General features: G+C 35.6%; 1 protein-coding gene across 1 annotated transcript; it reads right to left on the reverse strand.

Moving 5' to 3' along the window:
• Positions 1 to 2199: 2199 nt before the first annotated feature.
• On the reverse strand, positions 2200 to 54808 carry LOC149552514 (uncharacterized). The gene is made up of 7 exons (XM_089788095.1): positions 54481 to 54808; positions 6273 to 6403; positions 5993 to 6178; positions 5766 to 5861; positions 5603 to 5674; positions 5395 to 5511; positions 2200 to 3883 (listed from the first exon to the last, which is right to left on the reverse strand). The coding sequence occupies exons 1-7, from the start codon at positions 54674 to 54676 to the stop codon at positions 2660 to 2662; spliced, it is 2022 nt and encodes a 673-aa protein (XP_089644221.1). The 5' UTR covers positions 54677 to 54808; the 3' UTR covers positions 2200 to 2659.
• Positions 54809 to 144179: the final 89371 nt, after the last annotated feature.

Below are 144179 nucleotides of genomic sequence, written 5' to 3' on the forward strand. Positions count from 1 at the left end.
GCATTCCCTTGGCATCTAGCCCCCTTTTGCAAGGACAGTGCTACAAATTTCCATATCCTTCCATTCTTCCTCATTCTTATATCCAATTAAAAATTTTGAATTTAGTAATTTACCATGTTGCCCTTAATACAACCTGACCAAGGGAACCAATGTTAGAAAGATCTAAGGAACACATACCCCTAAGTTCTTTCCGAGTGTTATTATACCCAACTCAATCATATTGAGGGAACAATTATATCCTGATAGGTGGCTAACCACTTAACAAAAAATAAAGACATCACATAATACATTATATGAAGAGCTCATAAGTTCTTGCATTATTGAAATCAAATTCATCATCTTCCTTTATACTCTTCTATATCTTTATATATCATCTATTCTTATTTACAGAGTTTTTTGGCATACACATCTTACAATATAATATGTAGAGGATGGTGTATGACCTATTCTAGATACTCTCTTTCTAACATTGAGCAGTGCAGGATTGATGGAGTAAGATGTAGTAGGACCTCCCAAACTGATCTAATCAATGTTCTAGGGGGACGTGACCCCTATGATTTTAGAATTACCCATCCTAGGGATGAAATGAGGGTACGTGGACAAATTGTTGTCCCCTTTTTGTCAAATTTGAAGATGTCAAATTTTTTTATTTTATTTTTTTTGTGCAGGAAATTTGGTGACCACCAGCAGTACCAAGTACTGCTTTGACATCCCCTATCTGTCCCTGAAGCTATTGGCCGTCCCCATTTTTCCAGCCAGACAAGTAAAGGCAAAACACCCCAAAAAAGAAAAATTAATTTTTTATTTTACAAGCACACCTCTAGTTGTCTTAAAGACATAAAAATATGCAAACAATATTTGGTACATTAAAATGCAAACACTGCCTCTTCTACTCATTTTTAGATTTGACATACTTGCTAAGAGGGGGAAAAACATTATGATCAGCAATAGTAAAAAAATTGCATTTAGTATTCACTGCTTGCTATTTTAGTTGGATTTATCCTTATTTCATGCATGATACTTGGAGCCTTCGGGCATTTTGATTTTTGCTATATATGTATCTAATATTGTTATAATGAAAGTACTTAGTATTTGTTATTTGATAATTTTTCATATATTGATCTTCTAAAATCTATGATGAATGGTTTATCAGTTATCATATGCATATTTGAATTATGTCTCAATATTTTAAAAAAAATTCTCTATGTTTTTAATCACCGTCCCCTAAGGTCCCATCCCCTAAATTTTGAGTTCAAACTGTACCAATCCTGCAAACATGTCCCTGTCCCCTAAAATGTCCCTATATCTAATTATTCACCTCTTCTATTAACAAATGTCTACTAGAAATTCTCCCTATATACTCACGGGTAAAGGATTTGATGAGTATATCACCTTCAAAAACAATCGTCTCAATTTTCTCAATCGCTTTCCAAGCAAGGACTGACAACTAATTGCTCTTCTAAATGACTAACTCAGTGAACGACTTTTTATGTGCAAGAACTTTCCATGCAAATTGTTAAGAATATCAATATAAACAGCAGCAAGCAATTTAAGTGTGGGAACAAGTCTATATTTTTTCTCATGTAATTAACGTTTAGATAGCATAAAATCTTTTTTCCCTATATATAAAGCTACCATTGATCAGTTCCTGCATGCAGATAGAGACAAGATTGCTTGTGCGCCTGCAGGTCTAAATACTAAACGCTGATTTCCATTCTACACTATTCTACATCATGGCATTACAAGGTATCTTCATCATTACTGTGACCTCAACAAAACCAATTAATGATAATTACTGCAATTCTGAGAATATGTTTTTCATATTAATATCAATGCATAGAAAAAACTACGACAACTTGCCCAGAAATGACAATGTATTACTTATAAAATAGCACATACATTGTGAGCATTATTCTGTCCCGCCAGCGTAACTGCCCTAGATAATAGATTCAATGGGTAAGATACTACTGTAAGGACAAACTTTCAAGCTTCACAACATAGGCAATTCCACTAGTCCATACAAGAATTGACGCCCATGAATAAAAACATTTCATTAAACTTATCTGGAGAGTATGCAGAATCTCCTGATTACATAAAATTGAATGTCAGATTTCTACATTAAGACATAATAAAAGTCCAGCAAGTTAATAAATGCAATATTAAATAGAAGTTATTTATGGCAATTTCAGAAAGAGTAGGTTGCAACAAAATCAAAATTTTCAGAAACATGCTCAATATCAGACATTGGGGAGCCCCACTGATATACAACAAATTATTATTCCTTCCTCATTGGAAAATAATACCACTAGCAATCATAAACAGCTAAAAAATGCAGGAACTACAATATTCAATTGCATGAACATTGTATGAAATATGATTGGCAAAAATCTCAAAGCTGCCAAAAAGGTCAAGTCAAGAATAAGTAATTTGCGTCAAGAACCCCTGTTACATAAACAACTATTACCATCAAATCTGCAGCTTATAAACCATCGGATTAAACGAAAGTTTTCCCTCAGAAAGTTTCTTTTAAGGCTTTCTAACAAATCCCATGTCCTTTCCCGAATCAAACCTTAATTATAGTAACAAATCCATTTCAAGAGAGAACATCTGTAATGTAATTCCTGAGTGTGCACTAATCATATCCTACCGTAGATCAATATCATTCATATACCGTCTGACTGGCTTTGTGCTGCTCATATCCAGCATAAGAGGGTTTAGTTTGTCCTGAACCAACCTGAGAAGACTCTTGTTTTGCTTGGACTGGCTGAGATAATCCCTCTTGCTCATAGGTTTGAGAGGGTTCCTTGAGGGCAGTACCAATTTGAGTTGGTCCCTGTTGGCTGTACCCAGACTGTGCTGAGGCCTGTTGAGCATAGGCCGGCTGACTTATACTCTGATGTACATATGATGGCTGGGAAGATGCTTGCTGTCCATAACTTGATTGAGATGGTGTATTTTGTCCATAGGAAGGATGCACTGATAAGGGTTGGCCATACCCAGACTGAGTTCCCTTTTGTTCATACCCAGGCTTAGGAGATGATTGTTGATTATATCCATCATTGGAAACTCCAGATACCCCATTCCCTTCCTGTGGATACACTTGATTTAAACTATGTGGCATATGAGAAAGCCCTGCCATTCCATAACCTTGTTCAAGATATCCTTTCTGAGAATAACTCTGGCTTCCATAAGTTCCTGTGGGAGGTCCCTTCTGTGACACTGCTTCTGATCCAGGGACTCCTGGAGGTCCAACTTGCTGGGCATACCCTTGCTCAGAATTTCCTGGCTCTTGTTCAGAATTCCCTTGCTGGAGATACCCTTGTTGAGGATTTCCTTCTTGTACATACCCTTGTTGAGAATTTCCTTGCTGAGCATACCATTGTTGAGGATTTCCTTGCTGATCATAACCATCATTATTTCCTTGCTGTCCGTAGACCTGCTGGGATGACCCTTGATCTCCATATCCTTGAGCATAGCTTTGCTGAGATGTCACTTGTTGCCCATACGTGCCTGGAACTCCATAACCTCCGCCTTGTGCTTGCCCATATCCATAGTTAACCACAGTTGATGGTGCCCCTGCCTGCACTTGTTGTCCATAGCAGTCATACTCTCCAGATTGTTGTTGTACTTGAGCAGGTGCAGGAGGCCACCGATCCTGTCCAGTGCCACTAGGAGGCTGGGATGGGTAACTGCCATATGGTTGGGATTGGTATTGGGATAACCCAGGATATGGCAAAGTTCCCTGCTGCTGCTGATGTCCATAACCATAACCTGGATACTGCACTGGTGGTGGCCCTCTGGGGGCCCACTGCAGGGCAGGACCACGTGGTCCACAGCCTTGCTGATTGGGAAGTGCCATCATAGGTGAGCCTTTGAAGCGATTCTGCGAAGAAATAAGCTAAGTCATAACATCGTGATCATAATGCATAAGAACACATAATATAGAAATAACCCATTCTACAATCATTGGCCTAAAAATCTAGGCCTTCCAATTTTAATCTTCGCTGAAATCTCAGACATGAAATGTTTTTACAACCAGGCTAAGTGCACTGACGTTCCATCCTACGCTGCAAAAACTGAGTTTCCTCTGCTGAATGATGAAGCAAAAGTTAGGCTGCATAAAATTCTCACCTTTTTCACAGAACTGTGGCATTGCAAATGCAGACAATCATCATTTCAGCAAGGATACCTCCTTCCTCGGTTGTGGGTGAATTTTGATAGTGACATTAATCACAGACAAGATAAAATCCAGCATATCAAGACTTGAAAGACACCTTTGCAGCTCTACAAGGAACTTTGAGCAGAGAAGCACCAAGCACTGACACTGCACCCTACCAAACAAGGGTGGTACTAACCAAGCTAATGCCTATAAAGATTACCACTACTTATGAATAAATTATTCCACCCACACATAAATATCTGAATTTAGATTATAGCAGGGTTACAAAAATAAGTCAGGGGCCAGCCTAGTACCATCTGTCATGAATTGCAATCTTATAAAATGTTATTATAATGGACCTAGCAGTATAGAAATATTCAAATATATACATAAGACTTAAGATTATTATATAATTATTATAATCATGTTGGAATGAGTCAAACTGTCCCTGGTGATTGAGGTCCCATGATTCCAGTAAATATTTTAATGATGAGCTATCAATCTTAAATGACTGTAAAAAAGTCGAAACATTTTTCTTATGCATGGTTGATAAAAGGCACATATGAGAAATAAATTTTTCCCTAAGTTACAGATACTTTCAAGTATTTTTAGCTGTGAAAGATTAGATGTGCCCAAAATAACACGACTACAATATAGAAAGAAACAAACTGCATACTAATGGGGTTGACCAATTGATATGTTGGTTAGGTGGTGGTGGTGTTGTTCCCACCCAAGTTCAAACCTTCACTGGGCCATTCTGATCACAGGCTTGTGCTTGCGCTGATCCAATGTGCTCAAGGGTTTGGGCCTCAGCTGGGTAATAAAGGGATGAAGTCCCCCATTTGTGGCCTCGCCAGTTCATAGCTTCAGGTAAAAGGTATTTCATGTGGAGCCAGAGGGCATGTCATGCCAGCATCACTGGTCACATTAAAAAGTTTACCAGGTGCAAAATAAAATAAAAACGAACTGCATGCTAATGATACATTTGTCACATACATTGGATGGATTTTTGTCAAAAAAACAGGTAACGGTATATAAAGGCTAATGAAGCAATAAAGGTCCAAAACAAATTTCCATATACAGCTAGCTAGTCACATAATTCCACTACTTCTGATACAATTCATATGTGATAGAAAAAAAAAATTGCTAAAAGGAACAATAGATTGAATTTAATAATAATACATCAAAAACTCTCTGCATAAAACAGAAACATGAAAACAAGTTGATTGACACACCTCACTAATGATATCCTTGATCATCTCCTGAGCAGACTCTAATTGATTAGTGGTGCCAGTTAACTGCAGAGTTCTACTTGTAGATGTATCTCCCTCAGGCAGATGCATAGGGATCAACTGTAACAAACATATCATACATTAGTCCCTGTTATCACTCGTTGTCCAAGAATCATTCATTTCAGATATTCAAATCAAGCATCATGCCCACCTGAACACGAGCTCCAGACCTACTTTGAAGATTTTTAATAGTCTCACCTCCCTTGCCAATGATCAAACCCACCTGCAAAACATAAAATCAATTTCAAAAACCAAACATCATAAAGTACAAAGAAACAACTCCTGCAAAAGTGGATATAAACTCAAATGTCCACCTTATTATTTGGAACCTGCATTTGAATCTGCTCTCCTCCAGGTTGCAAACTACTGAATCCTCGAGCAATTTGTGCGCCTGAAGCCCCTATATCAGCCTAAAAATACGAAAAGAAAGAAGGAAAAAACACATAAACCGAACAGTTAGCTAATTACATCCTTGCAGTGCAATACAGACACAAAAAAAGTGTGCCTCGTTGATCACATATATCCCAGACAGCACAAAGACCTGGGAAATGATATCCTTGATAAGTTGCTCAGCCTTGTTGATACGGTCTAGAGGACCTATTAACTCTATATTTCTGGTTTGAGAAAATGGATCTGCATCAGCATCTCTAGTTATTTGAATCTTGCAACCAGAGTTTTGCTGGAGATACTTGATTGTCTCGCCACCTTTACCAATAAGAAGACCAACCTGTAGCAAAAAAGTTATCAAGTTACCATACTTGAAATGTATTTTTGTACTTCAATGCATTAAAAAATGTGTTGGAAAAAGATGAATATATCACCTTAGAATTTGGCACATCAAACTTCCGAGATGAACCTTGAAAATCAAATGACTGGTTCTGCTGTGCCATTGAAGATAAGTCACCATACTGCAGATTTTGAATGGACTGACTCACAGGTTTTGGCTCAGCGGCTACAATAGAAGAAGATTTTTCGAGTCATGAGAAATCTCTTTCATGGTAGATTGTGCTATTGTATGACACATTACCTAATGCAGAGCCAAAGTGGTAATATATTTCCCCTTTGAGAGCAGAAGCAATTGCCAAACAAAAGCTGCAGTTGCATTCTCTGAAGAAGAAATAACTAGGAAAGAGAAGCAACAATCCCTCAAATGTTGCAGATATGCAATAAGGAAAAAAGTTTGAAAGTCTACCATTAGTTCAAAAATCATTATCTACTCCAAATGCAACTGAATCTCCTGATTTGTTATGAACTAAAACTAAAACTAAAAAGAAGATCAACACCAGAGTATCAAGCTTCGACCAGACCTCAAGAATCTTCAGTCAACTTCAAAGTTTATCCAAGGGGTAAACCTATTGGATAAAATCTAACAATGTCAACAAATTAAGTCTGACATCAACCCTCATTTTTGTCATATAAGCATTTCTTTTCAGGTTGTGAACTTCAAGAACAATGAGAAATGAAAGACGGTGAAATCATTGTGTTAATGTAAAAGCAGACCTGGATGTTAAAAATAATTGCATTGATAATAACATGGCAAGTTTCTAGAATAGTTAGCACCGGTATTAAATTGTTTGTTTTATATCATTTCCATATTCCATTTATATGACTATAATTTTGTATCTTATATTTCCTGACTCTTTCTGAAACTTTTGACATTCCAAGATTTTTGAACCTTTGTTTCTTCTGAAATCCACTATATTTTTTCAACCTTCATGCTAAGATCAATACCAAGTCCCTTGCTAAAGAACCTGCACAACCCTACCCAAAGCTATATAGGTAGGTTTATACTGGTGCATTGGAATACCCACTAAGAAATTTTATTACTCATCACCAAAGCTCAAACAGACTTCAGTACACAAGAGGCACAACATCTCCCTTTTAAAAACAACAGTACCACTGGAAAATAAAAATCTCTAAAAATCTTTAGTATACCATGCATTCTTACATGAACACAATTACAGAGCCATTATTAAGAGTTAAATTTAGATAAACTAATATATCTATCCAACTCAAAGTGTGCGGTGCATACCAAGGACGAAACCCCATTGGACCAGGGTAAATTTGATGTCAGTGATACTGATACCCCTTGGTCATGGAATCTAGCATTGCATGGTGAGGATTTAAATCCAAAAATATCGTCTAGCCACTCACAAGACATTTGTCATTTATTTTTACTTGTTTTGTTGATATGTGAATTAGGGTAAGAGGTTGACGGATCAATGGACCAGATAGCAGTACCTTTACATCATAATTTTTTTCCCAAATGGAGGCATTTGACCCAAACGGAGAAGTGGGCTGAAACAGGCCACCTGAGAAGCTTGACAGATTAAAATGCAAGAACATGAAAAACCAAATATTAGAACCAAAACAGAGTAAGTATAACACAATGGCAAATGGTTATACATAGTTTTTTTGACCTTGAGCTAGCACAACTCTAACTAGAATCTTAAGAAACAAGAAACCATATGTAAGACTCAAAATAAAGAATCAATAAGAGAAGTATCATTTTCATACTTCAGCATGCCTCAATCTACCAATTGCAGAGATATATAAGAACATGGTAGCTTCTATATTTGCATAAAACCCAAGCAGAAGAAAAGTGCCTAAATGTTGATGCCATCTAAGTAAAATTCTATAGAATAAAATAACAGTTAACTTCTTAGATTCCCTGTTTACCAAATAAAAATTTCTTATTTTAACCCAAGGAAAATCTCAAGCCATGGAAATTGCGAACAAGGCTTAACAAGTTATCAATGAGTAAGCATTCAAACTCATGCCACATATTTAGAGCACAGCAATTTTTTTGGTACCAATTTTAGGATTATTTTATATCCTTCTGAAGGTAATATGCTTTAACAACATACAAGGAATGTGTATGTATGTGTGAAGCTTTCTTCTATTTCAAGATTTTTTTTTTAACTTTGTTATACATTTTTCTACTTGACAGTTATATAAGCATTTCAGACAAGATTTACTAGAAATCCTTTTTATAGGAGAAATGGTTTAATAAAGGAAACTTGATGTTTGATGAACTGAGATCTAGAACAAAGAGGTTGACTCTATCCAAGCTAGTTAAGACAGAGATGCTAATCCCCTTGACCATGTAGGAAGAAATCCTCTCAAAGTAATGCAACTTTATGAGTTTTTCTATTTTTGTTAAACCATTGCATTAATTAGAGCTTTTGCTTTGTCAAAGCCAAGCCCAACATCCATTTGGCATATGAGACTCCCTTGAGAGGGTGAATTGAATATGTCCAATGTCTCCCCTCAGGCTTCGTTGTTAAGGTTTGTAGCAGATCTTTATCTCTCAAAATCTGGAGATTATTACCGTTATTGTCATCTTCAGTTGAAAAGGACACTTAAGTTTAATTTGTAATATTAAATGTAAATGACACGTGTCATTCGCATGTATTGAGGCATGTGAATATTCGAAGAGTTACAATTAATTATAGGAGTTATGAGAATCTCAAGAGACCTTCGGTTATAATATGAAGAGTCTCTCCTATTGTTATATATTCACATCAAGCAAAGGATATTGTACACTTTAACTTTTATTATGAATAAAATGATATTTTGTTGTGTGGCTGACTTTTTCCCTTCATTCTAGAAGGGTTTTTCCAAGATATCTTCTAGTGTTGATTTTCTCTCTAATGATTTCTTTATTACTGTATTTTATCTTTAGTTTCTAGGCTCTAGTTTTAACATAGTATCAGAGCCATGTTGACATCTGCAATGAGTCCAGCTTTGCGTGATCTATATATGAGCAGTTGTCTGATGTTTCTGTACATTTTCATGCTTTGTTGGAAGTCTTTGTATATTCCTTTGCTTCTCTGTGATCTTAATACTTTAGGACTATGACTTGTTATTGTATATAGCTGTTTTCTAGGCTTTTGTTATGAGACGGCAAGTCTGGATGAATTTAGTTGATCTCAAGTATAAATGTTCTCCATGTGGAGCAAGCCTAGAAGTGATTAGTCTTCTCTAAGTGTGGCTGTTGTATTCTACATGGACCAAGTTCACCGTGTGTTAAATGGACAATATGCAGGAGCACTTATTACATGTGTTGATGACTCTACTCGGCTATTGAAGACATCAGTTACTGCAACTCATTCTTGTGCCTTGTATATATGTCGTGGGTGGATGAAGAGGCGGTTCAAGAAAGTTCCCGCTCCTCTTCATTGTGGGAGGACAACTTGATGATTAGTTTCTTTGACCGGATTCCTTGGAACAAGTATGCTTGTTAGTGCCATCATGGATCGTTTCGTGGCATCTTTCAAGATGTTACTACTCTCGCTATTTCAAGATTTGTGTTCACATCTTCTCGTAATCATCATGCATCAATTCACGTTCCCTTTGGTTTCCTTATTGACTAATGTGTATGTTTTCTATTTACTTGGAATGATGTCGATACTACAGGTGAATATTGAACGATCGCCAGGAAGAAATGGTAGAGTGTACAACTCAGAAACTAGGCTGGGTTTGGCACAGAGCAAGGCTGGGGTTTCATTTCTTAATTTATCAACGAGCAATTCTCATTTACATTCGACTGTCAGCAATTTTAGGTTCTACAGAACGAATCTATTAATAGTAGGAACAGTCCAGCAATTCCAAGAAAATGATTGCAACAGAGGTGGATATTGCAACTTCATGCATGTGAAAAAGATAGGAAGTTACGCAAAAGACTGTTTGGACGCTATCAAAGATTCAAAGGTGGTCAGAGCCGCAGCAGAAGCCGAAGCCTGAGTCCCTTGCCTCGTTCTCGCCAATCATACAATGACCGTGGTAGTGGGAGAAGTGGTGACTGTGATGATCGAGGTAATGGGAGGTGTGGTAATCGTGATTACAAAAGTGACACGGACTATCGACGAAGTAGCAATGGCAGTCATAAGCCTCGAAGCCCAAAGCGGAATGGGAGTCCTACAGCCAGGGATAATAGTGTTGTGAGAAGGGCAAGAATTAAACAGTGGAATTGGGAAAGAGCAGCACAAAATGGACCTGCTTATAATTCTGGTTATTGATTTGTGCATTGCTTTGTTTTAATGTGAAGGTGTAGACAGATTGGTCGTGGCATGAATTTCCTATATTTTCCTTGGTGAATCCTGTGAGTTATTCTCCATGTGTTACAGGCGCTGCTCTAGTTTGCAAGGCAACAAATGGCGAAGCTTGGATTGCAATTTGTGTGCAGTTCATGCCCAACATGCAAAGTTGAAAGATTGGGCAATGGCATAGTATCTTGTCATTTTATGAAGATCAAAATCTTGAAAAGATAAGCTTTCTTTAATTGGTTGTTGTCATATCATGGAAACTAATGCATATTTTGAAATTAATGTATATTGTTATCTATGATTGATTTATCTTAATCTATTGGTTGCAAAACGCAATGAGATTATGTAGTCTGAATGAGAATGTTCCTCTAGAAGGAGATGTTGAGCTTCAGAGGGAGGCTTCATCATAATAAAGAGGAAGTACTTATGGAATCCCCTTCATTCTCATATATGCTTCTGATGCTTGTGGTGTTTATAAAATTTGAGACTTAAATGGAATCAAGTCTTAGTTTGTTATTGCCTATTTTATTCTTGTGTGAATAAATAAGATTGTAAGATCAGCTATGATAACTCTTTCAGTATGTGATAGTGAACATCATGTTGAGAGAATCCATGATGTCATCAAATTGAGACACTCGATGATGGGAGTTGGATGTCATGTTGAGAGATTCCATGACAGTTCACATTGAAAGAGTCCGTGATTAAAGGCTTAGCTGTGAGTCTTACAAATCTTTTCATGTTGAGTGATTCCATGAATATGAGTAATTGTTATAGGCTTTTATGTTGAGTGATTCCATTAATATGAGTAATTGTTATAGGTTTTCATGTTGAGTGATTCCATGAATATGACTCATTGTTACAGGTTTTCATGTTGAGTAACTCCATGAATTATGTTTTGAATTTGTCTCAGAATTTATCATTGACATTCTTTTGGTTGCAACTTTGTGTGACTGTTCAGCTAAAGATATCTTTTGCTAAGAGGGAGTGTTAAAGTTTGTAGCTGCAATAGAGATCTTTATCTCTTAAAATTTGGACGTTATTACTGTTATTGTCATCTTCAGCTGAAAAGGACACTTTAATTTGTAATATTAAATATAAATGACATGTGTCATTCACATGCATTGAGGTATATGAATATTTGAAGAGTTATAATTAATTATAGGAGTTATGAGAATCTCAAGAGACCTTCGGTTATAATGTGAAGAGTCTCTCCTATTGTTATATATTTGCATCAAGCAAAGGATATTGTACACTTGAACTTTTATTATCAATAAAATGATCTTTTGTTGTGTGGTTGGGTTTTTCCCTTCATTCTAGAAGAGGGTTTTCCTAGGATATCTTCTGGTGTTGATTTTCTCTCTAATGATTTCTTTATTACTGTATTTCATCTTTAGTTTCTGGGCTCTAGTTTTATCATTCGTGAAATGGTTTAACAGCCTCCTTTGAGATCCTTAATTGGGATGTAGTTGTTTCCTCGCATGTGCATCTTTTGGAAAAAATGGCCAGCTTAATTCTCTATGAGAGGTATCACAGCAGGTTTGCAAGTTTGAACCCCCTCATATAAAGGGGCAGATAGTTGAAACGTGCCAATGTATCGCCCCAGAACTGTAGGATGGTTAACAGCATCCTGTTAAAACCCTAACTAGAATGGTAGCAGTTTCCTAAACAAGTGCATCTTTAGGGAAACACAGCCAGCGCATTCTCTACACAGAGTTTCAAAACTTGAAGAGCCTGTTGTCGATATTCCATTAATATCAATATATCTTTCACGGGAATTTTGAGAATGGTTATTTTTAAGCATTTCTCATCATAAATTTGAAAAGTTCAACCTCACCAATCCAATTCACCTAGAGGCTAACAGAAATAGCAGCCATTGAAACATGCCATGAGCATCACAAGAGGTTGTAGCTATTGGAGTTTGGGCACAATGGAAATTGTTAACTGTTAAACAACTCACAAATGAGAGGGACAATTTTGTATTTTTCAAACATAAGCTTTTGTGAAACTAACAGCTCTATAATAAGGGAGGTATGAAAAGCTCATTCAAAGATAAAACATCTCAAAAGAAAAAATATAGATGAATTTGCGTCTTGCTGTTGGACCCACATATGTCTTTTTGCACAACCCAGCGGTTTTGACCCCCCTGACACCAATAGGAATGTGAAGCAAACTGCTAACTCTTCCAATTTGTAATCTGTTCAAGGGTCCTTCAATTCAACAAGGAAGATCTTCCAACAACAACAGCTATACTGCCAGGTGACAGGTTTCAATCAGCTTTTGGATTAGAAAGAACAAGGATTTAAAAAATGATACATTTAAAATAGAAGGGCTTCACAGAGGATATAATGCACCTGTACTTGTCCATTTGAGAAAACAGTGCATGTCGGTTATATTAGCATAACAGTTTTAGTAACTCTTTTATATCCTTGAGAAGGTAATATGCTTCAACAACCCTCAAGGAATATGTGTGTGTGTGTTATTAACGTATCAACTCAAAACTGCAATCAAGTCTCTGTATATCCATCCTCCTTAGTGCAACATACCATTGCACAAATAGCCACAGACAAGGCCAACTAACAGCCTGTATTAATACTGAAACAAACTCATAGATATAGACAACAAGCGTCAGAGTAATGCCACTACAATCAATGGATGATCAACCAGCAGAGCTACATAGCCTATAGATCCTAGTTCAATGAAATGTGCAAACTCATCATTACATCAATAATCAGGAAACAAAGATATCAAAGAGATAACAAGACATGTATCCAGAAATTCCCACTGTAGCAATGTCAAATCTGAAAATATATCAAAGCAGACCAAGTCTATCGATAGTACGATGTGGCTAACTCTTTTATTACATAGTGTCAAGGAAACATACAATGATATATGCAAATCCCGCAAACAAATACGTTGCAATACTTCTCTAACCACTAGTCTCCATAGCTCTTCCAAGTTCTTCACACTCAACCATGTGAATACAAACATCAAAGAAGAACAAGACTAAAGAGAGTACCTGCAAATCAAACAATATCCTTGATCCGTACTATCATGAACCAAGCTGTGTCAAGTAAGATATCCTTCACCGTTCCTAAAGTGAAAGGATATCAATCCAATATTCGAAAAAAAAAATGGCAGCAATAGATGTAAACCTCTTCTAGTAAAGGTAGATCAAACAAACTAATCATTCCCACATCAAAAGGAATATACTCGAATCAAACAATATCCTTGATCCGTACTATCATGAACCAAGCTGCATCAAGTAAGATATCCTTCACCATTCCCAAAGTGAAAGGATATCAGCATCCAATATTCAAGTCAAAAAAAATGGCAGCAATAGATGTAAACCTCTTCTACTAAAGGTAGATCAAACAAACTAATCATTCCCACATCAAAAGGAATATACTCAAAGCCGCAAACCATGTCCTACACCTCTCCAAATAAATCTTCCAAACTAGACTCATAGCTCAAGACCAAAACAAGGAGAACTGAAATCCATAAAACAATGCAGCTTCTTCTCAATGAGGCCTCCAAAACTAACTGACATTAGAAGACGAGATAGAAAGAAAAAATGCATTTGGTAAATAGGTAGGCAATACGTCTAAAATCATTCACCTATTGAGTAGACCAAGAGTGGAATACGAGATTGCCATGAACACATTATGAAGCAATAAAAGCTTATAATATATTAACAGTCTTCTCTTCAAGTCTTCCAGGAGTAGGTTCCCCAATCTTTCTGCTCAAATCCTCATCAAAGAGTAGCCATCTCTTAGCCTCACCCAAATCTCTCTAGTCTCCAAGAGCATCCACTAATCAATCCATGCCATCTTTAAATTCAACCTACAGTATCTTGAACCTCCAAGAAAATGATTAATACTCAAAACCAAAGAAAACCAAGAAGACCATTATCCAAAATTCGAACTAGAGAATGAAAAACACATCACGACATCATATGCTCCAAAAAACACATCATAAATTGACACCTTAATAAAGACTCAAGTCCTCCATAGCAACCAAGATGTCACCATCTCCGATCACAAGAAGATAACCATCTATCAAATGACAAATCTACATCACTGCCAAACCTCCTACTAAACTGTGTATTCAAACTCTCCACACGTATTATTGACCTTCTCCTAATTGAAGTTTTATCATGACCCCAACACAATCAAAGAATTCAACACCAAAAACTCCCAAAAGAAGATTCAAATCACAATCTCCAAACCAAGAAGATACAAGATTGCATATCCTTTGTCAACATAACCAAAGATGTAATCAGTAATATACTCATTGTAATATAAAAGCAAAATCCAAGAACTCCACATGACACCAACAACCATTGCAAAAGATCATCCATCTTCTAAAAAATAATATCCATGGCTCACTACACATTGCGGCAACTTAGAACTAAAATTTTGTACAAAGAAGATAGAACACGTTAATTTTCTAAATAGAGCTCCCACTAAAAGTGAGTGAGTTATGCATGGCATCACGACCATTAGTAAATACAATTGTCAAAACTCCACAGAAAATGAGCACAGCATCTCATGCACCGTATAATACTTTTAATATTGAAATGACCAACCATATCAAATACTGCCAAAAAATTATTTTCTCACTGCAGTCAACATACAGATTTAATAATGGTGCCCAAGAATATGGTCTACAAACACAATCAACATCAGACATTTTTACAAGATTTGCACATATTCTGCAATATCTCAAAGGAGAAATGCATAGTCAGTGCTCCAATCTCAAATAACTGGAAAATAAAGATCCAACCCCACATCACTATTATGGAGAATGGAGATAATCAGACATAAGATGTGAATTTCTAAAACTCGGACACCGAGATCAACACTAGACTTGATTTTCCATACAAACCCGTCTAGGAGTAATTGTAGATCAAAAAGAATCTTCCAAATAGCCATGCAAACCTGTATAGGTGATCATTGAATCCACTCTGCATATATTCTTATCACAAATCTACATACAACAAAATTTGGTTAACCCGTAAAACTTGCAAAACCATCTTAGTAAATCTGAAATCCACTTAAGCATCCAAACATTCACATTATGCATGTCAGATTTACAAACCAACAGTTGAAAACAAGAGAAAACTGCAACCCTATAAGAAAATGAAGTTGTCTGAGAGCTTATAACATATGAACATATCAACTCTACAACTCACAAAGTAGCCATTGGCTTATCTTTCATTGTGTTTGTGTAACCAATGCCTAAAACCATGAAGCCAACATAATGAAATGTCCCTTTTTCTGATTTCTTATGATATTTCAAACCTCTAATCAGATTTTCAAAATCAAACAACCAATATTACAAAGATCCACCAATTTCTCAATAAACCCCAAATCGGGTATGTCCGAAATAGTGCCAAAAACTTCACAACTTCACATATTATTAATAAATCTGAAAATGAAAATTTTTACAAAAATTTCAACAGCATAACGGCCTACAAAATGACATTTCTAGATCTGTATAGCACCTACACAACAGCTCACAAACATAGGACAAAAACTATGCTCATTGGGCTCCCGAAACAACACAAAAATGCCCGGAAACACCACAAAAACACTAATAAACTATCTTAGAAGTTGAACCACGTCTCAATACATATATTCAGCTCTATTTTAACATCTTAAATTCTAAAATAAAGCAGCAACCCAAACTGATACGAAATACTCAACCGAAAACACCAAACTCTTAAAAAAAACACACTAGAAAACCCACAAATCTGCATTGTTTAGCACAAAGGCATACTCTGTATGAGCATGCACATGGAATGGCTTCAAACTCCCGTCCTTAGCAATCCTGGAAACCTGCAAACTCCCGTTCTTAGGTCTCCTTCTCCACAGGTTTGGCAGCCTCTGAAGAACAACAAAGAAATGAGCAAAAATCAAGTTCCGAAATCAGCCCAAAATGCCTCCCAAACCCCTTAAAAGAGGGCATAACCCTAACTCACGTCCAAGAGGGGTTAATAAAACATATTTTAATAATAATCTTCATTTATTAGTCCATTAGCTTCCAAAGATTATCCCCTTTTTTTCAAAACTTCACCTTTTTGGGCTTGCCTGCCTTAGCAAAGATTATTATTTTTAATTATTTGAAAAGGGGACATGACAAGTCCTCCCCTTCCAAATATTGTTTGTCCTCAAGCAATGGCTAAACAATAAACCAATCAATCCACCTGGATCCCAAATGTAGTCATGAACTATACTATTGTCAATTAACACAGGCTCCTGCAATATCCTCTGCAATATAACCAAGAGGAATCCATAATCAAACTGACAATTACTGCTCAACCAAACTCCAAAGTCACAACTTCCACAGTCAAAAACCCACGAGACACAAACTCTTAGAACATCAAAACTCAAGTAAAGTGGACAAATCAAATTGCCAACATAGTAAAAACCATCAACGCATCCCACTGGCCTATACGGAATGTACAATCCAACTCTGCAACAATGGTAAACACTCCCGAATGAAACTATACCAAGTATGGAGAATCCACACACTGTACAACTCCTGCAGTCAACACAACTCTGCAGATCACCGGCCACTATCTCATAACCATAACTCCCATGCACCCCTGATGGTGAAAAGCCATCACAAGATAAACAACAAGAAATGGAACCCAAACCAAGTTTGTCTGCCATCAACTCCTCAGCACAAGGATCAAATGCTAACTGATGTACATACCCTGCAATATAATGTTGATAAAAAAAACCAACCTCAATCAACAGCTCACCATGAACAAGTGATACAACCCACTATGACTGATCACCAGCTAAGTCAGGAGATGTCATAGCCAAAGGAGTAGAATCAATAACAACACCCGCTGAAGCATCACTCCAAAACTCCTGCTCTAAGTCATGTATTATCAAGCTGTCAACTGCAGGACCTATCGCCATGTCGTGCCCATCACAACTCTCATCTTGAGGCATCAAACTATCCCATAACTGATGATAAGCACTAAGAACCAAAGTACATCTCTGTATCATCATCTCATCAACATGGTCATCAAAGGTGAATTGATGAGCATACCTCACAATGTAATGTCGATAGAATGCGCCAATCTCAGTCAGTGGCTCAGACTGCAATCCAGATGTAACTAACTGCAATTGATCACTAACTAAGTTGGAACTGACTACTACCTCTGAAGACATCGCCAAGGGAGTAGTATTACTAGCAGGAACCATGCCAACTATCGGCTCACCAACATCACACATGGTCTTTGATACATCATCTCTAGTCTTCGTACCATTAGTACTAGAGGTCACCACCATGTCAGGCATACCACAACAATCTGTTGCAGCACCCAACTCAACTGAACCTGACTCTAGTGGGGACAAACCCGATATGCCAATATTAGTATCAAGGATGGATGCATCCCCATCTCCACTGTCTTTGACAATCTCGACCATGGACATCCTCGGATCACCAGACACCATAGCTTGTGACTATATAGAATCTAGTAAAGACTGTAGTGGCTCTAACTCCATGGTCACCTTAGCCAAATGAAACTGTGACTCCTTGAAAGCCAACTGTGTACTCTCAAGAATCTCAGAAGTCACCTCAAGCTGCTGAGTAAGCTCACTCACCTCATCTTCCTTGGCCAACAATGCATCGTATGCTGTACTGCCCCACTCCATAAGATAATCTCTATCGGCTACCAACTGCATATAATCCTATCTCATAATCTGGATAGCCTCCCATAAAGAGTGGAACTCTGTCAAGGAAAGATAACTGCCTCCCTGCTCATCACTAGTAGTAGAACCCCATCCATAAATTGCTAACAACTGACGAGCAGCATCAAAATGCTGGCAAGCAATAGCAATGCCTTGTTCACTAACTCTCAACTGATTAGACACATGATGGCACTAGCTAGACTGTCTCCTACAAACCTCCTCTGATGCACTGTCTAAAGGAGTATCCTCAAAGTTACTAGTCTCTAGAGTATTACCATCCATATCTTGTGAATCAACTCCAAAGCTCATATCAACATATGGAGTATCAAAAATTGTAGCACTGATGTCTAACTCCTCTGTACCAAAAGAAACTGCCAAGGAAACTAAGTCTTCAAAACTACCCACTGCATCCTCTTGGATGTCATCAATGCCAATATGATCCTGGGACTCATATGTACACACTGCCAAATATGAAAGATCATGAACACATTCCAGCAAGTATGGTCGATTGGATATATGAACAAAGCCCAACACTGGTGTATAAAAACTAATACCAGCATCGGACAAGCTGCTGGCACAAGAAAAGACAACACCGTGTAATCTGCTAATCAAATCCATGATAGCACCTAAACAAACACTGCTACCAAAAAGTGTTAAAGATCTCCAGTTAATTGAATCCCAAATGCCAATATAACAATCTTGAGTCCATATCCGTAAACTAGAATCAACTGGTAACTCAAGCAAACTCCTCACCTGAGTAATATGACCAATACCAACTAACTCCACATACCTGTCATGATGAGATAATGAAGTCACAATACTATCTTTGTTCACCTTCAGCTGGCTGGACAAATCATGTGAAGTACTACCAGCCTCAACCTCATGTGACGAAGCATCTAACTGTGCCTAGTACTCTTTCTCAGCAAAGTCATGAATGTTCAATGTCTGCTCATCTCTACCAGGTATCTCACCATCCTGCACAACAACATCCTCATAATCATCATATGAACCCACTACGCTGTAGTCACTGCCTGTTGTAACTATACCATCCTGAATACCTGTGACATCACCCTTTGATGACTTGTATACAATTGTCTCAATTTGAGTATAAAGTTGACTGTTACTATCAATCTGTGTAATATCCTTTCCCACCACCTTTTGTGGCGAAGTAGAATCTGAGACCTCTGCCTGGCTATAAGCTAGTTTCTCAAACTCCTCATGCAAGTTCTTGGTAATTGTGTCATCTGCCCTATGAGAAAATTTGCCAAATAGAAATCTAGTCAACTTATCCACCTTAGCTGGGTCGGACAACATGTCATTCATCATACGGTGGTGCTCAACCAACTGTTCAGACATGTCATGGCTTCTTTTCCTAAGTTTATCTCGAATGTCTAAATAACCATCCTTCTTACTGTTCTGACTCTGGATATCAATTGTCCAAGATCGTGTCCTCTGAGACTCTGTACTATACCTGTCCATTCTGAATAAAGTAGAGTGTAACCCCAATAGGTTATAACTTCTTCAAACACCAAGAACTAACATGCAAATGATTAGAAGTAGCATGCAACCATAGATTTTGACATGCAACTGATTAGAAGCAACATGCAACCACCAAATTCACCAAGAACTAACATGCAAATGATTAGAAGTAGCATGCAACCATAGATTTTGACATGCAGCTGATTAGAAGCAACATGCAACCACCAAATTCACCAAGAACTAACATGAAAATGATTAGAAGTAGCATGCAACCATAAATTTTTACATGCAGTTGATTAGAAGCAACATGCAACCATAAATTATGACATGCAAGATTTGGGTAGTTGTCAAAACCGACATGCAAACTTCTACAAACCGTCAGGCTGGCAAGATCATAGCTCTGATACCACTAAAATGTCCCTTTTTTTGATTTCTTATGATATTTCAAACTTCTAATCAGATTTTCAAAATCAAACAACCAATATTACAAAGATCCACCAATTTCTCAATAAACCCCAAATCGGGTATGTCCGAAATAGTGCCAAAAACTTCACAACTTCACATATTATTAATAAATCTGAAAACGAAAATTTTTACAGAAATTTCAGCAGCATAACAACTTACAAAATGACATTTTCAGATCTGTATAGCACCTACACAATAGCTCACAAACGTAGGACAAAAACTATGCTCATCGGGCTCTCGAAATAACACAAAAATGCCCGAAAACACCACAAAAACACTAATAAACTATCTCAGAAGTTGAACCACGTCCCAATACATATATTCAGCTCTATTTTAACATCTTAAATTCTAAAATACAGCAGCAACCCAAACTGATAGGAAATACTCAACCGAAAACACCAAACTCTTCTCGAAAACCCACAAATCTGCACTGTTTAGCACAAAGGCATACTCTGTATGAGCATGCACATGGAATGGCTTCAAACTCCCGTCCTTAGCCTTCCTGGAAACTTGTAAACTCCCGTTCTTGGGTCTCCTTCTCCACAGGTTTGGCAGCCTCTGAAGAACAACAAAGAAATGAGCAAAAGTCAAGTTCTGGAATCAGCCCAAAATGCCTCCCAAACCCCTTAAAAGAGGGCATAACCCTACCTCACGTCCAAGAGGGTTAATAGAACATATTTTAATAATAATCTTCATTTATTAGTCCATTAGCTTCCAAAGATTATCCCCTTTTTTCCAAAACTTCACCTTTTTGGGCCTGCCTGCCTTAGCAAATATTATTATTTTTAATTATTTGAAAAGGGGACATGACACATAAGCACTTAATTTCGTATCCAAACAATAGAAGTTTCTCCATGTGCCCAACATGTTTGAAGCACCCATCCAACATCAATACCTCAAATCACATGATGACAAGGTAAAGGAACAAAATCACACACAAAGGATATGCATATTGCCAAATAAGAGCTCCAAGTGACCAAAACATAACCAGCTCCATGAAGATCCACAATCATGAACCTTCAATGCCCACGTAGATCACCTTGACAATATCCATGACTTCCAATCTCAAAGACGTACAAAACAAAGCTAACTAACATAACATTCATTGTAGCCCCATAAGCCTCCAACAATCTTAAATTCCTTTTAACAAATTCCCCCAAACTTGTCAAGCTAAGAAATCAAAAAAATAGTGGAAAGCACATAACCAGTTGACCTTCAACTCTGATACCAAATGTTGAAAAATAAAATGGTTTTATCACCAATGCTTGGAAAACTCAATCTCTATCCAAATACTCAGTTGAAGGATTAGATACAAGGCTACAACTACTATAACATGAAAATCTGAAACTATTAAGTTTCCTTAATGAGGAAAAACCATATCTAGATCCATCTTCTTTATGATGCCAAAAGTCAGCCTTCGTACCATGCTTATTAACATTGCCATATGTAAACTTATAACAAAAATAAACAAAACATAATGTCTACATAAGATAGCAGCCGTAGGCACAAATCAGCAACATACAAGCATCACATAACATAAGATTTAAAAGGAGAAACAAATTGTTGATGAGTATAGGTGTTCTATGACCACACCAACACAGAATAAACTGCCAATGAACACTCTACCCTCTCTTGAACAAAGACACCGCATCTGTTAAAAATTACAAAAAGATCATAGAGACTTGAGACTTTATGTTGGATATGAGCTCACTTTGCTTGATGTATACTAGCAATCCAAGGGGACTTATGCTATTCACTCTAGATTTATCAACTTTTTTAACAAATGATATGGCAATGCCATGCTTGATCTTAAATCTAACGAAGCTTTAAAAACAAATAGCAAAGAGATTAAGAGTTTAGAAATCAATTCTAATTCAGAATAGAAGAGACCATTAATGCATTTGTGAAGTCTACTAGGCTTAGTTTTGTCATCAACTTCCACTAAGCTAGTGCAATCTTCTGGGGTGAGCAATAGATGTTCAAATCACTACTACAACACCAACACCATCCATAAATGCCTATCAATGTGTGAGCAATAATTGAAGGTAAGCGTGTATTTTGATTCCAGTTGACCACACCATGTGACTTACAAATTTACAATCAGCAAGCCACAAGCAGTATGGATTAGACGAGTTTCACAAATATTCATCCACACATTCTTTCATCCAACTAGATTTTACTTAAAGAAAATCTAGATTAAATACTTGAAACAAATTCTAACTAATTTAAGAGATCAAAGAAACACACAATTTTTCACTAAATCATCACACTTAATGAATTATTCCAATCATGGCACTAACTCAATCACAATTCTCCAAAACTCCCTTTTACAAATGAAAGTGGGGTTTATATAGGAGCCCCAAATACAATGAATGGCCAGGATAAATTTGAAACCAATGGCCCAAATCTTTTCAAGAAGACCCTAATTGGGGTTGCTACATATCTTAAATATATATCCAATGACAATAAAGCACCCATTTATGGACCAATGAGAAAAATTCACTGAAAGAAAAACCAATGAGAAAGCGCTTTGTCATCCAAAAAGTCATATTCTAAAAGGTGTTTTCCACATGTACACTTGGAATAATTTGATTAATAGAGGATAAGTGGAAACCACCTCATCATTTAGCAATCCTTATTTCAATTCCACCTTTTCATCCTCTCTTGTTTGGAATCCTCTTCTATGGTGTGTTGACTTTGTAGTAGTTGAATTCTTTGCATTATCACCTTAAAAATTTAAGATCCTTGACATCTTCATCCTCATGGCAATCCTTCCACATCATTGACTTAAACCTGCTTAGCCTTGATCTTCTAGATTGAACTTGTCTTCTTCATGATCTTCAAATTCCTCTCGTCCTTGGAATTGAATTTTGTCCATGAATTCCATCTTGTCTTTAAACCAAGGCTTGTCTCCCTGTCCCTGCTTGATCAAGGCTTGATCTTGAAATAGTTCCTTCAAGCTTGATCCAAGCTTCCTTGTCATCTTAGAGTGTTATCCTCCTTTGAACTTGGTCTCCTAGAACTACCCCTCTTCACCTTTTGATCAATCATTAACTTGTATGAAGCTTCAAGTTAGTATTTTGCAAAGGAATCTGATTGAAAAAACAAATTTCAGAATTTAAGACTGATTTTACTAATGATTTGAGACTTTATGACTAAGAAAATCAAAGAATCAAAGGTTGCAAATGAAGTTTTAAGTCTGAAAATAGTCTAAAAGTCCGAGGACAAGGCCTGAAGATCAAGCCTACAGACATGTCTGAAGACAAGTCTTAAAACTCAGAAAATCAGGATCAAACCTTGCGAAATACAATCTAGGTGTTAGTTCTGATAATGAAGACGGCACTATAAAATCTGACTGGAGACACCTTAACACAGTACAATTCTAATCCCCTAAACTTTGAAAATCAGAGCACAAACTTGCAAAACCATATCCCAAGGAAGATATTTTGAGGCTTGAGGATGAAAAATCAAACCTTTCACTAATAAAATAAGGATCTGATTTATAAGGAGAAATTCTGAATGATGCTTACCCAGAGAACCTTTCTCTCAAAATTGATTCATTTTCCTTGCCAACAATGCCTCTCTGTGTCCTAGATCGGACTTGAGGGAGAACAAATTTTTTCACTGAGAATCACAGACCTTGGGGTGAGTTCTCAGACCTAGGTCTGATACTTCCTAATTTCCAGCCGACTCAATCCTTTATTTTTGAACAATCTGGATTAAGCACTGCACTTATTGATGCTGTTTGAACTTTCTTTCCCTATCTCCAAGATCACTGCCCAAGGTAAAATACATTTCCAGACCCTTTGTCTGAAGAAATGTAGTTCACAGTCAATTGGTCTGCTAAAATTATTTCTGTTTTCTTTCTTTCTTAAGATTTGCAACGTCATCTGATTGGGGATATAATTTTATATCCTCAGCACTATTCAGACCCTGTAAAGCACTCGATACTTCTGATTTTCTACAAATGCCAATTCCTGGGAGGGTATTTTCAAACTTTAATTTGCTGCCCTTGTGACAATAAGAATCAGACTTCAGGAGATTCAATTGTCAGACCTCAAATATCTGGTCCTTCCTTCAGTATTGCTGGTAATTACTTCCCTTCAACCATTCCTTGAATGGTTTTACTCTTGATTGACCAGCTTTTTACTCTTTATTGACTTTAAAACTTAAAACACTTCTTGCAGCATATTTCCTTGTTGCTGTTCAAAGGCCTTTTAAAGGGTTTTGGGCTTTGGGTTACATCTCTACCATAAATATGGGATAAGAGATTTTAGACTCTTAAAACATTGGAGCATGTAAATTGACTTATATTTAATTTCCTTTTGATTTGCATTTGATTTTATTCTCAAAGGTTTACCAAGTCTTACAAGGGGAAAATAGATGCTTACAAGGACAATTGTTGTCCTCTTTTAAAACTACGCTCTATCTTGCATAAGTCTTCATGGTAGAAATTCAATATTCTGGGGACTAATCATTGTTTTCATTTTGCATGCAATTTAGTGGAGATTCAATATCTACAGGGGCAATTCAATCCCTATAACATTCCGCTTCATTTGCTCCTTTATCCACCAAAGAAGAAATTCAAACTCTATGAGGACAAGACTTTACTTGCTCATTTGTTGGCCAAGGGGAAAACTGACCCCCATGGGAACAATCTTGATCCCAACACTTCATCTCTTCATTCACTCATCTGAGTCCTCGAGGGGGGGAATCGACCCCTATAAGAACAAGTGGAAATCATATGGGGACAAGGACAAGTGGAAGTTCCTTGTCCATAAGGACAACTTGGGGCCCCTTACTCATCAAGCGGAAACTTTTGCTCTATAGGAACACAGTGCAGATTTTCATATAGTCATAGGTACTGGTGAGAATTCCATGTCCATAATGACTTTCCCCTTATTCAGCTCCAAAAAAAGTTGTCAGCACAGTACAGTCATAGGTACTGGTGAGAATTCCATGTCCATAATGACTTTCCCCTTATTCAGCTCCAAAAAAAGTTTTAAGTGTCATCAAAGTGGAGATATGACCTCCATAGGGACAACATGGAAACTCCTTGTCCATAGGGATTTTCCACTCCAATTTTATCCCAAATTTTCCGAAGTGTTTGGCTAGTGCAAAAATGACTCCTATAGGGACTTTTCATTAATACTTAATAGAAAATCAAATCTTCACAGTGACTTTTGGTTCAAACTTGGCGGAAATTCAATCTTTATAGGAACTATGCTTACTACCTACAAGATTTCATCATTATTGTCCACAGTGACTTTTGGTTCAAACTTGGTGGAAATTCAATCTTTATAGGAACTTTTCTCACTACCTACAAGATTTCATCATTATAGTCCAAATTCAGTTATGAGTAACAACAGACTATGTAACAATATTAGGAGTTGGTGCAAACCAGAGGTATCGAAGTGCTTCTCTGGCATTATGCACTGCTCACAAATTATGGATGATCATTGTATTTCTTAAACTGAAAATAATTTGGGGACCCAAAAGTCCTACCAGACAAAGATGTCATAAGTCCTAGAAGGAAAAAAAGAGTTCATGGAAAAGATAACCCAGATCCTGTGTTCAATAAAGGTAGTTCTAAACCTTCAGAAATGCAAACAAAGAAAAATGACTAATGCAAAGGGAAAAGAAGCATAAAAAGTAACCATGAGATCATGAAAGAAAGCTGACCATCATGATATTGGCTGATATTGCTTTACAAAACCAAATAATTATAAACATAACTATCAGATATATTTTGCAAAAAACTGCAGTAGAAAAATATTTGGGGAAGAACAAAGTTGCCGTAATTACCGAAGTGTTAAAGTTTTGCACAGGAAATAAAGATAAACAGCAATAAAAAGAATAACAAAAACAGATGCAACAAGACACCAGAAATTATCCTGGGAAAACTCTTCCACTTGTAGGGAAAAACCAAGCCACCACAAAAATATTACTTTATTGATAATTAAAAAACATCAAGTATAATGCTTTTCACTTGATACATATATATATATATATATATATATATATATATATATATATATATATATATATATATATATATAAAATAGAGAGACTCGTCATTACACAACTGAAAGTCTCTTCAATTTCCAAATATACAACTCTTCATATTTACATACATATGACGCATGACGCATGACACATTTCTACATATTATTATCTCAAATATTATCACAAATGTCTTCTTCAGATGAAGATGACCACAACGGCTATAATGGTCATATTTCTATTACATAAAATCAGAGATTCAGATCTCTACCGCAGCCACAATCTTCAACACAAAGGTTATTGAGAAATAATGCTTCCTAAGATATAATGGTAGAAAAAAGGATATCAAGCCCAGAAAACTGTCGCCATTCTTTCAATAAATTTCATCAAAGTAATATTAGAGGATTCATTTCACATTGCAGCTAAATGAGCAAATATTTAATTGGCAGAAAATAATGGATCCCAAATTGGAACCAGTGAAATTACAGGAATCGTTAATTGTAATCATTTTAAAGCAGAATGCGATCACAATTTTAAGCCTCACTCATCAAAAACTTATTCCTCAAACAAAGAACTGTGAAGCAACAATGAACATCATAAACAGAATTTTAAGAAATTAGTCTTCTTTTTAAAAAGAATGATTTGCCAAGATCGATAGTAACGTAAGATCCTCTCAAAAGATATACAACCGCTTTGAAATTTCAGAAAATTGACAGCCCATACAACAAGCATAAGCTTATTCAGAAATTGATCAAAGCAGCCTTCAATAGAACTCCCAGTCCAAAGTCTTTACAAGAATCTCAAAGAAGGTAAAATTTCAAAAGCCTCCTACTTCAGCTATCCAACAAACTAGATAAAGAACTTATAAGAATCCTACCACGAAATTCTGTTCCAAACTTGCAATATAACTGACTTTAGGCTTCCATACATTTTGTCAAACACGTTGCATGAAATCGAATATGATGTATTTCTGAGTGCACACGCTGAGAGTTGTTACCTCAAGAATTCAGTGTCACAAATTCAATATAAAACCATGGCATTGTTCAACAAAATCAAAAGGACATTTCGTGAATGAGTTTTCTTATAACCGAGTCGAAGGATAACTTCAGTATTGTCTAACCATATCATAACAAACATCATTAAACCAAGGCCTCTAACTCAAATGCTAATAAAATGCTTTTTCCTCAGTAAAACTATTGAAAATTTTGTATATTAAATATTTTCTGATGAGTACATATGCTGTTGTAGCAGATAGCTAAATACAACAATAATAAAAATACAGATCTTCTATTATCAACAAAATTGCAGACATACTGATAGCTGTTCTTTCTGCAGACCTCCAAGCAAAGCAATCAGAAGCTTCAGATGTTTCCAAACTCCCTCTAAATGTTGTAGAGCCACCCTAGGCATAAGTACCGTTCTTCCAATATAATGTAGAATAGCTTACACTTATTTAAGTTGTATGGCCAGCTTGGTAGAAGTTGTGCTAGAAGAAAGGCAGGCTTATAAGCTATAAGCCTTCAAACTATGAATCAGCCCCTTGGTACTATGGCAGCTTGGCAATGATATGGCAGACCTTTTTTTGATTTGTTGTGACCTCCTCAATTGCTATGCCACCTTGTTTCAGCCTCGATTAGGCTGCGCTGGGAAATAACAAAGAAAAAATGCCTTCCTTTGCATCGCTATTTTTTCTTGGAATATGTATAGCTCTTTTCAGGTCATAAAATAGTATGGCTGGAGTATTCCCAGCTTTGATTGAAATAGATAATTTTTTAATTCATAAATTTCAATACATACACTGCACATTGATTTCTAATCTTTCCTCATTCCTGCACTCATACGCACAGCTCAAATAAATTCTCTCTTTTTCACGAGTTGCACGCACAGCACTACAAATTTATGTTTACCTGCAAAACGTTTATAAATGTTGACTTGTAAACCTCGCAAACTTTGGATTCCTATATTGATAAATCAATTTCTCCAAGTTTTTATTTTTCAAACACTCAATGTGAATGTGGATTCTACGGCTAACCAATCCATCTCTAAATCTTTTTTAACAACTTGTCAGCCTGAAGGAATCACCTATATTGGTTAGGGAGGAATCTTTCACCCACCGAAACCAAACTTACTTAGGTTTTCGTCTAAGGGGGAAGCGCTGAACAACATTCAAACTTTTAGAGAACAAAATTTGATAAAAGGTTGAGAATGAAACAAATGAGTCTTCTCAACCTTCTGTTATAACACCTGTAAAACTTTCAAGAAATTATATTTAAAAATCACTTTTAAATAATAAACTATTCTGCTCCATAACAATGTAACTATTTCATTATTCACTTTTCCTGACTTTTTAGCCAATTTAAATTCACCTTCATAAATGTTAGTTATTTTTATGCTCATTTGTCCAAAGTTGGAAAAGATACCAAATTAGCCCAAAGGTGAAATCTGAATGCACCAACATACTCACAAGCTCGCTGGTGATCCAACATAATAAAAAATGATACTTTTTGAAAATAGAATAAGCCGATAAGAAGTATGAAATTGGCCTGAGAAAGCATCACCTAACTCATCACGATCCTCTGAAGGAAACCCAATTAATTGAACTGATCCTCTGGAATGAAACATAATTAATTGAACTCCATTCCAGAAAGGCTGCCACTCTCCAAGAAAGTTGGAGCTTTCAAAGATGTTGGAATGACGAAAAATGAGGACATTGCAAAACAACAGATCGAAATGTTATTTTGTTGATTTGTGCTTAGAGGATTTAATCCATGTTGTTTCATTGCATAGTTACTTGTAGACTCATAACTTGACTGACCCCTGGTACTAATTTCCATATCAGTTACATGTCCCCCATCTCAAAGATACATTTGAAAATGTCTTTAAACATCAAGAGACTTTAAGATGGATTTCTTAATATCTACATGTCTTTGAAAAGTATGAAACTTCCAACAAAAGTTTTTATAGACATGTCAAAAAATAAATTATTTGTTCTTTAAATATTGATACCCAACTGGTAATAGCTTTTTTCAAATGAAGAAATACACTGCTAATATTTTTCAATGTTTTATAGCAAACAAATTTCTTATCAGATTCCAAAGAAGTACTAGGATGGAAAGAAACAACAAAAGGGTTCAATATGTCTTCTTGCACTGATTTTTATCAAATGATTTAGCATATAGCCATTGTTGAGTATGGTGATACCATAGTTTAAAAAATCTGCGATATATCGCTAATATCGAAAGATATTGCGAGCAAAACTTCCAGCCTATATAATCGCCAAATAAATCGCCGACGATATTTTGAAATAATCGCACCACATTTGGGATGAAAAATTCATGGTTTTTACGATTTTTGGGTCAAAAAACCGCTAGATAAGTCAACTTGAAAAACAATAAAGTTTTCTAAAAAACATTTTAGAGTTTTTTCATTTTCCCGCAGGCTGCGATGGCTACTGAGGAAAGGTGTGATTATTGAGGACTATTAAGGCACACAGATTTAGAATGCTAAGCAAACGTAAAAGCACAAATTCAATAGGAACTATTTCAACAATATGCCTCAAAGATGCCATCACATGGAGCGCTGATTGTAGGATACACACAATGGTTTTGCTCTTCAACAGGTTATAGAAAACATTTTTCGAAATTTAATATAAATTTGTTTAAGTATGTCAAATTTCATCCCCAATGAATGACTTGGAAAGTCAACGCATAGTAGTCAAATCTCCTCATATACACATCACCGTATGCTCTTGTATACACATGAACATCACTATATATATTTTTATAATGCTATAAGTTGTAATATTATATAAGTTATGAATTGATGATGTGAGTTTATAGATAAGTTTATAATATACAAATTTTAATTTATTTGAACTGGTATTATAAATTTATAATACTGTATAATACAGATTTATAATACTATATATTAATACTAAAGTAGCATAATATTGTATATTAATAAATTCATTATAAAGAGTTATAAATTAGAATAAATTAACAACTATATATCTAATTAATTATAATATTGTATATTTATTCTTAATACTAATATGCATATGCATTGTTTATTAACAGCATTTATAAGTTTATAGTGTTTATAAATTATAAACTCATTATAGAGAAAAAATATATTTATTTATACTCTTAATAATTATTTTTTAATATATAACTATTAAAATTATATATTTTCAAATGTTTGATAAAAGTGCCGATCTTTATGAAAGTTTTTGGCAATTCCGAGTTTTTCAAAAACTTTGAGCTAGCCGAGATATTGCCAAAACTGAGTTTTTCAACTATGGGTGATACCATTTTTCAAAAATAATGGCATTCATGCCTAATTCCCATCTGCCCTCTCCAGGTAAGTGTGATTTAGAACTTTTATGCATTTCATGATTTTTTATAAGCAATATAAATATTACAAAACTTTGATTTGGTTGACATCTAGTTATGTATTTTGAATGTCATTATTTTATTTTTAAGAAATTACATTTTCCAAAGCTGCATAGCCATTGTATGATTTTTTTTCTAATTTTTAATTAAACGTATACAAAAACAAATGTAATACCCCAACTAGGTATCGTTCTCAAACTCTCAAATGAAAAAATCACATAATAATGAAAAGCAAATACTCGCAACTGATTTTATCAAAGATTCAATAAATAACCAGCAATTTAACCAATATCACATATTAAAACAACCTCAGAATTGTTATTGCATTATACATCAACAATTAAATAACTCTTAGGACCACCCAAATCCAATCTTACAAACAGAGATACAGTCAAATTGGAAGTATAGAAAATCAGAGATACAAAAAAGTACAAGTGAGACACCTGAAATGACTCCTCCACTACAATGGGGTTTCGTCCACTGTCTTCCAACTTGTGGGTTTTCGTCATCCAAGCAGGTTGAAAGATGAAGCTTCCAATTGACTCTCCAAGGGAGCTCAATATCCAAATCAAATCCAAGCAAATATCCAAGCATACTAAAAGGAGCTCCTCCTCCCTTTTTTTAACACAACCTGGTGACCCTTCATGTACCTCTGCTTGACTCTTCATTTTCCATTCCTGTCCTTGTCCTTTTGCCAGTTCATCTCTCATTGACTCCCCCTTTTTAATATTAGATTGACTTTAATAACTTTGTAATAAGTCCTCAATAGTCGGTATTAATATAAATTGGGTTGGACAATTAAATTTCCAATGTTCCTCGAGATTGTTTGCCCTCAAACAACCGCGTGCATATGATCACGATGCCTGGGTCCCATATTACCCTCATGAAAGTTGCTCTGACAATCAGCTATGCCACTCTGATATGAACAAAGGAATCAGAACTGCAACGCCATTCATCGGCTCCCCATAACAACAATACATCAAGTGTGCTAATACCAGGATCCCAAACCATGTTGTTATGACCATCAGATATGATGAGATAAAAATGTATCAAGGAGCTATGTATAACACAATAGATTGTGACGACCCAACCTAAATTGTTGATGTAAGAAACAAGTTGCTCAATAGCTGAAATCAACACCAAGGGAGTATAAAGTACAATATTGTTGTCATCAATCTGGAGAACCCCTAAGTACATAAGTGCCACGAATAAGAATGAGGCTGAAAAACCATTCCCTATGATCAAAACAAAACTCTTATCAATACTCCACCAAGATCTATTCAACTGCTGAAGTATGAAATCCATCCAACCCATATATAAGTTGGAATCTAGAACCATGTATGGGCTGATCGAAGGATGAGCGACAGTAGTCAATTAGCCACACCAATCTTGTGACCAAGATTCATCGCTAGGAACTGTAATTGGATCCAAAATTTTGAAGTCAAGATTATCCTCTTCATGAAAATCAAGAGAGCTCCCTCATTTATCTCAAAAAATGGATTATCGGAAGTCCAATTAGCATCTACTTCAAACAAAGGGTTGTCTACCAGCTGAATGTGATCTGAGATTTTGGTACTTGGTCTCTTGGGAAAACTATCCAAGTCATAAGTCTACTGAATGCTATCAAGTTCATTAATTACTTCTTGGAAAAACCCTTGCCTCTCTTTACTCGCATGTTCCCTAGTCTAATTTATGACCCTAACCTAATTTTCTGCTTCATAAAGAGCAACCTGTGTATCATCCAATGCCTCCTGAGCATCCTTAAGTTCCCTGTTGAGCTCCACAATCTCATTCTTTCTTTTACCCAACTGATCAGCATATATACCAGAAACTTTAAGAATATAATCCCTATCGGAAAGCAAACATAAATAATCTAATTTCATAGATTCAGGGGCTATTTTGACTACTTGCAAACCAATAACAAATAAATCTCCTTCCACTCCCTCTTGATCCTTCCTATGGAGATCCTCAATTGTCCTGTGGGTGTTGTCATACCATACCAAAGATGCCACAACCATGTCTTCACTAACCTTCAGCTGGTTGTTCAAGGCATGCATCTCATTATTGTCATTTTGACACAACTCATCATCTTGTAGTGTCAATTTGGATTGTTCCTCTAAGTTAATATCATGTGTATAAGAAACACATACTTCATCATACCTCTCAAAAATATAATCATAGGCCTCAATTTCCTTGTTCCTTTGATTTGCATGCAAAGGCAAATTTGTTTCTATGTTATCATTCTCATGCAAAGGCTTATCATACAAAGATTCCAACATGCTATTACTTTGAGTAGGAACAACCACATCAAATTGTTTGCCAAGTTCATCAAATTGTTTGTCAAGAATAACCTCCAAATCACCAACGTAGAAACCTCTATGTTCCTTGTTTATATTATTCCTATCACTGGTCTAAATTACTTTACCTTCCTCCTCACTGCTACAATTCCCATAAAGCCTCATACGAGTTCCTTTAACTGGTAAACCCATGGAGATCAGCTCACTATATGTCATGCAATCTTGATATTTTGTTGATTCTATGCTTAATTACTTCCTCCACAAGCTCAAAGGCTGCGGACAAGAGCATCAACTTGAACAATCCTTTGCAATATTTATGTTCCCTCCAAAAAGCTAACAAGGTTAACTGCAACATCTTGCAGATTTTAACATTTGCATCAAAAATTGAGGATATAATGATGTGCATGCATGCCTTTACTTTTCTTGAATGGTGCTTCTCAATTCCAAACAAGAAGCAAAATAACAGCTGAAAAATTAAATTGTTGCATTCAAGATCAATCATAATGTAAATGATTCTCTTTTCCAACATAATATTAAGAATCTTAACTCATTTGGAAAAAATAGGGTCTTTGTCATCATGTAATCCCTCTAAGTTTTTCACAAGCAGCTACGTGACTTTCTTCAACACATCATCGTTATAGGCTGCTATAGGAACTGTTATTCGCATAATCTCATTGAGACATAAGGCAACTGCAAGACTGATTTGTTTGTCTGGATGCTCGATAAACCCAGGCTCAACCAAGGTTACCAATGAAAGGTGTAAAGCCCAATTTAAGAGCCTACAATCTGCCTGCTCTACTTACAATCAAAAATGTTTCCATCATCTCCAAGTTAAAAAGAATGGCTTCTAATGAATCCATGGAGTCTAATTGTAATCTAGTCACATATAACCAATTTCCCAATTTATTATCTTTTTGCATGTCTCCAGACTGAGCACCTTTGAATTTATTATAAGATTCTTTTGAGAAGAGGCTACCCTTCATCTTATCCAATGTTTCCAATTTGTCATTGTGAGAGTTCCTATTTGTTCCAAACTGTTGCTTTGCATTTTGAGGCATTTTGTAATGTCCCCTTTTTGGGACATTAGAAAATTTAAAGGACGCATTCATATGATATTAAAATTGACTATGAAAGTGGGGGCTCAAAATATAAAAGGTTAATTATGTATTCAAAGTGGGCTAAAAATGGCAAGGAGAGATAAGATGAAAAGCCAAGAGGGGAGTCAAAGAGTCACAGTTGTGAGGATAAAAGGAGAAGAGACTCAGTCATTTGGCATACTTCATTTATGATTTTGATTTCAATTTATCTCTTGGGAGAGTTATTTTGGAAAGCTTCAACTTTCAACCAGTGTGAGACTCGTATCAGCCGATAATGGACGCAAACCCATTGTCCGTGGAGACGTCAATTTAGGTGTCTCATATGCGCTTATAGGTTCTTCTCTTAGTGTTCCAATCTGACTATAAAACTATGTTTAAAATTGGATTTTGAATGTTGGTTATTGTATATTTGTTTTATAATGCAATAACATGTTTTTAGGAAGTTTTATGAGAGTTTATTGGTTTTATATTGTTAGTTTGTAATGCATTTCCATATGCTTGAATCCTAAATACTATTTTGAAAGGTACGGGTCTATATCTATTGGAGAACCTATTGGTTTCTATTGTTGTTTGATAATACATCTGCCTTTGTTTTAGTTCTGAATATATTTTTGAAAGGAAAAAATCGGGTCAATATCTGTTTGGGATATTTCAGTGTTATCTGTGAAGTTTGACTCAGATTCAGTTGATGCATATTTGCATAATACACAAAGGTTTTAGGCGTAACTCCAATAGTGGTTTCTGCGAAGGAAACGAAAGTGGATACAGGCGAAAATAATACAAGACCAAAGAGATGGGAGATGCACCCTATTGCTGCTTCCTATGCAATTACTAAACAGTTGGTAGCTCGGGTTCGTATTCGATTTCACTGGGTTGCGATGTTTATTTTTCTTAAGAGTGATGGCAAAGAATACTGTGTTAATATTCAACTGCTCAGTGAGTACATCATTCTTATGAAGTTGATTGGTAATGTATGGTTCATATTGAATCTACATTAGGTGCGCGTTGGTTAGAACAAGCAGGCGCACAGGAAAGAGTTGTTAGTGTCACCAAGAGACTACAACAACCATTAGCAAGTGTGGTGGTTTTTAGTTCTTCGTCGTAGGGAGAGTCAGCGGAAGACAGGATAGTCATCTATCCTAAAGAGGACTTGGGCATGAGATGGGTATAGTAGAGGAAGACTGAGGATGTTCTGGTTCCAGTCATAGGCATGGGTAGATTGGTACACCCCATCACAAATTGGTAGGATATAACTCACTATAAGGGGGCAAATCGGATGCAGTATTTTAGAGTCTGGGCGTCAACAGCAAAGAGGATTTCATTATCCCTACCCAGCCAATCCAAAACCGTTTAAGCCACCAGTTCTCACGGGAACAACAAGTGCTGATATCTATTCTGGTGTTCGAGTGAGCATTTCACCAATTTGAGGTTACACGGTGCCATCTTAAACAGAATTGAATAGGCCATTCCTAAAGACAGATCAAGAAGCCAAAACAGGAATTCTCTAACTGAGTACTTCAAGGTCAAGTTGAATGGTTGCAAAAGACTTTGTTAATTTCTTGTTATAGATTTTCCAAAATTTGTCGTAAGAATTGAAATAAAAAGGTGTTATTTGAAATATAGAAATCTGGAAGAGGCCACCTGGGAATCTCCGCTTGAGCGTTAGATCTTGTGGACACGTTTTGTGTCACACAAGCCTCATCTTCCACCATTACATGATGCGTTGTAGTACCTGAGGTGATATTAAACGTACAAGGTTTGGATTATTAATAATCCTATGTAGCATTGTGGTGCGACCCATATACTCAATAACTATGTGCCAACAACCCGGGAGTTGAAGACACCAAACAAGGAGTTAAAGACACCTAACAGGAAATAGAGAAAAGACGGTCATCCTCCACAGTAAAGAAATTTATTTGACGTGGTTGTCAATGGCTAAGGCAAAGAAGCGTCACTATTCAAATATTTGGTGCTAGTGGCTGCAACTCTTGGCGACTTCTAGCGCAAAGAATCTGACCAATTGAGGAATTGTAATGAACAGGATATTGTAAACATCAACAACCGGTTAGATGTCTTGAAGAACCGTTATGGCAAAGGGCATTGAGTTCGAATGAGCGTAGGCATTATCTGCAAGACTCTTATCGTAGACATCAAACATTGGCTTTAGTCTTCCTTAGTCACGAATCACGATACCAACTTAAAACAGTTATGCATTGAAATTCCACGTGAATGATTTCCTTGATGCTACTAAGGAACAAACTTATAAACTATCAGCCGAGGCATCAAATAAACCGAATGAATTAACGTGAGGAGCTAACCCATGTATAACTCTTGGGGCCATTTTTGGTAGCAAAAATTGTGAAGAGCGCTCGTGGGTGATTGCATAGTTACCATCAGGTATTGCTAGAAACAGTGATGTTTGGGACATTTCATTGGGCTTCTTGCTACTATAGTTGAGTGTTCTTATTTGGCATCGCATAAGGTGGAGGACAAGTTACAATATTTGAGCGCATGTCCAAATATTTGAGTTGGAAAATTGATCGTCCAATGAAGGACAATAGAGAAACATAAAGATATCATACAATCTGGAGCATCGAGCCAGGCCAAGGGTATCACAGTTGATAGATGAAGGCAGAACTGTTCTATGACACTTGGAGTTAGGCAAGACAAATTACTGAGGAAGCCAACACTATTCTGAAGGTTTTAAGGATGATCAAGTTCTAAGTTAGAACTTTTGGAATATTATCGCAAGACACAGAGGTCATTAATGGTGTTTGCAAAGACCCTATTGGCAACCCTTCAAATCTGAGATTAAGCAGTGGTGGTGACGAATGTTTCAATCAAGTTGGTGACTAGCATTCAAACTGAGATAGTTGTGCAAGAGGTTGTCACAAATTCTAATATCCCGCATGCAGACTTAGGCATCTATTAATAATTGTCAAAGATTTATATTGTTGTGTGATAAACAATGTGTTACAGTGGGACTACTATTTCACAATATTCTGGTTTAGTCTGTAAATAGGGCAATACTAGATTACTTAAGTTGTCGTTACAACTTTTATTGCGGTTGTTAGTTGCAAATCTGCTGCATATATACAGGTAGTTTGTCATTAAAGATTGAAAGTGTGTTATAACTATTTGCAATCAAGAGCAAAGTCTTCTACCAGTAGGCAAAGCGTTTGACAAAACTACAGCAGGCATCTGGTAACAACAATCAACATCAAGGAAATACTGGGAAATACGTTGTCCTAACTAAAAGGAAAGAGAATGTTTTATTATCAATTTTCAAAGATTTTTGTGTATGTACGCCTTGAGCGAAGTCAACTTGAAGAATACTAAATCCTGTTGATATTGTCAATCGATAAAGAAATCAATATAGTTTGACTATTTGAACAAGGCAATTTTGGGGCAGAATGTAGTTGTTTGTCAGACTTATAGTAATAGGATAACATTCAGCAATGGAAAAAGATTTGGATAAAATCAAGAAAGGTACTATGAAGCCACAAGAGCAATTAGCCCAAAATTTTGAATCCGATACAAGAGCTGATATACTCGACATTTTTAGAGAGTATTAAAAACATCCTACCTGAATTCAGAATGATTTACCATTCTATGATTCCATAGATTTTCATCTAGATTAGCAAAACAAGACTGATATGATAAGTCGGAGATAATTTCCACAGCAAGTCAAATTGTGATATAGCTATCAAGATTTAATTGTGTGATTTTTGAGTCAAACTCATTGACCCATGTTTCATGAGTAGTGATTCAACATGAATCCATCTCTCATGAGAATAAATGGAACACTTAGCACTCATTGGATCTAGGTGATGCTCACAGAGGTGAAGCACCAAAACTTCTGAGAGGTCACCCATCCCAATAATACTCCTGCCTGAGCATGCTTAACTATGGAGTTTCCTCCATGGTTAAACCCAAAGCTTGCAACCCCATAGCAATATCACAATTTGACTTGCTGTGGAAATTATCTCCTACTTATCAATTGATGAGCTTAAAGGGCTTTCTAATGAATGGTTCATAAGGCACAACACTTCGTGAAGGTTTTGCAAATGGTGTTGCAAGCTTTGGGTTTAACCATGGAGGAAACTTCGTCGTTAAGCAAGCTTAGGCTGGAATAGTACTAGGATGGGTGACCTCCCGAGAAGTCCTGGGGCTTCATCCCTGTGAGCATCACCTGGATCCAATGAGTGTTAAGTGTTCCATTTATTCTCATGAGAGATGGATTCATGTTGAATCACTACTCATGAAACATGGGTCAACGAATTTGACTCAAAAATCACAAAGACCGATATGGCAAAAAAGAAGTGTTTTGAATTGGTTCAAGATCTCCTTGCAAAAAACCAGTGCAAAAATTTGTATGAAGAGTTTCCAACAAATCAAATTCATCCAATAGAGGGTCTTGAAAAAGAAAAGCAGTCAACTACTATTGATTTGCAGCCTTCTCAAAATCACGTAGAAGATGTTACACAGAGTGCAAGTTTCTATGTTGGTGATTTGGAGGTTAACCTTGACAAGCAAGTTGATGATGTTGGTTGCACACGAGCTACTAGCGAGTTGGAATCATTGTATGATGAACCATATATTTTTGATGCCAATGACATGAATTTAGAGGAACAATCTAAGATGACACTGCAAGACGATGAACCGCTTCAACATGACAATAATGAAATGCATACCTTAAAGAACCAGCTAAAGGTTAGTGAAGACATGGTTGTGGCATCTTATCTTTGGTACATTATGACAGCACTCACAAGATGGTTTAAGATCTCTACAGGAAGGCTCAAAGGGAAGTGGAAGGAGATTGGCCTGTTGCTGATTTGCAGGTGATCAAAATAGATCTTGAAACTATGATGAAATCGGATTATTTATGTTTGCTTTCTGACAGGGATTATATTCTTAAGGTTGCTGAAATATATGTTGATCAGTCGAATAGAGAAAGGAATGAGATAAAGGAGCTCAACAAGGAGCATAAGTATGCTCGTGAGGTATTGGATGATACTCAGTTTTCTCTTTAGGAAGCAGAAATCAGATCAGGATCACGAATCATTTTTGGGAATATGAGGGTACAAAGAGGCAGGAGCTTTTCTAAGAAGTAATTAATGAACTTGATAGCATTCAAAAGACGTATGACTTGGATAGCTGCCCCAAACGATCAAGTACCAAAACTCCATATCACATTCAGTTTGTAGACAACCCTTTGTTTGAAGTAGATGCCAATTGGACTTTCAATAATTCCTTTTTTGTGTTAAACAAGGGAACTCCTTTTGATTGCCATGAAGAGGATGATTTTAATTTCAGAATATTGGATCCTGGTACAGCTCCTAGCAGTGAATCTTGGTCACAATATGGGATTGGTGAATTGACTATTGTTGCTTGCCATTGGATGAGTCCAAATATGGTTCCCGATTTCAATCCGTTTAGGAGTTGGATGGATTTCCTACATCCTTTGAATAGATCTTGTGGAGTATTGATGAGAGTTATGTTTCAATCATAGTGATTGGCTTTACAGCTTCATACTTACTCATAGCACCTGTGTACTTTGGGGTTCCCCAAACTTATGACAACGGTATGGTTTTTGTTGTGCCCGTGGAGTTAGTTTCAGCTTTCGAGCAACTCATTTCTTACATCATCTATTTAAGTCGGGTCATCACCATCTACTGGGTTATACATAGCCCCTTGATACATTTATATCTCATCATATCAGATGGTCATGGCAACAGAGTTTGGGATCCAGGTGTTGACAGTATGTATCTATGGCTTCTTGACGATTTTGGTGTAGTTCTACTTAGTTTAAGGCTGGATATGATGATGATCAGAGTTGTACAGTTTACAGGTGCAGTGTTATTTCCTAGATTTGCATGGGAGCCAGGGATTCGGTTGACGAATGGGTTGCAGAATGACACCTTGCTTCACAGTGTGGTTGGATATGTTTGCAGATTGGACTATAGGTCTACCTACAGATTCATATGGGATCTTGGTACCGATTGCTTGAGGGCAAGCAATCTCGAGGAGGGAAGATTTGTAATGTCCCCTTTTTGGGACATTAGAAAATTTAAAGGACCCATTCATATGATATTAAAATTGACTATGAAAGCAGGGACTCAAAATATAAAAGGTCAATTTAATATTCAAAGTGGACTAAAAATGACAAAGAGAGATAAGACAAAAAACCAAGAGGGGAGTCGAAGAGTCACAGCTATGAGGATAGAAGGAGAAGAGACTCAATCATTCAGCATGCTTGATTTATGATTCAGATTTCAGTTTATCTCTTGGGAGAGTTATTTGGAAAGCTTCAACTTTCAGCCAGTGTGAGGATGTAGCCCCTCATGCCGACCGACAGTGGATGCAAACCCATTATCCATGGAGACATCAATTCAAGTGTCTCATATGCGCTTACATGTTCTTCTCTTAGTGTTCCAATCTAACTGTAAAACTGTGTTTAATATTGGATTCTGAATATTTGGTTATTGTATTGTTGTTGTATAATGCAATAACGTGTTTTAAGGAAGTTTTATGAGAGTTTACTGGTTTTATATTGTTAGTTTGTAATGCATTTCCATATGCTTGAATCCTGAATATTATTTTGAAAGGAATGGGTTTATATCTATTGGAGAACCTTCTGGTTTCTATTGCTGTTTTGTAATACATCTGCCTTTGTTTTAGTTCTGAATATGTTTTTGAAAGGAAAAAATCGGGTCAATATCTGTTTGGGATATTTCACATTTTAGCAAATAGTTTGCTTGAAGGATTTAAATGCACAGTTCCAAATTTGCCAATACATTACTATATTTGTTTCCCAATTCTCCAGGGTAAGACCTTCAATTGGGTCTAGTCCCTGCTATTCTGATCATCAAATTCTCAGTTGTTTTATCCAAGTTTATTCTGCTATCAGTTTGAGCGCAGGGTTTGTTCTATGTTTAATAAGTTTTACCTGTCTGGTAGCAATTGAAGTAATATTTGGAGCATGAAGAAAAGAACAACGCAATCTAATAGGAGACTATTCCTGTAATGTCAAATCAAACACAACTGGTAATGGTGCAAACAAGTGAAACCTGAAAGTGATGGTGTGCAAATTTTGGGATGTCAAACAGCTTCCACATGAATCGATAGCAAGAAGATAATTTTGTAATAGCCTGGAATTTTCTGAGTACCGTCAACACCAATTGACTTCAACACTTAGAATGATGTATGTCAATAATTAGAGCTTGATTTCCACAACCATTTTTCTAGTCTGACTCCCTTATCTTAACTTGCATGTGTATGCAGATGTTGTGCAATGTCTTAAAATAATTCTTGTTTACTGTTAGACTCAGAACTCATCCAATGTATTTTTTATGTGCAAAGGCAACCTAAGAATTTACCATGCATGTTCACAGTCTTCTAAGTTACTGTTGGCCTCTTCTGGTTAAAACATTCAGCCCTCATCACCGTCTTCAGGAAAGACAAAGTTATCTGCAATCATGTCGGGCATTCTTTAAGAACTGCTCCAGCTAGTTACACCCTGTCAAGGGATTATGTTGTTCGGCAATAAGGCTTCTGACTACAAATTGTATTACTCCCACTAAGTTGATGACTCTGCTAACACAACATACAATCTCTACCCACTCACACTCCGTTACACAACATGCACATGGTATATTGTCTTCATCATTGCTCCATTCTTCAGCAAACTTTCTCGATACCTCCAACTCTACACAAATGCAAAATGACTCAAACTCCTGCTAAGATCCGTCCTACTCCCTCTGTGTCTCCATTAATGCCCTTGTGGAAATGGACCTCGCTATTCCTTCCTTGCTGTATAATTTTTTTATTTATTTTTTGGCAGAGAGAGTTCCACCGGTTCTTCTTCCTGCAGATAACTTGCAGAGCCGTTTCTGAATGAAATATTTGTATTGACCTTGTCATATCCAACTTTGGAATAAGCTAGGCTGGAATACACTGCAACATATATTTCCCAAGAACTATAGTCCTTTGAAAAAATATTTTGCATAATGAGAGAATAGAACTCGTTAAACATCACCCCCCTTCATTTCGTTGTTAATATTAATCACCTTTCAACCATAGGAATTGGTAACATATTAAAAATCAAATATCACTCCATAATCCTTGAGTAATACCAAAAAATTAATAGTCCAGAAAACGCAACGCGCTCCTTTTATATCCGGTGGTCCCCACATAATATTTGCTTCCTATATTTGAATCGGCAAATATCTATTGAAAATTCAACCGGTTGTCACAAGGTTTCACATAATCAATTCATCTCCCAACCATTACACTCATGACTAGGGAACTTCCTCAAAGTTATATCAACACTGTTCCTTCAGACTTATGGTCTCAGCAAATAATTCCGCAACCAGGCTTCCTTCAGAGAAATTGTGACTTCGAGTTTGATTTTGCACAGAGGAATATCAGGTGCAAATATTTTGTTACTCCAGTCATTTTTTAGGAAAATGTGTATGTCAGATGTTTCATATGCTCAAGCCTCAGAAAGACACACAGCTATGTGAAAATCACCTTTGAAAAAATTTAATCTCTGGTTTAGCAAATTTCACGATGCGATATAATGTGTGCAATAATGTCTTCAATCTAATAATATCAATTTCTCTAATGTTTGTCGTAGTTCTCCTGCTAGCAAATTGTTGAATGATGATGACACGCTGTCTCTAATAATATCAATTTCTCTAATGTTTGTCGTAGTTCTCCTGCTACCAAATTGTTGAATGATGATGACACGCTGTCTCCCATTATGAATTATGCTAAGTCCTTCTGCAAATAACATTTGTTCGCACCTGGTACTGCAATATTGCTATTTGTTGACACACAAAACTCACTCTGTCGAATCCTCCGTTACAATGTTTCCTTTAGCAATGAATATTTCTGAGTTTTGGGTGTAACTTGTGTTACTCCACGACAAATATTGAGGAGACCACATAGTAGACGGGCACGGGAAACCTCTTCTGAAATACTCTGCCCAAAAAAATTTCTTTTTTTTTTTGGCTCCCAAAAATATTACAAAGGCACTTAGAATAAAACTTATGAAACACCAGCTTCCAATAGACACACAGTAATAGCATTTGCGGCCTGAACATTCACAAATGAAATTTTAATCGACCAAGTTCTCTCAAGTTTAATATATATATATGATTTGATTAAAATATACCGCCTCCTCTTCAAATCTAGTTATAAACTCGTCTCCCAGAATTTTATTCAATCACCAGAATGATTTTCCTCAACCCAGATAAATATCTTCTATCTTAATCTTCAGGCGGTGAGATACTCTGCAAATTTGTCTCAAAAAAACTCTTATAAACCTTTCCATAGAATTATTTCCATTGAAAACTCTTCTGCAGAAAAATAAAGTGGAAAACTGTTATTACCCTATGGAGTGGTGTAGCATTTATAGGATTCAATTAATACACAGTATCAACATTTAGTAAAAGTTGGCTTTCATATAGGTTCTTTTGTGACTTCCTGTCATTTGGGCATTCATATGTTATTAAAGTGGAGTCTGATAACTCTTTAAAATATAAAGAAACTATCATTGTTCAGGGGAGTTTGATGATTACATTAGTTTCATAGCTTTGTTAAGCTCTTGAGGACTGGCTGTTATGCATCCATCAACACATCACTATTATCATCGAAGGATTAAGTCAAATCCTAACTTGGACCAGCAACCAGAGATTGAACAGTTTGTCTTTCAAACAAGTGCAATGGGCAGAGAGGCTCATAATACTCATGGAATTGAAAATGTCTTCGGGGAATTGGCTAGGACTCAAAGGGAAATGATGAATATGTTAACACAATCACAACAGAAAATAACTCAAATGCTTACCCAGTAAGAGCAGCAGAATGGTAACAGGGGAAACAACGAAAATCAAGGGCAAGGAAACAATGGGAATAATGGTAACACTATGAACCAAAGGAACAATGGGAATCTAGGACCAAGTTCAACTACAAATGGGCATGAGCAACAAGGAATTTTTGGGTCTGAAGTCTTTTCAAGGCGATTAATGTTTACTTTTTGCAATGCCAACAATCTACCACCAGAGAATGAGCAAACATATCAAGAATTTCATGGACAGGTCTGGACTGATTAGCAAGCATTTGGGGAAGATTTCCAAAGATGAAATGCCCTTTCCAGATTACATAGTTTTCAGGGAAAGGAATAGACCCCAAAGGGGAAACAGTGGAAGGTTTCAGAATTAGGAATTGCAGCTAAGAGTTGGTAAGGTAACCATCCCTATCTTTGATGGTTCAAGAAAAATTACAGCAAGATCATGGGTACAAGAGTTGGACACTTTTCCACCTCAAGCCAATGGTTGAGGACGAAGCTATAAAATATGCAACCTTGCATTTGGAGGGTAGTGCTCATAAATGGTGGTACCGTGGATTGATTACCTTAGACCATGATCAAAACTGTATTCTAAGTTGAATTCATGGAGAAACTCATCGATTGTATTGACAAGAAAGATTTTGAACTTGATTTCTAAGTGTTGAAGTTGAGGTAAGCTCAACCCACAGCTCCCAAGAATTACCTGAATGCAAACATCTATTGCAGAAAGAGAGAAGCAAAAGCTATGGAGGTTGGAATTCAAAGATCCATAGAGGAGAGATTCTTGATGAGCAAAAAGAGAAATTGATATTCAATCAAAAAGTGTTTTAGATTACAAAGAGATATCATTCTTATAAAGGAGATCAAAACCCTAAAGGTAAATCCTAGGTTGCATGATAATAATTAATAAAAAAATTAATTATTATATGCCTAAAGTTTAGCTTAAATAGAATAGAGTTAATAAGAAAACACCTTATTACTCTTAACACTTCCTCTTAAGATAAACTTAGGGAGTAGCTAAAAACCTAGAAGCTACAACTGAAGTAAATTTGGGTCCCGACAACAAAGCCTAATGAGGTACCCAAGCACAACCAGATCTCTGACAAGAGGAGAAATAGAGAAAACCACATAGGAAAAGCCCTACTCCAAGAAGAGATGGAAAGAATGTTGAAAGAACTAGTGAAGGACTGCAGAAGCCTCCAAACTAGAGAATGTCCCAAAAGATGGGAACAAAAGGATGATCATGAAAAACAACCACTGAAGCATGTAGAAGTTGCAAAACTATGTCGAGATGTAATTGTTGATCTGAAGAACCTCCACTGCAATAGGACCTGACCAAGTAGAGAAGACTATAATTTGCATGAGTGCTCTTAGAAGGCACTACTCAAATCAAGAGGCAAGCAAGGCAAATAACTGAACTCAAAGATACAGATGGCATAAAACACCAAAGCCTAAAGAACAAATGAATCGAACATGGAAGGCTGCAACCAAAGTAGGAACAAAAAGAAGATTGTCTATATGGTAAATGATCCATCTCACCGAAATGCATAGGTACCTAGCCACTGCATCCACCTAGTACATAGGAACAAATACTGAATACATAGCTCACTCTATCGAACCAAGCATAAGAACCAACAGAAGAACACCCCCCCCCCCCCCAACGCAAACAAGGGGTTCCCTTTTAGGTTTTACAATCTCCTTCTATAAGGATTAATCTCTTGTATTTTCTATTCATTCTTTTAGTTTAATAATACAATCTTGCATATTGTCAGAGTCAAACCCATGCCTTCTCTTGTTTTTGCTTCTTTGTGACAGGTTCTTGCATGCAGGTGCTCTACAAAATCTGTGGATTTGTATTGCTCAAATCTTGCATGTTGTATGCATGGGAAAAAAATTCCCGAAAAATTCTTAATGAAGCGCATGCTCCTTTGACGTAAACGGGGCCCAAAGATGATGTGGACTGGGTTTGGGAAAACCAAATCAGCGCCAAAAATAAGGCATGGAAGCCAGAAGAGGGACAGGTCCCCAAATTTGAACCTGCCAAATCAGCAACAAAAATGTGTGCATGCACCAATTCCAAGCCTAGGGGCGTGTGATTGGTGGGCCTACATGAGAGAATTGATCATCAACTACGGATAATATGAGAAGCATCACTACCTCTCTATTATTGAGATCCCATGATTCTTGATCAGTGTCGAGGGTAGTCGATCGTTGTGTAACACCCAGAACAATCTACAATATTCAAAAATTGCTATAATCAACTGCTTCCAAGTGTCATTATTTCAACCATCAAATTTGGAATTGCTCTCAAGCAGAATATTGGTCAATGATGCCATGACACGTTTTTCAATGAAAAAGCATGGAAATTTATGAAGGTGCATTCTTTGAGGCAAAAAAAGAAAGACCCAAATAATTTAAAGGGGTACCCAGAAGAGAGCTCAAAAGACCCAAAAAGAATGTCATCGATTTTTGTATCTGCTGGCTCAAAAATCGAGGCACAAAAATCTAAGCACCCAGAAAAATCAAATGACAAACCAATTGAGCTCTTGCAAAACCCACCAAGAAACTAGAATTAGAAAAGAAAAAATGGCAGATTTGGACAAAACTGGTTGATTTTAGTTGCAAAGAGAGACTCTTCACTAGAGACGGCGATGGAAGAGAGAGTGGGAACACAAACAAAGGCAGATTTTGCTGTTGTAGATGCGTGCACAAACAAATGAATCCCGTCTATAAAAAAATTCAAAGTGGCCCACGGCTTCAAGCAGAGACCACGCACGAGTTCAAACACAGAGGCAAACAACGCCAAATACCATGCCATGAGAGTCACACAAGTTACAGACGTGTCCAATGCTGAGCTAGAAGAATAATCGTGATTTTAGTCAGATTTTTCACAAAAAACGCAATTTTCCCATACACAAATTTGCACAGCAAAAACATGATTTTTAGCATTCGAATTTCTCAAGGCAGAAACCCTAGGTGGGTTGTAGAGGAGACTGAAATAATTTCGAAAAATTTATAAATTTGTCGAAAAAAATTGAAGAATTGACTTTGATACCATTTTACGAAGTAACTAGTAAAATACTTGCTTGTTATTAACAGATATTGAGAGGTCTATATATATAAAAGAATAGAACGATGTTTCCTTAGGAAATGATCATAAAGAATAGAAACTTTCTATTCTAGCTAAGAGAAAACTAATTGTTATCTACAACTAACTAAATATTAGAAACATTCTAATATTTACAATAGCTTACAAATAGATTACCATTAACTAATAATAGACATTTATCTATTATTGTAATAATTTTAAACGTGCAATGAACCACAACTTTTGAGTATTCTCTCACTTATTTTGACCATTTGCTTTTATCATTTAATACCATTAATTGGTGTTCAACCTGTAAGTGAACAGGAAATAAACATATAACTTAACAAAGTAAAGTATTATTCATTCCTCAAGTGCTTCCGTACAAAGTAATAATATTCAATACCAACATGATGCCAATTACATAAGTGTATTTCATATTTATACCATCTGACACGGTGCCAATGAAGCGACACCGTCGTACCCATACCCATAACCGTCTACCTACCCAGTTCTTCAGACAACATCATCCCCCCAAAAAAGAAAAATCATCTCCTAACGACTTACCAATTTACAAAATAGAAGATAAAGAAGAAAATACATCAAAACAAAGACTAGGGGGGAGGTTGCATCCCTGGAGTGTCTAGCAACCAACGTAGCTTGTAGACCTAATTTGTCTGAATGCATAAATCCTTTTGTGTCCTGGTGTTGACCTCCACTGCCTCCTTCAGTAGAAGTGTTGCCTCCATAGCCTATGCCTGAGCCTCTTGTAGCCCTTTTTCAGCCTTTCCTTTATCCTGTATAAGCAATGCTCTCTTTGTTGCCCATGCGAATGTACTTGTTATGCTGTGTTTAATATCGGCTCAAACAGCCGTATGGAAAACACCAAAAGTTGAAACGTTTGATGTACTTGCGCACGGATCAGTATTTGTTTGATGAGATCTGTGTCAGTCGTTTCCTACCACCATTTGCTACACTCGTTGCCATTCAACCCTTCAAACTGTACTGTGAGATGAGTAATGTCAACCTTTTGTGTAGATGGCTACACTTTAGGACACACCTTCTGCTTCTTACTACTCGATGGTCCTAGCCCTACAACCTGGACTCCTGAGGCCAATACTCTCGCATTCTTGTCCATCTTGACACTATTCTCCTTCAACTGATCCTTCCACAGTCTCCTTTTCCCTGCAGACTGCACACTCCAACTCACTAACAATCTCTTGTTTTGTCTTTATTGCAACAAAAATAGTTAGGGTTGCTCTATGTGGATGCTTCTCTTTTAATTCTCAGCAGCACATCTTGCTTCAGCCCCTTTGGTACATCTATCTTCTACCTCCTGCAATACTTCTTTTCTTCCCAAAGGGGCTGAAGCAAGACGTGTCGCAGAGAAGTAAAAGAGAAGCAGCCACACAAAACAACCCTAACCATTTTTGTTGCAATAAAGACAAAACAAGAGATCGTTAATCAGTTGGAGTATGCAGTCTGCAGGGAAAATGAGACAGTGGAAGGATCAGTTGAAGGAGAATAGTGCCAAGATGGACAAGAATGCAAGAGTATTGGCCTCAGGAGTCCGAGTTGCAAGGCTAGGAGCATCGAGTAGCAAGAAGCAAAAGGTGCAGCCATCCACACAGAAGGTCAACATTTCTCATCTCACAGTACAGTTTGAAGGGTTGAATGGCAATGAGTACCGTAGATGGTGGCAGGAAATGGCTGAAACAAATCTCATCAAGCAAATACTGATCCGTGTGCAAGTACATTGGGCGATTCAACTTCCGATGTTTTCCATGCAACTGTTTGAGTCGATATTAAGAGCTATGATTGAAACATACAACAACCACAGCAGAACAAGTACTTTCGCATACAAGAAGCATCGTCTCACGATCTCATTCAAAGCTCACGACTTCACTAGGGTTCTTGGCATTCCTGGCCAAGGAGGCCGCAAAGTGGTAACTACAAACCACAAACTTCTGCAAGAATGAAAGGAGTACTGGGTGAAGTTGGTGGGACGCAACCTCACATCAAAGGAGTTTTAGTTCCTCATAAGGGGTACTAAGAGTCGAGGACTACGGTGAGACTTCATTCGGGAAGGCCACTGGCGATGCATCATGGACGTGATAAAGAGCAGATTCACTGGAGCGAGTAGGGCTTCAGAGATCGCCCTACCACAGATTACCTTCATGAGTGGCATTATGAATGGTATGGTATATGATTGGACGACCGTCCTCACTAACAGAATGGAGGAATTCATGACATTGTAGCATTGCACATTCTATACGCTGCACCATGCTATCAGGTTGTTTCTTGAAGCAGCACTCCATCAAATTCCAATAGATGAGTTTAAAGTCCCACCAAGAGGAAGATTTGGCGGCAAGAGAACCCCCAGTACTCTACTGGAGACATTTGGACATGGGTGGCACATTAGTCAGCCAAAAGAGGGTAATGCAAGGCTTAGATGCCTACAGTGACACTACTAGCAAACGAGAGGATACCATGGAGAATGGTGGGACCGATTCGGAGGGAGATAGTACTTCGATGGAGGTTGGGAACAATGAGGCAAATGCAGGGTCCCCGGCAACGGCACTAAATATTCAGGCCATAGGTGAACAAGAAATAAACATATAACAAAGTAAAGTATTATTCATTCCTCAAATGCTTCCGTACAAAGTAATAATATTCAATACCAACATGATGCCATTTACATAAGTGTATGCCATATTTATAACATCCGACACGGTGCTAATGAAGCGACACCGCCATGCCCATACCCATAACCATCTAACTACCCAATTTGCTAAACAACAATTGGATGATTAATGCAAGTAGAGGAAAAAATTAATTAGTTTACTTTAGATCTTTGTTAATTTAGATTAATTTTGTTGGTTTAGATTTAGATTTTTGCTAGATTAGTTTATATTCATCTTTCTTAGTTAGATTTATTAATTAGATCAGATTTTTGTTTATATTAATCTAGTATTTGTTAGGATTATTTTGGCATTTAGCCTTTAATGTTAGTGTAGCAATTAACTTTTGTGCTTCAATAAGCCAAATTAGTGTCTTTTGTTTTCATGCATTGCATAAGCAGCAATGGTGACAAACCCCCATGCAATTTATCTTAGTTAGATTTATTAATTAGATCAGATTTTTGTTTATATTAATCTAGTATTTGTTAGGATTATTTTGGTATTTAGCCTTTAATGTTAGTGTAGCAATTAACTTTTGTGCTTCAATAAGCCAAATGAGTGTCTTTTGTTTTCATGCATTGCATAAGCAGCGATGGTGACAAACCCCCATGCAATTAGATAGCTTCATACATTGTGTTTCTTGCATAAGCGACAATGGTGACAAACCCCTACACAATTAGATAGTTTCATACATTGTGTTTCTTGCATAAGCGGAGATGTGTCATACCCTCCCTCAGTAGATAGTATGTTTCATGTTATTGCATTGAATGAGTTGGAGAGGATATGCCAAACTCAAATAGTTTGTTATCATTAGAATGTGGGTTTTGAGTAACATTTTTTGGTGGGCTTTTTCGGAACAGATTTTTCGCAAACTGAAGAGTTTTGCAAGTTATCTTCATGTGTCAAAGAACTTGAAAAGCAAAACTACTAATGACATTTGGTGCAAGACATTTGGCGAAGACTATGATTTGAAAACTACTAATGATGTTTGATGCAAAGTGCAACGAATGTGATTTTTGAAATTGATTGTCTAATTTTAGCATAGACCACATTTCCTTTGGGTTTTAAAAAGAACATAAAGCAATAGATGTGTCTAGTACACTTGCACAAATCTTTTCTTTTGTGTTTGGATCCCAAGATAGAATAAACATATCCTCTCCCCTCGCCAACGCAGATCTTGGGTGCAAGTGAAATTTGTTCTATCTTTTAAAGTGTCTACCTCTCGAGAAGCCCTTAAGACCAAGCCACTATATAAAAAATGTAGTTATGATCAAAGTCATGAAGAGCAGGCAGTGTCATAGGTAATTATAACAATAATAGATAAGCTTTTATTATTAGTTAATGGTTATCTATTTGTGATCTATTGTAAATATTAGAATGGTTCTAATATTAGTTAATTTGTAGTTATCTGTTAGCTTTCTTTAACTTTCTTTTAGCTAGAATATAATGTTTCTATTCTTTATGATTGTTTCCTAAGGAAACATTGTTTTATTCTTTTGCATATATTGACCTCTTGGTCTCTATTAAAATCAAGAAAATATTTACCAATTACTTCGTAATATGGTATTAGAGTCGATACTCTAAAAAAATTCAAAAATAATTATAATTTCTTGATTGAAATTATTTGCTTTTTATTTTCGAAATTATTTTCATGCACATTTGCTTCCAAAACCTGTGGTTCGACTAGGGTTTTCTACCAAAAGATCGCGCCATTTTCTCTGTAACTCACGTGATTTTTAATGGTCTGCAAGCTCGCGCCTTTCTATTTGCAACTAGCACGACTGAATCTTCTAAAAATCGAGGGTTATTCTTCATTGTTCATGTGGAGGTCTATTGAGCACCATTTCTCTACAACTTACGCCCATATTTTTCTGTCACTCACCTCCAATTTCTCTTAAAATTGTGCGTTTGTTTTGTGGCCCATTTTTTCCATTTTTTAAAAAAGTGGTCGGTTTTTTGCCTATTTGGAGGCATCTATGTTTTTTACAAACCTTTGTTGTTTATTCACACTCAGATTTTGCAATTTTCTCTACAAATCCACCATTTTTCTAAGCTTTTTTGAAGCTTTTTTGCAGCCAAGGCCATTTTTGCTCAAAACCCTAAATTTTTGTACCAGATTAAAAAAAACTTTTTATAGATACTTGGTGGGTTTTTCGAGATCTCAATTGGGTTATCAACTGCTTTTTCTGGGTGCCTCAATTTTTCAACCAGCAAACCCAGAATTGGACAACATATTCTTTCTGGATTTTTTGAGCTCTCTTCTATGTACCTCTTCATTTTTTCTAGGTCATCTATTTTTTTGCCTCGAAGTACGTGTCTTCACAAATTTTCACGCTTTCTCACTAGAAAACATGTTATGGCATCTCTAACAAATATTTTGCTCAATGAAAATCAGAAGTTAAATAGTCACAATAATAGCGCGTGGAAATAGGGGATGCTAACCATCTTCAAATATCATGACAGCAGTCTTCTCAACAGACGTCCTTTGCTCTAGCTTCGAAAGGCTCCAAGAAGAAGAACATTCAATGCAACTATTGCCACAAGTTTGGTCACATGAAGGTTGAATGTCGGAAGCGCTTAGCTGCACTATCTAAGCAATCTGGTTCACAGCCCGTGGTGAATAGTGCTAAGCACTCTGAGCAAACAGAATCTGCCTTTTATGTTTATTGATAGCTTCATGCTCTGGATAGATTAACCATTAAGGGAGGGTATTACAATAATAGATAAGCTTCTATTATTAGTTAGTGGTTATGTATTTGTAATCTATTGTAAATATTAGAATGTTTCTAATATTAGTTAGTTTGTAGTTATTTGTTAGCTTTCTTTAGCTTTATTTTTAGTTAGAATAGAATGTTTCTATTCTTTACGATCATTTCCTAAGGAAACATCATTTTATTCTTTTGTATGTATTGACCTCTCAGTCTCTGTTAATATCAAGAAAATATTTACCAATTACTTCGTGATAGTAATCTCCCTCAATAACTCTATGATACGCAAAAACCCTTATACTAAGAGTCGAGAGATCTCTTATAGCTTGACATGTCTGAACGAATGCCCTTACTAAAAAAACAATTGTTTTAGCAGCCAAAATCCTTCTACTTGTTGACACAGAGATTGTGATACATGCATCCTAAAGATACCCCTCATGTACTCTTCAATTTGAGGCAGAATGTTTTTAGAGATATTTGAGTCTTTGGAAATTCAATGTTTGGTGTGCCCAAGATGTGAGTGTCATGTAAGGTTGAGCTAGTGGCACAAACCATCTATATATCCAATTGAAAGTGGTATTTTATTGCAAGGAGATTTAACAATTATTATCCATTCCAAAAACCCAAGTCGTACCTTTGAATATTCTTTTTATTTCATAGCAAAAGCCAAAACAAACAAACATTGTGTCTTTGTGTTTGTAAGTGTATTCTTGTCACATTTGGTCATTCAAAACAAGGCAAACTTAAGGGCAACATTTAGATCACGACTCAAATGCTCGCAAGACCAACATCTTGAATGAATTCTTAAGATTGACTTGTAAAAAGAGACCTTTGAGATTTGAAATGCCAAATAAAAATATTCCACCTCCCTCTTAGCATGCTCCATAAGCCTCAATTCATACATGTGTCATATCAATTAAACTATCACTTCCTCCAAATACTAAAAAGGCCAATTCATTTTGGTTTAAGAAACCTCAATACATACAAATACGATAAGGCAATACTTAGGAGGCCAATCCCCAAAACAAGCTGGTTAGAACCTGATTCTGATATCTGGCCAGAATCCACTTGGAAATGTACCTGAGCCTAATAAAACCTCCATGCCCTTCCCCGAACACTAAACACGATAGTTGCTACGTAACACAATAAATACCCAGTACTTTTTGTATAATGTATCATTAATCGCCTTCCTTTAACACTTCGCCTTTAAAATGTAATACTCTCATCTTCCATTAGGGCCTGTTTGGTGAGCGGAAAAGGAATACGTATGCTGGAATACATATTCTGGAATAGAACGTATTCCTGTTCTCTGTTTGGTTCAGCCAATATTTGATGGGAATTCGCGGACCCGAAAATTTATGTTTTCTAAAATAAATAAAAATGGAATAGGAATACGTATTCCTATACCACCTATTTTGGTGAAACTACAAAACTCCATTTTTGGGCCAAAAATGGAATACGTATTCCATTTTTGCTTCGTATTCCAATCCCATTTTGGTGCATCCAAACAAGGAATTCAAAATTTTTGGAATATGTATTCCTATTCCGCTCACCAAACGGGCCCTTACTTAATGTGATATGCTTTTCAGCTGTTAAATTTATTTAAAATTTCTCTTACTTATTTTTCAAATGAGCATCTTCACAGAATAACGCTGTCGACGTGAATACAAACAAGGAAACTAAAATCTCCTTACTGCAATAGGGCGGAGAAAAGTTATGTTGAACATATGAAGAGTGTGTGTAGAGTGTGTGTACATATCAATTCCACATTTATCCTGCACCGCATTAAAGTTGTGTCTCTATCTCTCTTATAACGTACTTCACTGACCTGAATTGACCAAGAAAAATAAGAGAAGTAACAACAAGAATAAACAAATTTGAGTAAGCAACCGCCCATAACACGTAGAACATAAAACACAGAGCTGGTATTTCAGCGAAAAGCGGTAAGCGAGGCCGTGAAGTATTTAAAATTTGACTGTATTTCCAAATAAATTATCAAAAAGTAGGTCATCCACTGTTTTGTGTCTGAATTCAAATTCACTGGGGATCTTGTTTTCAAAGTCCATTCGTAACGGTTAAAAGGTACATTCATAATAAAGTAACCTGAGTTGAAAATACTGTAGTCCTGATCCGCCAGTAATTTTCCCCATGAACTAGAAAATTCAAAGTTTTGAGATTCAATAGAGTTGCAGAAAACAAAAAGACAAGAAGTCCTGAACCTGTGCGGGTGGACTCGTCATCGATGCGAGGACGTTTGGCCTCTGCGGTATTAACTAGACGGGCGACAATCTCCTGAGCCCTTTGTTTTGCTAATTCTACTTCATCCATCGGAGGCGGCCCATCAGAAAACCCCGTTTTCCTTCCGCCGTTTTCTGAACCCTCTAATTTTCTCTTGTAGTTGTTGGAAGAAGCCATTTTCTGAGATTGAAATTCCTCGACTCTCTCTCTCTCTTGTACAGAGTTTGGACGCAGGATGGCTTATCCTTATAATTTCTTGCAATTTCCGGTACAACGCGATTTCTGAGAAGCTCGAAACTATGGTCCCATGGAAGACCTAAATTTGGTACAAAATATTTATAACTTGGCGGTGATTTTATGATTTGACGCTTTATAGCATAATATTTTTATATCACAATTAATAGATAAATTAATGAATTGTTAGTCCCTGCCTTAATAAGGCAGGGGACTAATGCTTTCGGTGGTGGCACCGTATTAGTACAAATGAAATCAAAACTAATAATGTAATGTTTGGCTATCAAATATTTTCTGTTTGCAAATGTCTAATTTCTTATTGGTTGCATTGATTTTTGGCAGGGGTAATATTTGGCATAAATTTGGAAAAAAGCATAGGAAACTGGAGAGGCGGTAAGTATTGTTGATTTAATAGTATTTATTATATGGTGGAGTTGTCAGAGCAGTAATTGTCATGTAGTGAATTTTTTCAGTGTTCTAAATATTTCTCGACTTCTAGCGTCTATAATGTTCTACTGATTTCTTCTGTTTAAAATACTTCCAACTTCTGTAATGTTCCACTCCAACCTTCGATTTTTACATTCGAAGCATTTTAAAAAATCAGACTATGAGTCTCAAATCTCATCCCTGTAGCAGCCAAGAACCCAATCTTTACATCAGGCGGGACAATTTCTGACAGGTCTAAGCTGTATTTCAAAACTGGGGCTGCCAATTTCCTCTCATCATTGTGCGTGAGAAAACTCTGAATTTTCTTTCGCCGCCCGTCAACGATGTTCGTTCTTGTTTTCTTGAACTCGTCTCTATCCTTCGAAGGGATAATGGTGGGAGCGGTGCCCACTTCGACAGACATGATGCCATGATGGTGTTGGGAAAGAGCATGAAGGGTCTAGTGGCATCCATGTGTACATGACAAGAGCGATCCATATTTATATGACAAGACTGACTCTTTCTTTTTCTAAGTAATATAGCAGGCATGCCATCCCAAAATTGAAATCCCTCTTTTTACTCTCTCTCTTTTCCCTTTCTTGCTTTTACAAATGTTTCCATGGGTCTAAGGACAGTCTTTTTCTGGTTCACAACTCTTAATTGATCCAGAAAACCCTTTCTTGTTGCTTCTATTTTTATTTTAAATTCCTCCTATAAAGGCTTACTCACTGTCTCCATTGTTCTTTGAAATTGATCCACTAAATGCTTCGTCCGAGAAAGGCATTTCTCGTTATAGATATCAAGAATGCGGTGATTATTCACAGGCATTTCGGACCCACCAGAAGTTGAAGCAGATGGTGCAAATTCTTCAACCTCCAACGCTAGCATTTTACCTTCTTTCGCTAGAGTGTTATCGTTGAGGGCGAGATAATTATGTTCCTTCATTGTGCCACTGGAATTCAGACTAATCCCACTGAAGAAAGCCCCAACAAAATCCACATGTCCAGCAAAGCTCCGCCAAGTGGACTCTCGTTGAGAAGAAGATCCGCTAGATTTGGCGATTCGGCATTAAAAAAATTAGAAATAAAATTGCTAGCTACAACACACCGATGTGACCAATCACTTAGCTCCCTCCAATAACCTTTGTGTAATCTTTGCGAAACTTCTCTCAGTTTCGTACAAATATCCTATATATTTTAGCATTAAATTCCAATCTAACAATATTGGATTTTCGGTAGGTGATTATTTTTTATAGAGGCATTCGAAATATTTACTTACATCTTTAATTAATATAAATACAAAAAGAATTGCAAAACAATGAAGAATTCTCTTAAATTCAGTAATATATTGAGTTCAATACATTTGTATATTTTGAATCTTCATTTTAATTTTGAGATCTTCATTTTATTATTTTGCAATAGTTTGAGATTCATTAATTTATAATAATAAAAATAGACGAATTTTGTAAATATTTTCTTTAAAAATATTAATATTTTTAATGTAAAATTTATAATTTTCCTTAAAAAAAAATTTTAAAAGAGGGGTAAATGCTTTGACCTTGAGCTACGAACCAGTGAGACCACAAACAGGGGACCTCATCCCCATGAGATTTGAACGTTGATGGCAAGGATAACAACACAACCACTTAACCATCACAACATGCCACTATTGGCATAATTTTCCTAAATTAAATATAGTATAAATATTAATTAAATCTAATAATCTTAATGTAATTTTATAAATTAATGTTTTTTTTGTTTACTGTTTAATATTTCAATAAAATTAAATGATAAAAATCATCAAAAACATGTCTATTAAATCAATTTGGTGGATCTAACATAAATTTAGAAAATTTATAATTTATAAGTTCAAAATCTTCAATCGAAGAGAGTAAATATTTCATAATTATTGAAATAAATTTTTAAAAAATAAATTGAATTATTGATTTATTTCTTTTGAACATTCTTAAGAAAAATGAAACACAATGACATATGTATCATAATTCTAGATTAACCATGTCATTGATTAACTAATTCATCTATTCAAGACAAAAAAATGTTTGGAACCATAACTAGAGAGGCAAGGGAACCAGATAATAAAAACGAGAGGGCTGAAGCTTGGCATGAGGAGGCAAAGGGCATGCTAGGAAAAGCCCCAGACGCCTCACAGATCTGACATCGAAAATCCATAATTTTTGTATTCATCGTACGAAATTATGTCTTTCGCATGCAGTAGAGGTTCAAGTCGTAACATTTTCCCGTCTGCTTTCAAAAGCTTTATGTTTCCTGCATCAAGTGTTGTTTAAAAAACCATGGACTACTTTGTATGACTTTAAGAGTCTCCTCTTATCAGACCTTATGCTTTTGTTTTGCTGCAGCAATAATAAACTAATTTTAGATTAAATTATTGCGTAGAAATATTTTTAATGTAATCTTATCATATGTTTTCTTTCTCTTTTGCATACTGCAAATCCATGAATTGTTTTCCCATTTCTGAAACCTTACATCCAAAGGCATATTAGTTTGCTTTTCTTGTGCAATTTCACATCTCTTTTTGCACTGATCTTAATATATTCTCATCTCGCATGCTATATTTTTAAGTTGACAATTTTTTGACTAAAATTTAATTCCCTGCTCATATATCAGAACATTCTTCCTTCTCTACCAAATAATTTCCTACTTTTCCTTTCATCACACGCTGCAAAATCCCAGACCTCACCTTACACCAACCCCTCCTTCAACCCCCTGCACAAGGCAGGGACTGAAGCTCAAACAGAGCTCTTGTTATTATTAGTTTCTGCATTGCAAATATGACATTAACACTAACCAATCAAATCAAAGAATTTAAAAGATTATATAAGATTTTAAATGTTTATATCTTTTTAAATTTTTTATTATTTTATAAATCACATTTTTCATCTATTCTATTGGTCCATACTATTTTTGGTGGGGGAGAAAAATAATTTTCTTCAACAAAAAATACAAAAAATTTCTAACAACTTCATCTTGCATTAATAAATGTATTAATTACAACTTTATCTTTTCTACATTTATGACAAATTAATAAGATTTTATTTTTTCAATCATTTTATCCTCCACGTCATCAATATTAATTATCACAATCTATTAAATATTTTTAATATCTTATTTTAAAAATATTTATTATTAGTTTTACATTGATATTTATTTTTGACTATTTGATATAACTTGTTTTAGTTCAACTAATCATGAGGTTTTATATTAGTTAATATGCTCTAAAAATTTCAAGATATATTAATGTTTGTAAAAGCTATATTAATTTTTATTTATAATTTTTTTGAAATTGAAAATTACAATTTTTTTAAAATTGTATTGGTTCATGATCAAAAAAGCAATGAAAAAATTCAATTTCCTTCAACAAAAATACTAATATTTTTTCCAATACCTCTATTAATGAATGCATTAATTGCAACTTTATCCTTTTCACATTTGTGACAAGTGGATAAACTTTTTAAAAAAACAATCATTTTCTACCACCTCTATTAATAAATGAATTAATTGCAAGTTTATCTTTTCCACATTTGTGACAATGGATAAACTTTTTTTTTTAATAAAAAAAGACAATCAATTTTAGTGGATGTTTATTTTTGTAATTTGTAAAATATTATTCAAATATAGATATTTTAATCAAATGTAGAGTTAAATATATTTCTTATTTTAAACACATTTATTATTTAGGATAGTTTATGAAGAAGAACCAATATGAATTTAAGTGATAAAAATTTAGTTCATACATAATTATTTATATTATTCATATATGACATTGTTAAATGAAAAATAATAATAAACATTACTTTCTTTTGAAATTTACAAACATTTATCAATTTATTTATAATTCAAAATTTCATGCCTTCCACAGTCCATTTATCAGTCTTGTATAAGATGAATCAAGGACATCATATCTCAATACAAAATCTTCCAAAAAATATCTACAAATGTTAATAGCTTGCTCCCCTTGCAAAAAAGGGTAATTGAAATATCCCATGTGCCTTTAAATTGGTGTGCCATAGTTAATTAAAGGCCCTAAAATACTAGTGGCCTAGTTTACATAATCATGTTGGTTTCAAATTTAATGTCAAATTTACAAATGATGTCAGATGGATGCAAAACACAAAGTCACATATTAATAAGCAATTTAAGCTTAAGAATATTGTCCATGCGACCAATGTTGAGAAGAGCTTCTTGAATTGGATGAATTTACTGCTTAAACAAGATATATCAAACAATTTAATAATTAAAATTAATCAATTTAACTCTTATAAAAAAAATTATATAATTTTATCTATATCTTATATATAATTAGTTGGTAAATATCTTTGGTATGATAAATATTCTTTAGGATGTCATCTAATTTTAATTTAGCATGATACTATAATTTTTATTTATACATTCTTTGAAAGCTTTAATTAATATATATCATCACGATTATATAATTTAATAATATACTAACTATATTCTGTAATTTAATTTAGTTTAGCACTATTATATTATATTTTACATTAATAGTTATTTGTTATATTTATTAAATTAAATATATTATATTTTAACCAAAAGCTACTTCAGTCAACCATAAAAGCATGAAGGCAGGAACTTTGGCACATGTGCTCCTTGTTATTATTACTAATACATTGGTGTAGATACTAATAGATAGAGAATATACAAAAATATATCTAAACATTAAATTTTTTATTTAATTTAATATATAATGAAAAAATTAAACATCTCAATATATCTTGGTGTATTTTATATATACTATTAACGATCGTAGTGTACATAAGATATTGAATGAATTGAACAAATAATGAGGATAGGGTTTAGGGTTCAATTTACAATTTTTTGGGTTGGTGTTATAGCTAGGTTTAGCATCATACTTATGTTAAAGAAATAGTTAGGTTAGGGTTGGGTTTCATGTTAGGGTGGGGTTAGGATTTAGGTTATGGTTAGTGTTGGAGTCAGGATTATGTTATGGGTTATGGTTTAGAGTTGTTGGAATTATATAGTGGATGTTAGGGTTTGCATAATGTTTAGGATTAAAGTTAGGATTGGGATTATGGTTATTTGTATGACCTAGTTAAAGTCAGGGTTCCCATTATGGATAGTATTAGGGGTTAGGATTAAGGTTAGGGTTTACATCATGGTTAGGGGTAGGGTTAAGGTTAGGGTTAGATTTTATGTCATGGTTAGGATTAGGATTTATGTCATGGTTAGATTTAGGGTTGGGGTTGGGGTTAAGGTTAGGATTAGGATTAGGGTTTAGATTATTATTGTTCAAAGTTTGTTTAGGTTTACAGTCTTGTCATGGTTATACAGTTAAGGCTAGGGTAGGGCGATTTAGGGTTAGGATTAAGATTTAGGATTAGGGTTGGGATAATAGTTAGGGTTTAGCATTATGATTTGAAGTTATGACTTTAGGAGCATGATTAGGAGTCAAGTTGGGGTTTGGGGTTATTGTTCGAACTATGGTTAGTGTTATGGCTTAGTTGTATGGTTTAGATTATGACTACCATTAGGGTTGGAGTCTGAGTTAGATTTGGTTAAAGTTTGGGGTTATGGTTACAGTCAAGGTTTACATTATGTTTAGGGTTAGGTTTAGGATTAGTACAATGGTTATAATTAAGATTATAGTTAGGAGTGAAATTATGGTTGTAGTTAGGGTTTGTGTAATAGTTGAGTATATAGTTTGGCATGTGGCTAAAGAGAAGGTTAGAAGTAGGGTTAGAGTTAGGGCTATGATTTTGACTAGAGTTATGGTTTAGTCTTTTTTTAGGGTTAGAATTTGGGTTTGGTTTATGGCCAAGGTCTGGGTTAAGATTGTGATTATAGTTGAGATTAGGGTATCGCTCGTTATAGTTAGAATTATATTTAGGTTTAGGGTTTTCATGTCATGGTTCTAGGATTATGGATGCGAATATGATTAAGATCCAATGTTAGAAATGGATTTATTAAGGTCTAGTTTATGTTTCAATTTTTTTTTGGGTTAAGGTTTATACCACAGTTAGGATTATGGTTGGGTTAAATTTATGGTTTAGAGTATAGTTAGGATGAGGGTTTAAATTATGGTCAAATTTAAGGTTTAGGACTAGGTTTGGGATTGTTGTTAGAGTTAAGGTATACCTTGTGGTTATAGTTATGGTTAGAGTAGGGTTTGGGGAATTATTAAGGTGATGGTTAGAAATATAGTTAGGTTTGTGTTTAGATTAGGCTTTAGTTTGAGTTTATATTATGATTTGGTTAGGCTTAAAGTTAGTGTGGGGAGCAGGGTAAAGTTTATAGTTCGGGTTTAGGATTGAAGGTTAGGGTTTAAATCATGGTTAAGAAAAGGGTTAGGTTTTTGGTTAGTGAGTTATGATTATGACTAGGGTTATGGTTTAGTCTTTTTTTAGGGTTAGCATTTGGGTTTGGTTTATGGCCAAGGTTTGGGTTAAGATTGGAATTAGGGTATAGCTCGTTATAGTTAGAGTTATATTTAGGTTAAGGGTTTTAATATCATGGTTCTATGATTAAGAGTGGGAATATGATTAAGATCTAGTGTTAGGAATGAGATTGTAATTAAGGTCTAGTTTATGGTTGAATTTTGTTTAGGGTCGTTAGGATCATGATTGGGTTAAAATTATGGTTTAGAGTATAGTTAGGGTGATGGTTTGAATTATGGTCAAATTTAGGGTTTAGGATTAGGTTTGGGATTATTATTAGAGTCAAGGTTTACCTTTTAGTTAGGGTTATGATTAGATTATGATTTGAGGAATTATTGAGGTGAGGGTTAGACATGTAGTTAGGTTAATATTTAGATTAGCCTTTAGTTTGAGTTTATATTAGGTCTGGTTAGGTTGAAGGTTAGTGTGGGGAGTAGGGCAAAGTTTACAATTAGGGTTTAGAATTGAAGGTCAAATTTTAAATCATGATCAGGGAAAGGGTTAGGTTTTTAGTTAGTGATATAGTTAGGTTTAAGGTCATTCTTAATTAAGAGCAATAGTTAGGATTAAGGCTAGTTTAAGGGTTGGGATTTAGGTTAAGGTTAGGGTTAGAGCAAGGATTATGATAAGGGTTGGGTTTCAGGGTCATTTACATGATGTTCAGGGTTAGAATTAAGGTTTGGACTAAGTTTTGGCTAATAGTCCATAATTAGGATTATGGTTAGGGTTTTGGGTTAGAACTGGGATTATAGTTTTGGGTTGGATTATACAATGTATTGTGTATAGGGTTTGGTGTATAGCTGGGAAGAGAGTTAAGAACAAGGCTAAGGTTGGGGTTAAAGATAATGGTCAAGGTTATGGATTAGGATTGTGGTTTAGATTTTTGACAAGGTTAGGATTTAAACTATGGTTAAGGTTAGGATTTAGTTTTGATTTATGGTTAGAGTCATGATCAAGGTTAAGGTTAGAATTATGTTCTAGGTTATGATTGTGGTTAACATTATATTTATCTTTAGGGGTTTCATCATGGTTCTAGGGTTAAGGCTATGGTTAGGATTAGGATTCAAGATTGGATTTTGGGATTATAGTTAGGGTTTAATACCATTGTTTAGATTTTGGTTAAATTTTATACCATAATTAGGGTTAAGGTTAGTATCATCATTATGGTTGGGGCTGGCGTTCAAGGTTATAACTAAAACTATGGTCAAGTTTAATCATTTTCATTATTGTTATAGTGTTGGGGTTTGGGCTATGGTTGGGATTATGATTATGACTAGGGTTAGAGTCTAGAGTTAGGAATATAGTTAGTGTTAGTGTTTAGTTTTATAGTTTAGATTGTGGTTAGGGCTAGGGTTGGGTTTTGGGTTAGGGTTAGGGTTAGAGCTAGAGTTATGACTGTGCAAAAGGTTTATGTTAGAACTAAGGCTAGGGTTAATGTTTTCATCATGGTTATAAAAATTATATTGAATTGGCATAATTTAATTGTTATAAGTATAGAAATATGTTCTTAATTTCAATTTAAAACTAGTGTAAGCACTACCCAAATCCTTAGCAACTTAATTTGCATTCCTTTGCAAATTAGCTAATCAATTTGGTTTTTATGGATCTTGAATCCATTTAACAAGTTGCATGCTCTAAATATGAACCTAAAAATAAATACATAATAGAACACTTGTAAAATATAGCAACTACAATTTTGAAATTTATAATATTATAAACTACTAGTTGCAAGCTTATGTGCTTGCAACACTAAGTCGATAAGTGTTCACTGATATTTTTAAAACTATAATTTAATCTGCATAAATTAAATTAAAAATAATTTTTAATTTAAGTAAAAATAATTATATACTAAATAAGTACTATTTTTTATTTAATAGCAACTCCTACAAATATCTTATTTACTAAACTAAAAATCAATATTTGAAGTAAAAAACTAAACTGATTTTAAACATTAAAATTTAAAATTTAAAACTAAAGCCTAAATCAATTTTAAAAATCAAAGTTTAAACAAAAAGAGAAAGAAAGATGAGTTAAAAGTGGAGATGACAACTAAATGTGTAAATTTTGATAAGTTTAAAGCAACCCATAAAAATTACTAAAGAAAAAAAAAGGAAAAATCATAGTTAAAAGGAGATTGATGTAAAAATTGGTTGGAAAATAAAATCCTCACAATTTTGCGGCTTGAAAATTAATTTCATGAGAACAAAGTTACCACACATAGTGTATCACCTAAATAATATTATATACCTTAGTTGGCTGTAGTGATTTTAATTCAAATTTATATATATATATACTAATATCGTCAACTAAATAATATTATATTTAAATATTAATATCTAATCATGTGAATATAAACAATGAATAAATACATTGAAATACTTATAAAAATTAAAAAGATCTAAAATAAAATATTATATTTTCATGTTTTGCAAATAATTGAAGTTCTAAAAATTATACGCAAGAAAAGAAAAGAAAAACTTTAGAGCTACCCAAATTTATTTTATTTCATCTTTAAAAAGTCATACATGCAAAAAAAGGCCAATAGCCAATTATTACATAACCCAACATAAAATTTGCTTGAATCAAAAGAGTAACATTCAAAATTTAATTATGCAGTAGTTGTCATCACTTTCCTTTGATCCTCTTGAGCTAGGTGTAAATCAAAGTGTATATAACCTTTGATAGTACAACTATCATGAAAGTAGATTTCAAAGAGATCCTCCCAACTAAAAGGTGATACAAATGTATTGACAATAATTCTCCTCCACCAACTATCAATCTTATGAACTTCCATTGCAAACGTAAGTGTGTAATGTACAAACATCACCATGTGTAGAACTAAGAGTCTTATATAAAAATACCTCCTCAGCTACTACTTCTCCATTCAAATCCACCATAATAAATTTATCATGCTGAATAATGAATTTAGACTTTTAATTGTTATTTGAAAATCTAATGACAACTTTAAACCAAGCTCCTTCGTAACCCTCCTCCCAACAAGAGACCTTGTCTCTTTTCTATGCTCACCTACATTTTTTTGCATTGCTTGTATTTAATTTTTTATGCCTTAGAAACTTGGACTGTAAAAACCATGCTCAAAATTGGAATATTGAAAAATGAAAGATCAAAAAATTGATTATGATTATAGAATTCATGGATTTTTGAAACAAGAGGTATTTGTAATGCATGGTTAATCTTTGAAATGTATGACCTTTGGTTTAATATTTTTATAAGTAATAGCCCAAGGTCAAGGATTTTATTACTAAAAAACATATTACAATTTTATTCAGTAAAAGCTCTAGTAGGAAAGAAAGGAGTTGAGAAAACCTCTGGTCTTGCCCAAGACTTCTACAATCCGAAAAACATATATGCATCCCCAGATAAAAATTATGGGGTAGATGAGGAGAGGGACACTTTCTACCTCTTACATAACATATTTTTTAGATTACAAAGAAGAGCCTTTGTGCTATCTAGACATAACAAGATCTACAAAAAGTAAATTGCTTGAGATTAACATAGGACTAAACCCATCAATGTTGCCTTTCTCTTTGTCCATGTCCCGTAGAAATTTTATCCTTTCTTTTGTCTCTATTTATGCATATATACTTGTGTAAATTTTACTTTTCATTTGTCATATCTGAGTTACCTAATTAAAAATTAGTCTTATACAATAATGTTATATATCTTAGCAATATCATCTCTATCCAATACACCTTGAAACTTGTCAAGACTAGAATAAATAACTATAATCAAGAATTTCTATCACTTTCTTAGTCATACTAACATTAGAGTTCTTAGGAAACGAATGATCCTAAAATTTAAAAATGTCAAAAAATAAAAATGATGGAACAAATATATGAAGATCTAAAATATTGAAAAAGTCCTTATTAGAATTTCCTAATATTTGAAAGCGATAGGCATGGTCATCAAAATATCCATTAGTGCTAATGAATTAGAAAGGACATGAATAGAAGATTAAAATTGACAATAGATAAGGAAATTATGATGACAACCAATGCCTATCAAGATGATCAAATGTGTATTCATATACCCAAAATGCTTGTAGATTCTAAATAACTAAAGGGAAATAAAAAACCAAAGACAATAAATCTACAAAGACAACAAACCCATTATCAGATCTAAATTGCCATAATGATCTAAGATAATTGAACAAATATTTGAGATTTAAGATAACCCATCTAACCTTTAGTATCTAAAGGTCATCTCACATAGAAACATACAACCTCTAATAACACGAGTCTAACTTAGAAGCAACTACCGAAAGTGTCTTAATACATCAATATTTACTAAAGCAAGTATATTTGGCTATCCATAAGAGTATCAATATTTAATACATCAATATTTACTAAAGAAGCAGTAACTCTTGTGCTTGCCAAGTAATTCAGTGCTAACCGAGTTACAATAGTATTTTCAGTTTTAGTAGTGTTTGGTTTTGATCTGTATTAACATCTAAGGGATCTGGGATTTATTTTTGTGGTAACTGATTTACCCCTCCCCTCTCAGTTAGTCCTCTTATATTTCCAACAATTGTTATCAGAGCTTTTGGTGCTTGTAGAGAAGGTTTCAAGGACCTAAGCTAAAGATCAAGATGTCTTACAGAAGGGAGATCCCTAAGCTGAACAGAGATAACTTCAAGGCATGACAGGAACTCATGAGATTATATTTGGCAACCATTGGAGACTCAGACCTAAAGTACCTAGACGCCAAGTATGTGGCACCAATTAGAACTATGACTTTTGAAGAAATTACAGAAAAGAAGAATCATAACATTATGATGATTAAGAGGCTAATACTGATTTTCAGAAGAGACTGGAGAGTCTAGAGGCTCGAATGGGTAATATTGAAAAAATGATTAAGAAGATGGTTGATCAGAACAGTAACATTTTAAAGACAATGGTGGATAAATGTTAGTAGTCTTATGAAAAAGGTTGAGTAGGATAAAGGGCATGATTCACCTACTATGATTGAGAATCAAGGACCAAGTAAGCACACGAGGGCTCATTTCAAGAAGGTTGGTGATGCGAACAGGATGGGGGAAATGAAGGCTACTGCAGAGAACATGCACATTCTAGCGGATCAAGCTGCTAACCTGTTGAAAACTACGTAGCTATCCAAGTGTTGGCTTTTTGCTATCCTTTTGCTATTTTTTCAACTTTGTTTATGGTTGGCATCCTATTTTTTGTTTGTATTTGATCTCTATGAGGCCTTTAGTCCATGTTCTATGTTGTTAGACTTTTTGTGTTTTGTCTTAGACTTCTCATGTTCTATTGTTATAATTTCTTGATACTTTGTTAAAGGTTTTAGGTCATTTAAAACCTATTTTTACTTAATCAAAACATTTTGATGATTAATATTGCTTCAACTCTCAACTATGTTGAATTTGATGAAGTCAAAGATTGTCGTACTACTTATGAGATGTGGATCAAGCTAAAATCTATCTATGGAGGTGATGACAATGTAAGCATAGCTAAGGCAAAAAGTCTCAGAGGTCAATTTGATCAAATGAGGATGAGAGATGATGAGAACATTGCAAAATATAGAGATAGAATCAAAGCTAGTGTGTGTGTAATTAAGGCCTCAGGAGGAAAGATAGATAATGAAATAATAGTAAGCAAGGTTCTTAGAACACTTCTTCCTATATATATATATAATTAGAGTTTCAACAATTAAAGAAATGAGATGTGATCCTAAGAATGACATATCATTGGATGCACTAGTGGGAAGGTTGATAAAATTGGAGTTAGATAACTATGATAACTATGTTCCTAACTCTAGTAACCTTGAGTCTGCATTTCAAGCGAAGCTATCACTCAAGAAGAAAGCTGCAAAATCTAAAAGTTAATCTGACAGTGAAGATGAAGATGGTTCTGATGAAGATCTTGAAGTCATTGAAGCATTGCTTGTAAGAAGATTTCCCAAGGGCAAAGGGAAATACAAAGGCAAAACTCTTTTGTTCTTCTTTTCTTGTGAAGAAGTTGGCCACATTGCTGCAAGGTGTCCAAATAGAGAAAGCAAAGAAGAAAAGAAGAATGGCAAGTATAAGGGCAAGAAGGAGTTTAGAGGCTACAAGAACTACAAAGACAAAGGTAAGAAATCCAGTTATATTGCTAAAGATTTAGATAATAGTGAAAAAGATGATGAAATGGTCTACATTGCTATTAAGGATGAATCAAGTGATGAAAATGATAAGATGACACTTATCTCACATATTAGTAAGAATAATACATGGATTATTGATAGTGGTTGTTCTCACCATATGACTGGTGACAAATCTAAATTTGAGAACTTGGTACACTATGATGGTGGAAGTGCTAGATTTGGCAATGATGAACCATGTGATGTGAAAGATAAAGGTTGTATTGGACTAACCAATAATCTCAGATGTGATAATGCTTATTGGGTTGAAGGACTGAAGCATAATCTACTTAGTGTGGCTCAATTGACTAACATTGGATTCAAGGTAGAATTCATGAATGGAAAGGCCAATTTGCTAGATGGGAAAGGAAATTTGATTAGGACTGGAAAGCAAACAAAATGTAATCTATTCTACTTAGATCTTAATGGAAACTTTGTTCATGTTTCATTGCTCAAGTAGAAGAAATCTGGTTATGGCATAAGAGGTTATGTCATGTGAATTTTGATAACATGGTAAACATAAGCAAGAAGAAAAGGGTTAGAGGCATTCCAAATCTCAAGAAACCTAACATGGGCATATGCAAGAATTGTCAAATTGGTAAGATGGGAAAGATAAATTTTAAAAGCAAAAACCATCACTCTGAAGAAGTGTTGGAGTTGTTTCATATAGACCTTTGTGGACCTATTGGCATAGAAAGCTACACAAGAGATAAGTATTTTATTTTATTTGTTGATGATTATTCTAGAATGATGACAATTATGTTTTTGAAGGATAAATTATAAGCTTTTTCAAAAGTTCAAATGGTATCTAGCTAGAGTGGAGAAAGAAATAAGAAAGAAACTGAAATGTTTGAGATTAGATAAAGGAGGAGAATTCATTTCTAATGAATTCAATGAATTTAGTAATGAGAGAGGAATCAAAAGGCAAGTGTCTACACCTAGTACACCTCAACAGAATGACATTGCTAAAAGAAGGGATAGATCAATCATGGATTGTGCAAGGACCTTGATGATAAAGAAGAATGTTGCTATCAAATACTAGAAGGAACCAATCAACACTACAGTTCATACCTTGAACCCAGTTTGGCTAATGAAGGATTCAAAGGAAACACCTTTTGAATTATGGTATGGCTATAAACCTAATGTGTGTTAATTCAAAGTATTTGGCAATAAATGTTATATTTTGAAGGAGTATGGAAAAGGAAAGTTTGATGTGAAAAGTGATGAAAGCATATTTTTGGGATACTCAAATAAGAGTAAAGCATATAAATGTATGAATCTATCTACTCAAAAAGTTATAGAAAGTGCACATGTGAATATTGATGAGTTTGCATAAAAGAGAGAAGAATAAAGTAGTAAGGAACCTAAAAAGTACAAAAAAATTGTTTACTACGAGCTTGACACTTTGTTTAATGCAATTGAGAATTAGCAACCTTCACCACCCAAGTCCCCAAAATCTCTAGTTCAACCTGAGTCAAAGACAATGGGATCAAGGCATGATTCAGATAATTATGGTGAACCTAGTGAATTCAAAAAGAAGGAGCCCAGACTTGCTAGATATGTTAGAAGGCACCATGCACCCAAACAAATCATTGGAGATCAGTTGGTACAATAACATGGAACAAATTAAAAGGTACATGTTTGCTTACTAAATTTGAACCTAAATCTGTAAAAGATGCATTAGAGAATGAAAGCCAGATTGAAGAAATGAATGAAGAAATTGATCAGATAGAAAGGAATAAGACTTGGACTCTTGTTCCTAGACTGGATTCAATAGAAGAAGGATGGTATCTATATTACTCAATCAAAGTACATCAAAGAGATATTGAAGAAGTTTGGAATTGAGATTCTAGACCAGTTGGAACACCTATGTGTACTGGAAATAAGTTTTCCAAAGATGATGATTCAAAAGAGGTAGATCAGACTACATACATATCAATGATTGGAAAACTTTAGTATGTGGTGCATACAAAACCTAATATAGCATTAATAGTTGGAATGGTGGCAAGATTCTCTACTAATCCAAAAGAAAATTACATGATGGAAATAAAAAGAATCATGAGGTATCTAAAAGGTACTGAAGATTATGGTGTGTGGTATAAGAAAGGAGGCAACTTTAAATTGAAAGCATTCACTAATGCAGATTGGGCAAGAAGCATTAATGATAGAAAGAGCACTAGTGGTGGAGTATTCTTTCTTGGAAAGAGGCTAGTTTCTTGAACAAGCAAGAAGCAAAATTATATCTCTTAGTCAATAATAGAAGAAGAATATGTTGCTACAGTAGTCAATTGTTCAAATATTGTTTGGTTCAAACAACTGTTGATAGGTATGAAGGAAAAGATCAAGAATCCAATTATTATTTTCTATGATAACACCAGTGTAATTAACATTTCCAAGAATACCAAAACCAAGAACATTGCAATTAAGTATCATTTCTTAAGAGAACTGGTGCAAGATAAGGAGGTAAGATTGGAATATGTGAATACAAAAGAACAAATTGCAAACATATTCACCAAGCCATTACCTAAGGATGCATTCTTATATCTAAGAGGTAAGCTAGGGGTCATTCCCCTATCTGAAGCTCACTAATAAGATTTTAGTGATACATCAACCAATCATGTTGAAGATTAGTCAAGTTGATGTAGTATTGTAAAGGGAAGATTGCATATGAATCAGTACATTAGGTACATGGAAGTTCATTGAATGCTATCTTTGGCATTAGATGTCAAAGAGGGAGAGTTTTGTCATACATCAGAGAAATTTTATGTTTGATAGGGAGATTTTGTTGTCATATATTAGAGGTATTCTTTATATATGTCAGATATGTGAAAAAGGGTGAATGAACTAGAGTTGATATCAAAGAGGGAGAGTTTGATATTGCAGTCATTGCAATTAGAGATTGATGACAGAGGGAGTTCACATTGATAGAGGGAGTTCTCATGGATGAGAATCATAATGAAACTAAGGATATTATCCTTACTTTTAATTTTCTCTAAAATTTCATTGTATTATGACATGTCGTGTTGCCATCAATGCCAAAGAGGGAGATTGTTGAAAAAAATTGTTCAATTGTATATCGTCTTTGATGTTACACAAAATGTCAAGTCTTTACCAGTCAGTTTGCCAAGCTCACTCAAGCAATGAATATAGTTTCTAGTGTCTGCTGAACATTCCAAAAATAATCAAGTTTGAAGACAGTATCTGTCGAGTTCACTTGAGCACCAAAAGAAGTTTGTTGGAAGATAACGTCTACCAAGTTCACTCGGGTACCAAAGAGAAGTTGGCATAGAACTATTGTTAACCGAGCTCACTTGGTTACCAAAGGGAATTCAGTTTAGGATGAAGTGTTAATTGAGTTCACACGGTTAACAAAGGAAGTAAGAAGAAAGTCTTTTTTGAGTTAGTGTTGACCAAGCTGGGTCGGCTAATGAAGGATTTCCTTGAGTCAATATATTTAGTTTGAAGAATTTATTTGTTAATTCTAGCCAACTTAAGGGATGAATATTGAATATTTGTAAGTGTATTCAAGTCAACTTGACAAGGAAAAAGATATAAGAATAAGGTCAAGTTGTGGGATTGAATGATAAAAAGCATGGGATTAAAAAGATAAAGCAAGAAAGCAAATTAGAAGGATAGAAGAGTATTATGAGTTGATCAAGTTGCAAAGTTTTATCTGATCAAGGAGGATCAAGTATTCAAGCCAAAAAAAAGATCTGAAATCAACAATACAATTACATCAACAATCAAGTTGTACCATTATTACTCTCAAATAATTGTAGTAATGTATCAAATCTCTTAACAGAGTTAGCTTAAAAACTATTTGTCAAATCCTCTAACAAGGTGACATTTCTAGATGAAAGTGTCTAAAGACCTCTAACAAGGCCACTCCTAATAGGGTGTAAAAATCCTTTAATAGGGTCACACCTAACAGTGTGTTTTGTAACCTTTAATAGGGTTGGTTCCTAGTAGGGCTCACTTCAGAAGAGTGAAAAACAATAACTAGTTGCAATTGGGCTTTTTTTCCCCAAATTAGGTTTCCACATTAAATCCTAGTGTTATATGTGTTCATGTTATTTGCTTTATGTTTCTACAACTTAGTTAAGTTTAATCACATTAAACATCTTAAGAAGCATTTATTTTAGTGATTGCCGAGTAATAATTAATCTTGTGTTTAATTTAGTGCCAACCAAGTTACAATAATGTTCTCAGTTTCAACAGAGTTTGGTTTTGATTTGTATTGATATCTAAGGGATCTGGGATTTTTTTTTTGTGGTAACTGATTCACCCCTCCCCTCTTAGTTACTCCTCTTATATTTCCAACAAATACATCAAGTGAGAATAAGAGAAAATCTCCAAAAGATACAAAACATAATAGTATAACTATAACAATAGAGCATCCAAACACTAGAAAAAATAGTAACATCCAACACTGCTAAAAGTTTGTCAAACCTTAAAGGTAAATGAATCAATACCACTTGACCTTGTGGTACCCTAATCAAGCCCACTCCCATTGTGTTGAGGAGAAAATTTCAAGTCCCATGCATATAATCAAACCATGAAATCAACAATACAAGCCTAGGCAAGGATCCAAAAAGCTCTCTATCTCAAGTTGTGTTATACAAACAATAAAATGATACCAGAGGTAATCAACACAAAAATGTAATATAGATGTAGGAAACCTAAAATGTATATGGTTAAATTTCATCACATGAGTCAACTCTAAGGTTACCTGGTATCTTCTCTAGACCTTGTCCTCCTAGTGAGTCTATGTGTCATCGAAAATACTTTCGTACAAATAATGAAACCAACTATGTAAGACCTTCATTGAGCATCATCTCAAGATCCATCCTAGTTTGTACTAATGCTCAAGACATGGGAGAGGAACACAATTATCTTATAAATGTTTGAACTCATTCCCAAATTTTATTAATTTATCACTTATTAAGTCAACTTACAATGAACTATCCTAGTAGCCACTTAGGGCCCTGACCCCCATGGCAATCCAATTCCCCCTTATACACCTAGAAAACCTACCTTAATGCTCCATTCAAAGAAAATCAAAGTAGAAGGATAAAATAATTCTACAAAATATTCTCATAAAATCATAATCATAAAATTCGCCAAAATATAATAATAGAGCATAAGAAAGAGTATCACATCTATACAAGAATCTATTGTCCATCTCAATATAACATCTCAAAAGATCATCCATCCCATAATGAATATCTCACAATCATAACAAAATCCATAGAGTCTCATGATATGAGAACAATGATAAACCAATATCAATACCATCCATCTCCAACATGGAGTGCATAACCCATAAAGATAACCGTCCATATCATATCTATGGCCACAAAGAAACATAATCCATTAATACAACCATCTAGAATATAGGGCAACATAAATAATAACACAAGGTGACTAGGTAAATCATACTTAACAAAATAATGATTGCCACCTTTTTGGTTAAAAGATACAACAATCAGAAATAAGTAACATTACTCGTAGCTTCACCCAAAAATAACACATTGATTGATCATATGACACAAGAGTGGTTGTAACTTTTATACAAAAAAATAATCCCAAAACCTCTAGATCCTAATTCTAAGGGTTAACTTACACCACAAAATAACCATAAAAAAATATAATATAAACTTGCATAAGGAATCACAATAATACAATAATCTTAGTTTTAAAACTATAATCAAGTTAAGTTCTGAAGTCTAATTTGACTATAAAGGATTAACATGTATAAGTACATCCCTCTTGCGTATAAAATGTCATATACTATTACCATGTTATTAATTTAAACAATCTTAAATTATAAATGACTTAATAAATACCATTTATATAAGTATTATTAAGTTAAATATTAATATTAATTTCTTTTTAAAAATATTAATTTGACTTTTATTTAAATCTCATATTAATATTTAACTTTCCTTTAAATCATAATGCAATTATAAATAACTCAACTTAAATTATAATTAATTTCTTTTTAGTCCCACCTATAATATCATTAATTATAACTAAATGATTATAAAGTGAAATAACTCTTCTTAAAACATAACTAAATTATAATTATATCCAATCATCAATTTAACTAAACTTATATAAATAAAAGTATTATTATTAAAACCCACTTAAAAGATAAATAAATAGTATTTATTTATTTAATTTTTGAAATAAATAAATCATATTATTTTTTAATTTTTTAATTAATTATATTAAATTTTATACAATTCAAAAATAAAAAACAAGTATTTTTTAAAATCCAAAAATCCAAAATAGATTCAAAAGGTCCAAAAATATATGCATCTACCTTTTTTTGAATTTTCCAATTTAATATTTAATATATTTTCCTCTAAATACATTCTTTCATATTTGTTTTAATTATATTAAAAGATTATGCTCATATGCAAATTAATATGTGTATGCTTAGTACCATTTTATTTTACTATATTTTTTAAAACTAAGTTTTCTACAAAGGAATATACTCCCAACTCAAAATATAGGGTTTAATAATTATTCACATAAATTAAAATTAAAATTCTTAAAATTATTTCCAATCTAAACCCTCAAACAATGTAACTAAAAACCTTCAACCATCTAGCAAGTATGATGCAAACAATCTTTTCAAAAAATATATATAAAGAGATTTCAAGACCCTACCTTAATCCACCAAAAGACTTGCAACCATGAAGAATAATTTTAAAACTCCCAAGATTCTAAAGCTTTGAATAAATTCTTCAAACTCCCCAAATCCAGACAAGCTCCAAAACTTGACAAACGTCCTACTAAAATAATAACCCAAAACCCTTTAATATAAAAGGTTCAACACATTTTCTAAAATAAGACACTCAATTATGTAATAAATAAATAAATAAAATTTTAATAATCAATTCCTTTAGTAAAGTCACTTAACTCAACTTTATTTTAAAAGATAAGGTTCTAAATTTATAATAAAGTGTTTTTTAAGTTGCATGATTTGATTTAAATTAATTAAAAATTTGTAACTCAACTAATAATCGCTTAATACAAATCACTAAATCATCGTTCAATTTAAAATTTGTAACTCAACCAATACTAAACTTTTAACTTAACTCATGGTTCAATTCTTACAAAATTGAATGTGCAACTTTAATTACAAGTTAGTATTTAATTAATAACTAGCACTTGTGGCATAGAAGGTGCAAGAGAATAGCCGATAGGCAAATTTGGATGTGATAATTTGATAATTGTCAACTTATCAAAATAATTCATCTTAGTAATTGTATTACTCTTTTTCATTTTGGAATAGTGATCAAAAGAGAATTGTGGTTGTATCTCAAGCCCTCAATATGTTTTTTTTTCCTAAGATACTGCGGTAAAGGTGAGGCCTTGGTGCTTGACTTTACTGATACCAATCATTACCTTCTTGAGTGTCAAGCCTTTTTATTTGCGTATAGTGATAGTCCATGTCTTGGATAGAGGAATTCTCCTATGGTTCTATTGTGTTATTAGTTGTATTGGTATTATTTTTGGGCTTTTCCATCCCACAGCGGACCATTATAGTTGTCAAATGCTATAGTCATCTATGCTAGTAATTCAAGTGGTTTTGATCCTATGTAGTAGACAATATCTTTGAATTCTCTAAGTGACCCATTTATAAGGCCAACCTAGATCCTTGTTTTTTGTTAGCATTACACAATGCAATTTTCTTAGTAATACTTGTTAGGGTAGTTTCTCGTCATTATTAGTATGACAAGGCAATGTGCAATAGGTGCGTTTAGTTGTTGCAACCTTTTTCTATTGTGTATTGTTACAAGTTCATTTGTTGGGAATAAGTACATGGATAGGTCAAAATCTTCTTGTTTAATTTTTGTTAGGTTCTTATTGGTGTGTGTCATTAACAATTCTCAATCTAGTTGTTTTGGTTCTACACTGTGCATATTTTGTAAGGTTTCTCGAAAATGTACTTACATTTGATTGCCACCATCTTTTGCAATGTTACAATTGTATTAAATATGCACCACAGATTTTTTGCATTTGTATGAGATGTATAGATAGGTGTGTCTATTACAAGTGATAGTTTTACAAAGTTGCCTACAAGTATGATACTAATGCCCACAAAGAAAAAATGTTGATTTTGGGGTATTATTTCACGAAGTCTACTATCAATTTGTAGAAGCATCTTTGGCCCAATGAAGCTCATCTCATCACTAGGAACGTATCTTATATTTTGCATCTCTTCTTGGAGAGATGTTAATGGTTGTGCTTGAAGAGGTTGCATGTCTCTAATTGGAATCTCTATGGTTGCACATATTGTTGAGGCTTATATATTACATATAGCTATTCCTATTGGAGAAAGAACAAGGAGTGGGTTTACTTCTGGTTTTCCTTGTCTTTGTAGTGTGTTTCTTATGTAGTTGATGAGATATGATTTCCCAGTTCAAGTTGTTCCTTGTGAGATCGTATACAATAGTTAGTTGGAAGAGATAGCCAATGAATGATTTCTAATGATAGTAAGTGCATATTCTTATTCTAAAGATAAAGTGTTGCTTTGAATGTGTACATATATGGTTGTTTATGTATGTTGTTTTTGGGTCTTGTTTATGCTTACAAAGTCAAGTGCAATTTCATGAAAAGGTAGTGGGACATTGTGGTTTTCCCAATTTTTGTTTTGTCAAAATCACATTGACCTAGTTGTGCAAGATCATTTAAGTTGACACTGTTGGAAAGTCTCATTCGAGATAGTAGCTCCCATTCATTCATTCGTTTTTACATCATCTTGGTTCTTCATTTCTTCTTTAGGTGAGGTATTATCATCTACATCAACTTAAGTTTCATCTATTCTATGAACATGCCATGTAGTGTATTTGTGCTCTTTCATTTGCTTCTAATTGTTGATGATTTCTTCTTTTGATTTCTCGATTTCTTCATCAATTTTTTGGAAATATTTATACAATAGTAACTCACTCCAAAAAAAAGTCTCAATATGTTCTTAGTCTTCTTTTCAAGTGGTAACAAATTGCAGAAAAACTAGAACTACCACATGTTCTTTTCTTTTGTTCCATTTGCATTCTTTGCGAGAAGGAATATCTATGTAAGATCTTGTGATTCAACCAATATTACCCTTTGTAGTTGATCAAGTCATTGCACGTAGGATTGGATATAGTTTGATTGCATCTGACTTCCATCATTTATTTTCTTTAGGTGATGGAGAACCTTTTTACCTATAGTCAGTGATATATTGCTTATCACAAGCGGTAATTTTTGAAGCATATGACACATTTCTTGTTCTCCTATATCTCTCTCCATAACAATCTCTGACATGAAATTTTGGAATTATTTGAGGGATGGGTGTTATGTTTCATGTGAGAAAATCCTTGCCAACATATTAACACACATCTCTGATTTTCTTTCCTTCTTTGATGTGTACTTGGCAATGCATTTTAGAACAATATGACCTGATATTAGTGGCTTGAAATCTATGTTAGCTCTCCATATTGAGAGCATGTCATTCGACGTTGAACCTATCATCATTTCTTTATGGTTTGTATGTTTTTTGGCCTGATTTGTTAGGCATTAAGGTGGATTCCATGTATTATATCTATGAAGCTTTATATCTACATTCTACTTGGTTCCCTTTTTTATAGAGGCAAGTTCATTCTATGCATTTTGTGTCTTTGGACATGATTTGCTAACTCCTCATAATCATCACTGAGGTTCGTTGCAAAGATTTTAGATGTGTTGACCAGGCATGGGTCATTTGTAGGAAATCTATGTATCATGTTTTCTCTTGATATTTTTTAACAGGGGTTCTAGGTAGTAACATACCTGTCAAAGGAATCCTTTTCTTTGATAACTTTAGCTCTATTTCCCCAATCAAGTGCATCCATGTCAGGTGCATTGGGTAGCCAAATGAATTCGTGTATATGTGCAGATCCTCTATGTTTCCATTCATAGTGGTACCAATAATTTTTTCCATGCAAGTGTTACTCAATTATATCTTTGTCGAATATTGTAAAATATTGATGTAGGTGGAGATTTATGGTGTGTGGGTTTTTAATTACATTACCAGTATGTTATTTGTTACTGAACATTGTTGGTGTATTGTTTGTCTTAAAAACCCTATGTAGGTTAGGCCATTTTATGTCTAGTGCACTTAAAGTGAAGAAGAATGTTGGGCAACCAATTTGGTTGATCATAGTTGTCAAATTAGAGTGAAATTTATTTCAATATGATCTTGTTCCTCGTAATGTACACCCAAAGTGCATTAGTTCCTCTACTAATCGAGTGTCTGGTAAAGTTTTAAAGTGCACTCATAGGTCTTCAATAGTTGTTGGTATATTGTCATCTAACTTTGTTTTGATGAAAATAATTGCTAGAGCTTGGCTATGATGGTGCATCGTAAGATTAAGAATAAAGTATTAGAAATGTGGATGTTGAGTGAATCTATTATCATGGAAGTGCATAAGGTGCAATGAATATTCATGAATTTATACTTTCCTAGGTATAGCTTGTGGTGGTAGTTATTTTCCATCTGGAAAAAGAGAGGGAAATGCCATGTCAAATAGGCCTTCAATAGTGTATTCATTAATGGGGGTGAATCTTATTTGTGGCCAATCAATAATGAGGTCATCAAGCATCACATTTGTTTGGAAAACACCCAAATTCTTTAATAATTTTTAGTTTTCATCATCTGTTTGGTAGTATTGCCATAAATGATGTTGAGTACTTTATTTCAGCATCCTCTTCACATTACCTATTATTAGTGTCAAAATTGGTTCTCATAGTTTCCTCAATATCACTTTCAACTGTACGAAGCATTTCTGCAATGTTTGTACTAGAGTTAGGCAATGTTAATAGAGAATCAACATTGAGTTCAACATCCTTGTAGTAGGGGTCATTTATTATTTTGTATGCTAGTGCATTTTCAACACAACTTCTACAAACGTAACAATCATAATGTTTTCCATTTTTATTTATCATTCGAACTATTACGACATCGAGATCTTCAACTCTTCATGGAAGAGATTTTGCTATTTCCTTGATATCTTGGGGGAAACAAATTTTGTGGCTGCTATATTTGTATTGACTTTCGTACGTATGTGAAACATATCTGATTGGCATGAGCAATGAGCATCTCTTATACTCGAGTGAGGTTTTGTAACATTGATTGTTTTTTAGATGGGTTCATATTGTTGGTTGTGGAAAATCGATGTAGTCCTTTTTCAGAAACACATCTTCTACAATTAGTACTTATTATTTGTTGAACAAGCATGCATACCAGTGTAGTGTTCATTACATATGTTGCATGTTTATAATGTTGACAGTGCATCAATTATTATTTTTAAATGTTGTCTTTAAAAGTTGTTTGACTTATTGATTGTCATGTTGTGAATTGTGTTGTCATTTTTAGTTGTTGTGTTCATGCACTTATTTCTTCAGGACTACTAGTTTGTTGATTTATAATATTTGTTTTTGATTAGATAAATAGGTTTTACAGGGATCTTGAAACCCAAAAGTTAAAACATATAAGGCTGATAATAAGAGTGAAAGTCCAACCAAAAAAGTATAAGTTCAGAGGCTGATAATAAGCATAAAGCCTAGCCAAAAAGCAGAGTTCTAAGAATAGACCAAGAAAAAGTAAAACCACGGCCTAAAGCCATAACAAAAGCCAAAAGACAAAGAAAAACCCAAGAACAGGCGAGAGTTATTCCTCACTCTTTCACTCCAGCTCTTGCATAACCTAAGTAGCCTCGAAGGCCAGTTGGTTCTCCTCCGCTTCCAGCTGTTGCACCCTTTGGTCCCCCTGGTCCTGATCAGGAATGGTGTTGTCCTTTGCAGAGTCGTCCTTCGTTCTAGCAACATCCCTGTCTTTTCCTTCCTCATCATCCTGCATTTCTCTGTCTTTGATCCAACCCATAAGAGAGATGATGTTGTTGTTAATAGAGCTTAACAAAGTGAACATCTGATTTGCAAGGTTGTGATTGTAGTTCTCCAGGTTGTGTATCCTTCTTTTCGCCAGACTGAGCCTGTCAGCCGTATCCGTCCTCCTATTAGCATCCATCCCATTTCTTTTTGCCTCCATATGTCTCACCTGTTCTTTGACCTCCTCTAGCTCATGGAAAAGCCATTTGATTGATCTAAAATTGTCAATCATGTTACGAGCATTGTTCAAGAGGTTCATCCTTGTCTCCCTGGCTCTGTCCGAAATAGCCACTATCGTCGGGTCAATGAGTTCTTCCAGCCGCTGTTCCTCTTGATTGTCCATGAGGATTTGGGGATTCATGGCCTCCCTGAAGATGCCCATCTTCGAAGTCTTGACATTAAAGTTTATCCAAGATTTCCTCCTATCATTGATCTGCACTTCCCCTTCCACATACCCTGTATTCTCCTCTTTATGTTCCTCAGGTTGGTCTTGGAGGTGGACAGGAGATAGGGGCAGCACAGACACCTCCTCAAACTAAGAGCACACTTCCTCCAAACTCTCTCTCTTGTGTCTCTTCCTTGCACTTACATCCTTAATTTCCTCTTGTGTCTCCTTAACCACCTCCTCAGACTCTGGCTCCTCCTCATCATTACTGACACCTTCCTCATCCTTCATAGGAGGCTTCTGCCCGAGATCCCTAGGGCTTTTTCTGCTAGGGGTTATGGGGGAGGGTGATTTTTTAGCTAATTTCCCCAAAGAAGAGATCCCTCCTTCCTTAGAGCCGAGGCTCTGAATTTCATCGGAGTCAGAGGAGTAACTAGAGCTACCAGACTCCACCTTCTCTGCCTGAGGGGGATGAATGCTTATAGTCTAAGCCTTGAAGTGCTCATGGATAAGCAGCAACAACCCCTCGTACAGAGCTAGGTTTGGGGTGGGCTTCTTTTTGAAGCTGTCCATCACCTTGCTCATCGAGGTTAATAGATAATATGGAAAGGAAATATTAGCATTATGCCGAAAATGATTCAATATAACAAAGCGGTGGGTACAAGCTCTATCAAACCTAGGGTCCAACATTATGTACTCAATAACAGCTCTCAGAACATACCTCCACTACTTCTTCATGGAGTCGAGGACATAGTAGGTGTCAATCTTTCTCAGCGCCTTTAGTTCCTTCTCACTCTCCATAAAGTCCCTAACCGCATTGGCTGAGAGCTTCTTGTTCTTGAAGAATTTAAAACCCTCGATAGGGATTTTGGTGACAGTCGCAATCACCTCCTCTGTTATTCGGAAGTAGACTTCATTCACCTTCACCCTGCCATCATTTCAGGACCCCACCATGCTTTTGGTCACCTCTCGAACGAAACTATGCAGCTTCATGATATAATTGGTAACCCCACCCTCTTTTCTCCCTACTTCTCCATTTCTCAAAATCTCCCACTGGCTCCTTTCTACACCTTTCACCTACCATTTCTGCACAGTGCACACCCTCTTTACTCATGTGCTCCTCACTTTGTGATTGAAAGGAACCACCAAGAGTTAGCAATAACCAGAGAAAATTAGCCCTGCTATTGTTCCAGAAGTGAATGCAAAAAATAACCCACAAAGCGTGTCGATTAATCAATAATGAATTACTGCAGTTACGATTTCCCATGCTTCCATTTTGAAAAGTACCCTTATTATTTAAAACCTTCATAATCATAATTATAGCTTGATTTTCTCCATACTTCCTTGGATCTTGTCCAAGTCGATCAAACTTTTAACATCTGTCAGCAAACAAATTCTGGGAAGCCAAGTCATTTTTTGGTCTGCGCCGACCCCAATGTTCGCAAACCTATCGACAACCATGTTTGCTTCCCAAAAATTATGAGTGACATGGATTCTATTAAATTTGGTGAAGGTCTCACGAGTCTCATCAATTATATTTGCAATCGTCCATGATGGATGTGAGTTGCCAATGATGCACTTTATAATGTTATTTGAATCCCTTTCGAGCCATAAATTGGTGACACCAATTTCAAAAGCCAGTTTTACAACATTGCACGCGACATTCACTTCTGCAAAATGATTGGTTTGGAATCCCAACGGGAGAGAAAAGGCCACAATACTATCTCCATTTTCGTTCCTTATCACACCTCCACTACCCGAGGAGCCAGGGTTGCCCTTGGAGGCTCTGTCAAAGTTGGCTTTGTGCTAGCCTTCAGGGGGAAGGAACCACTTGGCTTCCTATCTTTTCCTCGAACTATCTTTTACCTTCTCCTTGATCCTACCTCCTATCTCAAATTCTCCCCCCTTCCTCATAGAAAAGTTTTCCTTTATGTTATTGAAAATCTTTCTACCAACAACTAAAGCTGGCTCCTCCCTATCTTTGAAAATCCTATTGTTTCTCTCCTTCCATATGCTCCAACAAAAATGGGGCAGGATCCAAGAGCTAATTTCCTTCAAGACAAACCCATTGAACAAGCCATGCCATTGACAGAAAAAGTCTAGGAGGTTAGAAGGAAAGCACTAACTGTGGCCTAAGTCCTGGGTGAGGATGCCCCAAACTGTCCTGGAGAAAGAATAGTAAATGAACATATGATTACCTATCTCTGACTCTTCTTTACACAAAACACATCTACTGGGCATGGTGTGACCTCTTTTGATGAGATTTTCCTGGGTTAGAGTTTTTCCCTGAAGAGCCAACCAAAAAAACATGTTGACTTTTGGCGTAAGGCCAGGGATCCAAGCCCTCGACCAAGGGGGAGATTCTTTTAAGCTCCATAAAGCAGAGTACCCAGAGGCAACCAAATAGAGCCCATTGGCATTATCCCTCCAAAAAAGTTCATCCTTTTTGTTGCTAAGGGACAAGGAATTAAGCATGATTATTATTGGTTTGAGGTCATCTGAGATAATGGAAAGGTCCCTCCAACCCTATTCGGTCCTGTAATTGCTAACTTTGTGCCCATAAAGGTTGATGCAATCATTAGCCCAAAACCCATAACTAGGGTTGTTCATAAGGGGGCCCTGAGAAAGCCAACTATCTGACCAGAACAGAATGTCCTCCCCATTACCCAGCTTCCAGGAGACTTTTGAGTTAGCCAAGTCCCTAGCTTTTAAGAAACCATTCCAGACAACCGAACCTCTTGGGATGTCCTCATTGAAGAGGGTGAACTGAATAGAGGGCCTCTTTATATACTTATTAACTATAGTGTCTCTCCAATCCCCTGTACTGCTAAAGATGTGCCAGATTTGCTTTGCCAGGAGGGCCTTGTTGAGGTGAATGAGCTTCTTGATTCCCAAACCTCCATTCCTCTTAGGGAGGAAAACTTTGTCCCATGCAAGAAGGGGGTACCTTTTGTTCCTTTCAGCTCCCGTCCACAAAAAATCCCTCTAGATTTTCTCCATCCTCTCAGCGTATTTCATCGGAATGCTAAAAAGGTTCAGAGCATATATCAACAAGTTTTGAAGGATGGATTTAACTAGTTGACATTTTCCAGCTTGGCTAAGAATGGCTCCTTTCTAGCCTGCCAGTTTCTTATTGAACCTTTCCATGATGCCATCCATAAGGAATCTGAAGGGGTCATTCCCAAGGGGAGATCAAGGTAGGTAGAAGGAAGCTTCCCCACCTAACATCCCAAGATTCTAGAGATTCTCTTATGTCTTTCCTCTAGAGTATTGATAAAGAAAACAAAACTTTTGTCCCAATTGATGAGCTGCCCCGACCCTCTAGAGTAGGTGTCCAAAGTGTCTTTCATAGCCTTTGCCTCCTTGACTGAGGCCTCTCCACCCATTATAGTGTCATCAACAAATTGCTGATGCATAAAGGGGGTGCATTTGGAAGAGGGTTTAAAACCTTTGATCCTCCCTTCTTTCTTTTTCTTATCCATGAGTCTGCCAATGCATTCCGCTAGGATAATAAAGAGAATAGGCGATAGAGGATCCCCTTGACGTAGGCCTTTGGTGGGTTTGAAGAAGTTAGAGGGGGATCCATTAACTAAAATAACTAGAGAGGGAGTGGTGACCAGCTGGGAGATTAGCTTACATGATTTAACATCAAAGCCAAAAGCCTTCAACACCAAATCCAGAAAAGACCAATCAACCCAATCGTAAGCTTTAGACATGTCTAGTTTGAGTAACATCCCTTCTCTCTTTCCAACTTCCATAGAGTGAATCACTTCATGCACCATGATAATCGAATCTAGAATCTATCTGCTCGGAACAAAACCAGATTATTGCTGAGAAATAATTGAGGGGAGAAGCTTAAGCAGCCTCAAAGTGAGCACCTTTGAGATGATTTTATAAAAGGAGTTGCATAAACTGATGGGTCTGAACTTATCCAAAGTGTCAGCTCTTGACACTTTGGGAATAAGAACTAAGAATGTAGAGTTTATTTCCTTCATAATACTTCTGGCTCCAAAGAATTCTTGAACCACCTTCACAACATCTTTCATAATGACAGGCCAGTACATTTGGAAAAATAAGGTGGGAAAGCCATCAGGGCCATGCGATTTATCCACGAGAAGAGAAAAAAGAGCTTCTTTTACTTCAAAATCAGAAAGAATGGCTCGGAGCAGATTATTATGGTGTGGTAGGAGGATCTGAGGAATACAAGAAACAATATCATCCTGGTCCACTTTTGAGAGCAAAGGATCCCAAGACATCAAGGAAGAGAAAAAAGACACAACTTCATTTGATATATCTTCTTCCTTAGGCAACACACGCTGGTCTTTCTTAAAGCCAGAAATCCTGTTGTTTGCTCTATGCTTAAGAGTTAATAAATGGAAAAAAATTGTGTTATGGTCTCTTTCCTTGAGCCAGTTGATTCTAGATCTTTGCCTCCAGAACTTTTCCTCTTTGCTAATAATGTCATGTAAATCAGACAAGATGGGCAACGCTTCTTCCCTATTTGAGGCATCATACCCATTATCTTGAATGGAGGCTTGGATAGAAGAGAGATCAGTAGAGAGATCCTCTTTAAGAGAGAATATGTGACCAAAATCTGACTTATTCCAAGCTTTAACCATCTTTTTAACATTGTTGAGTTTTCTAGCAACCCTGAACATTGCAGTGCCTTCCACTTCAATGCTCCACCAGACCTTAATTCTTTCTAAAAGGTCAGGGTAGGAAGTCCACATTTTCTCAAAATGGAAGGGAGGAGGTCTAAAGGGATCAGAAGGAACAATCAAGAGGGAAATAGGGGAGTGGTCAAACCCAACTCTAGGAAAAAGAGCTAACTTGCAAGAGGAAGACTGCAACCCATCAGGAGAAATGAGAGCTCTATCCAGTCTAACCTAAATACAATCCTTGCCTATGCATTTATTGGACCAAGTGAAGTCACCTCCCATAAGGTCCAGATCCAGAAAAGCTAATCCATTGATGAAGTTAGAAAGGTCATGCTTGCTGTCCCAGTCCTGAGGTAGACCACCCTTCTTCTCCTTGTCTAGAAGAGGGGTATTGAAGTCTCCCATAATGATTCCTTTCTTCATGTTGCTATTCTATACCAGCCCTTCTGCTCTGTACCAGTAGGATTTTCTATCTCTCTTGTTATTAGGAGCATATAAATTGAGCAAAAACCAAAATTCATTGGACTGGATATGGAACACTTTACAAAAAAGAATATTACCTACATTGAAGACTGATTCCACCTTGAAAAGTTTGGTCTTGTATAATGTCAGCAGACCCCTAGAGGCTCCATTAGAGTTCGATGCCTCCCCGCTCATCAAGTTGCTGAACTTAATTTTTCTCAATGAATCCTTTTTCATTTTAGTTTCTTGGATCATCAAAATGTCAGGTCTTTGGTCTCTAATCAGATTCCTAATAATTTCTTGTTTATGGGCACCATTTAGGCCCCTAATGTTCCATGAGATGATCTTCATTTTTTATTCTTAGAAAAATCCTTCAGAGTGCTTTGGCGCCCATTCGCCAAGCATCTTCTGGTCTCCTCCTCTCTGGACTCCCTATCCGATTTTCTGCCTACTTTGGTAGTAGAGCCCACATCTAGTTTGCAGCTGCTCCTGGTCATCGCAAGAGAAGCCTTAGACGGATCTATGATTTGATTCTTCTTGGATGTCTCTCCCTTCTTTTCAAACTTCAAGGATCTAGAAGCCTTGTTACCATTCTTTGGGGTGCTGAGAAGATCTACCCTTTGGTCCAGATCTTTCACCAAGTCCTCCTTTTTTCCTGTTTTGGTCACTGCTTCTCTGGTGGAAACCAAGTTTTCCACTGAGTCCTGAAAGATGATAATTTCCTTATTTACTCTTTCCTTTTCCTCCTCTATGGAACCCTGTTTGGGCTCTTCCTTGTTGGGGAAATGGTCCATTCTAGACTTCTGAAAACCTTTCTGCGAGGTAGCCTTACCTTCCATTTGTCTAGGCATGAAGGTCCTATCTTTAACCTGGTCATCCTCAATATGTTGAGAGGCGTTTAAAGGTATAGAGGGACTCGGTCCTGACTTGGCTAACTCCCCTTCTATTCTTGCCCTGCCCTGAGGCTCTTGGTTAGTCATCTTAGGAGCATCTGCTGCTTTTTGGGTCTCCGGAGAAAGGCCCTTCTGGCCTTGATTAGTAGTCTTCTTTTTCCAAACTTTCTTCACCCTCATTTGCAAAGGAGGATTCTTCTTCTTAGCAGTCTTAGCTTTCGGGCACTGAAAAGCCTTATGACCTATTTTAAGACAATGAAAACACCCAAAAGGGACACTCTCAAAGTCCAACTGCTGGATATGAGTGCCAAGTTTGGACTAAAAACATACCACGTCAGGCATATAATCCCCTTCCCTAACACCTACGTAGATCCTTGCATAAGTCAGCCTACTCTTAGAAACTGTAATAGGGTCGATGGAGAGAAGCTCTTCGAAAGAGTTGGCCACTCCCTTAAAGACATCCTCATTCCAGAACTCCAATGGCAGCTCAGGGAGTCTGACCCATACTAGAGCTTGCTGTAAGAATGATTCATTTAAGTCCAGTTTAGATGGCCATTTCTAAAGCACCGGGGTTGCCCTCCCAAAGCTCCAGGGGCCTTCACATAGAATGTCAACCATGTCCTCTTGACAGGTGAACTCAAAAGAGAGAAAACCTTTAGCCATTGTAGTGACACTGACCTGAGCTTTCAAGCTCCATTTTTTCAAAGTGTAGGCTCGAACCACATCAATGTTTGGTCTCGGTCCAATAAACTTCCCGATGAGCGTTGAGGCCATGGAGGCAATACTATGGTCAACAATCTCGTCTGGAATAGCAATCGTGGAAGAACCCTTTTCCAAACTTGACACAACCTTAACTGGAGGGAAAGAGGACTTACCAGATGGCTTGACACCAAAGAGTGAGGCCCATTTCTTTGGGAGATTCCCTAGTATGTCCTCACGTGGGTCCCCATCCCCTAACTCCTCTCCGCTGCCTGCCTGGATCCCCTCTTGCATGCCTGGTGTCTGAGATCCACTTCCTCATGACTTCCCGCCCGCCTCTAGATTTGAATTTTGAACATGCACTCCCATATCTTCCATTGTTCTTCCTTATTTTTCTTATCTCTATTACAAATGTTGACAAGCACTTTATTGTGCGATAGTTTCTACAATGATTTATAATATTTGTTGGTATTTGAGCATGGGTAGGTATTGCAGGATTGAATGTTTCTTTTGAGCATTTTATTCATTTTATGGTGCATCATGCACTTATTTCCTCTTTATGTCAAGCATAATACAGGTGACTTCTCTTACGAGATTGTGATTGTATTTTCATGCTTTAAAGGGCTCTATCTCATCATCTTCTACATCCATGTTCAACATCTAGAAAAAAGAAACTTTATTTATGAAGTGTCACTATTATTCTCTCTCTAATTATCTTATATGTTTGAAAGTTGTATTGATAATATTCATTTGAGATGTGTGAAAAGACTGTAAAATTCAAACATACTATGTTGTATTCGAAGCATATATAATACATTGATTAAGTACTTAAAATAGCATTCACAATTGCTTTCACAATACACCTACATCATAAACAAGTTTTGATGGCTAGAATAGTCATTTTCACTCTTCATATTACAATAATAATGAATCAACTCTATCATATTGTAAGCCTATTCCATGCATTGATGGATTAGAGAAAAGAGCAATCACAGTTTGCTGCATAAAATATAAAAACTAAGTTGACATTTCATATCTGAGGTAGTATATATCTTTAATCATATTACAATAATAATGTAAACAATATTATTTTAAAAAGTAGATGATGGGTTTTGAGGGGACCTTGGAACCCTATTGCAGAGAAAATCATTGTTTGATACATGGTCCAAAGTACAACTTTATTCTAACTTAATAACACTTTATAGATAGTTGAATACATTGATATATTAAGTCATGGAAGCTTTGCATAGAGCAGGAATCTCATTTAGGAGATAGTTTCTTTCATCAATGAAATTAATTGTATTGACTTCAATAATTGTTGATTTTAGTCACTTTGATAGTGGTAATTTCAACATGTTGTAGGTCATTTGCATTCTCACTTATTTGAATGATATTGTCACATATCTCAACGTAAGTTGCTAGAAGGTTGTTTAACAAAATCATAATAGTATTTTGGTCATTTCCCCTCCAATTCATACATATTGACATTTCAGTTAGTGTTGGGACATCCTTGTCAAAGTCATCACTTGAAATGTCTATAATTGGCCGAGGTAGTTGATTGTTTGTCATAACTTAAAAGTAAAAGATAGTGGATAAAGTAACAAATGTGCATTATACCCTAGAGATAGGGATTGCCTAGTCTAAGTGTACCAATTAAGGAATATCAAATACTTTTTTTCACACTAACAAAAACATTGAAGGACTTAATTGGAAATGGTACAATATCAAAAGGAATACACAAAATAAGAGATGAACAAAGAGAAATTAGAGAGCATTGGATAAAAAACACATAAATATTCCCTAACACATAGAGGAAATTATTGAAATAACATAACAACAAAATAAGCATTTGCTCTAAAGATTGAATGAGAAAGGCACGTGTATGTGCCTCCTATACTTTGAAATAATAAATGCAAACCCTTGCTATAGAAAAGCCAAGAAAGAGAATAATCAGTATATTAAATGAATAATTGACACTTAACACTATACAAAATAGACAACTACCAAAATACTAATTCTTAAAAATCCAACTTGAACCTCATTCATATGAATATGCCAAATATATTCTAGTGTGTAAATATTCTCAATTTTTTTCGTGCTTTGAAATACTCTAACCTTATATTTATAGATAGAAGTTCAACACATAAGAAGATTATGCATAGTTTTTTACGCAAATTTGAAATGCTCAAAAAACAAACTATTTATTTATTTATTAATTAGAGATTTAGAAATATTATTCTTATTTACTCTAATTTTGATTTTTTTTAATAAAATAGGAAATTTATATTGATTATTTTAATTATTAAAAAAATTGATAATTTTGTTTTCATTATATTGCTAAAATTAAAACTAAAAATATATATCTATATTTTTTTGATAGGTAACATTTTTTTATTTTTCATTGATGATAAAAGAAGTATTACATTGGATTGTCATTTGCATAAGTTGGCCAAAAGCTTTATAAACTTCTATCTTCCCTACCCTATAGACATATATAGATATAAAACAAAAAAGGGCATTAACACCCAATCAAAAAATAACAACACCCCAACCCACAAAAAAGAGATGTAGTAGATGCCAAAGGCAATGACACAGTCAATCACAACAAACCACCTTTGCTTAATCCTTAAACCATTGTGCTGCCTCCTTCCTTATGAAGTTTGGAATGGCCTAGTCATCCTGAAATGACTTTGGCATGTCGAGAGGACTGGCTCCTTGGTGATGCTTACTGCCCATATCACTTGTGCCCAACTCGTCAGTCAATGAGATGTCCAATCACATTCCTTTCATTGTGGAATCCCCAACATCCTTATGAACTCTCCTCTCAAGTTGGTGTTGTAGGGGGAAACTTGGAGTTGTCACACTCTTACAAGGTGTTGCCTTCATAAATCCTTGCCCCTCCTCGCTCGAAACCAAGATCTTCTCTTGCAAGAATTCCACAATCTTCTTCCACCCTTTCTTTGCCTGTGGTACATGCACCCCTTGTGGATTTTTCGATGACCAAATGATCAAGGGTTGAATCGAGGAATCCCCTCCCCCAATCAACCTCCATGGCTCTTGTCCCATCTCCAAAACCACACCCAAAACAATTCTACCCATAATATCCTCTAGCCCTTGCAGCCATTGTGGGTCAACACATGCTGCCACAACCTTATAAACTTCCTCCTTGGTCTCCCAACTACCAGAGCCAACACCACAAAGAGCGAAGAAACATCCAAGTTGGAGTGTCTCCTTCCGTAGGATTCCAAATATTCCATTCCATACATTTATTGGATGCCATCCAAGAACTCCTAGTCATCAAACAAGAAAATGTTCTTTAGACACCTAACCATAAGCTTCCCTTCATACAATTTCATTTGGTTGTATGATTCAAGTGCAAAGTTAGCCTCCATTTCCATCTCTCTACTAAAAACCTTGTGAAATTCCCTTCCTTTCCTCAAAATCACACACTTCAAACAATCTGGAAGCCATCTCTACATGGGGTGCCATTTAATAATTTCAATCTCTATCATGCGTGAGGGATTGATATTTCCCGAATGTTGCCGAGAGTATTGATTCATGATTTATTCATTATTATTGTTAAGATTAATTATTATTATGTGTTAATCTGAAGTAGATTAGAACCTAAGAACTCTCCGATAAGAGGCTCACAATTTATCATTGCATTGTAGGCTCATGCCTAATTATATTGATTATTTTAATTATTAATAAATAGTTTTTTTTGTTTTACTATAAAAAAAAAAACTAATAATATATTTTTGCAATTAATAAAAATTTATTTAATACAAATCTATTTTATTTAATATTCTAGAGAACCAAGAATCTTATTATGGTATATCTTGGTTTTGGTATTTTTATTTAGAGAAAAAAACAAATTTTACTAATTGTTTTAATTAATCAAAAGTAGATGACAAGATGTTTTAGATTTTATTATTAAAAAATATATTAAATTATATATTTTTAAATTAATAATTATCGATTTTATTTATTATTATAGAGATTTATGAATATTATTTTTCTTAATTTTTATGTAATTTTTTAATTATTTAAATACATGATTATTTATTTTTATTTTTTTGATCGGTAAATGGTCGAAGCCTAGATTTTATTATTATTATTTGTTGGAATTAATTATTATTATATTTTAAGAAAAGGTAGATTTGAACCCAAGACCTCCCACATGAGAGGCTCGCAAGTTACTATTGCGTTGTAGGGTTTTGCCTTTAATACATGATTATTTTTAAAAATAAAAATATTAAGAAAATGTTTTATATTTAATATAAAAACTAATTTTAAAACAATAATTATTGATAAGAGGCCGCAACCAAGATTCATTATTATTATGTGATGTGATTAATTATTATTATTTATTAAGTTTGTGCAGAGTCAAACCTAAGACCTCTCAGGCTCACAATTTACCATTGTGTTGTAGGCTCTTGCCTAAAAGTAATCTTAATTTTAGTATAAATTTTTTTTAATTAATTAAATAAATTATATTTATTTTTTATAAATATAAAAATATTCAAAAACTATTATTTACTTTTATTATAAAATGTAATCTTAATGTTAGTATGAGATTTATTATTGTATTTATATTTTTTCTATTTTATTTACTCAAGATATTATTATTTTTAATTAATAAAAAAGAAAATTCATAATGATTATTTTAATTAATTAAAAAATAGAATATATATATATATATATATATATATATATATATATATATATATATATATATATATATATATATATTGATGGTAAATGACCAAAGCCTTATATACTATATTAATAAAAATAGAATATATTTTTTATTTTATTGTTAAAAAGAATTATTAAACTAAAGAAAAAATAAACTTGTTATACTCTCATTTAGCAAGAAAACATACAAACTTTTTTATACTATCATTTAACTTATACTTTTAATACTTTCTTCGATTAATGCATCTTCTTTACCCCAAAAATATAACTTTTGGATTTTTAAGTATTAATTTTATTCTTTATGCTATTATTTTATTAGTAATAATTATTTTACTGAATAAAAAATAGATAAGAGTTTTTTCAAATAAAATTATAAATATATAATTTTACGATTTTCTAAAGGTTGTTTTGTGGCTTTTAAAGTAGTTTAATAGTGTGAGACAATTTTTTTGTTAAAAAGTACAAGGTCAATCCCACATTAAAAGCCTATTGGCTAATTAATATTTTAGCACACCATAACATACAAAGTTATTATTAATAAATTTATCATAATAAAATATGAAACTTGAATTTTTAAAACCAATTCACATTACTTGTACAACTTTTAATTTGGATTTTAGTTTAAAATTTAATTAAGTAGTTTATTCCATGACTAGACTCTTGTGTATTTTTAATTAAATATAGATATTTAATTAGTACATAATACTTAATAATTTACAATTAATACTCTAATATTCATAAGATTTAATTATTTTTATATCATAATTAATCTTAATAAATTCATTTCACCAAGTAAACCATACACCAGTGAATACTTGAGGTGGTGCCTATGGGAGTGCGATATGAAGTGTAATATGCCCATAGGGTGGGGTTGATTTGGAGATGCCAATTCTAACTAGAATAATTGATAATTTTTTTGAGTATTTAAGAATAGTTTTGTTGGTTGTTTCAGCCTATCCATTACCTTGGGGAAAATATGGGCTAGAAAAATGGTGATGGATGTGAAGGGTTGAACACAACTCTCTCATGTGTTTATTCTCAAAGTTTCCTTCATGGTTTGTAAAAATGGTGGTAGGGATAATAGCAGACAATATGCTACAAGATGAATTTTGAGACCTGCACTCTAGTGGGCAGGGTAAGCCAAACAACTTCAACCCATTTGGTGAAATATTATGTTGTTATGATAATCCATTTGTACCCATCTAAAGAGGAGGGGGTAATCACACCCATAAAATGGAAATCCCAGCATGAGAAAGGCCATGGTGGTGCAATAGGTTTGGAATTCTATACTGAAGCATTTATCAAATTTTCATGTTGTTGAGAGGGTCAAAACCTTTTAACAAAGGCACAAGCATTGTGTTTCAGTTTAGGTCAATAATACCCAACTCTTAATATTCGCTTGGCTAGGACTATACCACTTGTGTGGTCACTATAAAGTCTAGCATGAACTTCATGTAGATCCATAGTAGCCTCATTTAATTCTAAACTCCTAGAGAGAGTTTTTTAATAACCTTGATGATATAGGGTGTTAGCTATGAGGTTGTAGCAAAAATTTTTGCGAGTAAGGTTTTGACATTGGGTATTTTTGAGGTGGGGGATATGATACCATATTTTATGTAAGAGTGAGTCTTCTAGTACCGCGAGGATTAGGGACCAACCAAGATGCACACTATTTTTTATTTATTAATCTCATATGCTTGCTCATGTAATTACTTGACTAAAAATTCATATTGTAAAGCATCTCAAGGAATTTCAAGGAGTGAGCCAATAACTTTTGATTTAAGTAAAATGGGTTTTGAAGGGGCCCTAAAACCATGTACAAAGAGCTAAAGATTTAAACCATTAAGCTCGTATAGGCAAAACAAAACAAGCTAGTAATGAAACAAAAAGCCAACCGATAAAGGACAACAACCAAAAGAGAACACAAAAGTGAAAGTATAAAACAATGACCAGAGACCACACAACACAGATAAAGGCCACTCATGTCATATTCTTAAGGAGCTCTGCCAACCTAGAATTCATGCTAGTCACTTCTTTAATGATTATTTATTTATTTTTGTGATCTCCTTAGTGGCCACAAAATCTTGATTCTTGGTGCTTGACCTAGTTCTTTTGCTTGGGCCACTCTAATTATCACCAGCATCCTCATGATCATCTACAACTTTCAAAATTGATTTCTCCCCTACATAACCCTCCAAATTGCTAATGAGGATATTTATGTGTTCATTAGAAGCCTTCATAATCCTATATCTTTGGTTGGCAATGTTTCTTATTGTATTATCCAAGCTAGAATACTTATTATCTAGCTATAGAACCTTCGCTTCAAACATGTAGAAAGTAGTTGTGTCCTTAAGAGAACTTGTGTTCACCTCATCCCATGCCTCATTATTAAAGCTCTTTTGAATGTTAACCTTGTCTTCTAGGTTGTTAATCTTGCCCTTCATATCAATGACCTCATGGAAAATCCATTTTATAGACCTGGAATTATCCAAGAGATTGTTCCTGTACAGTAATAAAGTGCACTTCTCTAAAACCTTCTATCCAAGGTATTCCATAGATTAGAATGCTTGAATGGAGGCTTAGAGCTCCCCATCCATGGAGTGCAAAGGTGTGTGTTTGTGCATATTATGAGCTCTCAGCTAAGCCTTGGAGACACAACCCTTGCTAGTAAACCATGCAATGGGAGATTCCTTAGACGAGTAAGAGTGCAAATGTCCAAGAGAGCTCTCAAACATGCAATGCAAGAATGAACTATGCTATGATGAAATGCAAGAATGCAACTAAGCTAATAAAGATGAGAATATTACAACCATTTTACTTAAACTAGGTGATCTAAGCTATTGCAAAAGAAACTAGACTATTTGCAAATGAACGTAAACTAGTACGAGGATGGTAATGGGAGAATCAGACAAGAAGCAAGAAGTTCTCCACAAAGCTCTAAGAAAATTTTTCAAGAAATGTGCAACATAACATTAGCTCAAAATGAGATCCTTAGAGAGGGAGAGAGCTCTCTCTTTTAAAGGTATACGAACGATTGAGATCAAGATCAAGAAATGGATGATCAAGGGTGGGGGTTGACTCTTGACATGATCCATCTGCAAGATCAAGTCAACCAATGAGAAAGAATTTCATGTCAGACAAAAGCCTTTTCTTTTAATTTCTAAATAGGAAAAAGACTTTATGTGTGCACATTGAGTGGGTTAGAAGACTGGGGTCTTTTATTTAATTAAAAGGGGACATGTTCTTTTAATCAAATATGGACTTAGGATATTAAAGTCAAACTAAAGGTTAAAATCAAATAATTAATTAATTTAGCCAAAATATTGAGAAGGGGGCTAATAGTCTAGATGACCATTTGTAGGTGAACACATTTGCCCCTCTTTGACTAATGTGTGATCAATCTGGGAACACATTACATTAAAGAATATAGAAACCAAGTAGGCAACAATAGATAGAGAGATCTAATATTGAAAAACAAAATGCAGAATGAGATAACAAGTCCGGAATGCGCAACCTAGTAGCGACAGTACTAAATACTAGGAGAGAAATGATATCAAAACTCAAGAAGAGTACTAACATCAAGCAAAGTAGATAGATTAAGAGCAAGATCAAGCATATGCTCTTGAGAAATAGATAGCTGTAGCAAGCAATGATAGCGTATTTCTACCCCCTCAGGATTTAAATTGAAATGAGGAAAGGAATGCATAAATGGGCAAGATATGAGAAAATTGATATATAGTAAAGTCCATAATGAAGAGTATATGATTAAAACGCAAGAGTGACCATAAGGAAGTGATAGAATGCCCTAGTTTGACTAGAGTAGACCAAGAAGGATAAAGCCTAAAAATTAGGTCAAATCAAGTAGAAAAATGATTTTGAAGTGAAATGAAGTGAATTAAAGTGTATACATGATGAAGAAATGAAGATGCCCCAGCGAAGTTTCAAAGATTAGACCTCAATTAGCTAAGTGCATAGAAGAAGACATAAATTTAAAACACACGATAATGACCATCAAGATGAACCCATTTTTTGATTTTGATCTCAAAAATGAATCTAGGATGTCAAAATTAGGTCAAAATAATGTCAAAAAAGTTATATAGATGTGATGACAAGATAGTAAAGAGATGAGAAAAATTCAAGAGAAGATGAAAAGGTATGATCAAGAAGAAGCAAGAGAAGATGAACACAGTTAGATAAAAATGTTCATTGAAGATGAAGAGAGAGCTCTTTCCATATGTAAAATGTAAGACTAAGCTAGAATGAGTCTATAATGCAAACTGGTATGCAAAGTGGTTTACTTGCAAGGGACGCAAAACAATTAGACTCTAATTTTATCATTGAGAGTTATTAGGGACATCGAAAGACCATACAATCATTACTAGTATAACTATGAGGATATGAATATGATCTATGTTGGATAGAAATGTGGGAATCCAACCTAAGCATCAAAGACATGTAAGTCAAGATGACAAATGCAGTTAGATTCCCTAAGTTTAGTATAGTATGATTACACCTGTATCAAGGCATAAGTGTTAGGATAGCCCCCGAGTGCGGTCTTAGCAAAAATAGAAAAGGATGATATATTGTAGGTCCAAAATGTCAAGTAGGACAAGCACAAAGGTCCTCGAAACCTTAGATGAACAAAGTACACCCATAAGTAGAAAACAAGTAAAACCTGCCCCTTGCCCCCAGTCTTCTAGTCGATGAAATCCTTGAAAGACTATAAGGGAGGGAACATTCAACAAAAAAAATCATCATAGATAAACACACAAAGAAGATAAAGTTCATCATATCTCAACAAGTTTATTGTCTAAGTGCTTCCAAGTTTGACTCCTTGCTAGAGTCACTCATAATAAACATATACGGGCAATGAGATCCTTGAGCTCCACCTCACCACCCTCATCTGTTTTAATTTCCATATCAATCTTTTCCCTAGTAATTGCCAAACATGTAAAGCCCATGTTGAAGTTTTTTCAGATGGCCCTCCTCTCCTTAGTAGGAGCATCCCTTATAGGGGTTCTAATAGGAAAATTAGGCAAAGGATCTAGGATAGACATACTAGGGGAGTCAATAGCCTTCTTATTACCATCTATGCCATTCTTCTTCAAACTTGCCTCATAAGATTCTCTAACAGGCTCCTATTGAATCTTACTTGTGGAAACTGATCCAGAATTCTTCTAGTCTCTACTCATGGTCTTCATAGTAGATTTGCTCTGCTTTGTATTACCTCTGAAAGAAGAGCTTTCCTTCTTTATGTTGTTGTTCAACTCATTAATGTCTTTATCCATGTTATCATCATCTCCATTATACTCTTCCTCTAAGGAAATAACCATTCTATTCATCCTCTTCTTTGAAGCAGAGCCTTTAAACTCTTTCTTCACCTATTTCATGGGGTTTTTGGGCCCCTTTCTTCTTGTAGGTTAAAATATTTGTGTCCTTCGAGTGCATATCATCACTATCCTCAATTTCCAACCAATCTTGTTGAGAATTAGACTCATCTAACTTAGCCTCTAGATCCCCTTCCTCATCAAAATAATTTCCCATAAAATGAGCCACAATATGCACATAAATTAAGATCATTAAGCCATCATGTAGAGGGGGGTTAGTTAGACATTTTCCCCTAAGACCATGAATATTGGAATTCATAGAAGTGTAAAGATAGATTGGAATGGATATATTGATGGCATGCCTAAAATGGTTCAAAATCACAAAGTGGTCAGTATAGACTTGACAAAACCTACCATCAAGGGTAATATAATACACACTAGCCCGCAACACAAACCTCTAGAGCATTTTGATACATTTGGGGTGGTAATAGGTTTTACCTCCTTTGATCAGAGTGACATGTTTCTCCTCCTCCTTAGGAAACTCCTCCATAGTATCTTCTGAGACTTTCCTATCTGTATAAAAAGAATTCCCAACAATTGGAATACCAGTCACCTGGGAAGTGAGGTCTTTAGCGCTTGTGAAGGTCCACCCTAAGACTTCCAGATTCCCTCATTCTAGCCCTTAAGAAACAACATTGTAACCTTTGGCTTATGATTGTGTAGCCTCTCCATGAAAGGATTTAAGCCCCCATTCTATAGAATTTCCCAAAATTTGGTCCTCCTCTATTATTTATCATAGTCAAATGACTCTCTTCTCCTTCGCTGACCACCAATCTCATTAACACACCATAGAGAAATCACCAAAAACTAGAGGTAAAATTTGCAAAGAAATAACTACGTAAGAAAATAAATGAAATCCATGGATTCCAAAAATAGCAACAAAACATGTGAGATAAAGGCGAGATAATAGAAAAATTCGTCGTTAAATCCTCTCGGCTCCTTGTAATCATAAATTCATGCCTCCAAGTTACCATCTTAATCAATTAAAATAAATCCTTTCTTTCCATGTACCAAATCATAATTAATACATGGCATGACCTTCATAGGAAGTGCCACATCCCCCCACCACCTCATACACTAGTTAAGTCTCATAGCCACATTGGTAATGGAATCAACAACCATTTTTTAATTCTTGGTAGATACGAGAAATGAAATAACTTTCTAAGGTTCTTAGGATATCCAAAGTCTCTTGAACAATATTGTCAATGGTTCATGAAGGTTTAGACTTCCCTTTTAGATAATTTATTATATTATTTGAATCACCCTCTAACCATAGTTTAGAAACTCCCATGTCTTTAGTCAATCTAGTGGCTTGAAGGGCTATCACCACCTCTGCATAATGGTTTGTATGTTTTCACAAGGAAAGTGCCACAACAACAAGATAATGACCAAATTGATTTCTTATCACTCTCCCACACCCTACTAGCCCAAGATTTCCCTTAACTGCCAATAGTTTCCATGACATCTATAACCTTGTTTTGTAGCCAAGGAACTTGTATAAAATTGGATCTTCAGGAAGAATTCTTTGATTTTATCTACTGTTTCCTTATATGGTAGTATCTTGTCATATTTTGTCTAATATTCATCAAGGAATTATTAGATTATCAACTTAGAGTCACAAAAGACATGCAACTTTTTGATGTTCCATTAAATTTTCTATTTTGAGTCCTATAATGAGAGACTCATACTCTAATATATTATTTGTGCATTGAAAACCTAACTTGAAGGACTTAGGGATGTAGTCACCTTGAGGCACGATGGAGAGTGTCCCTACTCTTAATCCATGAGATGTATAGGGTCCATCAAAGTAAAGTTTCCATGGAGGTTGTTCATTGACCATACATAGGTGCTCATTGGGAAACTCTATGACCAAGGGATATGCGTCCACAAAGGGTGCCTGGGCCAATTCAATTACAACAACTTTCCCCTTGATTCCTTTATGTTGATGTACTATATATCAAATTCACTTGGAAACATAACCTATTTAAACATACCTTGTAAATAAGCTTGACTATATGTTTAAGTATGTAGTGGCAAAGCTTTTGAGTGGCAAAAACCATTTCCAAATACACTTTATCCATGGGAGTATAGCTAAGCTCATAGTTGACAAGGGTATGAATGATGTAATAGATTGCTCTTTCTTTATCATCATCATCTAGTTAGACTAGAAGTGCCCCCAGTACAGTTTGAGCCATAGATATGTACAATATTGATGACTATCCCACTATAGGTAGAACCAAGATGTGTGAGTTAGCTAGATATTTCTTGTTGTTCTTAAAGTTTTATTGATATATGGGATCCCACTTGAAGTATTAATCATATTGTATTAGGTGAGTGAATGGTTGGTACTTGTCTTTGAGTGTTTATATGAACCTCTAAACTAATTGTAACTTTCCTTGAAGGCTACATAACTATCTCAATATTCTAGGAGGTGCCATTTCTATGACTGCTTTGACCTTTTTGGGGTTGATCTCTATGTCTCTCTATGATATCACAAAGTCTAGAATCTTTCCCAATGTGATGTCAAAGACACATTTTTTTTGGATTCAATTTGAGATGGCACTTGTTAAGGAAATCAAATATCTCTTCTAAGTTGTGGAGGTGATCCAACCTACAGACTGATTTGGCTAATATGTTGTCCACATAATCCTTTGATGTTTTCTGGATAGTGTCATAGAATATGGCTATCATCTCCCTTTGATAAGTTTTCCCTACATTATTTAGGCTGAAAGACATCATATTTTAATAGAAGTTACTCCAAGGTTTATGAATGTTGTCTTATGTTGATCTTCTTATACTATCTAGACTTGATTGTATCCTAAAAATTTATCCACGAGAGACAATATCTCATGTTTGATTGTTAGATTGACGATCGTATCAATGTTGGGGAGAGGAAGTCATCCTTTGGACAAGACTTGTTGAGATCCTTGAAGTTTGTACAAATACAAATGTTGCTTCATGGCTTTGTTACTGACACCATATTAGAAATCTAGTTGGAATAGTCTATAGACCTAATGACTTTTGCATGTAGGAGCTTTAATAGTTTGATCTTTACTACCAGTACACCTTAGGATGTAACTTGCATAGTTTTTATTTCACTCATTTTGCACTAGGATCTACAATAAGATGGTGCACCACCAACTCTAGATCCAATCTTGACATATCTTGGTAAGACCATGCAAAGTTCTTGACATTTTTTTTAGGACACCAATGAGGCAATCCTCTTCCATTTATAATAGCGATGTTGTAATGTAAATAATTCTTAGGATCCCAATTGTACCCAAGTTGATGAGCTTTATTTATTTTGTTAGAACATGTGATACCTATGGGTAGTAATACTATAAGGGAAGAGATCTCCATCCTCTAGTAGCTTAGAAAGGTTTTCACCATCAGATACATCCTTTATTTTTACTTTTTTCTTTGAGTCAGATGGCGCTCTAGAGAAGTTTTTACCAGGAGACCCTATTGTTTTTTTTTTTTCTTTTTTCTTTCTTTCTCTTTTGCAACTAGAGATTTCTTCTTCCTCAAAGTATCCTTTGAGTCCAATTTGTAGATGTATGCAAATGTATGCTTTGGTTATTTCTATGTTAATTCAACTCCTATGAATTTTAAGAGTGCAACCTCTTTTGAGAATTCATTGATGTGTATTATGCTTGGTTGGTTCCAAATAATAAGCTTAACGTTGATTAAGGTTAGGTCAATGAAGTTGATGGATAGTTTGTAGGGTGCAGAGGCTTCTAGGAAAAAGTCATCTTAAAAAAATGGCAATATGATCTCTTTTCTTTCTCTTTAGGGATGTCCTTGACTTCCATGAGTTTACCTTGGATGTTTAGAAAGGTAATAGCATCCTCATTAGTGCACCCAATTGTGGATAGTCCAAAACCTAAGCCTTGATTAGGCAGTTTAATATAGACCTCTAAGGGGTCTTAAATACTAGTTTCTTTGTGATCTAGGCCACCTCCTTGATAATCACAATGCTCAGTGGATAACCTATGTGACTTGGTATGTTTGTCTTTGAAATAACTAAGTAATTTGTCACCCCATGGAGGGGGATATCTATACAATTAATTGTTGATGTAGGATGGTATCTCTTTACCATTTAAAATGCCATTAGATACAAATATGGATGATTGGGCATTGACTTTAGTTTAGGTTCTTTGCCTTCTCTTGGGCCTTGATGTGAAGGATTCCCTTTAGTGTGGGGATCAAGGGATGAGGCTTAAACTACAAATTATTTTGAAAGGCCACACTCACCACAACCTTTTTGGTTGATCTTGAGGGAGGAAAGGGTGGATACAAGGATAGAATGACAGTCATGGTAATTTCCAAAGGAATTTGCAACATAGGTGTTGATTTCAATTCCTAGGAAATTATTATTGTGGGGATACGATGCCTCCAATGCATGATAGTATGCAAAGGGTTGTGGATTGGCTTAGATGGTGACCTGAGTGCCTTGATGCAACAAATTTGATGCACTGATGGTAAGTGGATGAGATGATATTCATTGAGTCTATCCAAAAAGAATGTTGAATGGTAGGTCAAGATAAACCATGTGAAAAACTATTTCCTAAGTGATTGTGCCCACTTTGATAGGGAGAAAGATAGTGCCTTTTGAAGTTCTTTCTAAGTTTTCATGGGTTTTGATGGTGATCTCATCATTCATTATGTCAGCCTTAGTTTACCTCACCTATTTAACAAATTTTAAGGTGCATAAATTAAGGGCTAACCCATTATTTGTCATGACCCTTTTGACAGGGAAGTCATTGATGATGACCTCGATGTGCAGTAGAAGACTATGATCAAGTTCAATGGTGCGTATATTAATGGGTTTAAATAATAATCCATATGCTGTAGCTAGGTGTTCCACCAAGTTTTAGAATTGAGTGGTGTTAATGTCTATGTGGACACATGACTCTTGAAGAGCCTTATTTAATATCTTAGGATTAACTGGGCTTCTGTGAAGGAGATCTAAAATGGAGGTTTGGGTTGCTGTGTTCCCAAGATGTTCCAAGAGGCATTGTACACCTGAGGAAATAGTGGTAGGTTCCCCTGTGATGGATACCCCACCACCCATGACGTGGATCACATTTACTAAGGGTTCAACTTGGGATATGCACCCAAAATTTTTATCATAGATGATATTTTCCATCACCAAAGTCACTATGTTTGTGTTTTTCATGTTGGTATTGTTGGTTTTCTTATTGGAAGGCACTTTTCCTATATTGTTATTACGTTAAGGAAACATGTTTTGGAAGATTTAAAGTCTTGCATTTGGGAAGCTTAGGTAGGTGCATCCACAATAATATCCTTGTGGTCAATGAGATCTTTCACATTGTGTTTTAGCTTCATGCATTTGACTCTTTCATGTCCTTTGATGCAATGATAAGCATAATAATCATTGCCATTATACAATGTTAGTTTAGGTTGGATTTTGTGAAGAGTTTGTGTCTATGGGTATACCAAAAGATCGACTTTACACAACTTATCGAAGATGACATATAATATTTTCCCAATAGGAGTAAAATTCTTCTTTTGATTATTTTGGACATGTGACTTCTATCCAACTATTACGGAGTTGGTGTTGGTTTGGTTTGCAAGCACTTATTATGGAAATGTTGGTACACATGCTTGTTATGTTTTGTTGTTGAGGGGTTTGCTATTTTTGTTGTTGATAAAATGGTTGTTGATAACTTAGGGTTGTTGGTCTTGCCATAGTGCCAACCACATTGACATGATTAGTATCAGTGGCACCATCTATCATCATGTTCTTGTTATTGTTCCAGTAGCGTGGTTTTTCAATTGTGTTGGAGTGATCCCTTTATTTTTTGTGTTTCCTTGTATAGCTTGATGAGTCCACTTTCAATGAGTTCTTTCTCAAGGCCCATGCCTTTATCTCTTATATCCTTGTAGTTATGTAGATAGTTCATGCACTATGATAAGTGAGTTTAAGGCATGTATTGTCAATTAACATTTTGACAAGATTTCTTTGAGAGGTTGTAGGAAACCCATGTCATGAGGGTTTTCCATATTAGTAGGTGATGCAGGAGCATCCACAGATTAAGGCTATTGACTAAGATGTGGGTTTTGTCAAGATTTACTTTCAAGGGTCATAAATTTTGACTTAGATGTGGGTTTTGGCTGAAATTTTATAGGCAGTCCCATGAGGAGGAGCTATTTGGATTGTCAATAGAGCTCAACCCAATTGGTGGTTGTTTTCAACATTTTTTCAGGAGCCTAGGATATCATCTTGGCCTCCGAAATTAGATTTTTGTGTTTGTTTTCTAATTTTTGTAATAAATTAGAAATCATATTCTTGATTTTATAGATTAGTTGGCAATTCATCTTGCCTTCGTTGGGGGCTTTCCTTGGGAAAAATTAGGATTCGTAGGATGGGTTTTGAAAATTACAAAAATGGAAAAATCTATTTTTCCTAAAAATTTGCCAAATATGGTAATTTTCAAAATTGTAATAAGTAGTTGTTTTTCTTTCATTATAGGGGAGATTAGAGTTGGAAAAGTTTAATGAAGAATTTGGCATTCTAAAACTTCTGTGTTGTGTAATTTTTTGAGTTATTGTTTTGAAGGGTTTGGACTACATCAGTAGGTAATTAGAAATTATTTTGCCTCCCTTCTATTTTTGATGGCATAAGTCAACCATTGATAACTCATTTTGACAAGATAGGTGTACTATGGTATAAACTTCTTAGAGTTATGTAAATGTGACAATGGTGTCATAACAGATTTGATAAAACCATTCGAGAGCGAGGACCCCAAGGATTTTGGGAAAGTGACAATGTGAGATACATAGTATAAGACACTTCTTGACATGCCATGTAAAATCCTCTGATATGTACCACTAGATCACCCTAATAGACGATCAAATGGATAAGGACACACCTCTTCAAACTCGAACATCTTGGCATCATTTTTGGCCTTTAGTTCTCTTATGGAATTCCTCATTTCTTCCCATTTAGGATTGAAATGTGTTTTAGGTGTTGGGACTCAAAATTGCAACAAGATTTTGAGTACCAATTTGTGAAAATTTCAAAATAAGCCCCTGTAAATGCTTTTCATGCATGTATGCTCTGCTATCATTTTTTAGGTTTATGATGTGTTTTAGGTGTTCCACACATTGAATTTGATATATTCATCCACCTCAAATCATTAGTTTGAAGTTTTCAATCATTGGTGAGGTGTTGTTTTGAGCACTTGTCAAATATGCATTTTTGCCCAAGTGTCAAATGAAGTTTAGGAGGCTAGTTTGCAATTGAATATCTCACACCCAGTTAAGTTTCATGACTCATCACTTTGGGAGTGTTTAGAATGCATATCAGAGAGCCTATTTTTTAATTTTTAGATCATTATAACATGTTTTTATTATTCTTGTGTATCTCCAAATTTGGTTGTTCACTCTATGTCATGCTGATGTAATTTGTTTAGAAATCGAGGAAGCCTTGTTTGACCTTGAATAACTTTGACCCAAGTGACCGAAATGACAAATTTCCTTCACCATTGCATTATAGAGGTCAAATACTTCATATGTTTTGAATTTGAGCTTTATGAAAAATCCATTTGACTAGTTTTCAAATGTGATTCCATAGGCAATTTATAAAGTTTTAATGGTATTCACATTTGCGAATTGATTAGTAGCCCTATTTGGGATGTTATAACTCCAACATATTGATCTTCTACACCCAGTTTTTTTGGGGTAAACACAAAAAGGAACAAATGGAAGTGTGAAGATATACATTCTGACATTTGGATAGGAAACATTTATTTTAATGTCACATGGGTCAATGTCAATTGATATGAAATAAATAGTCAAAGGCACAAGAAGATTACCGAAATAAAGCATCCTTCTCCAAAACTTCCATAGGTCTACTTGGCCATTTTTTATGTGTGTGTGGTGAGGATATATTATATTGATTTCTTACATGGAGTTTATAGTGGAGTGATCAAAGTTAATTATGTTAAATTAATTATATGTTTGGAAAAGTTTGGAGTCTATGCACACAAAACACAAGTAGATCAGGATTGCCAAATGTGTACTTAACCTTTTGCATTTTTAAGTCTAATATTTTGAGCAGCTAGGTCATCTTCCTTGAGATAAGTGGCCAAGGATAGTCATCAAAAACTATTTAAAATCTCAATCCTATGCCTTCTAACTTCACGCATTATCCCAAGGCCATAGTTTTTGCATTTAAGTTTGAGGATGTGATGAGTTTGTAAGCACCCTACATACACCAAATGAACCAAAAATATTAACCTCAAATACTAAAATCTCTACCAAATTGACCCAACTAGTGTTTGAAAGCATGGAAAGCTAGAGAATTATGGGGAAAGAAAAAGGACTATTGCACATATAACTTTTCTATTGTTTGAATCCTCTTCCAAATCTACTAAAACACAGGGATGTTGATTGTCTCCTTAGCCATTTTCTGCTCAATTTTACCATATGTCACTCTCTCTTTCACAAGATTTGATGTAGAAAGGGAGGAGGCCATATCAAATGAAATCTCCCAGGCTATGTAAGAAAAGATAACAAATGAATTCTTCAAATTTTCTTCAATACACAGGCTGACCACACTACCAGTCACTGACCACACAACTTTTTGTAGACTTCATTATGCGAGTTTTGAAGGATAAAACATACTATTTTGTTTAGATGGTGTATGCAGATTATATGTTGACTTTTGACCACCAAATTCTCCAAACCCTGACCTAGCCATTGCAAAAAGCTCAACGATGTGTGTATTGAGAAGAGCTATAAATTAATTTTGAATAAGATGAATATTGATGCTAGGAGGAAATGGGCTATCCCATCCTGGTGTTAAGAGAGAAAGAAATAGGAGAGTGAAATACATGGGCGCGCATAGGTGTAGATCACCATTTATTTATAGATGAAGCTTGATCAAAGTGATAGGCGTGATGAAATGGATTAGGTGGAGACAGGTAGTGTGAATTGGCATAAATCAAAGGTGAATTCCTAAATTGATTCCATAGCTTGATAATAATGAAGAAGCATAGATTGAAGGATATATACTATGAGCTTGTTACCATCTTGTATCAGTTCTAAATTGGATTTCCTTCAAAATATTATGTATATATATAAGAAAGGAAATCATAGTGGTGAGTAGATCAATTAGGAAACAAGACCAAGAGTCTCATAATTTGTGAATTTGGTCATAAAATGGCTTTGAAAATGAATTGTTGAATTTTTCCATAGATAAATGGATGAATATGAAATGCTAATCCACATGGAACATGTCTTTTGATTGAAAAAAATCATTTGAAGTGAAGGGATGCCATGATCTAACAACAGAATGCTCAAGAGACTCAGGATCCATTATCCAACATTCACCCTATAAGGAAAGTTTTAGTTGTTTTAATACAAAAACACACAAATGTGATGTGTCTTAAGCATTTTGATTAAAGAAAAGGTGAGGTGTATATGTGCTTAGGATCCACATGTAGATTTTGTCATTAGTAAGTAAATTTTGACCAACTAATGCAGTGTCACTAGGATAGTGTAGTGACCATATGAACCAATGAACAACTCCCACATGGCACACATTTTGAGGAATTGAGTTGGACAAAGAGTGACACATGGTAAAAAGTCACATTATCGATGATGATGTTGTAGATAACCACATCATTTGTGACAAAGAAATATAGTGATATGTGGCAAAGTGTGTAGGAGGAGATGATGTAGGATTTTGACATGCGACATCAAATCAGATGACCGTCATCTTGTTGCAAAAGGAAGTTGCTTGATCATTAACCAAAGTGATAAAGTGAACCAATAGCAACATGATACATGTCAACAAGCCCAAAACCATAGCAGAAGATTGTCTGACCAATCAAAATGTGCTACATGGTGCTAAGATGGCGAGCAACCAAATGGATGATGATAGGGCCAGTGACATGTACATATGATCCAATAGGAAAGTGAAATGTGGTGCTCCAATTTGACCAAGGTTTGACCACTGTTGAAATTGGAGGGAAATTTATTAACATAATATTAACAACCTCATATGAATGTGCATTCAGAAAAAAGGAAATATTTAAATAACAAAGGTTAAAGGCTAAATATTAAATGGAATAAAGAGTGTAGGGGCCTACATGTGAAGTAAATGGACCAATCAGGTTAAAGAAGATTATATTCAAAAGGAAGTTTGAGCATACATGCTGCAAATTTTTAATGAAAAGGGTTTTATTTATAAAGTTTTAAACTCTATAATTAGTTGAGACATTTTTAACATTGAAGGGCCCGTTCATCCATTTTTGATCTACAACTTCAACTGGACACCCAGGGCATGGTTTCCACCTGAATATAGGCATATCATATATGAACAGAAAGGTCTTAGAGTGAACTTTCCAATTTTGAAATCAAATTAAGTACAAGTATCAATGGGTGAGAACTATACCAAGATTTATTACTATAAGGGCATTTGTCAAACTATATTCTATCGGGGTCCCAGTTCAGTTCAGATTCAGTTTGTGAGCAAATGATGATGTGTGTCAACTCCAAACTTGGAGTGGATTTTGCCACTGAGGTTTTATTTCCTTTCTAATCCATTTAGTGGGCCTTTTAACAATGTTTTTATCTACATATATTATATTATTTCAAAAGGGCTTTCTTGTCATTTTAGAGGATATTTGACAAGTTTTTTTGGACCAATGATGAGATTTGATTCATTTTTCAATTGAGGAGAGAGAGGGGAGACGTTTTTTTTTAATAGATGGAAGAGATTCAAGTGGACAAATGACATCATTAGATTAGAACCAAGATTTCTTCATCATCATAGCCTACGTTTTGTAGAGCCTGAAGTGTAGAAGGAGTATAGCCTTATAGTTGGCCTAGGTTCTATTCAAGACACATCCATCATAGGATTTAGCTACCCTTATATGTATTTTGTTTCAACTTTCCTGATTATTTAAACATTATAAAATCAGGAACCAACAAAATGGTGTCTATACTAGGATAGGGTTGCAAAAAAACTTATGAAATGTTGGAATCTCTAGTATAAATTGCGCATATTCATTCATGTATTTTAATCGTGTTTTGCCCATCCAAGTCACCAAAAAATAATGACTTTGCTAGGGATTGTATCAGATTCTACTAGTAGACAAACCTTAAGAATCTAATAGAGATTCAATACAACAAGAAGAAAGGCAAGAAGTTTAACTTGCAACCAGTAAGGTTGTGATGTTTTTCCATTTCAAAAATCATGTCCCCAATATTGCTTTATTCATTTACAAATCATTTATCAATTTAGCTATGTGCAAAGAATTCCTATAAAATTCAGGTTCAAGAAGTGGTCAAGTGTTCTCTTCTTTTCCAAGTGTGTAAATCTTTAAGGGTGGTTTGATGAGTTGCAAATTTTCCTCAAGTTGAAAGTCTAGTTTAGATTTGTCATGTAACAAATTATGTTTTAAAATTTCATCTCACAACTTATGTGAGTTGCAACTCTAAGATCTCCACACTAGTTGCAATTATTTTTGATTAAGTAAAACAGGTGCATGAAACCCCACAGTAAATAAAATAAGACCGAATTAAAGTCTAGAGCATAAAGAAGAACAATATAAAACTATAGGCCAAGGAAGGTCACAAACTAGTCCTATGAAAAAAAAACCTCTAAAGTAGTAGACAAGCCCAACCAAACAAAAAACTAGGAGGAATAAACATAAAATCCAGGAAAATAGATCAGGGCACCATATCTTTGACCAACTCAGCTATCTTGATCTCCAGATTTTCCATGGTCTCTATTGCTTCAATCATCAACTACTTGTCATTAGTATTGTCCTCCATATCCCTCTTTCTCTTGTTGGATCTCTCTTTATTTCTTGGGCTTTAATCCAAGGGGTTAACATGCTCTTTAGAAACCCTATTTTCCTCATTGTCCATGTCAACTTTTCCACTTGTGCTAACCTCCATCATCACTTGCATTTGTTTGATATTATCATTTAAGCATTTAATAATATTAAGACTTTGGTTAGCAAAATTGTGAAGAGTGCTCTCCATCCTATCCACTCTCTTATCCAATTCAATAACCCTAGTTTCCATAATGTTAATTCTATCAGACCCGTCATCCCCTTCCTTCCTTTCCAGACCCTACAATCTATTCTTTAACTCTTCAATTTCATGGAAAATCCATTTGATTAACTAGAAGTTATCCACCATGTTGTTGTGGGCATTGTTGAAGAGATTCATCCCCACCTCCCTAGCATTGTCATTGAGAACCACCATAGCTAGATCAATAAGTTCCTCCAAATGGATTTCACCATCATTTCTTTCTAAGACCTTAGGCTGGATAGTCTCTCTAGCAATGCCCATATTTGCAGTCCAAGACTCAAAGTTCCTCTAGACCATGTTCTTGCCCTTGGAATTGAAAGATATGATAGTTTTCTCCTTGCCATAATCCTCATTTATGACCTTCTAGGAATCGAGAGTTTTCTCATAAACCTTGCATGAATCCTTATTAACTTCAATATCATTTCCCCTTCTCCTCTTCACCGGTATTTCCACCTTCCTATGAACTGAGACCTTGCTAGTACCCTCCTCTTGCATATCATTCTCCTCTTTTGTTTCCATCCCCTCATCCTCCTCATTATAATCCTCAGCTGAATTAACCTCAGACTTGAAACTTTTACCTGCTGAGCCTTTCCCAGTCTTTTCCTTCTTATTTTCCCCCAAATCCTTAATTATCTTAGCCACCTCCTCTTCATCATCCAAGTGGAGCCCCACACTATCCTCAACATCTAATGGGAGATAGGAGGTTTCTGTATTGTTTGAGGACTCCACTTTATGGGCAATAGATCTACCATGGGTTTGAGCCTTGAAGTGCTCATAAATCAGTAAGAACATGCCCTGATGGAAAGTTGGGTTAGCATACGATTTCTTCTTATAACCCATGATATTCTTAACAAAGAAGAAGAGGTAGTAAGGTATGGAGATTTTTGTGCCATAACTGAAGTGATTAAGGATGACAAAGTGATGGGTACAAATTCTATCATACCTAGTATCCAACGTAATGTAAGAAATAATCTCCCTCAGGATGAACCTCTAGAGTTTTTAAATTGGTCTGGTTCACAGTATGCTCCCATCTTCACTGAGTCTTTCATCTCCTTAGCATTCTTAGCAAAGTCTTTCATTACAATGAGGGAAAATTTCTTGTCCCTAAAGAATTTTATGCCCTTGGTAGGGGAACTAGTGACCTTCGCAATAATGCCTTCATTTACCTAGAAATCAACCCCATCAATCTTGAATTTTCCATCTTTCCAAGACGTGACCGTAAAATCAATTACCTTAGGGTTCCAGCCATGCAATTTCTCAATGAAATTGGAAATGTGACCTTCCCTTGGTTTCTCCCAAACCTTCGACCACCTTTTCTATTTCAACACTTCATCCTCTAGCTCTTTGCGATGCCTTTTGCCCACCCTCTTGTTGCTTAGAGTAGTAATTCTCTGCAACCTCCAAAGTTGAAGAACAAATTTATGATAGAACTCACCAAAACAAAGCCTACCTTTTTTCTCAAGAATGCAATAGTAATTAAGATTCCCAATCACCCATAAAGCATGGCAAAAAGCCTCCCAATTAAGATAACTCATATTCATCCCATGCTTAGCTTTGAATAAAATTAATGTGATTCTAAATTGTTTTATGATAAAGACTTTCAACATTTTGTTGGGCAGATCTAAAGATTTTATGAGTAGTTCTTATTTGACAAGTTAAAGTGTTGTATGCATCTGTTATTTTATTGAAGTTCAAATGTTAAAAAGTAAATCACAACTATGATTTCATTGTCATCTTCAAGAGGTGGTGACTCTACATAGTTTTCATGTATGATGTGAAGGAGCTTTATATCTACAACAGTATCCAATCAACAGATTAAGTTTTGTCATCAACACTTCAGGTATTTTGATTTTCATGTGTTTTTTTTTCATGGAAATTAAGTGATAAAAATAAGTGCCTCTATTCAATGATTTGCACTAAGGAAAGATGTAGAAGTTTTTAAAAATGGATTTAGATCTCAATTTGATAATGATTTACCAAGTTATGCAAGTGTTTGTGAAGAAATTGACATGTTGAGAAAAGAACTTTGTGATCAACTAATTACCTTCATAAGAGATGATGTAGGATGTGCTCAAGGTTAAAATAAGCTTCAAGTTTACATGAGATTTAAATTGGCACTCATGAATCTCCATATTTCTTTAAGACCTAAAGAGTTTTCATGATCTATTATTTTTATAGATGTTTTCATGCATGATTCAGTTAATTGGTCATCACATTTGATATTATAAAAGGCTATGCATGTTGAAAAATCTATGAAGAAGATTGAGAGTTATTTGTGTGAAAATGGATATTATATTTAATCTTTTGATAATGAAAGTGAAGGTGCTGAAAATTCTAGTGAATGTGATAGATCTCTTGATGATGACATGTCTTATAATGGTGAAGAAGAGAGATCACAATCTAATAAAATAAATGAATGTAATTGACACCTTGAAGATAAGCATGTGACTAATGTTTCTCCTTGTGACAATGTGTATGCAAAAGAGGAGAAATATAGTAGCGTTAGACATGATACTTGTTATGATGAGTATGAGTGTGATGATGAACCAAGTGTTGAAGCTTTCAATAAAGAGGAAGAAACATGTTGTAGTAATACTCACGATTTATCAGATTATCATACTAATGTTGTCATTGTTATAAATATTTCACATCATTCAAATTATGTATGTAGTCATGAAAAAAAAATTGTGATGAAGTTTGGTTGAATAGTGATGAGATTTATGCCTTATTAGATAATGCATTTGAAAGGTATGCATCCAAATTTCACCCATATTTTTATTTACCAGTATGTGCATGTTGTAAAAATGAAAATGATGTCATAGCAGTGAGGTATGATGCATATCCTAGCTCTCCTATTTTTTTAATTCATCTCTCCATTTCTGATGATCAAGGTACATGTGAACATGAGGTTTCAAATGATGAAGATGTAATTGATATGTTTCTACAAGCTATTGTCATAAATGGTGTTAAATCATATTTGGATACTATATATTCCATTAGAAAGTATCCTAAATCTTATGGTTTTGATTTAGCATATATTGAATATACTTCTATGATTGGTAATGTAATCACCTAAAAATGGTACAATCAAACAGGTGCCCCTAATCTCAAAAATCAAACAAAAATCATCAAAAGTCCTAACACAAAAGACAATCTATTTCTATCAATTAATCTAATCAGTGTATCAAATTACACAAAACCCTTAAAATGCAATAATCCTAACAAAAGTCAATTAATTCCTAAATATACAATGATAATTAGCAATAAATCACCATGGACTATTAAATTCAATTCAAATGTCCTAACACATTAATTAAATTAAAGCCATTTGCTAATTACACATAAAAAAAGAATTAAAGTTAATTAAATTGAGTTAAATCTCCAAAAAAAAATTATTTCCTAAATATACAATGATAATTAACAATAAATCACCATAAAATATTTAATTTAATTCAAATGTCTTAACACATTAATTAAATTAAACCCATTTTCTAATTACACATAAAAAAGGAATTAAAATTAATCAAATTGAATTAAATCTAAAAAACAATTATTGAATTAAATATTCAATAAATTGAGAGAAATTGACTTAAAGAGATAAATATTCAATTAAATTCAATTATCACTAATTATCCTCTCAAAAAGGTAAAATTGATTAATATAAGGAGTTTAGTTGAGTTCAAATATTCAATTAAATTCAATTATCTTCAATTATCTTCTCCAAAATTGAAAATTGATGAAAATAAGGAATGATTGAAAGATTTGAGTTGAGTTCTAAATTCGTAACAAGGAAATCAAATATTAAATGGAATAGTTAACTTGGCCATGCATAAATCAAAAAGGGAAGTCAAGGGAATTATACCACCATTTTAGGAAGTTAACTAGGCAATCTAATCCAGTCAACTCTCAATCACTCCCAATCACTCCCAATCAGGGGCATTGAACTAGTATGTCACCTCCCACAAAGACTTTGTCTAATAGAAGGTGTGTGGAGTTGAACTCAACTCTTCCTCATCCTAGAAATATCTATAAAATAAGGCCTTCCTATCCTTCATTTCTCATAAGATGTATGTGCAATTCAAGAGTAAGATTACAATGCTGGAATTTCTTTAGAGATATTGTGCATCACAATATGTTGAGATTATTGCTTTGTAAGATCATATAGATTTCATTAGATTTCATCTTTCATTCATCTAGTTTTCATGCATACTTGCATACATTTTTTTTTAAAAATAGCTTAGATATGCATTCATACTAAAATATTTCATTTCAATAGTGTCTAGTCACTGATATAGTTTTGGATATGAGAGCTACAAACTCTTATTGATCAAAAGGCAATAAGTTGCTTTTACATGGCATTTTTCATATTGTTTATTTTTCAAATTTGGCTAACCATGGATGTAATGACTTATTGAAGTGTGGTGTTTATAGATACAAGTAACATCTTTCACACACACATTTATGGCACCTACCATGGGGCACCAAAAACATGTGTGTGAAAGATGGTACATGTATCTGTAAACAACACACTTCAATAAATCATTACATCCATGGTTACCCAAATAAGAAAACAAACACTATGAAAAATACCATGTGAAAGCGACTTATTGCCTTCTAGTCAATAAAAATCTGTAGCTCTCAGATCCAAAGTTGTATCAGTGACTAGACACTATTCAAATGAAGGATTTTAGTATGAATGCAAATATAAGCTATTAAAAAAAAATGTATGCAAGTATGCATCAGGGGGGTGGGATACTATGTTTTCAACCAAAACTAACCCACATTGCCTCAGACACTATCGAGGCTTCGCTTTAGGCCTACTTTCCCACCTTGAACATTAGTCAAACCCGAGCTCAACTAGGAAAATCTCATTCACCTTATATATATTCCCACCCTACATGAGGCCTTTAAGAAAGCTGTAGGTTGGACTAGAGGAGCAATCTGTGAAAAGTAAGAGGGGATGGGGAGAGATTGGTCATTTATTCTAGATGAGAATATTTTGACTGACCATGTTTTCTTAATGATGTGCACTGCATACTTGCATTCGTATCACATACATAATAACCTAAAGAAAAAATAGGCAAGTGATAAAACCATGTGAGCTCTATCGATTGATGGAGAATCATACAACTATCTCAATTCTTTCTATAGGAGTTGGGGCAACAGGGTGGCCCCAACCCCCTACCATTTTAAGGAAGGCCAACCCCAGTACCCCCTACTATTATAAGAGGCCAGGGTAGGTTGATTGATGAAAAACCTATATCCACCCATATAATTTTAAGGGCCACAGTCTCGTGAGCCCCTACTATTCTATGATGGCAGAGTTGAGTGGATGAAGAACCTAAGAGTCCACTTAGTGAGGACTAACCCTATAAGTGCCTTTATCTTCCTATGAATGCACACTACCATTATGCCCTACAATAATATACCTCTGCATGCATGCACTGCCCCCCTTATAGATTATTCGTTGGGGTTGGCCTTCCTTAAAATGGTAGGGTTTTGGGGGGTAAAGACTTTTTATTTCATTGGATAGCCCTATCCCTACAATAATATAGAAGGGGCCCCAATCCCTATCCCTACAATAATCTAGAAGGGGGGTCCCTACCCCTATAATAATCTAGAAGGGGGGCCCCTACCCCTACCCCTACTATTATAAGGGTAAGGGTAAGGGCCTATTATTTTATTGTGCTCCCTGCATGCATAAACATATTATTGAGGGTATGTATATTGAAACCTTTGGCCCTTGACCTAAATAGTAGGGCCATATGGCATACCATAATAGTAGCTTTAAGACTGATGCTAGCAAGGTGAGCCCTTCTATTCTATAGCCATAGATTATCTATGTAACATGCCCATCCAATAATTGTTAAGGGGGAATAATCTTCAAGGGAAACCCATCATATTACGTATAGAATATTGAACCCCCTACCCTACACTGTGCAACCTAGCCTTATTATAGTAAAGGGCAGGATGAATATGTATGTAGGATGATGTAGATGAAGGATGATTGATCCATGAGGCCCTCATGACAGAGTGATATAGGGTGAGGGAAGACCTCATCTACCTAGAATCCTTCATTCATAGGCCCTTACTATCTATAGTCATGCTAAACTACACATTTTGCATATATAATCTGCAATAATATAGTTTGTAGGAGGTTGGAGTGGCCCGCTATTCTATTATTGGTGGGGCACTTGCTAGCCTTAGAATAGTAGGGGTGGGGGGGATTGATGAAAGCTTACCCATGATCTTTAGTAGGGCACAGACAAAGTTGCATTGGCTCTCACTACATGCCCCGTACTGGGAGAGGGACTTTGAGTAGGGATAAAATAAGTCGTATCTAATAGGGTGCTTGCTGTAAGAACACTCATAGCTAGATTAATTACCTATCTCTATCATCAGGCTAATTGAGGTTATTTCTTTGTAAAAGTTTGATTGGAACCATGATCATCATTAGCAGCCCTACCATTATATGGGCGCTTCCCCATAGAATTGTAGGCTCAGTCATGATTTATCGCCAGACATTGATAGCTAGAAACATCATTCCAAAGCTCTACTCCAAGAGAAAAGTAGCTATGGCAAACAACTTTCTTTTTGCTCTGATCAATTATAGTAGATAGGCCCCTAGGGCAGACACTACTACATTTGCCCCTGAACCCCTTGACTCAATATCGAGAAATAAAGAAAGATGTGGAAGGCTGAGTCCCTATGGTAAAATAAAGGATTCAAATAAATAGAGTTAACTTTAGTTGATCATGATTAGTCTTACTAGCTTTTGTTACCTCTACCTAAATATCGATTCTTTGAATCTCTGCCCCCCTTTGCTTTATGTTATGTTATGGGTGGTATGCCTACACTTTCCCTGTGTTTATGGTTGGAATCTTCCACCCATCCCCAACAAGTTCCTTCCTTCAGAACCAATTGTAGCCATCATGGATTTGACAACCCCAACTTTAAAGATGAGTCCCTGGGGCTCGAATGCATGTTATCTCTAGGAATCTTTCTTTATTGCTTGAGGTAGGGCCTTCCTTTCCTCAATATCATGATCCTTCATCCCCCCCATATGTGGGGGGGAGGGTGACCCCAATGGGAACTTAGGTTGGTAGTATACCATTCGCTCCTAAGTCTTACCTGATCATTGGAGATGTTGATGGGCCTCTTTTCTATTGTTGAGCTATTGATTAGTTCAATTAACCTGCTGTGTGTTTTGTAGCATCAACTCCCCTACCTCTCCACTATAGAGGTAGGGGCCAAATTACTCTTAATGAGAGACAGTGCATGCCATTAACATGCCTTGGCAAATAATCTTCTTCTTGTCCCAACTTACCCCTGCTATCCTAAGGAGTCTACGTTGAGCTAAGGGGGCTACCCCTACCCGATGGCTGGATGATATGAAGTAAATAGAGTAGGAAGGACTAAGCCAATCAATAAATATAGATGGGGACTCGACCTAGGAAAAAATTGATTCTTTATATCTACTTTAGGCTACTAGGGGGCCCTGTATTATTCTAGATAGTTCAGACATGTAATAATCAACCATATTTTAGGGGCAGGGGCTGCCCCCCTACCATTTATATAGGCAAATTACTGTGCATCAAACCCTACCCTATATTTTAGTGGGGACCATATTTCCATTGTAGGGGACCCCGACCCTACCCTACCTATATTGAGTGGAGAGTGGGGAGTGGCTATAGGGAATCACCCCTACTCGACTGTTACTATAGCAGTTGAGTCTACATCACTAAGACCTTGATGGTCGAGTGTTTGCATAAAGACCAATGGTTATCCCTTCATCTGAATGCTACTTGCTATCTACACCTAGCTCAAGGGGAGATAGATGGCCTTTGGGGCCCTCTACACACACTAGCAATAATCTCCCATACCTAAAAATTTTAGTTAGGGGGGCCCCATATTGTTGAGCTGTCGTTATGCATGATGCTAAACAACAAGAATTATTTCAAACTCCTCTCTTGAAAAGTCAATCTTGTGAATCAACTCCAAGGTTCTGGGTGATCTTGTGACATACTAGAATCCACTCAGTTGAAGATAAATGTTTTTGTTCACGAGGAGGCCTTTGCTAGTTTGAATGATTTCAAAAGAGATGTAGGATCTGTTCGTTGCTTCAAAATAAAACACGCAAAAAAGAACTATGTTTTTGTATTTTTTATGTTTTCCAATGAATGCAATCTAACAATGCAACTAGTATGAATTCCTATTTTAACAAGGGGTTGGTAAAGAAAATAACAAAAAATTTAAAGTAAATAACATGAAAATAAAATCCTAATGGAAATAAGCTACAAAAAACAACACGTCTGTGAGTTGAGCCTTCGAAGAAATCGATAGGTAACCAATGAAAATATGAGCAACGCTTCCTTGATTCTATTGATGCAATCATCAATGGGAAATTTAACAACCATATAATGTTTCACTCTTCATCAAATTGTAAGGCCATAGAAAGTGCACTCATGTGAGACAAAAGGTTATGCAAACACAATTTGGTGATTTCTTCTTAAGCTAGATACGTCAGCGGAATTCCTCAAACCGTAGCAAACACCAAAATTAAAAGATCACACAACCATAAATAACACAATAAAATTTTGGCTTAATCACAATTCCATGAACATAAATTCACAAAAATATGACACATTTAAGCAAGAATCACTACACTCCAAATGCGAGCACCAAAAGCATAATATTATTGCAAAATAACGGCAACCCTGATTACATATTACAATCATGCATTTATAAGAAATCATCTCCTTAACTTGTGTTGAGAGTGAGAGATATCTTCATGTAATCATATGCTTTTAATTTAATAAAAAAACTAATTATATCCAAACTAACAATCTAACTGGTGCTTAGTAGGACTCCATCCATTTTATATTCATTAATTGGATGCATGAGCCTTTACATGTCTTAAAACAAAGAATTTATGAGAAAATAAGAAGAAGAAAGCCTTTAGTAAGAGTAGAAGTGTCAAAAATAGAAGTTTCACCTTTACTAGGTGTCTATTGGAGTTAAACTACTGTCATAATGCATTTTTGATGCATGGAAAGCTCTAATTTTGGAACTGGCAGTTAACTGACAACGCACCTCTGGAAAAACCATAGCTTGGAAGAAAGCACATTAGCAAACTTGCACACCTCTAAATTCTTCAAAATTGTTCCAAAACTTAGTAACCAAAAAGAACACCAGTGCACTTGGTGCAGCAGCGCACCAACGCACCTCAAAGGTCCAAAATTACAAAATTTCACCAAGTGTCAAAATTGAAATTCTAGCTTCTGGGTTTTGTCCCTCTTCATACTAGAGCCATGTCTGGTTGCTTGCCTTTGAATTTCTCAATAATATCATTGATCTTTGCTACTTTTGGTTTTATCTAAAGCATTATACTTATTCTTAACCTTTTGCCGGTACTTATCTACCTCTATACAGGTCTCAGCAAAATCCCTGAGTTTAGTATCCAACTCTAATAAGGCTTCTTATGTTCTGAATGCTTGCCATATGTCATCATCATTAGAAACTTCATCAAAAATCTTTCTAAACTTCTAGACTACTACCTTAACCAGTATTAATTTCTCTCGCACATTGTCTTCAAATATATCTAGACATGCATCACTGTAATGTTTCTCTGCCTCCAAAATTTGCTCTTGGGCTTGGTCCTTGAGTCGATGGATATCCGTATGTAATGATTCCATTACCTTACTACCATCTTCTATCTTCTCTATCTAATAATCAATCAAATCAAGCTCTTCTGCAATATATACATCCATAAGCGTTCTGTATCTCTAGCCATTGATTGCTTGTAACAATTGTAAATCCTTTCCCCATGCATGTACCTCATTTATAATACTGAAATCTTGCTTCAAAATTGCTAACATTTTATCCACATTTTCCTACATAGCATGAAGTAGCTTTAGATTTCCTTGGATGATGAGAATACCCTTTTCCTCAAAACTTTCCTGCCATTATTGACAGGCATTCAAAAATGGATCCAATTGTACTCCTCCCCTATCTCTTCTTTGAAGTGCAACATTCAGAGTATCCCTAGGGTGTTCAAGATCCAAAGGACCAACAACTTTAGCTAAATATCACTTTAGGATTTCATTTTTCCTTTAATGTGTTATTAATTTTGCTCCCTCCTATTCCAAAATTTTGAATACCTCCTTCATCCCAATTGTAACCATCAACTTGGTTGTATCCAATGTGGGCATTCCAAGCATAACCTCTCTGATATGATAATCTTGTGGAGTCAAATCTTCTACATCTACATTATGAGGAGGAATAGCCACTTGTGCAATAAATCTTGATTCTAGTCACTGTTGATGAAAGTTAATGCTCTAGCCTCTTTTGATGGGGATTTGGGTTTCCTTAGAATGTCAATCAACTCAATCATGTCCTTTTCATCAGCATTGAATTATTTCTTTTTATTTCTTATCATTTCCTTTTGCAACCATCTTGGAACCTATTCCACCGAAGGCCTACCTCTTGAGGATGAAGGAGTCTGCTTTGCTACCCCTTTTCCCTTATCACTCCTTTTTGGGGTTCTCTCCCTTTGTGAAGGCTCTTCCTCTATAGTCTCTATTTCAATTGAGCCCATATTTCTTACCTTAGAGTCCTGGGGAGCTTGCTAAGGATATTGAACCATTTGCCCTTCCCCAGATACTTCATCGGTTGATACTTATTGTGGCTCTTCCTCCTGTTCCTTTTGAACTTGTTCTTCTTCGGTACTTGGAGGCAGAGGAGTAGTAGAACCTTTATCCATAGTTGTGACTTGCATTGGAGATGAAGGAGTTATCTCAGGACCCTCTGACTCTAGTGGCATTTGAGTCTAGTCTTCTAATTGGGGTTCATTTTTTGGTGTATCCCTGATCTTATCTCCCACCAATTTAGTACCCATGGGCATGAAATCAAAATCTGACATCTTAAAGATATCACTACCCTCCACATCTTTTTCATCAATCCATTGCTACATTTCATCCTTTGATGTAGTCATTTGCAGAGGTTCTTCCAAGATTGGTTGTGGCGTAGTAGTGGAACTTCTTCTTCTTTCTTGTTCCATGGCTTTTGCTAGCTAGGTTCTCCTATTCAAAGGCAGATTATCCTCATTGTCTTCTTCTTCCTCTCCTTTAGGAATAGGTTCTAGAATAGATGGGAAAGGAACTACCCTCCTAATTTCCCTTTGCCTTTTCTTTATCGAAGTCTTAATCTTTCTTCCTTTCTTGGGTGTAGAAGGGGATGTTTGTTTTGTCTGCCGAGGTGGAGAGACCTCTTGAATCTCAATTTATTTCTCCATTTGGTTGGGTGCAACAACTAGTGGCAATTGTGGGTCATCTTGAACTTGTGATGCCCTAGGATCCTTGGACCCTTGTACATTTACTTCTTGCTATGGGGGTGCCAAGATTTCACCTTCCTCTGGCTTGGCTCTTTGGGGAGAACACCTCTTTCTTTTGCCCTTTCCTTTTCTCTCCTAAGGATGATAGTATCCAACCGGTCTGTCAAGTTGGTATACCATTTTGGGCCTTATTGGTGACTGAGCTGCAAAGGTAGGGATGGTGACTTTTTTCTCTCTACCTTTGGCTGGGTAGGCTTGTGCATGGAAGATGACTATTTCAGGTATTGGATCAAGTTTAAATGATTTCTTGATCCAATCCTATGTCATTTTAATGATGTGCCTCGCCCTATGGTTAATGTTAGATTTCTCTTCTCTGTCAACCTTAGCATTCACTATGGGTCTTTCCCTAATTTTATTTGTGTTGAACAATAGATCAAGTAACTCCCTTGAGTCTTGTTGCAATATCTTTAATGGAATCTTTATCTTTAGGGCCTTCTCTACCAAGCACAAAGTTATCCTACAATAATCCCTTATTTGAACATCATAGTTGTTTTTAGTGTTCATCCAATGATACTCAATAGCTTCTTCATGCTGAAATGTCTTGCCCGCTAGATACTACACCCTCTCGATATTAGCAAAACATGGCCTTGGAGAATTGTACTCTTCTAGGGGATATTGATCCCATTCACACTCAAGAGATAAAGTATCTTGTTTTTGAAGTACCCGAAAAGGTCCAATGGTCAGAGGCCACATCCAACAATGCTTATGTTGTTTTTTGACTCTGTTGTATGCAGATGCAATTTGTCGAGCAATCTCTAAGAGGACGAGTCTGTCACAAGGGTACCTTGGAAGCTTCTTCAGGTTGATAGTGGTACCAGCTACCCTTAGATATGTAAATTTTTTGAATTGAATGTAATATGCACTGAGTACCGTTATCTATGCCACTGCATCATCTGATAATCTTTTCGCATAATCTCCTTCTATGAATATGAATGCATCATTCACAATTTTGTACTCTTTTCTTTTCTTTGGGAGCTTCTTCTTCACCAACTGAGGGTAGACAATGCATGGCCATGCATTTGGATCCTACATTCTACCTCTTCTGTACAAACCTAGATAATTTGTTGCCCTTGCGGCTAACAAGTATACTAGATATGAGGTCATATAAAACTTCCTTTTGTTCTTTATTGCCTCCAACTATTCACATAAATTCTCACTCAAAGTAGAAGTCCAATCAAGTGGCATATTTGTTGTCTTGATGATCTTGATGAAAGGCACCATAAAGATGTTCAAATGTCCTGCTGTTGGAAAACCCATAACCCTACTCAAAAGTATAATTGTATATCCAATTTCTTCTTTCATATATCCCCTTGTCATGTCAACTTTACCAACCTTCTTTCCCACATGAGTCTTCTCTATAAGGTAAGATGACAAAATAATCTCCGAGGCTTCCTCAATATACTCTCGGTACCACCTTTCTGCTTGCTCATAGGTAATCTTGATAAATTGATTTTCACTTGGAAGATGGAATACCCTTTCAATGTTATTAGGTTGGAGATCAAGGACAATTTCCCCAGTCATACTCTTCACAACTCTCTCCTCAAAGGCAAAGTGTTCTGCAAGTGTCATTATGAGTTCTAAATATTGTATTGACATTGGGTGCGAAGTTGCATTTACCAACCCTAATTGGATCAATGTGGAGATCATAGTAGACCTTTTAGTGGGTTTGTTACAAATCCTCAGGAATTCCCCCAAATCAGTATGTCCCAAGTTTGTGTCCTTGATTTTTGAGTTGTCATCTTGAAACCTTGATTTTGATGGAATACCTTGGAATTTGAAAACCACTAGTTTCAATGCCATTTTCCCGCCCATGGATGCTAAAGAGGATGCCATTATATCTTATAGGTGTGCTAGCTATAGAGCTGGCAGGAAGCAGATGCGGCATGGTAGAAGTGAATACAAAGTCGAAATGGAAACAAGTGAAGTGAGTGGGGAGGGAGAGTTCCCCCTTTATATAGACCAATAGACGTTTGGTGTAGCAGTGGAGGTGTGCAGTTGTGCCAAAATTTTCTTCATTGCTATTTTCACATTTGTCACAATAGGCACATTAGGTAAGTGTGCCAAATGTGCAATTTTTTTTGCAATTTTACCTCATTTTGTGTTAGAACTTGATTTCTGAACATCTAGGTTGCTTAGTTGAGACTTGAACGAGACTAAGACCCTAAAATGACTCGAACCTAGACTAGAGTCAGTAAAGGCCAAAAAATAATGTAGGGGGTCCCCATTTCTATTAAGAATTGGGGCATGCATTATAGAACTACAACAAATAGCCCGGACAAAACGAAGAAATGACAAAGGCATTTCTTCATCAACAAACATTCTTTCAACGTGTGTCAAACACCAACTGAATCTTGACTATTCCAAATGTATTTCGAATGACTTCACAGTCAAGAGTTGAGGATCGATATCTTAGGATGTAGTCTTATCAAATTTTTTTGACAATATGAAAACAATCTTCCACTCCATTTGGCTCATTCATCGAGAATCTTCACGAAGGTCGTTTATCGATCTTTTGTCTGACCAGATGGGAGAATCAGTTCGAGGGCTTTTGGCAGGCTGTCACTTTACTTTAATTTTTTTGGCAAATCCTTTGAATTATCTACTCCATGTAGTTCATAATATCACCATTTGACTCTTGGATGAAGCACTGTTTTGATACTAGATGGTTTATTCTAAATTTGTATCTATTTACTCTTTTTAGATCTTTTAGAATCCTTTAGTCTTAACACTGTTCTTTCTTTTTATTTTTTATTTTTTAAAATTTTCTTTTGTATCTTGACTACGCTTAGACTATGTAGCTAGGACATCGATGTCATTTCTTGGATTCGATCTTCTATGAACATCCCTTACGTTCCTCTTTTAGAACTTTTAGAAACTCTCACACCAAACAATGATCTTAGCAATTCTTTTGAGAAGACTCTTCCATTTGAACTAATTAAGGTTTGGATTGTCCCTTGCTATCTTCAACCTTAATTTGATAACACCTAAAATAATCGATCTTATAATTTTCCAAGTGTTGAGAACTTGTTGGTCTAGAATCCTAAATTCAAGATTGAAAGTCCTCGGTTACTGCAAGTAACATCCATTCCTTAGTTTGTGTAAGACACACAATCATCCGAATGTTTTGACAAAGAAATACCTCTTCCTGAAATCAGAACCAAAAGAGTAGTTAGTAAGATATGTCAAGATAAAATCTTGAGTGCACATTACCCCCCTGGACTGACACAACTTTGAAAACAAGCACACGATTGAAAACAAACACACAACTGAAAGCAAACACACTTGTAGAAAATAAACTCACTTGTAGAAATGAAATCTAACTATATATTTTTAGGTTCTTCTAGGCTTCAAAATAATGTTTGAGAAATTGTCCATTGACTGGTAACAAAACTAATTCCCCCTGTAAGGAACTGAGTCTAAAATTATTTTCTTTGAGAATTACCGTAATCTGATAGGACCAATCCACAAGAATTGAAACTTGGTGTGGTTGCCTGACTTTTCTCTTGCCTTATCCCAAAGTAGAACAAGGTAAAAAATCCTAAAGGATTTTGTCATGGCTCTCTTGTTAGACCATCTCTTTATGACATCTTGATGTTTAGCCATGTGTTCCAATTTAGCTGTTCATTTCTCATCCATCTCTAAAAGATTCATCAATCTAATTTGTAATTTGTTAGCATCTTCAGCATATCCACTCACAAATTTCAAAATAAGAATCCTGAGGTTGAGTGGGAGTATTGGCTCTTATCCACAGACAAGCAAATATGGAGATGTCCCCAAAGCATTCTTGACCCTCACTCGATCTATCCATAGAGCATATTTGAGTTGAGTATGCCAATCTTTAGGATTCTCCTTTAGTAACCGTCTTATTACTATGACAAAGTTCTTATTTGTAGATTCAGCTACCCCATTTCCTTGCGGGTAATAATTTGATGAGAACTTGATAATAACCTGATTTTCAAATGCCCATTAAGTCAAGAATACTCATGCAAGAGCTGATTTGTTATCACATGCTAAAGTGAATGGCATCTTGAATCTAGTAACAATGTGTTCCTCCAAGAAGTCCATTACCACCTTAGTGGTGCAATTTCTAAAAGTTTCTGCTTCTTTCCATTGCATACAATAATCTGTGGCTATGAGAATAAAAGTGTGTCCAGTTGATGATGGTGGATTTACTGGACCAATGAAATCCAACCCCCACTTTGTGAAGGGGCATACCTCATAGATTGGTTGCAATGTTATTACCGAATGCCTTTCTTGTTAGCACTAGTCTAACAAATATGACAAGAACATAAATGCTTGAAAGTGTCTTTGAATATTGTAGGCCAAAAATAAACTGATCTTAAAATCATATGAGCAGTTTCTTCTACTGAACCATGTCCTATACCATACTTATTGTGAAATTGTTATAGGACTTCCTTCACTTCCTCATGTCCTAAGCACCTCAAATAGATCCCTTCATAATTTCTCTTGTACAACTTTCTATCATGCAACATATAGGACTCACACTTCATTTGAAGTTCCCTACATTGTGAACTATTCATCCAACTAGGGCACTAGTTTTGTAGAAGATAGTACACAATATCTTGGTACCAGACATCCATCACTTCACCTTGACCAATATCAAATTGAGATACCATCATTCCCTTATGGTCATTTTCATTTGTTTTATTGTCAAATTTAAATTTCTTTTCATTATCAATTTGGTTATCAGCTATCATTCTTGATAATCCTTGACCCCTGACTAACCTCATGGGTTGGATCTCTAGATCAAATTCTTGCAATATCGCCATCCATTTACCTCGTCTTTCACCAAGTTCATTTTGCATCAATAATGTCTTTACTGTTGGATCACATACAATAGCACACACCTTGCTCCTTAGTATGTAATGGAGGAACTTCTTTACCACTTTAATCAAGGCAAAAGATTGTTTATCGAAGTTGGAATAGTTGAACTTGGCATTTCTTAGAGGGTAGCTCATAAAAGCAATAGGTCTTTCATCTTCCTTCTCCTTCTTCTGGGTTAGGATCCTAGCACATGAATGTTTTGAAGTGAAGGAATATATCTTAAAAGGAAGCTCATAATCAAGACTTACCAATACTAGAGCTGCAGAAATGGCTACTTTGATATCTTCAAATGATTTCTTTACCTTAGGAACCCATTCTATTTTAGCCCCCCTTTTAAGTAAATCATTAAGGGGACACATAATGCCCCACCAAGGGATCCAAAAGAATTAACCAAAAGTTTTTACTAAGTTTTCCAAACATTTTTTTGAAACAAGAAAGATAAATCATACACATCAAACACGTAGTAGTAGACACAATAACATGTAATCAACTAAAAGCATACATAACAGGTTACATTCCTTAAGGATCCCATGACATTGAATTAAATTTAAATTTAATTAATACTAAGTCTAACAACTACCACATCCATATGAAATAATAATTAAAAAGTCCAAAGTCCATATACATTTGTTCTGAATGCCTCTTGGCAAATGAAATTTAGAATACTCAATCATCCACTGTACATGTCACAGGGTATGAAAGACTAAAAGAATATACATATGTAAAAATAGAAATATATCCTCCTCCTCAGATCCATGATACAAGTGCAATAACATAAATGAAACCATCCACCATACATGATACATCCATCCATCATAAAATACAACTATCCATCATGAACACAACTAACTAAGTACATGGTTCCTTCGAACCATCAATAGCATCATAAGACCATCATGGGCCCTAGCCATCCCCTGTGCATAACATCCCAAGCCACCAATTAGATTGTCGGTACTATCGTAATAGGGATGTCACTACTAAAATGTCCTACAACATAAGCATAAGGAAATCTAACATGCTAGAATAAAGCATAAGATGATTCTACAAAGTAGATAACATTACCTATCACATGCTAATCATCAATATAAGGAAATGCGTCAGTAAATAACATCATTTAAATATGATAAAAAATCATTCCAATGAAAACATAAATCACAAGAAAGCATACTCCAGAACTTGAAGTACCAAGTGAACACATCCCACAATGATCACACTAGGACAATAGACTATCTCTGTACACCGGTCCCTAGTAGTGGTATAGGTAACTATGCCTCCCAACCATGTGGCACCCATAGGTCCACACCCACCATGCTGAGGAGATAGTCTCAAGTCCCAAACAGGATATCAAACCAAATATCAAAATACTCTCTTAGTCCAGGAAATCCTAAAAGCATCTAACTCAAAGGTTCCAACATATATCAACATCTAGACCCAGAGGCATACAAGACAAGTAGGAAACCTACTATGTAAGCGAGCAAGTGTCATCGCATGAATCACATTGGAGTTACCTTGGTAGTCTCTTAGGACCCTAGGGTCCCTAGTGATCCCTATCTAGCCACTAGTATCCTCTTGTAATGACAAGGCATACTACACAATGCAAGGTCGCAACCAAACGTTCTCTCTACTCCCATCCTAGTTTGTACTAGCACTCAAGGCATGGGTGAGAACATACAAAGACTCTTATTGGGTTCATTTTAATCCCCATTTAGTGTAATGTTTTCACTTATTAAACAACTTATAATGGGTTACCCTCGGAGCCACTTAGGGCCCCCAGCCTCCATTGCAAGCCACTTCCTGACACTACATATAGATAACCTACCCTAGGCTCAATAAAAACACAAATCAATAATCATATAAAAATCACCTCAGTCATACAAAAGCGACTAGAAAACATCAAAAGATAATCATAATAATCACATCAGTTCTCTATGAGCAACTGGAAAGCATCCCAAAATTCCATAGAACATGGCGAGCACGAGTGGAGGTAGGGGAGGGATTCAAAATTTGAATTCAAAGAAGGGTGAGATTCCTCTAGACTATCAAAATTGGAACCCTCATCTAGAGCATGGGCCACAAAAGGGGGACGGTCAGGGTTCTTGTATAGGGGATCGATCGAAGAATGTTGATGGGGACCCAAATGTTCCCCCTAAGGAAGTGGTCAAGATTCCTTCGGTTTCCCAAAGTGGGTTAGTTAGCCAAATGGTCATCTCTTTTTGGGATCAAGCCCTTAGGTAAGTCATCTTTCCCACCTATTAAGATTCTCCCTAAGATGGATAAAGGTACTTGTGCCATTGCCATCTCAGATGAAATCATGGATCATAGCATTCGATCCATGGCTTCTAACTTGATTGGTAAATTTTTGGGGCCTAGACCAAATATAGATGATGTGAGGACTTTTATTAAGAAGAAATGGGCTCTTAAAGGCCAAGTTTCGGTCACGACCATAGCAAAGGGTTTTTTGTCATTTGAATTTACTTGCATGGAAGACCTTTCTAACATTCTCTATGAAGGTTAGTGGGCTATTGGTAATTCCACTTTGGTCCTCCAAAAGTGGTCATCTAAGTTGAATCAGAATGACTCATTCTTTGTTCAAGCCTCTGTGTGGGTTAGACTGCTTGAATTGCCATTAGAATTCTAGAATGAAGATGTTTTTGAGGGGCTAGCTAGATCTTTTGGAGAACTTTTCTCTATTGATCCGATTGCAGCCTCTAAAAGATGTCTCAACTATGCTCGCATCTGCATAGGGGTTAGTTAAGGAACATACATGCCAAAAACTGTGGCATTTCACTCCAAACTTGGAGTGCATGTTCAAAAATTGATCTATGAAACAATGCCTTTTGCCTGTTTCCTTTGTCTGAAGGCCAGTCACAAGGCAAATCAGTGCTTAAGGGCTGTGAAGCCAAAAAGTAAAGCTCTTGTTACCTCTGCCAAAGCAAAGAAGAAATCCAAGCCCACTGGCACTTCTGTCAAGGAAAAGAAGAAATTGATTTGGAAACATAAACCTGCTAAGCAGCCTGAGAACCAGGATGGCAGGGAGGCCAAGAAGAATGCTATCAGGCAAGATGGAGTTCAAGGCAATGAAAGTGGTAATGGTCCTACCCACTTTGACTTGAAAAAGCAGGTCAAAGTCCAGAGTAGTGATATAGTGCCAAAGGAGCCTACAGTAGAGGGCCCAATAGTTGATGCCATAGATGTGGTAGGAGACAATGTGTTGATTGAGAAAGAGTAGAATGTAGGAAGGCAGGAGATCCCCTGGTTGAAGATTACAAGGGTCTCTAACTTAGGACCCTCGAATAGTGGTGTTGCTGATCTCCCGAGAGCAGAGGACCACATCATCGGTGATGGGTCTGGTCAGGTGGGTAGTCTTGTTGCTCCATTGACAAATTTTCTAGCATCCAAAGGTCTGGGGACAAAGATCTTAGAGCTTATTAACAATTCTTCTCTAGATCATATCTCACAATGGGGAGATTAGATTGATAGCTAATTTCAAGACAGTAAGAATGGCTAGAGTTTGGTTAAAAAAAAAGAATCATGACCACCCTCCACTATCACTAGCGACAACCAAAAGCAGGGTTAAGGCTGATGTCAAGGTTAAACCTAAGACTGCAGGAAGGAAAAATCCGAATTAGTTATTGCAAGAAGAGATTAAAAAAATTGGCAGATGGGAGCCAGAGAACCATCAAGGAATACACTGGAAGTAAGAAATGAAGATAATATCTTGGAATATTAGGGGCCTAAATGGGGCTCACAAATAGTAGTTAGTTAGGAATATGATCAGATATCAAAGACCAGATTTTTTATTAATTCAAGAAACCAAAATGAGAAAAGATATGGTAGGCAAGCTCTCTTTCAAAAAAAGCATGAGTAGCGAGGCCACAGACTCGGAGGAAGCTACAGGAGGGGTGTTGATTCTCTATAACAACAAGGTTTATCAGATATATATTATCGATAATGCAGGTAATGCCCTCCTATGCAAGGTGTCCCATATTCATAGTGACAATGCTTGGTTTATCTTAAATCTTTATGCTCCCAATTCTAAAAGGGAGAGAAAGGTCTTTTGGGCTAAGAATCTAGAGGTTATTAGCATTAATAACATTAAAAAAGGGATTATAATGGGGGATTTCAATTCCCTCCTCTCTGATGATGATAAATGTGGAGGGCTTGCCCCGAATCAGGAAAGTAAGTTAGACCTTTCAAATTCCATTAACAATTTGGCTTTTATGGATGCTGATCTCCTGGGGGTAGATTCACTTGGTCAAATAGGAGAGTTGGGGGGGAATGCATTCAAGTCCATCTTGATAGAGCCCTTATTTCCCCTATTTGGTTGCAAACCCAATCCTGCAGACTCTCCCTTCTCCCTAAAGTGAGATCAGACCACTCCCTTATATCACTCTTTGTTTGCCCTTTAATGATCAAATGGACTTTCCCTTTTTGGTTTAAGAAATGTGGATTTCCCACTTGGCTTTGGAAATGAAGATTTCTTCATGGTGGAACATTGAAGTGGAAGGTACTGCAATTTTTAGGGTAGTCCAAAAATTGAAGAATGTGAAAAGAAATATTAAAGTTTGGAACAAATTAGACTTTGGCCACATTTTCCAGGAAAAGGATGAGAAGACCGATTAGCTCCATATAGTTCAAAAAGAGATTCAACAAGATGGATATAATGACTAGAATTGTCTGGAGGAAAGGTCTATTCTCTCTGACCTCCACAACATCATCTCCAGGGAAGAACATTTTTGGAAACAAAGATCAAGAGTTAATTGGCTCAAACAAGGGGACAGAACACCAGGTTCTTCCATTTATCGACCCTTAAGCATCGGGCCAATAACAAGATTTCTAGCATCAAGAAAGGACATAATTTGTTATCTAAGGATGATGAGATAGCGGATGAAGCTATGCAGTTTTTCTCTTCTCTTCTCACTAAGAATCCTTCTCTTTCGGTGCCTGATCAAGAGGATTTTTTTTCTACTATTCTTTCACTACTACAAGCCCACCACAACTCTATGTTGAAAGCTATCCCATCCCCAGAGGAAATTTTTAAAGCTCTCAATTCCCTTTTGGGTGATAAGGCCCCTGGCTCGGATGGTTTCCCGACTTTCTTTTTCCAGGTCTATTGGGAGGTGGTCAAAGGGGACATTGTAAAGGTTATGCAAGAGTTCTTTGAGGCGAGAAACCTTTTGAAAGAACTCAATGGCACTTTTTTGGTTCTCATACCGAAAACCTCGGGGGCAGATTCGATGGATAAGTTTAGACCCATCAGTCTTTACAACTCTTTTTACAAAATCATATCCAAAGTCCTAACCTACAGGCTTCTCAGTGTTCTTCGCTTGATTATCTCCCCTCAACAAATTGGTTTTGTCCCAGGGAGATAGATTCTAGACCCTATTATCATGGTGCATGAGGTGATTCACTCTCTTGAAGTTGGTAAGAAGGAAGGTTTTATGCTCAAGTTGGATATGTCTAAAGCTTATGACAGGGTGGATTGGAATTTCTTGATGGTTATCCTCCAGGATTTTGGTTTTGATACCCAAGTTTGTAAACTCATCCTTCAGCTTGTTTCTTCCCCTTCTTTGCCTATTTTGGTTAATGGTTCCCCCTCAAATTTCTTTTTCCCTTAAAGAGGGCTGAGATAGGGTGATCCCCTATCCCCTGTTCTCTTCATCATTTTGGCTGAATGTTTGGGAAGGTTAATTATGAGAAAAAGACAAGGCCAGAGTTTGCAAGGTCTCAAGCCTTCGTCTGGTCTTTTTTTCTTCACCCACTAGCAATTTTTGGATGATACTATTATGGGGGGAGATGCTTTGGTCTAGGAGGCCAAAGTGTTTAAGGGTTTGCTGAATACTTACACTAGGGGTTCTAGCCAGGCTATGAACTAGGATAAGAGCTCGGTCTACTTTGTCAATACACTGCTAGAGAGATAGAGGAAAATTGCTCGTATCCTAGGAAGCGATATTGGGACCCTTCCAACAAGTTATCTTGGTATGCCTTTGGGGTCCAAACCCTTAGAATATTTTTGGAATAACATCATTGATAGATTCAACAAGATATTAGCTAGCTAGAAAGGTGCTACCCTCAGCCAGGTAGACAAATGCAATTTGGTGAAATCTATATTCCAAAATCTCCCCACTTATGCCTTAAGTCTCTTTGGGATATTGACTAAGAAAGTTGACAGAATGGAGAAGATTTAGAGGAACTTTCTCTGGACAGGGGTTGAAGAGCACAAGAGATATCATCTTGTTTCTTGGGACCATGTTTTCCTCCCAAAATGTTATGGAGGTCTTGGTATTAGACAAATCATGAGACCTCAATAATGCCCTTTTAGCCAAATAGATCTGGTGCATTTTTTAGAGCACCGAAGAATGGAGGGAAATCATGATTGAGAAATACCCACGAAGGTAGTCTCTCAGCTTCTTGCTTCATGAGACTGAGATTCCTTAAGGATCTTACATATGGAACGAGATCCTAAAGGAAAAATTCCTGGCTAAGTCCAAGGCTAAATGGAAAGTTGGCAAAGGTGAAAATATCTTTTTTTGGTAGGACAATTGGATGAGCCAGGGACCTCTTATTGATCACCCTAATTATGGAAGATGGGCAGAGCCATGCATAAGAAGATATGGTCCGAAAGTCAATGATTATAGAACTGGACATGGATGGTAAGACCAGTCTATGATGTCCCCAGACCTTAGTTCTTTAATGATTAGCCTAAATGCTATAATCATTAATAACAAAAGGGATGAAGTCATTTGGGGAGATAACTCGAATGGGCAATATTCTGTTACCTTTGGGTATTTTTCATTGTGGGATAGAATGGAGAAACCCATATGGGCTAAGACCTGGACTCCTAGCCTTACCCCAAAAATTAACATCTTCTAGCTTTTGCTCCAAGACAAAATCCTTGCTTTGGATAATTTAGCTAAGAGAGGTCAGATTATCCCTAATAGGTGTTGTTTATGTAACCATGACTTGGAGATGGTCAATCACTTATTTATTCATTGCTCCTATTCCTCCAAGGTTTGGCACCTTCTAACCAAGGACTTTTGGGTCAGCTGGTGTCCCTTGGCTAACATCCAAGAATTCTTCAAATAATGGAAGAGCTCAGACTTTTGTATGATAACCTAGTTAATTTGCTTCTGGTCCCTTCTGCACTTTTGTTGGGGAACTTGGAAAGAATAGAATAACCGAATTTTTAGAGACAAGGAATCCCCTAAGTTTGTTATTGTTGAGAAAATTGAAAGATTAATGAAGGAGAACTTCGCCATCACAAAGGAAGGAAACATTGAAGAAGGTGGAAACAATAGAGAAAGGAAAAAGGACAGGGACAAGAAAAGACAATAGTCCAGGTGATTTCCCCCCCCTAAAAATTAGTACAAAGTCAATTTTGACGGAGCTGCCAAAAGGTACCCTGGCCCTATTGGTAGTGGAGGCATCATCATAAACAACTTTGGAGGAGGTGTTGTAGCTTTCTCCTACCCTCTTGGACTTCAGACAAATCATTTCACAGAAGCCAGTATGGCTAGTCACATTGTTAAATTGGTCCTGGCTTTTGGGATTGAGAACCTCTGGCTAGAGGGGGACTCTTTAAATATCATAAATTTTCTAAATGATCACTTCGTGCCTTCTTGGACCATAGCAAATGTGATCAAGGAGTTAAAGTCTGACCTGGGTAAATTCAACAAGACCTATATTAGCCACATGTACAGGGAGGCTAATTTAGCAGCCGAATAGTTTGCAAATGAAGCTGTTGCCAAAAAATTGACGATGGTGTGGCATGTCGGCAACAACTTTTTGGTGGCAATGAATGATTTAATTCTGCTGGACCACATCCAGGGAAGTACTAAAACAATCCAAAATTAGTAATGGGAAGATTTTCCAGATTACACGCCGGACTGGAAGTTAATGAAAATCATGTGGAGGTCTTTTCAAACCATAATAGTGTGTATGTATGGCACGCTTTATGGGTTGTCTTATATACAACCATTAAAATTGATAAATGCAAAAGAATTTTTGAGTTTTGCATTTTGTAGGAGGCCGAAGTCTGTAAGAGAACTGTGAGGAGGTGGGGGTTTATTGAACCTAAGGAAATGATCGTAGGGGAGAGAAGTAGGAGGGAGCTGTCGGGGGAGGAGGAGAACTAGAAGAAGAAACCAAAGGTTTGGCATAAGTTGGAAAAGGGCGGTATCACTAGATTCCTGGAGAAGCTGCATAGATTTGATGTGGAGATCACCAAGATTATGGTGGATTCCTAGAAAAATGGGAGAGTTAAAATTGATGGGGTCACCCACTAAGTCAATGTGGAATTGATAGCCTATGTTACAGAGATCCCTTTGGAAGGGATTAACTTCTTCAGAGATAAGAAAATGTCGACTAACTCTGTCAAAGATTTTGTGAAGGATGAAGATGAGAGGAAGAAACTCACCAAGGTAGAGATGTATTATGAGATGGAGTCAATTAAAAAACTTTGGAGGTATGTCTTAAGGGTTATCATTGAATATATATCTTTGGATCCTATATTTGATAGGATCAGAACACATCATTTCTTTTTGCTTAATTATTTTAGGCATGGAATCAAAATTTCTTTTCCTTTTTTATCTTTTTACCTCCATGAGCAAGGGTATCGAAGGTTTTAAGAGGATACCTACTGCCAACCTAGCCCTTCATGAGGGATTACTCCTCTTGGTCTATGAGTATCTGAAGACTCAAACTAGGGGAAAATCCCTCACTGATACTAGGTGTACATTTGAGGAAACTGGGCGTTCAGATTCTAAGGATGTACATAGTATAAAATTGGAATAAGAGGATAATACTTCCTCTAAAGGTAAAATCCCTAAGGAAGAAAGGAAAGGCACTCCTTTTTCCCTCATTCCCTACAAAAAGAGCCCCAGAGGCTTACCTCCAATCCCCCTAAGTTTGAGCTTCAAGAGGAGGAGGAGGATAATGATGAACAAGATGATACAAAATTGGAGGAAGAGAAGAAGGGGGAGGATGATGAGAAGGAGGAGGAGAAGGGGAGGGAAAGTGAAAAGGAGGAGGAGGATTTAGCTAACATGTTGGGGAATCCCAAGAAACAGAAAGCATATGAGGCTTTGCTACTGGAAGAAATCAATGACCAGATTCTTGAGATTCTAGGCCCTAGCCCCTTTATTTCTCTATCTGAGGGGAAGATAGAAATTCTAGTGAAAGAGAGTGGGGAGTTGATAATGAAAAATAAGAGGAGGTCCTAGAGGAATTTTAACATGAAAATCATGAAATTAGGGATAATCAGGGAGCCAATGAATCTCCAAGTGATGGAAGACAACGATGGAAAAGCCCCTTTGATGAGCTCATTGAACTTGCTTTGGTCATTATCTTAGATAATGTGAGGGAAACTGGGCTTAATCTTTTGAACAATGCAAAGAACAAAATGATAGACAATTTTCAATCTATCAAATGGTTGTTCCATGAAATTGAAGACCTTAAGGAGAAAAGAAGCTAGGAAGGAAGCCAGAGAATCAACAATGACCAAGGGCACAATGAAGAGAAGAGAACCCTAGATGGAAGCCAACAACACTGCAATGTCTAGGGACACAATGCTGACCAGGAGGACATAATCACCAAGGTTGAACAAAGAGTCCAAAGGATGGAGTTCTCCCATCAGAACCTGGCTAATCAGGTGATTGCTACATTGAACACCCTAAATGAGAATATTAATAGTCTAAGGAATCACCGATGAGTGCTAGATTTGGTGGGGAAAAGATGGAGAAGGCCAACTTGGACATTGGGCAGGCTGAGGATGATTTGAAAGAAACCAAGGATATGGTAGATGCTTAGAACCAGGACCAAGAGGACGCAAATAATCGAAAGACCAATGAAGTTGCAGAGACCCTGCAGGTTCTTGATAGGGAGAACTAATAGTTAGTGCTTTCTTTTTGTCTCATCTTTTTCTAGTGTAGCTGGTTTTTGTATCCTGACCGTGGGCCTGTCATTTGGGTTTGGCTTTTGATAAGCAGAGGCATTGTAGTTGGACTTTATTTAATATTTCTATTTCAAATATGTTGTAAAAACTTTTGGGTTTTAGGATCTCTGTAAAACCTGTTTTACTTAATCAAAAATTGGAAAACATCCCAAGATAAATCACAATACTCATCGGTTCTTAACAAGCAATCGGAAAGTAGCCCAATAATACTGATCAATGACTCAAAATGGTCAATTCAAACATGTCACAACATGACAACACCAAGATCAAAGAAAACAATTCAGTCCCATCAAAGTGACTGGAAAGTAACCCAAGTATAACTAATCGAGGACCCAAAAATGGTTAAGTCATATATCTCATAAGCATACACCTTAGCTTCACACAAGAAGACTAGAAAGCAATAACAAATATTAAATACAAACATATCATAGAGCATACCATCACATTACCATGGTTGGGTATAAAAGATCGAGACCAAATTAGCATGACATCACAATCACATAACCTCAAGCCTCTGGTAATAACCTAAGACAAGTCAAAGCTAGGACAAACCCTAAAATCCCAAACATAGACATCACATAGAAAACAAGGTGTAAGTTTCATGTTTTGATTTTTTTTGAAAACACATAATTGAGTTAATTATAAAGTTTTAGTTTTCGTTTTAGTGTATGTTCCAAGTAAAAGATTCTCTATTTACCCTATAGGTTAACCATTGCATTTGTTCGACTGAAATATATAAAATTAGCCCCATTATTAAAGTCAATTTCCTAAAAATAATCTAAGGATATTTATTTAAAATAATCCTTATTGATTTCAAATAAAATAATTGTCAATTTCATTAAATTCAAAATCATTAATAATTAAATAATTATATAACTCTATTAACTAATTTCCATTATTAATTAATCCTAATTAAATTATATTTAATTAAATAAATCAATAACTATATTAAATATTCATATAAATTCACAATTCATGATTCCAAAACATTTTAATAATAACTTAATTAAAAATAATAATCAATATCTATTAAAATTTATCACTTATTCTTTGAGTTATTAAAAAAATTGTTTATTTAAATATAATTTATATTAAATTATAACTAAACAATTATTAGTTTATTAATTAAAGAATAACTAGTATTAATTTATTACCATATTTATAAATTAAATTGTATTAAATTATAGACAATTTCAATAGGAAACTTGTAGGTTGGAAAGGGCCCACCCTCAGTCAAGCTGGCAAATGCTCTCTGGTTAACTCTATTCTCCAAAACCTCCCTACCTATGCCCTCAGTCTTTTTAGGATTCTGGTTAAGTTTGCAGAAAGAATGGAGAGGATTCAAAGGGATTTTCTCTGGATGGGGATTGATGACCACAAGAGATACCACCTGGTTGCATGGGACCTAGTCTACCAGCCCAAAAGCCAGGGTGGTCTTGTTATTAGAAAAATTTCTCACCTCAATCAATCCCTTTTAGCTAGACATCCTTGGCACATCTTCCAAAGCACAAGTGTTTGGAGGGATATTCTAGCTAAGAAATATCTGGGTAGACTGTCTCTTAACTCCATATTTCAAGGGGCTGAGCTGTTGACAGGATCCCATATTTGGAATGGGATCTTGAAGGCCCTCCCCTTTGCTAAATCCAGAGCTAAATGGAAAGTTGGAATGGGAGACAATATTTTTTTGGTAGGATAGTTGGCTATGTCAGGAACCCCTCATTAATCACCCCATATTTGGTAGGTGGGTTGATCAGTGTATTGGCAGATATGGTTTGATGGTAAGGAACTACAGAAATGGTAATGAATGGTACAATCTGGCTAAACTTTTACAGGACCTCAAGCCTTTAATGTCCTCTTTGAATGCCATCTTCATTAACCAGAATGGCGACTCTTTAGTTTGGGGAGATTCTTCAGGGGGCCTTTACTCTGTGGCCATCGACTATCTATCCCTTGTGAGTAAAGAGGAGAAACCTATCTAGGCCAAAGCCTGGATCCCTAGGCTTACACCTAAGATAAACATTTTCTTTTGGCCCCTCCTTCAAGATAAAATCCTCACCCAGGATAATTTAGCCAAGAGAGGCCAAATATTACCTAATAGATGCTGCCTCTGTAAGAAAGATCTAGAAATGGTTAATCATCTGTTCATCCACTGCCCCTTCTCCTCCAAGGTGTGGAGCCATCTGACTACTAACTTGGACTTCAACTGTTGCCCTCCAGCTTGCATCCAAGATTTCTTTAGTCAGTGGAGAAGCCACCACCAAGGTTTGAATTCTCAGTTATTGAGCTCCTGGATCCTCCCACACTTCTGCTGGGGAATCTGGAAGGAGCACAACAATAGGATATTCAAATACAGAGAAGCCCCTGAGGTTATAATAGCTGAGAAAATCAAAAACCTTATGACAGAGAACTATGCCATAACCAGAGAAGGAGACATAAAGGTTGGAGGGAATAGTAAAGCCAGGAAAGAAGACAGGATCAAAAAAAGACAGGAGGCTATTTGGTCTTTTCCCCCTGAGAACTAGCATAAAGCCAATTTTGATGGGGTGGCCAAGGGGAATCTAGGTCCTGCTAGATGTGGAGGTATCATGAGAAACAGTTCGGGAGGTGGCATTGCTACTATCTCTTCCCCTATTGGCCACCAAACCAATCATCTAGCTGAAGCCAGTGCTGCTAGCTTTACTGTTAAGTTGGCCCTGGCCTCAGGGATTGAGTAGCTGTAGCTTGAAGGTGACTCCTTAAATATAATAAATTGCATCTTAGGAGTCAGTAAACCCTCTTGGACCATCAAAAGCATTATTGAGGACCTAAAATTAGACTTAAGGAAAATTTAAAAACTACCACGTGAGCCACATTTATCGTGAAGCAAACACGATCGCTGACTGGTTTGCCAACGAAGCGGTTGCTAGCAACTCAGTGATGACGTGGGGAAGCAACAATGACTTTTCGATGGCGACGACTAAGCTAATCCGAAAAGAGCAAATCCACAGCACCAACATAGCATCCTTTTAATGATGATAGGATTTGCAAAATCATACTTCAAAAAGGAAATTATTTGGAGTTATGTGGAACCCCCTCCGCTCCATAGTCATGTGTATGGAAGACATGAGCTGAAGGAAGCCAGAAATAAACCCATAAATACGCGCAAGATTATTTTCGCTCTCAGCACCTTTTGCTACTCTAAACTCAAAAATACTGGTAGTGGTTTAGGGTTAGTTGAGTCAAAAACTACAATGATGGGTGAAAGGATTAGAAGAGAGCCATGGGGCGAAGCAAAGAGATGGAAAGAGAAGAGGAAGGTCTGGAGAAAGCTCCAGAAGGGAGGTATAACCAAATTCATATAGAAGCTTCATGTATTTGATGCAGAGGTTACTAAAGCTATGGTTGATTCCTGGAAAAATGGCAGGGTCAAAATTGATGGTGTTTCCCACCAAATCACTAAGGGTCTTATTGCAGAGGTGACTAACCTTTCTTAGGATGGCTTGAACTTCTACAGGGACAAGAAGATGCCCACCAACGTTGTCAATGAATTTTTCAAGGATGATAAGGAGAAAAGAAAATTGGTCAAGATTGACACCTACTACAACATTGATTCCATCAAAAAGTTCTGGAGGTATTTTCTCAGGATTATCATTGAATATGTCACTCTTGACCCTAAGTTGATAGAATCAGGACTCATCATTTTGTTTTGTTAAATCATTTTAGGCACAAAGTGAAAATTTCTTTTCCTTTTTACATTTTCACCTCCATGGCCAAGAATATAGAGGGGTTCAAGAAATGCCCTATCAAAAATCCCGCCCTCCATGAGGGTCTCTTGCTTTTGATTTATGAGTTCTTGAAAACCCAAACTAGAGGTAAAACCATTGGGGATTTGGGTAGTGCCTCAGAGGAAAATGCCAGTTTTGATTCTGGGGATGAACTTGTAGTGAAATTAGAGAAAATTGACACCTTGAGAAAAGCTATCCTTGTTACCCATGATCCCTGCATCCCCCCCTATCCTCATCCTAAGGGGGTGAAAGAGCCCAGTGATGATGATGTGGAGTTTGATACAGAGTCTGAGGAGGAGGACTCAGAGATAGGGAAGGAAAGTGAGATGGAAGAATTTAAGGGGAGAGAAAATGAAAAGGAGGTGGTGACCCCTATGGACCCCAAGGTTAACCCCAAGAAAATAAAAGTGAACCAGGCCCTGCCCCAAGATCATCCCAGCGACCCTGTTGATGTGCCCCCTAGCCCCACCCTGCCCAATTCACCTTAGGAGGTGCCCATTTCACCCTCAGAGGAGATGGTTGAAATCATGGTTGAAAAAGGGGGGGGAGGTAATCAGAAAGAACAAGAGGAGGGCCTGGAGGAACTTCTATGGGGACAAGGTCAGTTTGGGTATTGTTAGAGAACCTGCTAAAATCCAGGTGTTGGAGGACCTTGACAAAAGTACCCACTATGATGAGCTCATTGACCCGGCTCTTTTGGTTATCTCTGACAATGTGCGTGAAACTAGCTTCAACTTCTTGAACAATGCAAAGAACATCCTAATTGATAACTTTCATTCCATCAAGTGGCTTTTTCAGGAAATTGGGGCTTTGAAGGACAGGAGCAACTAGCCCAACAACCAAGATTCTGACAAGGACTAGGAAGCCAGAGGAAGCAAGGACCAGGTGGGTAGTCAGGAAAAAGATAGAGGCAAGGTCTCCAGAGACCATCAGGATGACAGACTCACCTAGCTTGAGCAGAAGGTCCAAAGGCTGGATTCTGTCCACTAGATAATCACCAAACAGATAGTGGACACCCTTCACACCTTGAATGAGAATATTGTTAATTTGGGGGACTATTTGACTACAACTGGCCTTGAAAGGGATGCAGAGTAGAACATAGAGCAAGGTTTCAATCGGGATGAATTTTAGAAAGAGGCCAGTGACCAAGTGAATCAGGGGAACCAGATGAACACTCCTACCAAGATTCAGGAGGGCACGGCTAGTCAGAAGGACAATGATACTGCAGAAACCCTGCAGGCCATGGACACAGATGGCCACTAGCCTGTTCGCCTGGCTTTTCTTTTTTGTCTCTGGCCTTTATACTTTGGCTTCAGGCCTTCTTTTGTCTCTGACCTTTTGTGGCAGTTTTTTGTTTGTTTAGTCTGTTTCTTCTCATTCTTTTTGCTGTAAAACTTTGGGTTTCAGGATCCCTGTAAAACTTGTTTTACCTAATCAAAAACATTTAATATATATTAACATTTAATAAAATTAATATCAATTAATAAATCTATATTAATAAACAAATTTAATATAAACTAAACTCAATATACATTTTTTGAAAAAAACTTTAATAAAAAAATAAAGTAGCATTTATAGCCAGTGCAACTGGCATTTGCTAGTTGTAGTAGGGTACTGCTACGTTAGCAGTACTTGCTATTCACAACAGTACTGCTGCCATAGTAGTATCTGCTACACTGACAGACAGGTAAGAAGGGGGGTGGGGTAAAATCCCCTCCCCATTTATATGTATTTTTTTAAAGAATTTTTTTCATAATTCATTTTTTTATAAATGTATTTTATTACAATTTTATTAACATAAAATTTTAATTAAAACAATTTTATTAACATAAAATTTTAATTAAAACAATTTTATTAACATAAAATTTTAATTAAAACAATTTCCTAAAAACATTTCCCTTTCTTTAAAATATGTATTTATTTTTAATTTTATTAACATTTCCAACACAGATCTAGAATGGAAACTTGGATTAATCGATTAGATTTTCTACAATAGATTTGGTTTTCTTTTCAACCCAAATTCGATTTCAACATCCTATTACAAAATAGGTTCTCACTTTGATTGGTTTCATATTCAATCCTATTGGTACAACAAAATATAAATTCTCTAAAATAAACTATAGTGAAGTATCCAACTAGACCCATGCATAGATATTTTCAAAGATGAAGATCGATAATACCAACATATATTTCTTAATCAAAAACAAAATTTGCATACAAGGATTTCAACCTAAAACATTTCGAAAACAACACACACAAAAGACACGAAGCGGACAGAAGTTTGAAGAGTGAAAACTACTGTACAATTAAACCATGAGATCCTACCTGGATTTGATGCTAAGATGTCAAGTGCACGAAGATTGTGAGATAGAGAAATTCCTCTTCTCGAAGCCTTCCCTCTTCCAAAAATTCTTTCCTCTTCCCAAAATCACTATCCATCGAAAATGAACCCCCTAAGTTGTGATAATGAGTTCACTCCTTAAATCGAGGCACTAATTGTGCGATCACCTCCAAGAACTCTTCGTTCACCAGACTATAACTCTTTATTAACTTTTATTTCTCTTTTTGTAATCTTTTCCATGCACGTAAAATTGAAATATTAAATAACTTAATTTATTTTTCACTTGAATCCTCTTTTAATTAATTAATTTTAATCTCATGCATGCATTATGTAACTCGTATTAAATTCACTTGTATATCTTTTTAATTAATTTCTCATATTTTAATCTCATGCATACATCATGCGAACTTAAAACTTTAAAAAAAATTAATATATTTTCACTTTTAAATTTATTTTTGAAACTTAATCGATATAATATTTATTAACTTAAATAATAATATTTAGTATTTATTTAAAAATGAACTCTGAATATATTATTATTTAATTAAATAAATATTATCACGTTCTAAATTTAAACTTATATCTTCAAATTTAATTCTTTTTATTTAATTAATTTCCTAATTAATTAAATATTAAAATATCATAATAATTTTCCATTAAAATAAATCATTAATTTAATCTTCTAACTAGACTTAATTAATAGAAAATTTACCAAAGACTAATAAAACAACATACGAAAACCCATCAAAGAAAAACAATACAAAACCAAACTAAAGGGTTATAATCATGAATAAACGTCATTCGATGCATTTAGAGGGTACTCAACTTGGATACTTGTCCTAATTATCTAGGACAAATGGCTTAAACGTTTAGGATTTGGACTTAAGAATTTATCTCCCCTCTCTTACCATTGAGATAATGCAATAGGGTACGCTCATCTTGGTAATTTAGGGAAGTCGATACTTGGTACCTGCAACCTACATAAAATCCACACATGTACAAACACAATATATACTAAGCTAAACAAGCAATGACATGAAGTGGTGCATTGTGTAGATCTCAATTAGCAGGTGACTATGACTCCCTTCTTTAACCACATCAGAAATGCCATACATAAATAAAAACATACACACACACCATACACATGTAGTATGGGGTAAGTATCCATAAGAAAACACATATGATAATTCATCTAACTAATCATCATCAATAACTGAAACACTGTAATAATCATCATGCATACATGAAGTATAGAGTACCAAGTAGTCTCATCATAAAATTAACTGAATCTGAAACAATATCTGATAATCTCAAAATAATGTTACTAATCATAAGCATAAAACTGGCCTAAAAGAGTTCAACAATGATAACAAAAATGCAAACTAGGGGTAGGCACTACAGGATGCACTATCTTTGCAAATCTACTTATGAATTTTTGCGCAAAGTTTATCTTTCCAAAGAAAGACTTGAGTTCCTTCTGACTATTGGGAGGTGATAACTTCAAAATGGCTTCAACTCTATCAGGATCAGATGCCGGCTTCAGAAATGACATGACCTAGGAGCTTTCACTTAGTGACCCCAAATGAACAACAACAACAAATACCACACACACTTGTGAATGTTAGATAGTCAAAAAGGAAAATTAGACCTCCAGAAAGATTTTCTCCCTCTTTGTATTCTATTTTACTAACAGATGCTGGTGAACCTAAATGTTATGATGAAGCTGTGTAGGTGGATACTGAGATTCAATGGGAGTCTTCAATGAAAGATGAAATGGACTCTTTGCTAAAGAATAAAACATGAGATTTATGCAAGTTTCCTGCAGATGAAAGGATCTTTACAGAATAAGTAGGTTTACAGGTTAAAAGAATAGGATGGAGGTAAGAAATGATTTAAAGCTAGGTAAGTTGTAAAAGTATTTGCACAGAAAAAAGGTATCAATTTTGATGAGATATTTTCTCCTATTGTTAAGATGACTTCTATCTGTACTATTTTAAGTATTGTGGCTACTGAAGATTTTCATTTAGTGTAGCTTGATGTTAAAACAACCTTCCTTTATGGTGATTTGGATGAAGAGATATATATGGCTCAACCACAGGGATTTGAGGTCAAAGGTACAAAGAACTTAGTGTGCAAATTGAAGAAAAGTTTATATGACTTGAAGCAAGCACCTCGACAATAATATCTAAAATTTGATAGTTTTATGCATGAGCATGGTTACAGTAGGTGTCATTCAAATCATTGTGTCTACTTTAAGAGGTTAGATGATGATAGCTACATTATTTTATGTTTATATGTTGATATGCTTGTATTTGGGTTTAACATGGATCACATTAAAGGGCTGAAATGCCAATTAGCACATACATTTGCTATGAAGGATATGGGGGCAATAAAACAAATCCTTGGTATGAAGATTTGCAGAGATAGGAAGAACAAGAAATTAATGCTATCTTAGGCTGATTATGTTGAGAAGGTGTTGCAATGTTTCTCTGTGGAAAATGCTAAAGTTATCTGTGCACTTTTACTTGGTCATTTGAAGTTGACTAAAGAGATGTGTCCCAAGACACAAGAAGAGGAGGATAAGATGTAAAAGGTACCCTATGCTTCAGCTGTAAGAAGATTGATGTATGCTATGGTATGTATAAGGCCATATATTGCACATGCAGTGAGAGTCATTAGCAAGTATACGAGTCATCTAGGAATTGAGCATTGAAATATAATTAAATGGATTCTTAGATATTTGAGAGGAACATCCAATAAGTGTTTATACTTTGAGGGCTCTACTACTAATTTATAGGGCTATGTTGACTCCAATTTGGTAGGGGATATTGATACTAGGTAGAGCACTACATGTTATGTCTTTATTGTTGGTGGGGCAGCCGTGAGCTAGGTTTCTAGGTTACAGAAAGTTAATGCTTTATCCACTACAGAGGCAGAGTATGT

This window comes from Cupressus sempervirens, chromosome 6, assembly GCF_028749045.1.
Source record: "Cupressus sempervirens isolate cs-2001-9-10 chromosome 6, ASM2874904v1, whole genome shotgun sequence".
Classification (NCBI taxonomy): domain Eukaryota; kingdom Viridiplantae; phylum Streptophyta; class Pinopsida; order Cupressales; family Cupressaceae; genus Cupressus; species Cupressus sempervirens.

Excerpts from the sequence above, each read along its gene's own strand:
- LOC149552514 (XM_089788095.1), bottom strand. The coding sequence starts at position 54,676 with ATGGCTTCTTCCAACAACTACAAGAGAAAATTAGAGGGTTCAGAAAAC. Across the intron at positions 5,862-5,992 it reads TCAAGGATATCATTTCCCAG|GCTGATATAGGGGCTTCAGG; the intron begins GTCTTTGTGCTG and ends TCGTATTTTTAG. Across the intron at positions 3,884-5,394 it reads TCAAGGATATCATTAGTGAG|AATCGCTTCAAAGGCTCACC; the intron begins GTGTGTCAATCA and ends ATTTCTTCGCAG.